Here is a 144,179-nt window from a genome sequence, read left to right on the forward strand (position 1 = left end):
AGCGCTCTACCACTTGAGCCACAGCGCCACTCCCGGCTTTTTTCTTTTTTCTTATGTGGTGCTGAGGAATCGAACCCAGGACCTCATGCATGCAAGGCAAGTGCTCTGCCACTGAGCCACCTTCCCAGCCCAAATTCAACAAATTTTTTTGAAATATAACCTAGACTGTATTAGTCAAATGTAGAAACCAGGACTAATGAGAAAATATTGAAAAATTAGAAGAGAACAAAACATTTGCTGATTTCTTTGTTTGTTTGGTCCGGTCGTGGGGCCTGAACTCTGGGCCTGGGTGCTGTCCCTCAGCTCTTCAGCTCAAGGCTAGCACTCTACCACTTGAGCCACAGCGCCACTTCTGGCTTTTTTCTTTTTGCTTATGTGGTGCTGAGCAATCGAACCCAGGGCCTCCTGCATGCAAGGCAAGAGCTCTACCACTGAGCCACCTTCCCAGCCCCCATTTGCTGATTTCTTATAAGAAAAACAGGGAGATAAAAAAGGCAGTGCAGTGACATTTGAAAGAAACGAAATCTGAGAGCATATTACCAATAGGCAGAACAAGAAGAAATACTAAAATAAATTTTTCAGGTTGACAGGAAATGATGCTAGTAATTGCTTCAATTTACAGGAAGAAATAAAGACCACTCTAACATACATATGGGAAATATAGAAAATGACATATATTAACTCTCTTTATAGAAAAATTTCTATTAAATATATAATTGTATAAAGCAATAGTTGTAACACTGGACTTGAGGATCATTACATATACAGATGTAATGTTTATGAAAGTAGTAGAAAAACAGATGGAAGAGCAAATTGGACCTTCATATTACCACTTTAGGTTCACAATTGTTTGGATTTTGATAAACTAAGATGGCTTCTTTAATCCCTCAAGTAACCACAAAGAAAATGTAATGTTAAAGGTCTACATTTTTCTCAATATTCAGAAATGATAAATGTCTGGGGTGAAAAAAATTATTCTGATTTGATCCTTACATACTGTGCATATCCATTTATACATCACATGGTGTCCCAGAAATTCATACTACTTTTTGAAGCTTTGAAGCTTTTATAGATTAGTAAAAAAAAATTAAATTAAAAGATTGCAAAAAATTATGTTGTACTCTATAAATATATGAATACAATCATGTACTCATTAACAAAAATTAACAGATAAGATAATAATGCTACAAACTTACAAATTATGGGATACAACAGAAGGCAGTAAAAGGAAGAAAGAAGCATAGACACATGACATACATAAGTAACAAATAGCCAAATAACAAAGAGAGTTAAAATTCAAACAATAACCGAATAATAAGGGAAAGAATTAAAAGTTTCAAAGTGAGAAACTATCTGATAGAATCATAATGCAAGAATTAACTACAACCATGGTTCAAAGCCAGCCCTGGCAGAAAAGACCATGAGAATCTTACCTTCAATTAACTAAACAAAGGCCAGAAGTGGAGCTATGGCTCAGTGGCAGAGTGCTATCCTTGGGCAAAGAAGCTAATAGATAATGCTCAGGCCATGAGCTCAAGCCTGTATACTAGCACACAAAACATTCTCTGTAAGTAATATGACTTATTTCATTTTATTTTATATTTATCAATTTGTGGTTCTAGGTTTGAGCTCAAAGCCTTAAGCCTGGTAAGATAAACACATATTACCAGCCTAATCAACTTGCTTTAGTTTCAAAGACATAAATGTACTGAAAGTGAAGATTTATAAAATGATATACTATTCAAAAAGTAATCATAGCAAGGATGAGTTGCTATATTAATATCAGATAAAACAATTTAAGAAAAAATATCAGAATCAGAGATAGTTCATAAAAATAGAGGGATCAATATCAGGAATATATGATAATTACAAATGAAAAGACATCTAGCAATAAAACTTACTTAAAAAAAAAAAAACCTGCCAGAATTGAAGGGAAAAGAGACACTTCCAAAATTATGATCCTAGATTCCAACCTGGTGTCAAATTCTCCATTCACTCTCAGTAAATGATAGAACAACTACACAGAAAAGTCAGCAAGGCTATAAAAGACTTGAAATTTCTATTCACCTAATTGGCCTGGCTGACACTGGGAGACACTGCATCCAGCAGGAGAACAATACATCTTCTTTTCAAGGGCACACAGAGCATTTCCCAGGGTGGACCACATACTGTACCATAAAACAAACCTCTACGCATTCAACAACAGTTTTTATTTAAAGTGTGTTTCCTGACTATAAGGGAATTGAATCAAAGAACTATCAACAAACAATTCATATAGGGAAATCCTAAATATTTGGAAATTAAGCATCATATTTCTACATGATTTTGAGTCACACAAGAGATTTTAGAAAATGCTGTATATTGAATAAAAATAAAAATACAGGGGCTGGGAAGATGTCTCAGTGGTAGAGCACTTGCCTTGCATGCGTGAGGCCCTGGGTTTGATTCCTCAGCACCACATAAGCAAAAAGAAAAAAGCCAGAAGTGGCACTGTGGCTCAAGTGGTAGAGCGCTAGCTTTGAGCTGAAGAGCTGAGGGACAGCGCCCAGGCCCAGAGTTCAGGCCCCACGACCGGATCCCCCCCAAAAAGAAAAATACAGTATATCAAGATATATGATATACAGTCAAAGCTGAGAGTAGAAGAATTTGTGTGGCTTTAAATGTTTCTGTTATTCATGAGGAAAAGCCTTAAATCAATAACCCAACATTACCTCTTGAAGAAATAGAAAAGGTAGAATATATTGTACTCTAAGCAACCATTAGAAAGAAAATAATCATAAAAATGTAAATCAGTGAAAAAAAGAAAATAAAGTCATTGTAAAGGTTAATGAATTGAACAGTTTTCAAGAGAAGATCAAATGGCTAAAAGATACACAAAAAATGTCCCCTATCTTTAACATAATTATTGTTATTAAGAAAATAAACAACAACAAATAGCAGTGAGGGTATGGGAAAAAGGGACCCTTAACACTGTGAATGTGAATATAAATTAGTGCAGCCACTGTGGAAAACAGTATGGAGGTTTCTTAAAAAACTAAAGATAGAACTACTGTGGGATCCTGCTATATCACTTTGAGCATGAATCTGAAGTAATGTAAGTCAGTATATAGTCCTGATACTTGCACACTTATGATCATAGCAGCACTATTTACAATTGCCAAAATATGGCATCAACTTTGGGGCTTGTAGAGTGATGAATAAAGAAAATATGATATGTATACACAATTGAGTACTACTCAGCCAAAAAGCAGGATGACATTATGTTGTTTGCAGAAAAATGGATGGAATTAGAGATAGTTACATTAAAGCAAATAAGTCAGAATTAAAAAAAAACACAAATATCACCTATCTCCCTCACATGCCTAATCTACCCCTTATAAATGAATGACAGGAATGTAATTAAGGTTCTGTTTGGTATTGAATACCAGCAGGAGCAGGGAAGGAAAAGTGCATTATATAAATATATGAAAATAGACCTCATGGTCTATTAAAATTATTTCAAGGAATAAAAGGAAGAGAATGTAGAGGAGTGAGAGAAAAGTGACTTTCATCTGGGCACATTGTATGCGTAGGTGGAAATTCCAAAATAAAACTTTTTTTTTTACAACTAATGAGTGAAAAATAAAATTTAAAATAAAAAAAACCAAAAGAACTATTATGCTATATTAAAGTTATCAAGCAAAAAGGAAGAGACTCAAATAGATAAATTGGGAAAGATGAAAAGTTGTTACTAATCATTGAGACATTGGTGAGACTATAGAAAGAAATATTATGAACTTTATTAAATTCACAATCCTAGCATTTATGAGCAAAGTCACAGGGCTCAGGGCAGTCAACACAATTTTGAGAATAAACAACTAAGTGCGAGGCCTTACATTACTGATAACTTCTCTTTTCTTCTGGTGGGGTTTAAACTCAAGACCACTAGGTAGCTCAGCTGGTGCTCTGCCACTCAGCCATGCTTATATCCTTGCTTTTGTTTATTTTGGTGATGGAATCTCATGGTGCCATCAGGAAGCAGATCTCAGCTTCCTGAATAACTAGAATTAGAGGCATGAGCCATGGCACTGGACTATGTTACCTGATTTTTAAACATTGGTGTACTGTCAGTGAACTCATGGAAGAGAACTGAAAGTCCAGAAAGAAATCCATATACTTATAATCAGTATATGACTCTAGGAAAATAGGATAGTATATACAGAATAAACTTCGACTATAACTATGATATACAAAAATGGACTAAAAATGGTAATAGATCTGCATGAAGTATCCAAAGCTATACATTTTATGAAGAAATGGTAAAAGAAAATATTTTTGAGTATAAGTAAAGATTTTCTGGACATGACTTCAAGTGCAAGGTCCATATTAGAAAAAAAAGTGACTAAATGGACTTCATAATTTTAAACATTTGGTCCTCAAAAGCCATCATTCAGAAGATGAAGAGATGAGCCCAGGCTAGACAAAAAATATTTCCAATCATGCATTTGACATAGGACTTGTATCTTAAGTAGATAAATACTTTTATCAACTCATCGAAAAGACAACACAATGAAAAATGTGTGTGTGTGTGTGTGTGTGTGTGTGTGTGTGTGTAGCCTCCAAATGGCCTACAGTGGTCCCTGTTTTCTCTGAAGTTTTCTTATACAGTGCCCTCCCACACTGCATCATAGAAGGACCCGGTGGTCAATAGATGGTAGCAGAACTGATGGTTTGTCACTTAAAAACAAATTGACATCTGTTCATTGCACAAGGGGGTTTCATCTTAACAAGTCCATTCATACAGATAGTGCTTCTTGATCATAATCATCACTGTGCCTTTTTCCTTCTTTCTTGTTCCTTTTGCCAAACTAGTCTCATTAACTGACCCTACTTACTCCATTTCACACATTTATATGAGCTATTGTGTCACTTTTAAAGCTTGTTTCTTGCTCTGTCTCTTTTTGATTCATCATGCTACTGGAAGCCAGCTATACGGAGATGTACAGCTATAGCCTGCAAGTAAGACATCTTGGAAGTAGATCTTTTAGCTCTGTCAAAGACTTCAGATATCTGACATCTTTACTACAATCTCACATAAAATCCGGAGAGAGAAACACAAAGCTAAGATACTACCACATCTTGGTCTTTAGAAATTAATGTTTTGGTTTGTGCAAAGTTGGTTGGAACAATTTGTTTCAAATGAAGGAATTGATAATTAATTCACTGGAAAGAAGATTTGAATGTATTTTTCTTCAAAGAAGATCCACAGATGGCTGTGAAAAAATCCATGAAAAGCTTTATCATTAGGTACTAGGAAATACAAATTAATGAAATCACTAAAAGCACATTAGAATCACTATACTAAAAAATACTGGGGTGGAGAGAACATGTTTAGACTATGTGAGGCCCTGTGTTAATCTCAAAATGTAGTAAACAAACAGATAAGAAATAAATAAGCCCAACCACCAATATAAAAATATATTGAAGTTGACAAGTATTGATGAATGTGGCAAAACTGGAATTGCAATACACTGTGGTGGGAGGTTAGGTAGAATAAATTGCTTAGAAGTTAACATAAACTTACCAAACAATTCTGCAATTTCATTATCTACTAAACAAAAATACAAATATATGTTCATACAAATATTTTCATGTGATTATGTATAAAAGTTTTATTCATAAATTTCCTAAATTAGAAACAATGAAAATATCCATTGACTGCTTCATGGATGAATTAAACCTAGTTCATCCATAAATTTCATGTGGTTCATCTAAACATTGAAATGCTTTTCAGCAATAAAAAGGAGAAAACTACTGATGTGTATTATGACATGGCTGAATCTCAGAAACATTATGATAAATATAAGACATCAGACACAAAAGACTGCATATTGAATTAATTTATTCACACAGTATTTCCAGAAAATTAAAATATGTAGAGAAAGACAATAAACCTGTGACTGAGACTAGGATTAGATGTGAAGATCAACTGTCCAGAGATACAAGACAACTCTCTGGGAATAATAAACAAAAGTGTTCTGACACTTGATTGTGGTGATGGTGAACTAACACTGGAAGATTATTAAAAGCATTATTCTGCACCCTGATATCAGAAAAATTTATTGTACATATATTACATCTAAGGAAAAATATTAAAATGATATGAAAGATGTACAAAGTTCCATGGTAGCATGAGTCCTTTGAAATGAAGGCACCTGGGAAAAATTCATGAGAATGTAGAAGTTGAGGTAAAACTCAAAAGTTGAAAGATTTGTGACAGCAGTTTAAAGAGAAAGGAAGTTCTAGTCAGAGAAAAGATTAAAGATGCAAGGCTGTGGAATAAAATGAATTGGCATGATCAGAAGTATAGTAACTGTAGTTGAGAGTAGAACAAAGAACAGACTTGGAATAAAAGACAAGGTTTGACTTGCCTCAGTAGGCTACGTGGAGGAGTGAACTTCATTACATAATCTCTAGTCCTGACACTCCTTTGCACTTCAGACTTAAAACAAAAACTGTCTGTAAAACATCTCCACTTCCACACCCTCAAACATAGCAAGCTAAATATGCTTCAAATTTGTCCCTACCTTTTTTCCATCTTTTTTATTAGTTGATAACTGCACCATCCACAGAGTTGCTCAATTAAGAACTTAAGTATACAACACCTATGTAATCAATTAAAATAATGCATTTATTTTACTTCTTAAATTTTCTGACCCTTCTTTTTCTTTTCAGTCTATCTTACCAGTTGACAATTTCTTATTCTGTCCTGCCCTTATGTTTTTCATGACCCAACCTACTCTCTAGGAAGCTAGAAACAAGGAATTTCTGAATTCCAGCTTTTTGGAGCTCAATTGAATGTTCTTGTTGGACATTGCTTTATTATTGTTTATTCCATATTGTAGCATAATAATTTCTCTTTCTTATGTTACCAGTCCCATAAAAATAGGATTAGTGTCTTTCAAGCCTTTGGAATACCAAGAGTTTACCACTACATCTGATACAGAGGGGGGACATAAAATACATTTATGAAATGATTAAATACAAGGATAGATGTAAGCAGACAATTACTGACAATGCAAAGAATAGATTGAAAAAAGGGAAAACCTGAGGAAGTATTATCTGTTTTTAAAGAGTGGAGGCTAGGGTTGTTGCTCACAATTAGAGTCCTTACCCAGTGGCTTGCATTATAGCTCCAGCCCTACAAAATAAAATAAAAGGTCCAGATGAAAGTTTCTATTTTTTAATTGACAATAATACAGAGATGATGTAAATATCTTTAAAAGTTCAGTCCAGGTGCCAGTGGTTCCCACTTGTAATGCTAGTTACTTAAGAGGTTGAGATCTGAGGATCACTGTTTGAGACTAGCCTGGGCAGGAAAGTCTGTGAGATTCTTATCTCCACTAAACTACCAAAAAAAAGCTAAAAGTGGAGCTGTGTCTCAAATGGAAGAGCACTAGCCTTGAGCAAAGAAGCTCAATGATAGCATCCAGGCTCTGAGTTCAAGCTTGAGGACTGGTATTAAAAAATAAGATGAAATAAAAGTAAATTAATAAAAAGTTGACTAGTAGTGTCTTTGGAAAAAGCCAACTGCACATGAAACAAAGTTTAATATGGTGCTGCAGCAGGTGGTTGGTGTGTGTCTGAAACATGACCCAGTGCTTTATCTTGGGCTCAGAATGGTAATTTCTATTCCATTGGTATTTGACATGAAATAGTGCTGATACTAGAAATGCTGCATTGGGGAAGTTATTGAAAACCACTGAATCTGTGGAAAAATTTTGGAGAATATTTATTTTAGTTGTTGTAATATAAGATGAAGAAGAATATAAAAATGTAACATAATTAATTACATGAAAATGTTATTTTGAGCCAGGTGCTGGTGACTCAGACCTGTAATCCTAGCTCCTCAGGAAGCTAAGATCTGAGTCTAAGGATCACAGTTCAAAGCTATCCAGGGTAAGAAAGCCCATGAGATTCTGATCTACTATTAACTATTAAAAAGTTGAAAATAGAGCTTGTGGCTCCAGTGGTAGTACACTAGCTTTAACAAACCTTGGGTCTGGCACACACACACACACACACACACACACACACACACACACACACACACACACACACACACAACATACGTGGTTTTAAGACTGAGATTTTGTCACTGTAACAGCTGCAGTTGCCTGACCACTCCATTCTTTAAACTGGGCATGAGCTTTCCAGTTCACTGATGGTTCCACCCAGGCTGAGGAACTCCTTGTATTACTGGCTTTGACTCTATAAGCCTTTGTGAAACCAGTATTAAATATGATGTTGCTGCATTATTAGTGTTTCTCAAATATTAGTATATATAGTATTCATCTAGAATATTTTTAAACCCCAGAACTTCTGGGCCAGGCCTGTATATGAATGAAGAAGGTCTTAGATGGTATCCCAAACTTTTCATTTCTAACATGATCCAAGAGGCTGCTGCTACTGATTTAAATAAAATGGCATCATATTATGGCATTCTTATTTCTAGTTGCTTTTCCTTCATAGGAATATTTACTTACATAATAAATAAGCAAGAACTGGTGTCTATTTCTTTACCTGTAAATACCTATATAGCTAAGGCCTGGTTATTGGACTTTTTTGCATGCAAAATGAGGACAATTAATTTGAAACTATACAGTCCCTTACACCTTCAGGCAAAGCAATTTTTGTTGATCTCCCAGAGGGTATTTCAGTTGTCTTTCCACTTTTTACTTGAGTCCCATTTTTGAATTAGCCCTCAAAAATGAACTGAACGGTCATTAGCATTTCAATAGCAATTTCCATCCAAGTTATTTTGAATATACCATCTGGTACCAAATATTAATAACTTTATAGTAACAACAACTGTGGCTGGTGGCTGGGAGGTGATAATAATCATCAATTAGTACTTATGGAGCACATGAGTCCATCTTTTAGACAAAGCAGACTATTGTCAGGTCTCTCGACAAGCAAGGAGCAGAGCTGGTGACATATCTGACATATGGATGAAACTGAATGATTCGTTTAAGATCACAGAGCTCTCAGACATCTGGTTGCCTTTTCAATAATCTTGTATTGCTTTACACTAAAACCATAAATAAATTAATGCATAAAATAATGCCCAAGCATTGCTTGGAGACAGAGCTATGACTAATCCTGCCAAAATAGAACTGTTTCTCCTGCTTCAGATTTTATACCACTTGCTACATACCTGAGCAGGGAAGCTCTATGGCTATCACTCTACCTATGCAATTCTTTCTGCAGATGTGGAGTAGGTACTAGAGACACTGGAGAGGCACATGTTTTAAGGAACTAAATACTTGAGATATCACTAGCTGCTTTTGGGGAAAACAAGGAAGTTGTAAGGATTACTTATCCTATCAGAAGAGTCTCAAAGTAGTGTCTGAGACCTCAGCTTCTGAATTCAGTAGTTGGAAATTAACAAGGCATTCAGGGACAGTGACTGCTGATCTGGATAGCAAACCCAAGAACTCTTTAGAAAATGTAGTAGGGCTGTAGCTAGTTCAAAAGAACTCTTTAGAAAATGTAGTAGGGCTGTAGCTAGTTCAAATGACACTGAATGGTAACAAAGATGTAATTCTACCAAATTAGGTAGGGGAAACTCATCAAATTGATTCTGAGGGGTTAACACTGACTTTACTTCACTTGCTCTAATTGTGAAAGAGGATTTCTACCTTGTAGCACCTAATTTTAATTAGAAGTGTAAAATTTCATTTGCAATTGACAAATAATAATTTGGAAAATTTGTAGGGGAAAAAGTGCTGTTTTTGAGTGTGTTCACAATGTGGCACAATTTAATTGGCTTAATTAAAAATCTATCATCAGAATTATTACTGTGGTGAAAATATTTAAAATCAATGAGTTATGGATATATTACTGAAGCTTATTCCTCCTAAGTGAAAGTTTGATCATGGTGTCCATTTTCTGCATTACCATCTCTTCTAGCTCTCCAAACCATTACTCTACTCTACTAATGTGAATTCAAATTGTTTAGACTGCACATTAACTTAGATGTAGTAATGTCTTTCTATGCTTGGTTTATTTCACTCAGCACTGTGTCCTCTAAGTGGTTTCACAATGCAAATGACATTCCATTCTAAATAATTCTTTAACATAAATATACCACATGAAGTATATATAAAGCATAGTCCAAATCATGACATATAAGAGGCTGTTTACTTGATGTTTCTAGTTCAGTTATTTCTCTGCATTGAATGAAGACTAGCATCTTTTTCTTGCTTTGTCTGGTAAAAGTCAGTGAAGTGAACTGGTGAGTGATCAGTCACAATGTGCCTGGCATTGTTCTTGGCACAGAAAATCCAACAGTAAATACAGCAGTCAAGCCCCTGCTTCAGAGGGACATACCTTCTAAAGAAGAGGTGAGAAAGATGGAAAACACATAAATTAATAATTACACTTATCTCTTTCTCTAAGAACATAAATGATATGATGATGTGGTAGGGAATGGCAAAGAAAAATTATAGAAAGTCTCTTTGAGCTCAAGAGTATCTTGTGGAAAGGCTATAGAAGAGGAATATATTTTAGATTTTTTGAAAGAACAAATGTAGCATAGGAAGGATGTAGTTGTTTAGGGGTGAGAAAGTAAGTAGGGACTAGATCACTTATGATCTCTTAGGCACTACTATATTTTTTCTGTTTTATGAATCTATCATGGGGAGCTTCTGAAAACTTTCAGCCAGAAATCAATATATGTGTTAGAAATTGTTCCAAAAGGAGCTGGGAAGGTGGCTCAGTGGTAGAGTGCTTGCCTTGCATGTATGAGGTCCTGGGTTTGATTCCTCAGCAACACATAAGCAGAAAAAGCCGGAAGAGGCACTGTGGCTCAAGTGGTAGAGTGCTAGCCTTGAGCTGAAGAGCTCAAGGACAGTGCCTAGGTCCATGATTGGAAAAGAAAAAAAAAGAAAAAAAAAAGAAAATGCTCCAAAAGGGGTCATTTGTTGAAAACATATGTGAGGTTAGGGTGAATCATTAGGAATTCTTCCCATTGTTTAGGTAGGTGACTATGTTGGTAAGAAGTAGGAACAATAAGACACATTGAGTATGAAATGGTAGAGAAAGATAAAGCGAAGGTTGTTCTTATCTGTGCAACTGAGTATGGGATGTCGAGTGGAGAATGTAAGCTTGGAGTACATATGCTGAGCAAGGGAGGCAAAAACGACAGTTGCAATTAGTCAACTCTTCCATTGTAGAGCAAAGAAAGCCTTGGATAAAAAAATTAAATCTTTCAGTAAAACATTATTCACACACACTAGAATTTAGGATGGGGAATAATAGGCTGTGTGTTGAAGCCTCTTATATTTGCTGTGAGTCCTGAATATATGAGGATCCCATGTTTGATTTAATATTCTGTTCTCATTATCTGAAAAGCCTTAATTTTTGAATAACAGGTTTACTTATATTTTTATCCTAATATAAGTACCTATTTATATTCTATTAAGTTATAAAGCTTAATCTAAAAAGATACAGGACTTAAATTGTAATACAACACTAGATAGTTGGATTTTGAAAATATTTTTTCTCTCTCTTCCTTTTTTCTTTTATGTCCTGATACTTGGTCTTGAACTTGGGACCTTCCTTCTTGCTTAGCACTTTCATCCAAGATGCTTTCCTACTTGAGCCACAACTCTAGTTTCAACACTTTGCTGATTAATTGGAGATAATGACTCACATGGACTCTTTATTTTCTTTGTTCAAAGAGAATATTATTTTCCAGTATCTTTTTTTAGCTTTACACAATCTAAGAAGTACTAACATTCCTTATGTGTATACAGAACACAACATATTTGCTTGACCATTAACAAATATTTCCTTACATGAAGGAGTCTGTTTCTGATTGGGCAGAACTTTTTCTGCATGTAATGAAACTGTAAGCATGTTTTAATTATTTCTGTTGATTGGATGTATTACTACATAAGATAGGGCATCAGAAAAGCTTTTCACTTGCTTAATATTTTTGTTTATATTAGCCAACAAACAGTTGCTGGAAATAAACTTTATGTTTCACTTTTCAGCCATGTCTGAAAAATGTATTTCACTTTTCCATAGAAATAACAAACCTACAGCCAGCATTATACCTAAAAGTGAAAAGTTAAAATCATTTCCTTTAAAATCAAGCATGAGACAAAGATACCCACTTTCTTTACTCTTCTTCAGTATAGTACTGGAATTCCTAGCAAGGCAAGAGGCAAACATAAAAGGGATTCAAATAGGGAAAGAAGTAAACTCCTCCCTCTTTGCAGATGACATGATCCTGTATTTAAAGAACCCCACAGGCTCCACTCCCAAGTTACTCAAACTGATCCAAAACTTTGGCAAAGTAACAGGGTATGAAAATCAATCCATAGCTTTTATGTTAATCAATAGCTTTTATGTATGCCAACAATGAGAAGAGTGAGGCTGAAATCAGGAAAGCGACTCTTTTTTTCAGTAGCCCCCCACCAAAAAAAATATTCTAGGAATTAACTTAACCAAAGAAGTGAAGGACCTCTATGATGAAAACTTTAAAAACCTGAGTAAGGAAATTAAATATCTAAGGAAGTGGAAAAACCTCCCATGCTCCTGGATTGGGAGTTTTAAAATCCTGAAAATGATAATACTGCCAAAGCTATCTACAAATTCAATGCAATACCTATCAGTATCCAACAACATGCTTTAATGAAATAAAAGAAGCAATCCAAATATTCATATGATATAATAAAATACCCAGAATAACAAAAACAATCCTCAGCAGGAAGAACAGTGCTGGAAGAATACCAATACCAAACTTCAAATAGTATTACAAAGCCATAGTTATAAAAACAGGCTGGTGCTAGCACAAGAACAGACCTGAGGACCAATGGAATAGAACTGAAGACCCAGAAATGAACCCTCAGACCTATGGCCACCTAATCTTTGATAAGGGAGCCAAAAAAACAGGATGGAAGAAAGACAGCCTCTTCAACAAACAGTGATGGCAGACTGACTATACATGTGTAGAAAACTGAAGTTACATCTTAATATATCATTCTGTACCAGAATTAATTCCAAATAGATCAAAAACCTTGAGGTAAAAGCAGATACCCTGAAAATTTTACAGGAAGGAATAGCAGAAACACTATGGCTCCTTGGCATAGGTCAAAACTTTCTTAATAAAGACCCAGAAACACAACAAATCAAAGAAAGGTTGGATAAATGGGATTGCATTAAACTGCAGAGTTGCATGGCAAAAGACATAGCTAGCAAGAGCAATAGAAAGCCCACAGATTGGGAGAAGATTTTCACTAGCCATACAATAGACGAAGGACTCATATCTAAAATATACTTAGAGCTCAAAAAATTAAATTCCCCCAAAACAAAGCCTCAAAGAAACAACCACCCCATTAACAAGTGGGCTAAAGTCTCATGGACTTTCCTGCCCAAGCTGCCTTTGAAACATGATCCTTTGATCTCAGACTCCTAAATAGCTAGGATCACAGGCATAAGCCTCTAGTACTAGGCTTGGATATCAGAATTCTAAGAACAGAATTCAGGAGCACATGCATGCTTGTTTGGATTCTTGATGGATGATAAAAGTAAGTCTCTAGCCAAGTGGAGAAAGCCTGTAAGATAGATGTGAACAAATGAACATCAATTAAAAATGAAATTAGATCTCTGAATTAACGTGAAATTAGAAGCTTCTTATGAGTTTCATGCTCTGAAATTTATTAATATGGATTGCAACATTAAATGAAAAAGTTAAGATCAGGAACTCTTAAAGGATCATACAGGATTTTTTTTTCTTTTCTATACTGGTATTTGAACTAAGGATTTCACGTTTGCTAGACAGATATTTTACCAACTGAGCCAGGCCATGAGCATATTTCTGTTTTCTATTTTAATTAGACTTTTTTTTAATGTGGGTCTGGTAATACGGCACAGGGAGCATCCTTTCAATTGCTGTCTTCCTGCCTGTGGCCACTCAGGTATCTAGAATCACAGATGTGAATGGTCATACCTGGTCTGTTGGTTGAAATAGGGTCTCTCTAACATTTCTTCCTGTGTGGAACTCAAACTGATGTCTTCCCAATCTCTTCCTACTGAGTCCTGACACTATAGGAATGAGCCACTGTATTCAATTACTGACTAGTTCCAACTATGCCAACTTAAAAAATGGATAGAATTGAACTAATGTTTAAAGATGGATAATTGGATATGAAACTATAAGGATCTTTAGTGACTTATAGTTTCTAGAAGGGGGCATTGCTAGAAAGGAATACGGGTTGCTGGCTACATTTTGTTACTTGAGTGGAGCTTTATTGCATCGCTGCTTATGTTTAGGGCACATCTTTAGATGTGTGTTATGTAATTCAGTTGTAAAGTTTAAAAAAGAACAGTGAAGTTACTTTTGCCTATCAGAAATAATGAGAGAATGCCAAACATTCACTTGTCCAGTGATTTAGTTATACAACCTTCTCCATTTACTAAGAGGAACTTTCTACATAGGGATGCTGCTATTAGTCAAAGGAAAAAGACATCAATCTGCATTGTCCTATGCAGATAACATAATCGATTGTATGTAAGAACATTTTCTTTTGGGCACCTTGCTTATGCCTTGCTTAGGGAATGTGAACTTTGGTGGAAGAAGCAGTCACCAACATTAATGATTCCTCAGCGCCATACTTCTTGAGTGTAGCTGCTCAGTGGGAAAGCATCTTCATAGCAGCTCAGCTCTCATGATTGAGTCTCTGAACTTCAGTTTGGATTTGGGTCTCATGACTGAAATCATTATCAGTCTTTCTCTATCAACATCTTACCTACTATGTGACATTGTTTCTGCTATGATGATCTTTTTTTCTTTCCTTCTTTCTGTTTTAATTTGCTTGTAGGTTAAAGCACTCTTTCTTTCCTAGTTTCAAAAAGTCAAAACTTGGTTCATTGATCTGAGACCTTTCTTCTTTTCTAACATAAACACTTAATGCTATATATTTCCCACTAAAGCCCTGCTTTAGCCATATCCACACAAATTTTGATCTATTTGTCTTTTAGTCAATAAAATTTGCTAGTATTGTTTGTGACTCCTCTTTCACTCACATGCAATTCAGAAGTGTATGGCATGATTTTCAAATATTTGAAGATTTTCTAGATATTTTACTTGTAATGATTTTAGCTTAATCTTATCATTTAAGAATAAACTTTGAATCATTTCTTTATAAGGTGTTAGGTTTTATGGCTCAGGCCTGGTCTATTTTGGAAAATAATCAATGTGCACTTGAAAAAGGGATCTTGGCTGTTGAGTGAAGTGTTCTATAAGTGTTAACTAGGTCAAATTGTGTGTTCAAGAGAGTGCGATGTCTTCAAATATAATTTTGGTTTTATCTCTTTCTCCTTTCAATTCTGTCTATGTTTTTTAAAGTGTGGTAAATATATAACTAACAAAACTTGCCAATAAAGCCATCATAAGTATGGAATTGTAAGGACTACATTATCTGACCATCACCACCATCTGCTTACAGAACTAGTTCATCCCCCACCCAACAAAATCCTTCCCCATCAAGAAGTAATTTACCAATTTTTGACTTTCTTTTTTCCAACCCCCTTGTGACTCTTACCATATTTAAATATCCATAGATTCTAGGCATGACATTTAATTAGAAACAGATAATATCTCCCCTTCTCTATTTGGGCTTATTATACCTAGCAGAGTGTTTCCAAGGTTAACAATGTTACAACATGCATCAGAACTTCATTCCTTTTTTTATGTTTCTTTTATTTTGGGGGGGGGGTCCGGTGGTGGGGCCTGAACTCTGGGCCTGGGCGCTGTCACTTAGCTCTTCAGCTCAAGGCTAGTGCTCTACCACTTGAGCCACAGCGCCACTTCCAGCTTTTCTTCTTTTTGCTTATGTGGTGCTGAGGAATTGAACCCAGGGCCTCAGGCATGCAAGGCAAGCGCTCTACCTCTGACCCACCTTCCCAGCCCCCTTCATTCCTTTTTTTGATACTTAAATAATATTTCGTTTTGTGTATGTTCATGTCTCTGTGTGTTTCATTTTATCCATCTATTGATGGAAAACATGATTTTTTTAGTCTGTGGCTATCATAATGCTTTAATGAATATTGGTTTCACTTTTGTTTTCAATGGGTTTAAGTATGTAAACAGGAGGAATTTTGTTTGTTTGTGTTTTCCCTCCAGCTTTTTGAGGAACCATGGAACTGTTGTCCAATTAAGTTGTACTTTTTCATATTCTCACCGACAATGTATAATGATTCTATTTTTTCCTATATCCTTACCAACACTTCTTCCTTTTTGTCCTAGTAACCATGAAAGAGTAACTCATTGTAATTTTGACTCAAATTTCTGATTACTAAAAATGTCAGTAATCTTAGTGTGTGATTACTGGCTATTAGTAATTTTTATGAGAAATGCCTATTCAGGACCATTATTCAATTTTAAATTAGTTTGTTTGGCTTGCTATTCTTGATGTTCAGTTCTTATCAGATATTTAATTTGCAGATATTTTCTCAAATTGCCTTTTCACTTTCTTGGTAATCTTCTTTGATACATGGAAGTTTTGGATTTTGAAGAAATGCAATTTATTTATTTTTGTTGTTGTTGCCTATGTTTCCATTGTCTTATCCAAGAGTTCATTGCCAAATGTAAGGTTTTGAATATTTACCCTTACATTCTTTTCAGAGTTCTATGTGTGTCATTGGTCCATTTTGAATAAGTATGTTGTTTTCCTGAAAACCATTTAAATATGTGTTGAATTCTTACACCTCAAGAGGAAAAGAAACAGTCTTCACTTATTAATAGGTGGTATATCAAGGTCTTTGAGTCTATGTTTTGAAGCATATGTAGACAGAAGCAAATATCAAAACCAGTTCATATTGGGGAGTGACAGATACTTAAGGTAGACTTAAGACAGAGGTATCTAAGGTGGTTGCTGAAACTTTCATGATCCAATTTTTGCCTTGATATGTGAAGAAAAGGGTGGATACATGTCATTTCCTACGGTCATGAGAAGACCATTAATTTAGTGAATATGTAATGAAATGCTTGATTATTTTCCCCTAGCCATCTGGAAAGGTCTTGGCCAGTCAGCCACATCTAGAAATGAATGTTCAAGTTTTAGGATTTTGTTGAATATTTCAAACATAACCCAATTCAGGAAAAGCAAATACCTTCACTTCTAAAGGGACCTTGCTGCACATATGCCTAGAATTCACAGCTGCAAAGCTGTGCTACCACAATAAGGCTGATTGCACACTCATAATGACCAGGGGCTGCAAAATAAGTAAATAAATAAATAAGCCCCATTGAAAAATGCCTTTAAATGTTTCCCATTTAGGAAATTGTTCAAATTTGCTTAGTCTATGCAAGGAAAAAAATGCAGACAATTAAGCTTTTATGGCTATATATCTGATATTGGAGTGGCTTATAAAAATTGTAGGATGTCTAGGGGAATAGAAATGATTGTGATTGATTCTGAAGTCTGTTTGATCTTTAGTTCATTTTACCAGAAGAAATGAAAGACAAAGGAGAGAATTACCTTTCCTATGGGTCAGGTACTGGACTGAGTAGTTTTGATCTGTTATGTTTTCTCTCAAACAACCCTCAGTGGCAAAAACTACACTACATGCGCTGCTGAACAATTGGTTCAGAGAGACTAAGTAACTTGCCTGAGGTGACACAGAGTAAATTTCCTAGATAGGGTTTGAACTCATGGCTCTGTGGCTGCAAAGTCATAGTTCTTTCCAGTATATTAAAATGTCTCTTAGGCTGGGAAGGTGGCTCAGTGGTAGAGCGCTTGCCTCACATGCCTGCAGCCCTGGGTTCTATTCCTCAGCACCACATAAGCAAAAAGAAAAAAGCCAGAAGTGGCACTGTGGCTCAAGTGGTAGAGCGCTAGCCTTGAGCTGAAGAGCTGAGGGACAGCGCTCAGGCCCAGAGTTCAGGCCCCACAACCGGACCAAACCCCCCCCCCCCCAAAAAAAAAGCCTCTCCAGACTTGTTTGTCCTCTGTTACTTCTTAGCTTCTTGCTCTGTGGAGTCTCCATTAGCCCTGAGGTTTATCCTTCTCTGGCTCTGTGAACTCCCCCAGGAAGAGAAGTACCAGAATGGCCTAGGTTTACCTTCCTAGGAAATAATTATAGCTATTCCACAAACGTCCAAGCTGTTCAGTTCCATGAAAGATCCAGTTCTTTCTACCTCTCAGGATTCAGCTGCAGAGACATGTGGTAATGATACTGTGTTCAAGGACCATGTGTACAACCTGAGACTCAAGGGCCATTAATATATTTAAGGTAAACTTTGACCAACTAGGAGAGAAAATGTAGCCATTGACCCTGTAGATGCATTCCTTTGCCCTTTCTTCCTATTGGATCATTCTACAGCATGTAGCTGCATTAGCCTGTATTGATACCACATAGTCGGCTGTGTTTCTTCATATAGACTACTCACAATGTACCTCTTTGTACTTGCCTTCCTTCTTGTCTGCTTCAAGTTTTACCCCTCACCCCTGGCTGCCTTAGGACTTATTTCCCAATGAAACATTAGCCCCAGGCTCGATTTACTAGGAATTATTAAGACACTGGAATGTTTGCAAAGATTTCTTCCAATTCCTATCTTCCTGCTTCTTCACCAAACTTTTTTTTTTTGAAATTGCCAGTTATCTCCTGATCACCGTATTGAACATTGTTCAATCATTATTTTGTCCGAATTCTACAGTCAACCATTTCTTCCTAGTGTGTCATAACATGTATTCCTGGTTGTCTTCTCTTCCAGTTAATGCTTTTTTTAGTCAATCATATGCTCTATTTCTCTAACAGTATAAATCTTAGAATTTGGTAGAATTTTTTTTCTTTTGGCTCTTTTGAGGTATTTTAATCTGTATTAAGTATTTTATTGACTTCTTGTTTTATTATGTATTGATCATGTGCTACAGACTGAATCTATTTATTTAGCACACATATTTCTCTCTCAAATGTTGAATCCAGGGTTTCTACATCCACTGGAATACCCTATAAACACGTGACATTTGTCATGCTTAAAATAAAACTTACATCTCCTAGACTGTGTCTGTGTTCAAAATCTTTCATTTGTGCTTCAAATTCTTACTTTCCACCCTTAAGTACTGTGCTTTGTGCTCAGGGAGTTAGATTTACATTGACTACCACAAAAGGCTTCCTTGTTCGCCTGTGTCTGGTTGAATCCAGCCATTTGTCAAACATTGCCTAGACATCAGAAAGAGGAAGGAGACTGAAATGTAGATACTTATTGCTTTTGCATAATCTCTAAAGGGTCAAAATGAACTGGCTATGTCCCTTGACATGGGGACACAGCTCTTGTTCATTAGCCTTTTCTGCACAAATATTTTGGTCTTTTTTCATCAACATTATATAGATTCTGTCATATTGTATTAAACTATTACCTTCTCCATCTCTCCCCCAAAATTCCTATGTCTTCAGCTGTTTCATTTCCTTATCCTTAATGTCTAGACTCAGTATTAGACTTAGCCTCCAATGAAGCCTGCAAATAAGTTACTTACAAGCAAACCTCCAAAAAAGTAAGAGTGAAAATAGAAAAAGGCAACACAAGTAAAATAAAATCAATACAACAAATATTATCAATGTATTTTCTTTTCACTTCCTACTTTCCTACTTAAAAATAATTGACATTAACATTCTTTGATGTTTATTCTAAGCAAGGATTAAAAAAATAACAACAGCAAACCACAGTAACAAAACAAAGAAAAAAAATCACAAGTTATTCTCCTCTCAGCGCCTACATTTTACTTAAAAACAAATGAAAATGACATTTTTCATATTCATTCTAAACAAAGAGATGAGTGGCTATTTCCAAGGTTGACTTAAATGTCATTCAGAGTTCTCTCTGCAGGTGTTGAACTAGCCTGCCCTAAGGCTTTGTTTTTAAAAGATTATGGAAATTTGTGTGTGTGTGTATGTATGTGTGTGTGTGTGTGTGTGCACGCGCGCGCGCAAGACTGACAACAGAATACTGCAGAGTTCATTCTAGAACTAAAGTAAAAAGTAGAAGCTAGGCATTTGATGGCTTTTGCCTATAATCCTAGCTACTCGGAGGCTGAGATATGAGGATTGCAGTTCAAAGCCAGCCAGGGTAAAACATCCCTTTGTGACTTTTATCTGCAATTAACCACTCAGAAACTGGAAGTTGAGCCATGGCTCAATTGGTAGAGCACTAGCCTTGAGCACAAATAGACTCAAGGACAGCACCCAGGCTTTGAGTTCAACCCCACAATCACCATCAACCACAACAAAAAGTGGGAATCCTACCAAGGCAGGTCGTTTTCTTATGTTTTAGTGGGTTACAGATCGTCTTGCCACTTAAATTAATACTGTCCTTGTGGTAGAACTGTTACCTACAATGCTAAGTATACCATTTGCTACAAAGCACCAAAGAATTATATCTATCAATATAACTGGAAAGTACTGATATGAGGAAACAAAGTCTTCTGCAAAATGAACATTGATACAATCACTAAACTAAGATTAGGATAAGTGAGCTTGTCACTCATACAAGTATCTTCCTATGTTAATTGTTTCTCTAAATCCATTAAGTTTCCTTCTTAGAGAACTTCAATTCTGACAATTTATCAATGAGATAAAAGAAGTAATATCACTGGCAATAAGTGCATTGACTTCCATTTTATTAATTTTTGATACATCATATGCTATTTTTTTTTTTTTTTTGGTCCAGTCGTGGGGCCTGAAACTCTGGGCCTGGGTGCTGTCCCTCAGCTCTTCAGCTCAAGGCTAGCGCTCTACCTCTTGAGCCACAGTGCCACTTCTGGCTTTTTTCTTTTTGCTTATGTGGTGCTGAGGAATCGAACCCATGGCCTCATGCATGCAAGGCAAGTGCTCTACCACTGAGCCACCTTCTCAGTCCCATCATATGCTATTTTTTGATGCAAGTAAATATTAGTGAAAAAGAGGCATGTTTTCATACCACATACTTTGTTTTTGTTCAGGGCCTGGGCACTATCCCTAAGCCTCTTTGTGCTCAAGGTTAGTGCTCTACCACTTCAGCCACAAGGCCACTTCCAGCTTTTTTTGAGTAGTTTATTGGAGATAAGAAGCTCACTGACTTTCCTGCTCAGGCTGGTTTCAAACTGTTATTCCCAGATTTCAGCCTCAAGAGTAAATAGGATTATAGGCATGAGCCACTGGTACCTGGCTACCACATTTGTATTAATATCTCTGATATTAATTTTAATTTGCCTTAGACTTTCCAATTTTTCTAGCCATTATTTCCTCAAATCTACCTCTGTCTTATAGGAATAATTTCTTAGTGCTTGTGTGCAAACTCTTTTGTTATATCATGGAAGCATATATGAACATTTCTTTTATTTTCTTTTATTTTTTTTTGGGTCCGGTCTTGGGGCCTGAACTCTGGGCCTGGGCGCTGTCCCTCAGCTCTTCAGCTCAAGGCTAGTGCTCTACCACTTGAGCCACAGTACCACTTCTGGTTTTTTTCTTTTTGCTTATGTGGTGCTGAGGAATCGAACCCAGGGCCTCAGGCATGCAAGGCAAGCGCTCTACCACTGAGCCACCTTCCCAGCCCGAACATTTCTTTTATATTGGATGACCCCACAAATATACTTTGTGAGATAATATAAAGACTTGAGTCCCACATCACTATGACATAATGATTGGTCAATAAAGGATACTTGTGAAATCTGATCTTCTGAATTATTGTTATCAGGATAAAAATATGAGGAAATGGATAGAGGTAACTATTAATATTTGGGGCATAGTACTTGGGTATAGCTCTGAATAGACATAAAATGCTCTAAACTTGAATAATTTAAATAGTGGAGTCCATGAAGAATTAGAAGGTTCAGAAAAATGCCAATGTAACTTATGCAATGATAAACACTTGCTTTGAATTTAGACAAAAGAACATATTACAGGCCTATTATGTTCAGACCTACTCATTCATTTTTTTGAAGAAACATACTGTAAATAACTGATATGTCAAATGTGGTGGGCTGAATGTTAATTATTCTGCTCACATGTAGAAATGTAATCACAATGTGATAGTGTTTGGAGTAGCTGGTGGGTCCTATGCGAGGTGATTGGCTTCTATAGTGCAGCTTCTAGGTGTAAATCATTGCCCGAACCAAGCAAGAAGTTGACAAACTCAAATTTGGAAGAGGGCATTCACCAGAATCTGATCATGACAGCACATGGTCAAGAACTGGGAGAAATAAATCACTTTTGTTTATGAGACAACTGGCCAATTTTTTAATAGTAGCTCAAACTAAGACAACACAGACACAAAGGTTATGCAGTAATAGTGAAAAAGAGATTTGATTTCCTTGCCCAGAAAAATCCTGACATACTACTTAAGGGGGTAACTAGTGGAAGAAGCACAGAACGTCTGGTTCCCCCTCAAAATGGTATGGCACAGTGAAATGATTGGCAAAACAATATAGAGAAGAAGGTAGCGAAGCATAGGAATATACAGAAATAAATGCTTTGTTGAACACCAAAAAAGTCATAAAAATTGAACCAGAATTTAAAGAAAAAATTTTGGTTTTAGTGTGGACAAGTTCTGGAGTTCTCCAGAGTCTGCAGATGTATATAATATTTGAGGATTTGTTAGAGGTCATAAATAAGAATACATATTCCTTGCTGTTGGGTAGGATCAGGCGAGGGGCAGACAGTGAAGTGGTGATATTTATTTATTTATTATTTATTTAAACGGGAGGAGCAGGTACCAGTGTTGTTGACTTTGTGAATGACTATGCAATCAAACATGAGTATGGAATATTACTGATTTCATTGACTTAATGAGATATTCATGAGTTAGTAGATGATAGATGAAAGTCATTTAAGTGTCAATGAAAAAAAGAGATGTGTGTTGATAATCAATTGATGAATAAAATATTTTATTTATGTATTTTTTCTTCTTTTTTTTAAATTAAATTAAATTTTTTTTTGTGAACATACTGTACAGAGGGGTTACAATTACATGGGCAGGATAATGCGTACATTTCTTATCAAGCATTGCAGCCTCCTCCTTTGTTTACCCTTCACATCCCTTCCCAGCCTCCCCCCCCCACCCAATCATCCTCTCTTCTTCCTCCCCTTCCCCCCACCCCCACACCAACATTGTAAAGCTCGTTTTCGACATGACAACTTGTACTTCTCATTGTTGCAACAGTTCACCTGTATCCTTAAATGACTTGTTTTTCCCCATCTCCTCCACAAGTTATACTGACATCAAATATAGTGAAATCAGGGGTTATACTGTGGGGGGAGGGACATACAAAGCAACAAAGAGATAATCTTATAAATGCGTTAGAAACAAATGCATGGAAGAAAAAAACATTAGAATACATATCTAAGGGTTCATTTTCCTAACATCACATTATCTGACCTTTTCCGCTTGACTTATACATATACTAGATATTGCAAATAAGGGAAACCATGGGACCTATGTTTCTTTGGGCCTGGCTTACTTCACTTAATATAATTTTTTCCAAGTTTTTCCATTTCCTAACAAATAGGGCAATGTCATTCTTTCTGATGGAGGCATAGAATTCCATTGTGTATATATACCACATTTTCTTGATCCATTCATCTACTGAGGGACATCTGGGTTGGTTCCATATCTTAGCTATGGTAAATAATGCTGCAATAAACATAGTTGTGCTGGTAGCTTTAGTGTGGCCTTGTTTGTAAACATTTGGGTAAATGCCCAAAAGTGGGATTGCTGGGTCAAAGGGGAGCTCTATGTGAAGTCTTTTGAGGAACCTCCATACTGCTTGATGAATAAAATATTTTAAAATATTCTTCTAAACCTATTTAGATTTCTGAATTTATTATTTCACTTGTCTTTTATTCTTTAGTTATATTTGTTAATATTGTGCCTGAGATCAACCACAATTAATGACAATTTAGTCAAATAGGATACATCCTTTTTTTTTTGGTCAGTCATGGTGTTTGAACTCTAGGCCTAGGCTAGTTCCTGAGCTCTTCAGCTCAATTGGCCCTCTACCACTTGAACCACAGTGCCACTTCCTATTTTCTGTTGATTATTGGAGATAAGAGTCTCAGGACTCCTTCCTGACCTGGCTGGCTTTGAACCATGATCCTCAGAACTCAGCCTCCTAAGTAGTTGTGATTATAGGCATGAGCCACCAGCACCTGGCTAATACCATAATTTTACCACAGAGTATGATATCGACAAAGATGGAGAGAAGAATGTTGTTGGTCGGATCAAAATGTAATTTTGGACTTGGTATTGTTTTTGAAGTACCTTCCTTAGGCATACTCACTGTTTACGTGAAGAGAATTCTTTCACTGGATAACTACATGGCTCCTCCAGTTTTTATTCCTACCTGGTTTTGGAATGCTTAGTATAAATTTTCTAAAGAAGTCTATTTACTGTCCTAATGTCATTTTATGAAAGAAGGTGAGTTTGTATTTTCTAGTACATTGCCTTTTGTACTTCATGTAGAGGCCCAAATCCCCTGTGACTATATTCTGCAATCTCCCCAGTGACATGGTTTAAAATATGTTCACCTCTTTCTTATCCTTTGATTTTTGTACCAAATTGTCTTTTTCAGACTACTTCTTATTTCTGATTTTCTGGGTTTTTTTGTTGTTGTTGTTGCTGTTTTTCCAGTCCTGGGGCTTAAACTCTGGGCCTAGGCTCTGTCCCTGGGATCCTTTTGCTCAAAGCTAGTGCTTTCCTACTTGACCATAGCTCTACTTTTAGCTTTTTCTGTGATCCAGTGAAGATAAGAGTCTCCTTGACTTTCCTGCCTAGGCTGGATTTGAACTGCGATCCCAAATCTCAGCCTCCTGAGTATTTGAGTAGCTAGGATTACAGCTGTGAGTCACCACCCTGCCTTGTTTCTGTTTTGCTAAATATTATTAAAATAGACTTGACTATTTTAGGACTACATGTATGAGCCATGAATTTAGTTAAGCTTGGGTCAATTCCATTGAATATCTGTCTAATTTATTATTTTTACTTACTTGGCAAATCACTAAATTTAATTCACAATCAGACCATTTTTATATACATATTTTTATGAATATATATACATATATATAGTTACATTCTTTTTTTTTTATCAGGTAAGGGGTAGGTTTATTCAGTAGACCTGGTGGGACCAGGCAAGGTTGGCACTCCATGTGGCTGGGAAAGGCCTGGGCATGAGAGAGAGAGCTGAGAAAGAGAGAGGAAAGATGAGAGAGAGAGAGAGAGGAGAGAGAGAGAGGAGAGAGAGAGAGAGAAGAGAGAGAGAAGAGAGAGAGGAGAGAGGAGGGAGAGAGAGAGAGAGAGAGAGAGAGAGAGAGAGAGAGAGAGAGAGAGCCACATTCATTTTTTTTAAAGTCTGCTATTCAATCCACACTCAATCTATCAAGAATAGACAGGCAAATATGACATGCTTTTGCTTCTGAAGAAGTTAAACTCTACTGGCATGTTGATTTTACTGGCTAGCACTTATTGGCCAATAATAAGGCTAATAGTTTTAACATTATTTATGTGCTATTCATTAAATTATATTATATATCTCATTTAATATTTACCACAACACAATATTTACCTTACACACAATATTTACCTTATAAGACATTAATTACAGATCTGTGTTAACTCATCCTAAATCTCACAATTCATGAGTAGGAGGATTTAAAGTAGGTATTGAACATACCAACTCCTAGAATGGTGAACTTCCTTCCAAATGCTTCTGCAGACAGGCCATACATATGTGTAATCTTCCAGTACAAAACACAGCTATTTAGAGTTTTTACATGAATGTTGAACCTGGCAAGAAACAAATGAATTTACAGAGTATTGTGTCTAAGGACAGTCAATTTGAAATTACACATTTTCTAAGGAATATTTTCAGTAAACAAACTAGAAATAGAGAGCTAAGAACATGTCACATTTCTTTTTTTTTATTGATTTAGCTATAGAGATGTAGCATTATAAATATAAATGATTAGAAGAACACTTTCCCTGAAGTCTTTAAGCTCAAAACCCAATTGCCTAATGCTTCAATTTCTCAAAAAAATAGATGGAGTAAATTAACCTCACTAGAACTAATATGTAAAAGTAATTCTGGGTCAAGGTAGATGCATGATTTTCCCTCTCCTGCTATTCTCATTTGTTCTCCTCTTAGCACCTTGTATTCCTAATACAGGGTCTATAGCCCTAAACACTATTGTTTTGGCATTTATATAAAAGATTGAAATAAGTAAACCATAACTATTCAGGGAGAGATTTATGCTGTATTTAGATTTAAATTACTATTTCATGGAAATATAGTATTTAATGAGTAAAGAAATTTCAAGTATGTCACAAAAAATTAAAAGAATAAAAAGGAAATTAGAAAATCATTCTAAAATATCTTAGCTTACATGTGCACAAAACAGAGAAACAAACCCCACAAAGTGTTGATAAAATAACAAGCTTTAGATTTATTCCTATGTGCAATAAGAAATCACTAAAGATTATAGCCTCAACGTTTTGCAGATATGAATATGATTAAGAAAAACAAATTTGTAGTAGCATTCCTGTCTTTAAAACAGAAATAAGAAAACACACTCAAACTAGCATTTTTTATTATTTCCATTTTAGTCACTGTTTGCTATTTTTAAAGATTGTTCTGAAGTGGCAAATTGATTGGAAACCTTTTACTTTTTCTTCCCTATCCATCAGAATGACTTCTTGCATAATTTTAGTTCTAAGTTTTTCTGCCAGCTGATGACCAAGATCATGATGGATGCAGTTAACCTTTTAGATTTGTGAACTGAAATAGAGAACTGCAGCCTCTGTTTTATCATATAGATTGTATCTAGTCTTCTATTCATAAATCTACAATTACACAGGTAAAATCAATTTTAAATAGTAATTGTCAGCACAGTGAGTTTTTTTGGTCAAGCAAATAGATGTGATTATTTAAAACAAATTGAGGAAACACGTTTATTCATAGCCAAAGTAAAATAAATGATAAATTTAAACTTAAACCAAAGATATTTCTTAGACTATGATTCAGAAAGCTTTTGAATTTTAGCATTAGGTGATACATAATTACTTGCTGATATATAATTACTTGCCTTTATAACTTTCTCCATGTGAATCACAATCTTCAGCATGCCAAAAGTTGACTGACACTGTTCTACGTACATTTTAGTGTCAAGGTTAAACCATCAGTAAACAGAATGTCCTACCCAAATAAGAACATTTATTTACTAGTATCTGTTATCTTGGTTGAGAGTATTAGAGCATCAAAGTATGCTCGATAAGAAATGTTCTCATTACCTTGCTCTTGTGATTGTAACTTCTTTGTGCAGTATTTTCACAATAAAAAAAAACTTATTTAAAAAGTTTTAAATTTTAGTGATTAAAGAACCATAACTTACTTTAGGCATTACCAATAGTATGTTGATGTCAAAGATTACATAAATGATAATGTTAACAACTAAGATGTCAAAATTGGGATGATCTAACATGATGATCATTGATGGGCATTAATTAGTCTTAGATGTATAAAACTGATAGATATTGTGAAACCTCTGTTCTTTGATTAATGTTTCTTGCATAATTTTCCTTTGAAATCCTGGTAGTAACTGTGAGAAAATCAGGAACATTTTTTTCGAAAAATGAAAAAAGTCATATATTGAAAGATCATATCACTTTGCTCTTTTATGACATTATTATATCATATCTTTTATGCATAACAGATTTCAAAATATTTCTACTTCATTATCTCATTATGGAAAAGAAAGGTCACTATATAAGCAATTTAGAACAGAATTTCAATTCTTATATGAAATAAACTAACCTTGAGTAAGTCTTCTAAGTTTCCTGAATTTTTATTTCTTTACTTACGAATTAGAGTTTCAGTAGATCACATCTTGGATTTTTTTTTGTTCTCCAATTATTGTTTCTGTCTCTGTCTGTCTCTTGCCTCTCTCTCTCTCTCTCTCTTTTTCTGTCTCTCTCCATCTCTGTCTCTGTCTCTCTCTGTCTCTCTCTTATTGTGTGGGTTCTGAGGCTTGAAGTCAGAGCATGGACAATGTCCCTGAGTTTTTTGTTAAGACTGGCACTCTACCACTTAAGTCATAGTTGTGCATCAGGCCTTTTGGTGGTTACTTGGAGATCAAGAGTCTCATCAACTTTCCTTTTCCTATAGGCTTCAAATCTCATTCCTCGGATCTCAGCTTTCTGAGGCATGAGCCTCAATTATTGTTTTTATTCCTAAAACCTCACTCATAATCTACATTGCACAAAAGATAAGATAAATAACTTCTACTTCGAAAGTATTTCGCTTTATATTGAGAAGCTTTGTCAGATATATAGTTGGAAATGCTGCACTTAGAATAGTAGTGATTCTTACTAAATGTTGTACAACTTTTGAAGGCCTATGCTAATATTTAGTGTCATAAAGCTGATTTGGCTAATTTGAAAAATTATTATCCTGAACAAAGTGATATTTACACTTTAAAAGTCATCAATATCAGAATGTATTATATTCATAAACTACTTTGTTGAATGGCAACTACTTTGTACAGCTACTAAAAGGTAAATGACCACAAACAATATTGAGGAAAATATGACTTCAAATACATAATTTAATTGAAAAAAGCCATCACGATTTTAATTTAAATATTTATTTTCAAAACAAATACACAACTTGTATTGGAAACATGCTCATTAGCTAACAGCTAATCAAATAAAATACTGTCATCTAAGACATCGTTACCCATGAATTATTATTTTTTCCCTCTATTTGGATATATACATATATTTTCAGCTAATATTTTAAATTTGATAATAAAGATACTATTCATTTATTGTTTCATTTTACTCTGTTTCCTTATATCCTACACAATAATATTCTGGTTCTCTTTTGGTAAATACTGCTTTATCAATATTTTCAAACAAAATAATTGGAAAGTTACATGTTTACCTATGACTTGTACATTGCCTCTGTAATGATCAGAGGTTGTTCATACAGGAAGATCTGAGGTTTTGTCTGATAAATCCATCTATGTTGAAGCAATCACAACTAAGACTGGAGAAGAAATGAGAACTAAATTGGGAACTGCCTTCAGCATCTTAATCACTATTAAACTCTTTTACACTACCCCACCAAACAAAATGAAAGCAAACACATGTTAGTGTTGACACAGCATAAACTGGACTATGTGTATCTGAAAGGAATCATTTTATTTTTCTTCTCAGCGTGCATGAAATTAACATCCAAATCTTCTGAAAGCAGGGATCGGATTTTTAAATTTCAATGTTATTGTAAAGACAATGTTTCAAAGGGGTTACAGTTACATAAGTAAGGGAATGAGCACATTTGTTTATGAAAAGTGTTACCCTTTCCTTCATTTTCTCCCACTCTCCTTTCAACTCCTCTCCCCCCTACCACATTGTAAAGTTCATTTACAATGTGGTGAGTGTCACTGTTGCATTGGTTCATCCTTTTCCTATTGTTTCTGTGGTTCCCCTTCTCTTCCCTAAATCAGATCAACTTATATACAAGACAAAGTGCACAGAAATAATAATAAATAAAAACCCAGTGACATGGAATAAACCAAAGGAGAAAAGAAAGAAAAAATAGTAATCACAAATAGTACACAAAACACAAAACAAAAACAACAAAACCTCTTGTTTCCATTTCTTGGAGTTCATTTTGATAAGCAGAGAGATCTGATTTTGTGTGTATTTTCTGGGGTCAATCATTTTGATCCTGACCTTAATTTTTAAAGAGTCCTATTTATAACTAACTTTGCACTTTCCCCTTCATATTAGTGACCATCTTTATAATGTAAGAATGTAGAAGACAAGTTTTTCTTGTCTGTTTCCTTTACTGTGCTTCCGAGGTCAACCCAGGGCCCTCATATGTTGTAGGCATTCTATATATCCATTAAATCAGCACATATAAAATTACCTCTAGGTTGATTTTCATTCAAAAGGGGAAAAAAAACCACGAGTATCTTTTATAATCTCTGCTATTACATAAACATCTGTGAGAAGGAATAATTCAATTGAGGCTTTTTTTCGGGGGCGGGGGGGGGGGGGGGGGGGTGGGTCCAGTCGTGGGGCCTGAACTTAGGGCCTGGGCGCTGTCCCTAAGCTCTTCAGCTCAAGGCTAGCACTCTACCACTTGAGCTACAGTGCCACTTCCGGCTTTTTTCTTTTTGCTTATTTGGTGCTGAGGAATCGAACCCAGGGCCTCAGGCATGCAAAGCAAGCACTCTACCACTGAGCCACCTTCCCAGCCCCAAATTGAGGCATTTTTAAGAGATTATTTTACCTGCATTAAGGATAGACTCACAACATTTAAGAGTTGGATGTTTCTTTTTGTTATTTCAACATCTCATTGCAAAATGGAGTTTTTAAAATAAAGACGAAACAACATATACTCCTGGTAGCTATCATGATGTGTTCATAGAAAGTTTTGTATTTCTTTTTCCCTTTTAAGTCATATGTTGTTTTCACTATTACATTGTTACAGATAAGACAAATACAACAACTATGTTTCTCCTTTTCTTTCTCCAGCTTCTCAGTCTTGTTGATGATTATTCTTTTCTCCTCTTTCCTTCCTCCCAACTCCCACATGTGCTTCCTTTTTTCTGATTGCATGCTTTTGCCTCCATACAATCAAAATACATTTGACATGAATGATGAAAAATATAACTAAGGGGGTGAGGGAGGGTCAGGGACCAAGGGACTTGAACTCAGGTCACCATCTTTACACTGCAGTCTGTGTTTTTGGATTTACAGAGGTGAAGCGTTGACCTAGAAGTACAGTGTATGGAACACACTACTACAGCTTTAAGCTGTGGAGGTTTATCAAAAAAAAAGAACAGAAACAAAGGCAAGCAGATGGCTAAAGATGAAGGTCACATCAGATTGAGAAGTTTGTCAAAATGTGATGACACAGGTAATCTGTAAACTGTTATTGCGCCTAGCTGGAGGTGCTGAAAAACATTTTGAAATTACAAAAAACACGGGAGTCGCCAGCACAGCGGCAGGAATGATAGCCCGGAGTGGTTCTGGTCTATGGATGAATGCCAGATGTGGAAAGCGACATATCTGGAATTAATGATATTAAACATGCTTTTCTTTTATGCTCAATAATAACTCTATTATGATTGATACAAACCGCAGACACTTTATCTAGTACAAATGGAATCGTCTGTCATTGACTATATTAAATCATCAATTTCTGCATGATGAGGATCGTTTAGGGTAACTAATCATCTGTCTCGTTCTGAAGTCTTTAAGGCTGATCAGATAACGTTTTGAATACTGCCTGAGCAACCATGACAATCTAACCCTTCCATGTAAGGATTGAGTGGGGCCCATTATGCCGTCAAAGCCTGTGGAAATATCACAGCTCTTTCTCTACATAATACCCTGCTGTAAATAAATCACTCTCCACCGCAAACTTTATTGATCACAAGCTCTTCCATGCTTGTGTCGAGTGAAGTCTCTACAGAATAAAATGCTGCTTTATATTTTGTCTTGTCAAAATATTAAACGGCTCTGTCAAGCAGAGTCAGGCTAGCCGTGATGGTGTAATTCTGCTGTAGCCCTTCTCATTCCTTCCTTCTATCTCAGCTGCCAAGCTTACAAAGCAGGACTTTTTTTCATATATATATATATATATGTATATATATATATATATATACATATATATATATACACACATACATATATATATATATATATATATATATACTTTCCAATTATAGTCTCATAAGATTATGAAGCTTTAAGATAAAGTGTCCTAATTTACGGTAGTGGAGTTCTGAATTACTAGGAAGGTGACTGTTAGATAAAACAGCATTTCTTATAAAGAAAAAAAAAAAGATAACCTGGCTGGCTTATTTATATACACAGCTTTAATGGGCAATGGGAGTTACCCTGAAAATAAAATCTCTTTTATTTTTTTTTCTTGTAAAATAGAGGGAGGGCAGGGTAGAATCTAAACTAATTTGCACTCAAGTGGTTATTATTCATACTTATAAAATAATGTGTTAGGATCTAAACCAGCTTGCAGGTCCCAGAGAGGAATACCGAGTTAAAACTAAAATCCACCATTAGTACAACACATGTTGGCCAAATGGCATGAACAGGGTATCTAGCTACTAAGTGGTACCACATAATGTAACATGTTTGTGGCAACTCCAAGAAACAACAAACAGGTTAAATGCATAATTTACTACCTGCTAACATTAAATTTCCTGAGCAACATATGGTTTTAATGTAATCTTCAAGCAGTTTCCTCCTTTGTCCCTTGTAAACGGATAGAGTTTTGCTTTCAGGAGAGCAGTGCAATAGACTGAAATCACTTAAGAGACGAGTATAAGATTTAGTGTACTAGGCCATTAGTGCTTCTTGGAGGACACTGGGTTTGATCTTTATTCCCTTCTAGAAGATCATTAACTCTCTTAGACGTTTAGCAAATAACCTCTTCCAAGGCTTAGAAGATTTTATACACCATTGTGGGAGAGCATTCTGCAGTTCTCTTGCCTGTTTTTGAGCGAGATATTTATGGAAGCTTCTATTTGGCCATTTATAAAAAGAAGTTAAGCTGTACGATGAATTGTTAATCCTAGACAGGGAATTTATTTTGGAGGCATAAAAGTTGGACACCACAAAGACTACAAGTGCGAGTGTAGCTGCGGACCTTTGTGAACCACTCTGTTCCTGTTTCTCAGAGATGCCAGTGAAGACAGAATCAATTTTGAGTTTAGGAACAGGGCTAAATCCACTGTTATATTTCAAAGAAGCAAGTAAACAGTTTTTTATGGTAATAAACTTGAACTATTAACAGCCTTGATTTAATTCAAGTTCTAGTTCATTTCCATCATCCCTTTACCTATAAGTTCTTTTTTTCTTTTTTTAAAGAATAGGAATGGGCAATACAGCACAAATACAGTGGTGTCAATGTTCAACTATTTTTAAAGAGAGAGAGATAACTTGTTAAATTTATTGACTTATTTGATTTTTTAATTATAACCATTTCCTTGTAAATAAAAATGTATTGTTTTGTGGATAAAGTGAATTTGGAATGTTTATTTGCAGATTTGTGTTTATCCGATTTTGCTGAAAGTTAGACATATTACCCTTCTTTATTCAGTAAACATTTACTAAATCTTTCTACTTACCAGGTATGCCTTCTCTGACCAGAAGCAGCCCCTGACTTCCAGCAGCCCTGAGTTTATTGAGGGAGATAATGCCTGCAAACAAGTAACAACAGGGAAGTCTGAAAAAGACAGGGTATAAGTACCTCCCACATATTCTTGGCTTTTGCTTAGTGCTTAACCATAAAATGTAGGTTAGTTATTCTTCATACAGCAGTTCCACAGACAACTGTAGTTTATGCCTGCTAATTTCCTTGTAATAGCTCTTTGAGTTCTCTCCCTTCACTGATTTCAAATCAGGTGGAACTGACCTTACTCTCCCACCCTTGCCCATCAAAAGGTGGGATATTGTGCAGGACTCATAGATATGGGCATCACAACCTTCTACCTATGGTTATTCATTCAGGGAAAGATGATAGTTACAGTTGGAAAGGGGCAGAGTCAAGTTTTCATCCAGGCAGATGGCCTATTGCATGCTAATTTCTCTCTCTCTCTCTCTCTCTCTCTCTCTCTCTCTCTCTCTCTCTCTCTAGCTCTAGCTCTGTTTCTTTCTCCTGTCTTTATTTCTCTGTCTGTCTCTTATGTCTGACTCCTATGTAGGGAGAAACTGGATGAGTGAAATATTGAAGATAAAGAGACTCAAGCCAGGCCAGAGACATTATTGTTGACACTTTTACTGAAACATTAATTTTCTCCTGATTTGCTAAACTGATATGATGGGGAAAATTCAAGTGCTACTATTACTGAAAATAGAGCCTCCTCACTCCCTCCCAAAAGGCAATCAAACATGGAGGAAGGCACAGATGAAAGAGATGAATAGAGGAAGAGTAAAATGGCACAGATTAAATGTGGTGGGGGATGTCATTTGATCCCCTACATAAGACCTTCTTCACAAATACACCCCTAGATTTTCAGTGATAAGAGCCAATTGCAATAAACTGAAACTAGTTTGAATTAGGTTTCTTTTTGTTAATTAATAGGACTGTTAATTTGTACTTACCTTGGTATTGGATCAATGACTTTTTTTTGATTTGCATCAAAAAGATAATTGTACAATATAGTTGCTATTAGAGAATCTATAAAGTGTATAATCTAAATATTTGTTTTCCCTTTATTTAGTGAACTAGCTTCTGAGTTCTCCTTATCTTCCCCTGAAGATACTAGGGAGAGTATATAAATTCCCTTTGACATAAGAAGGTATCATTTAATATCCTGTAAAGTAACTCTTCTTCAGGTACCAGCTATCACGGCATACCTGAAAGTGTTAATGTGGTTTCCTTGAGTTCCTAGTGCACGCCCAGGGAGTAGCTTACTTAATGGGAGAATCTAGGTCAATGTGCATGACTGAAAATAGCTTAACAGTGAATCAAATAGGAAATGAAAAAATAACAAGGATAAGATTCTAGCCATGAGATACCCTGACTGGACTGATATGGAGGCTAAAATCAAGCATCCTCGGTCTTAGGATATGTGAACTGATCAGCACAATTTGTTTTCTACCAGTCTTATTGAGATATCTTAAGATTGTGTATTTAGATTCAAGGTTAGTCAAAGAGGCTGCCAAAAAGTCAGAATTTTGCTCCACATAAAGGCCAGAGTAGAGTTGGGAGGGAAACTAAAGGCTTCTAGTTAACTGATGTTGTACCTCTAGGCAATTTTAACTTTTAGTTCAGGATTGCATTACATTTCTTCTGAATTTCATTTCCTAAGGTTAATAATTTGACTGTATAAAGAAAACTTAAACACTTTCACTATTCTGAAATGTAATAAACAGAGGGATCATACAGGCAGGTGAACAAAGCTTGAGTCATGCCTCCAGATCTTTTGTCTTTAGTTACTTTTCAGATAAGATCTTGCTTTCATTCATGGCAAGACTTGGACTGTTACCTTTCTATTTCTGCCTGTAGCATAGCTGAACCTAGAGTCATGAGCTGTTCCTGGTCCAAAACATTCTTTTTTATTTTCGAAAATGTGACTTCATGCCACATAACGCTGGATCATGCATGTAATCCTATCTACTCAGGAGGCTGAGATCTGAGATTCCAGTTTGAAGACATTTGAGGCAGGAAAGTCTTTGAGACTTAAGCATCAAAGGTATGGAAATGGAGTGGTAGCTCATGTGCTAGAGTACTAGACTTAGTACAACAGCTCAAGGATAACATCCAGGCCTTGAGCTGAAGTCTTAGGACTGGCATGTGCATGTGTACATGCATGGGTGTGTGCACACACACAAATAACTTCAAGTTGATTTGATAATCAATTTTTAAAATAAAAATGCTTAAATGTTTGTTAACACATAACAAAATTTTATTGTAGGAAATAATTTACCAATAAGCTAAGATTCACAAAGTAATTTTAAGTAAAATGTAATAACATGTAGTAACAGATTGTTTAAATTTTTTGCTAATACAAGATATGATTACCAGTTGGCAATAATAATAAATGGCATACTATCATCCTTGCTTGGCAGTGTCTTATTTATACCATAATCATAAAGTCAATTCTTTTAAATCAAATTTAGCAAATAAATATTTTTCCCATGGGGGGTTATTTGACAAACTACTGATAAATATTGTATGCTAAAAAGAGTTCTTCATGATTTGGTTGCTACAACCATGGAGATTTCAAGCTAATTGTGTCTTTGGTGGTTGGTGACAAATGGGGCAAAGAGGCAGTAGTGTATGCTATTAACAATAGCATAAGGTAAGCTGAAGTGTGCACTAAATAAAAGCACAGGTGCTAAGGGAGACAAAGGAATGAGTAATTTTAATTAAGAGACTCAGGCATCCTCTTGTGAAAGTAATTTTTACATTGAATAATATACAAGTGTTTGAGATAGGAAGTAGGTATTCTAAGTTGAAAGACACAATCAGAGGCATGCAAACACAAGAGTATATGTTCTGATTGGGGAACACTGAGTCAGTCTGGTATGGTTGAAGTTGAAGAGGAAGAGGAAGAGGAAGATTAATGAATAATTATGAGAGTATGCCGTGTCTAGATTATTCGATATCTTAAGCAGGATTTTGAGCATTTTTCTGTTCGCAATGGTGATGCATCAATAAGAACTGACATGAAGCCAGGTGCCAGTGGCTCATGCCTATAATCCTATCTATTCAGTAGGCTGAGATCTGAGTTCAGGGTTCAAAACCAGCCTAGGCAGGAAAGTCTGTAAGACTCTTATCTCCAATAAACCACTCAAAAACCAGAAGTGGGGCTGTGGCTCAAGCAGTAGAGTGCTCGCCTTGAGCTGAAGAGTACAGGGACAGTGACCAAGCCCAGAGTTCAAGCCCCATGACCAACCAAAAACAAACAAACAATAAAAAAGAACTGACATGATTTAGTCTGAAACTTTTGAAAATTATTGTCAGTTTAATAATGGTAGATAATATGTATTAAGTATTTATTATGTTCATATACTCTTGTCCTAAGGAATGCATATTAACTCATTTCAGATCTCCACAGACCCACAGATAGGGTACTAATCACTATTATACATTCTATTGTCCCTCTTTTCCATTACAACACAGAAGTTTAAGGAATTTAAGTATAGAGATACAGCTAGGAAATGAATGAACAAGGTTTTTGTTCTCAAGCAGGAAAGATTTGGGGTATATGCTATGGACAGCAGATAGTTAAAAAATGCTTTATTAACTGTCTCTCGATATATCTAGTGTAGAGGATATAGTAACTTAAGTAAAATATTGGACTTGAGAAGCAGGAGGATTGTGAGTACAAAGCCATCTTGGGCTACATAGTGAGACCCCATGTCAATAAACAAAAATATTGGAGGTAGGAAGAGCACTCAGTAAATCTGGGAAAATGATTAAAGACTGGACATGAAGTTAGTATTGAAATGGAGAAACACATTTGAGAAACATTGCAGAGAAAGAAGCAATCAATATGAGCAATATATTGGGCCTCAGAAAGAAAGAAAAGATTTCAAAGGCAGAGGAAGAAGCTGCATGCTAGTGACAGTGATAGGGAATGAAAGCAGTATAGGTTAGAAGGGAATTGATAATGTATTTGTTGTTTAAGGTATGATTTATCTGTCTACATAGTAAGGTAGGTGTTGGAGGTCAAAGTCTGTTATCCAGTAGAATTACCAAATATCAGACTTATATAAACATATATAAATTTTCATAGTCATTCAACTATCTGCTGAGTTCTCTGTTAGAGACAAAAATGGTGAATGTGTAAAAATAGACTTTGCCTTTATAAAGCTTACCATGTGGGAAAGATACTAAATCACGCACAAGGATCACATAACTTATTAGTTCTGGGAAGAAAAATTAAGGAGTAGCTTCAAATATGATTGTAATTTCATTTTATTTTGAGAATCAGAAAAAATAAACATTTAATTAAAATATTTAATTTTATCATGAACCTGAAGAGTAAGAAGGAATTGTCATAGCTAAGTTGCTGGTTCTGTATTCTAATCAGCATATGTAGAATTTCTGAGGTGAGAGTGAGTCATGAGCATTCAAAAAGCTCAAAGATAAGAGTGACTAAAGCTTATAGAATAAAAAAGATAAAATGGTGAAAGGAGTCAGAGACTAGATCATAAAAGACTCTGAAAGCCATGTTAAAATTTTTATTCCAAATGATGAAAAATAGAGGTAAATGTAAGCAGAGAAGTGTCATGATATATTTGTGTCATACTGTGTCTGTTAGGAAGAAGGATGGATAAAGTGGTAAAAAAAAAAACAGTTTTGTTAGGAGATCAAGTTGATAATACTTGTGAACAATGAGAGAAATTGGACTAACATGGTCGTATTGTATTACAAAAGCAGAAGACTTTTAAAGGTTTGGCGATGAATTATATATGGAAAGAGAAAAGAAAAAAATTGAAAAATGACTTTCAAATTTCTTGTCAGAACAATTCATAAAACTGTTTCCAGGGGCTGGGAAGATGGCTCAGTGGTAGAGTGCTTGCCTTGCATGCATGAGGCCCTGGGTTCAATTCCTCAGCACCACATAAGCAAAATGAAAAAAGCCAGAAGTGGCGCTCTGGCTCAAGTGGTAGAGCAGTAGCCTTGAGCTGAAGAGCTGAGGGACAGCGCCCAGAAAAAAAAAATGTTTCCAATCTCAAATAAAATTATAGAGATTTTATTATTGCCAACTAGGAAAATTTAGGGATATTCAGATTTATTTTTAAGATATAAGTTTAAGGTGCCTAAAAGAATTTCAGTTATCCAGAAGCAGTGGCTCAAACCATTGTAAATCTAGCTACTCAGGGGGCAGAGCCCAGAAGGATCATAGCTTGAGACTAGTCTGGAGAAAAGTTTGTGAGACCTCTTTTTAACCAATAAAAGTTGGGTGTGGTGGTAAACACCTATTATTCCTGCTATATATAAGAAGCATAAACTGGAGGATTGCAGTCCCAGGTGATTTCACAAAAATGTGAGACCCTATATCAAAATTGATTGAAGCAAAAATGGTCTGTGTATGTGGCTCAGGTGATAGAGTGCCTGTCTAACAAGGATCCAGTTGAAGCAAACCTATGGATAATTAATCATGTTTTTGAAGTACGAATGCAGGCCATGGACAGTTATGATGATAAGTCAACTCAAAATAGATGTAGGATATAAACAATATCTAATACTATGAAAATTACTAAGATTGTTAAAATAAATAGAAAGTGAGCCAGGCACCTGTGGCTCACTCTTGTAATCCTAGCTACTCAGGAGGCTGAGATTTGAGGATTGCTATTCAAGCCAACCCTGGCAGGAAATTCTGTGATACTCTTATCTCCAATTAAGAACCAGAAAACCAGAAATGGAGCTGTGGCCCAAGTGGTAGAGTGCTCACCTTGAGCTGAAGAGCACAGGGACAGCACCCAGGCCCAGAGTTCAAGCCCCACAGCTGACAAAAAACTAACTAACTAACTATCTAACTAACAAAATAAATAAATAAACAAATAAATGGAAAATGAAGATATCTGAAGACCTGTGAAGCATCAACATTTAGAGATAGATCAGTGGGAAATGTGATTTTAGCCAAAGGGAACTTAGAAGTATTTACACAAATATGCAATTTATAAGGGAATTGGAAAGGAATGGAAAAGAAGCAACGAAGACTAGCTTTGTTTTGGTAAGATATATAAAGGAGGGAATGTGTGGGCAGGACAAGGTCAGCTGGATTTAGAGATGTGAAGAGGAAAGATAAAGATAATTGTCTTTTGACTTCTTTTATTTCCCCTGTGAGGAAGATGAGGCTAGGTCACATCCTGAAGTAAAATCCTTTTTGTTTGTTTGTTTACTCGTTTGTTTTATTGTAAAGATGCTGTACAGAGGGTTACAGTTACATGAGTAAGGCAATGAGCACACTACTTGTCAATCATTGTTATCCTTCCCTTGTTGTCCCACTATCCCTTTCCTCCCCTACTTCTCCCACCCCCACGAAGTTGTAAAGTTCACTTCAGACATAGCGTCTTGTGAGTATCCTTGTTGCAATGGGTCATACTTCGCCCTTGTTTCAGCATTTTGTTATTCCCCTTCCCTTCCCCCAAAGATAAATGTATATATAGACACAGGGAACCAGAATCAAAGACAGTGATTGCCAGGGATAAACCAATGGAAAAATAAAATAAAATAAAAGGAAAGGAAAGAACTAGATACAGACTGGTGGCAAACAACCATGTCTTGGTGTACATTTCAATTAGCATCATTTTTTATGGTTATATGTACATAGCTATTGAGCTACTATGATTCTCTGCCAGGATTATACTAGACATACACTAGTTATTATAAATGAAGGAAACTATGGAGCTTATTTTTGGGGGGTCAGGCTTACTTTACTTAATACGATTTTTTTCCAAGTCTTTCCATTTCCTTACAAAAGGGGTGATGCCATTCTTTTTGATGGAAGCATAGAATTCCATTGTGTATATATACCACATTTTCTTGATCCATTCATCTACTGAGGGACATCTGGGTTGATTCCATATTTTAGCTACGGTAAATAATGCTGAAGTCAACATCATTGTGCTGGTAGCTTTAGTGTGGCCTTGCTTGTGATCATTTAGATAAATGCCCAGGAATGGGATTGCTGGATCATAGGGGAATTCTATGTTTAGTCTTTTGAGGAACCTCCATACTGCTTTCCAGAGTGGTTGAACCAGCTTACATTCCCACCAACAGTGTAGCAGCATTCCCTTTTGGCCATATCCACACCAGCATCTGTTATTTGTTTTTGTGATAATGGCCATTCTAACTGGGATGAGGTGGAATTTCAATGTAGTTTTGAGTTCCATTTCTTTTATGGCCAGAGATGTTGAAAATTTCTTCATATATCTATTTGTCATTCTTATTTCCTCTCTAGAGAAGTCTCTTTTTAATTCTTCAGCACACTTATTAATCTGGTGGTTGTTTGAGGATTTTTTTGAGAGGGTTAACATTTTTGAGCTCTAGGTATATTTTTTTTGGGGGGGGGGTCCGGTTGTGGGGCCTGAACTCTGGGCCTGGGCATTGTCCCTCAGCTCTTCAGCTCAAGGCTAGCACTCTACCACTTAAGTCACAGCGCCACTTCCGGCTTTTTTCTTTTTGCTTATGTCGTGCTGAGGAATCAAACCCAGGGCCTCAGGCATGCAAGGCAAGTGCTCTACCACTGAGTCACCTTCTCAGCCCCCTCTAGGTATATTTTTGATATGAGACCCTTGTCTGTTGTATAGCTAGTGAAGATCTCCCAATCTGTGGGCTTTCGATTTATGTTGCTAGTATGTCCTTTGCCATGCAGAAGCTGCAATTTAATGTGATCCCACTCTTTCTTAATGTTATCCACTCTTTCTTTGATTTGTTGTGTTTCTGGATCTTTATTTAGGAAGTTTCCACCTGCACTGCTTAGAAGCCCTAGCATATCTTCTATCCCTTCTTGTAATGTTTTCAGGGTATCTACTCTTACCTTGGGGTCTTTGATCCATTTGGAGTTGATTCTGGTACAGAGTGATATATAAGGATCTAGCTTCAATTTTCTACATGTGTATAGCCAATTCTACTAGCATTTGAAAAGGCTGTCTTTCTTCCATCTGATAATTTTGGCTCCCAAGATTCCGCAGCGATAGGTCTGTGGGATCATGTCTATGCCTTCAATTCTATTCCATAGATCCTCAGGCCTGTTCATGTGCCAGTACCAAGCTGTTTTTATAACTACAGCTTTATAATAAAGTTTGAAGTTTGGTATAGATATTCCTCTAGCACTGTTCTTCCTGCTGAGGATTGTTTTTGGTATTCAGGGTCTTCTATTTTCCCATATGAATTTTTGGATTGCTTCTTCTAGTTCATTAAAGAATGTTGTTGGAGGATGGGAAGGTGGCTCAGAGGTAGAGTGCTTGCCTTGCATGCATGAGCCCTGGGTTCAATTCCTCAGCACCACACAAGCAAAATGAAAAAAGCCACAAGTGGCGCTGTGGCTCAAGTGGTAGAGCGCTAGCCTTAAGCCGAAGAGCTGAGGAACAGCGCCCAGGCCCAGAGTTCAGGCCCCACGACCAGACCTCCTCCCCCCCAAAAAAAGAGTGTTGTTGGGATATTAATAGGTATTGCATTGAATTTGTAGATAACTTTGGGCAGTATTGACATTTTCACAATGTTAATTCTCCCAATCCAGGAGGATAAGAGGTTTTTACACTTTCTTAGATAGCCTTCAATTTCCTTTTTTAAGTTTTCACCATAGAGGTTCTTGACCTCTTTGGTTAAGTTTATTCCTAGGTATTTCTGTTTTTTAGAGGCTATTACAAAAAGAGTTGCTTTTTAAAATTTCAGCCTTGCTCTTCTTATTACTGGCGTACAGAGAAGCTACCAATTTTTATGAGTTAATTTTATACCCTGCTACTTTGCCAAAGTTTTGGATCAGGAGTCTATGGGATTCTTTAAGTGCAGAACCATGCCATCTGCAAAGAGGGAGAGCTTCACTTCTTCTTTCCCTATTTGGATCCCTTTTATGTTTGTCTCTTGCCTTATTGCTCTGGCTAGGAATTCCAATACAATATTGAAGAAGAGTGGAGAGAGTGGACATCCTTGTCTCATTCCTGATTTTAGAGTAAATGGCTTTAACCCTTTACCATTAAGTATAATGCTGGCCATAGGTTTGTCATATATGGCCTTTATTATATTGAGGAGCATTCCATGAATTCCTAGTTTCTCCAGAGCTTTAATTATAAAGGGGTGTTGGATCTCGTTGAATGCTTTTTCTGCATATCTTGAGATGATCGTGTGGCTCTTGTCCCTGCTCCTATTGATGTGTTGAATTGCATTAATTGACTAGCGTGTAGTGAACCAGCTTTGCATCCTTGGAATGAATCCTGTTTGATCATAATGTATGACTTTTTTGATTAGATGCTGTGGTCGGTTGGCCAGAATTTTATTGAGTAGTTTTGTATCAGTGTTCATTAAAGCGATGGCTCTATATTTCTCTGAAATACAAACACTTGAGAGTAAATGAAGTCTAAGTGTAGAACATATTGTAAATGGAATTTTGTGAATTCCTCAGGTTTAGGGAATGTATACATTTAGAGCCAAAGGAGGAAGTAAAAAATGTACAGAAGTAGACTAGATGAGCACAAAGTCAGAAGGAATCCAGGATTCACCGCAATAGAATGTTGACATCAGAAGAGCAGACAAAGGCAATTGGAGATCATTGTATTTATTTCTTAGGTTGGGATTAAATGGCAAGAGCTGTGCTAATTGCTTGGTGTGCATTAGCTCACAGCAAAACTACAAAAAATACAATAACTGTAGACAGACTATGTGACTTGCTTAAGCTCAAATAGTGAAGTGATAAAGACCAGTTCATAATAAAAGAAACAGAATTTGAAACCAATGAATTGCATCCTGTCACAAAAGGCTAACCTGTAGTGGGCCTTTGATATGGATTAGCATGTACTTTATTAAGCATTTTATTTATACAAGTACTTGTATTATTATGGGATACAGGAATAAAACAACCAACCCAAGGCAAATAAAAAGAGAACTTTAAAATTCCAATACTTTGCTAAGGCACACACGTGCAACACATTCCAAAGTCATAATAAGGTATTTTATAGAACCTATAAATAACATATTTATTAAGTGTTCTTAAATGAAAATGTAGAGATTGGATGGGGGTGGGGAGTTCAGTAATAGGTTGTTCCAGATGCTGGCCCCTTAGAAAGGATCAAGATTACAACTCTATTCTGAAGTAGCGTTACTATGTAGAATTGTAACACCTTCATTATTTGCTCACTGATTCAAATACAAAAAACTTTATTCACTAATGGCACATAAAAGTAAGAAATGAGAATATTTACCATTGGATCTAGTTATTTAAACTTCTACCAATATCTATATTCTATCTACTTTGTTTACATTTTTAAATTTATTTGTGCTATCTTCAAGTAGTTGTAAAAAAGGAATCAATTCAATGTATCACATTATGAGTACAATGTATCTTGATCAATGTCACCTATTTCATAATTATTTTTCTCTCTACCTGAAATCTACAAAAGATGTTTAAGAACATATTTGTGATGCCTTGTAGACACAAAATTGTAGTTTCTCTTTTAGAAAAGTATCTAAAATGTTTAAATAGAGGAATCATGTTTCCAGAGGTTGGTTGATTTGTTTCAGGCAAACAGTCCACATAAATAGTTTAAGGCAAGCATTCTGCCAGGTGTGAAGAAAAATCCAACTTAATATTGTTTAGGAAAGCATTATTTGCTAAGCAATGTGAAGTAGGAACTTCGAACTAATAGAAACTTTTGGGATGGATCTATCATTACACTTTGATTAGTAACTGTTTTTTATTGATCATCAAACACTTTAAAGTCACTCTCTCTCTTCCTCCTCTGTCTCCCCTATCCCATTCCTTTCTCCCTCTCTCTCTTTTTCCATTGAAATAAGATCAAGGCACTGAGAAAGGCTAAGGACATTTAGCATATTTTGGGAGTGAACATAAGTTTTTGTGTAGGGCAGACATCTTTATTGTTTTTTTATTGTGAAAATACTGTACAGAGGGGTTACAATTACATGGGCAAGATAATGAGTACATTTCTTATCAAGCATTGTAGCCTCCTCCTTTGTTTCCCCTTCCCATCCCTTCCCATCCTCCCCCTTCCCCGCCCTCACCAAAGTTGTAAAGTTCGTTTTTGACATAAGGACTTGTACATCTCATTGTTGCAATGGGTCCACCTGTATCCCTATTTAAACGATTTGTTTTTCCCCTTCTCCTCCACAAATTATACCAACATCAAATACAGTGAAAGCAGGGGTTATACCGTGGGGGAGGGACATACAAAGCAACATAGAAATAATCTTATAAATATGTTAGAAACAATCGCATGAAAGAAAAAAAAAACATTTGAAGACATATCTTAGGGTTCATTTCCCTAACATCAACTTATCTGACCTTTTCTGCTTGACTCAGACATATACTAGTTATTGCAAATAAGGGAAACCATGGGAACATCTTTATTCTTATATAGAGAACTTTTCTTGTTCGTTTTTAACCCTTTTAGAGAAAAGTAGTTTCCAAAAAGTCTTGTTCTATATAAAACTCCACAGTGGATATATGGCTAAGTTAGGCGAGAGTGGATTCGCTTGTCATTGTGAGCATTCGGACAGGCAGGGGATTTCAGTTCCAAATGAAATCAGCTAACTTGAAGTGAGTAAAGCTGCAGGTATAAAGGCTGACCCCACTACATGGAAATTTCTCTTCTGGTGACCCTTTCTTCTGCTGCTCAGACCTTCCTGATTTTAAAGCTGCGATTTCTGGGTATGTGTGGTGGGGAGAGGTAGAAATAGCTGGAAACAGTTAGAAAAAGGAATATGGGGGTGATTTTCCTATCCTTTCAAAATCTCCTTTAGAGCCTGGACATGTCAGGCCATTGCTAAATCCATCTGGTGTAGCATTCCTGACAGGCAAAATTACTGTCTTGGAGTTTGTCTGCACCAGGGCTTCTGTTTGAACTCCCTGGTAGCTGACATCCCTATAGAGTATGAAATCCACCACACTGGCTGTCAACAAGCTGGCAGCTTACTTTGGCTGTGCGTGTTACCTGCTGGGCTGTTCTTCCATAGTGCAGACTCCTGTGCAGTGATTTATCCTAGAAATAAACCTTGCAAATGAACCAGGAATGTCCTATACCCAACGAAGAGGATGATTCTAGCTCACCCGGGTCTTCCTTTCCTATTCTTCTGTGTCCTTAGGGCAAAGACCTAATAGGCTACCTTCTAATAATACATGGTTTTAGTCATCTTTCAGCTAACCCAAAGGTCCAGAAATAAAATAGATCATTTGGGTCCACTGTGTGAAGTGGCAACACTGGAGAGAGCAACAAATCGATAACTATTTATAAATAGATTTATCTGATTCATTTATCATCTAATGTGTGTGTCAGTGTGTGTGTATATACCTATTACTGCATGTTTATAGATATGTGTCTCGGATGAAATGCTTAAAAATGGAGAAAAATAAGCCCCAAAGATCTTAAGAAAAATATTAATGATGTATAAACACTGATGATAGATACTAGTCAGACACCATACATGCATCCCACCCTCAACACTGACTGACATTGAATGGAAGCGTGGCTGATTTGGGAATCTTTAGCAATGTATTAGAATTCTGCTCTCACAGCCACAGTGCCTGCTTCCTGCTCTGCCAAACACAACTGAAGTTTTTTCCTTTTCCCTTTCTCCTCCTCTTCTAGCTCTCCTTTTTCTTCTTAACACTTGCTCCTGGTCCTAGGATTGCAGTGAATGGCAGGGATGGCAGCAGGGAGAAAATTAGCAGCGGCAATGTTTGAGAGACAGACTCCGGCTGCTTCCTCCCATCACTTGGCTCCCACTTCTCCTCCCACCCTTCCCCCACCACCAGAAAGGCAATCAGAGATTAAGTGAAAGAGAAAAATATGCTACCGTGCTTTCTTTTTTTGAAAAAAAGAAGTCTATTTGTCTTACAGCTTGATAAAGTGCCCTAGCAGGTTATGTTTACTTAGGTCTTTTTCCTCCTTTTTGTAGCATTTGCTTATAAGCCCTGTGCTTCTGGAGCTTACCACGTAGATCCCTCAGGCTTGTCTCCACGCATTCTTAGCAAATTCCCTAGCATAGGACATGATGCTACTTGATAGAGGGCTTTTCCCCCTTTGGCATTCCTATTTAGCTCCTAGGAGTGGGATGGGTGGGCAGTGTTGTGTACACACATTAATTTTAATTTGGCTTACTCTGTTGGGACTATACCACACCTCTAGTCTTGCTTTTAGCTGTTTATTTTTAGAGATGGAGTACCATAGACTTTTCTTCCCTTATTGGCTTCAAACCCACAATCATCTAGATCTTAGCCTCTTGAGTGGTCATAATTATGGGCATGAGCCACCAGTGCTCAACTGAATTGTAACTATCTACACGTATGAATTATTAACAAAAGTTTGGGATGGAAATCATGCTTCTCTCTTCTATCTCATCTCAAAGTAAGTCACAGGATATTCATTGTAAAACTGTATGCTCCCCCTGTAATCCTATTACTATTTTATTTGTCACCATTTGTAAGCTAATCTTACATATTCAGAATATGTTTTTCTGGTTGTGCCTCCAGTCATAGATATTTCTTGAAAACACTTGGTAGTTAAATAGATTTGAACAAGCACATTACCTCCTCAAAACTTGGCATTTTAAGCTGTTAAATGAGAACAATGATAATATCTCATAGGTTTATCACATTGTCTCTTCTATGTATTACTTGCTTACCTGCTACATATGAAGTAGTCAGCCAATATTACTTTGCTTTTTTAAATTGTTTTTTAAATTTTTTGTGCTGGGATGAGGGCATGAACTCAGGGCCTGGCACTGCCCCTTAGCTTTTTCACTCCAAGTTAATGCTCTACCGCTGGAGCTACAGCTCTACCTCCAGCATTTTTTTTTTTCTTTTGTTTTGTTCTGGTTAATTGGAGATGAAAGTTTGAGAGACTTTCCTTCCCCAGTTGGTTTCAATCTCAGCATCCTGAGTAGCTAGGATTATAGGCATGAGACACTGGCACCTTATCTAATATTACTTTATTAAGACTGGAATCACTCCTAAAAAAATCATATGAAATGATCCCGTTTTTACTATTGAATAATATTAACATGATTGTGCAAATTTATACATATAAATTTTAGAGGTAAAATGACTTAATGCTAAATCTTATTATTATTTGTAATCAACAGTCTATATATACATTGTGCTTTAGAGATATCAAGGAAAAGTAAATCTTATTATTTCACTTGATCCTTCTTATGATCTCAAGACTTTATTCTTGTTTTTGTGCCAGTACTGGGACTTGAACTCTAAGCCTCATGCAGTCCCTTGGGTTTTTTTAATTTAAGGTTGGCACTATAACACTTGAACCACACTTCCACTTTGCTCTCAAGATTACAGATGATAAGATGAACTCCTGGAGCTTGAAAATCCAAATTTGAGAGCATGCATGTAACATCTGATCAAAGAGGAACAAGAATTCGGATCTTTAGAATCACTGTGTATTGATGTGTATTGATTTTAATGTAGGGAAAACAGGTGAAAAAGGATAAGCTTAGAGCAACAAAACAGGGTAGCTTTTTACCACATTCTTCTAAGTTTCCTGAAGGTAACCTTTTCTGGGCTGGGGCAGGCTTCACAAAGGTAAAGGTTCATACATAAACACTGTATAAAACGGAAGTTCCTGTCATAAAAACAATTCTAGATATTCTAAGCTTTGATGATGTATGTAAGCTCAATGAGACAGTTGCAAATTATTACATACTCATTGTCATTTCTCACCTTTTTTGGTAAGTACAGTTTTAGTAAGACATAGGTTCGCAATAGCTTATCCTAAAAAATTTATAATGTTTATTATAATTCATATTTTGTGAAAGGACAGAATATCATTTTCAAAGGTATAATCTGTGACAATGTGAGGGGGAAAAGCTAGTGTGTAATTACATTGTCAAATTCCAACATGACTCAAATTAATTTTCCTATTTGGTTTTTCATTAATTGTATTTTTAGTAAAGATCACATAATCTTGTGTAGAAATCTCAGTACTTTAAACTAATAGTTCATCTAAAAAATGAACTTCTGCCAAAAGCTATATGCTTGCTTGTTCTCATCTAAAAAAAGTAGCATCATCATTGGAAAATTTTCTTAGGACAAGGCCATACTAAAGCTACCAGCACAACTATGTTTATTGCAGCCTTATTTACCATAGCTAGGATATGGAACCAACCCAGATGTCCCTCAGTAGATGAATGGATCAAGAAAATGTGGTATATATACACAATGGAATTCTATGCCTCCATCAGAAAGAATGGCATTGCCCCATTTGTTAGGAAATGGAAAGACTTGGAAAAAATTATATTAAGCGAAGTAAGCCAGGCCCAAAGAAACATAGGTCCCATGGTTTCCCTTATTTGCAATAACTAGTATATGTCTGAGACAAACAGAAAAGGTTAGATAAGTTGATGTTAGGTGAAATGAACCCCAAGATAACTATTCAAATGTTTTTTCTTTCTTGCAATTGTTTCTAACATATTTATAAGATGATTTCTTTGTTGCTTTGTATGCCCCTCCCCTATGGTATAACCCCTGTTTTCACTGTATTTAATGTTGGTATGATTTGGGGAGGGGAAGGGAAAAAACAAAGTGTTTAAATAGGGATACAGGTGGACCCATTGCAACAATGAGATGTACAAGACCTTATGTGGGGAGGATGAGAGGGCAGGGATGGGAAGGGGAAACAAAGGAGGAGGCAGCAATGCTCGATAAGAAATGTATTCATTACCTTGCTTGTGTAATTATAACTCCTCTGTACGGTATTTTCACAATAAAAGAAATCTTATTAATAAAAAAAAGATCTCCAAAAGAAAGTGACTTTAAATTCTTTTATTCCGCTGGAAACTAAAAAAAAATATATGTTTCACATGGATATCAACCTCAGGAATTTGACTTTTGGAAGAGTATAAATACGGGCAGACTAGATGTAAAATTTCATCAGATGTCAGTCACTTCTCACCATTGGCCTTAGCCTAGCCCTTTGGAGTGCTATGACTTTTCTTATTTTTTATTGGAACTACACCAGGAATTACACTAGGAATTATGTCAGTCCTGCAGCAATTTTCAAGAAGCCACAAGTCCATGATCCTGAAACTTTGACTGCTGACAAGAAGTTGCTTGGAGCAGCAGTGTTATTAACAAGCCACCTTTCCAGCACCCCATCTGCACTGGAAGCCATCCTCAGCTCATCACCTCCATCTGTCTCTCTGTACGATGGGGCGTGCACAGCAGCAGGCTCTGGCCATGAGGTTCAGTTTGCTGCTGAGTTACTCATCAAACATCTCATGCTGCGTGGACTCCTTACTCTCAGTAATGTAGGCTGCAGGCAGCCAGTCCATGAGTCTGACAGAAGTGTTCTTACCTTCTTTCATAATGAAGGCTCTTTAGGCAGGAGTTTTGATGGCTTAAGGAATGAAGGTATTTTCATGTATGTGCCACAAGAGATCCATTTGGTACTATGGGTGTCCCTCCTGAGATTTATTACCAGCTCTTAGGGGATGAGGTCCCATGATTTGATGCTATCAGGGCTTTGTTCTCTTCACAGTATCCTCTGAAGACTACCAGCCGGATTCTTCTTCTAGCTTTTAAAAGGCCTCTGAGGACTCATAAATTCAGTGCTTCTGGATTAAAGTATGGGATGTGTATGTGTCTACTGTTCTGTTCCCCTCTGGTCTTTTCCTGTTTTTTTTTTTTAAACTATACTTTGCTCTTGATAGATTTCCTGACAGTTATCAGGTACTCTGTAAATGACTTAACATCACTATTTTTTTTTCTTTCTTTCTTTTAACTGGCATTGGAACTTTACTTCAAAATGGTGGCTCTGTGTTCCTCATGAGAGACATCATTTTGTATTTTATTCCTAGTATTATCTTCCTTTTTTGGGTAAGAATGGAGCATGGTGGCTAGGCAATGCACTTTGCATAGTATTAGCCTTCACAAATTCCTCTGTAGCAACACAGAATTCAAGGAAATCTCAATAATTGGCTACAGAACAGGATCACAGGTCCTGGAACTTATTTTATTTATTTATTTATTTTTGTCTGTCATAGGGCCTGAACTCAGGGCCTGGGCGCTGTCCCTCAGCTCTTCAGCTTAAGGCTAGCTCTCTACCACTTGAGCCACAGCACCCCTTCCTGCTTTTTCTGTTAATGTGGTGTTGAGGAATTGAACCCAGGGCCTCATGCATACAAGGCAAGCACTCTACCACTGAGCCACCTTCCCAGCCTTTATTTTTCTTTAATTCACTGTAGAAGAGACCATATGAGTTAAAGAGAATGAGGAAACAAAATGTATCAGATTAGAGCAACACATGGATTCACACATGATTTTAAAAGAACAAGACAATAAAAACAAAACAGTAATTTGAGATTTAGACTCCCTATTACCAAATCTATGGATTTGAATAAAATAAATTTTATAAGCCTTAGTATTTTCTTCTCTGTGACATAGGGAAAATAGACTGTAACTCAGATTTTTTTTGAGGTATAGTAGTAGTTAAACAAGGTAGGTTAAGAATTGGATACATTCAGGCTAAGTCTGGTACACAACATGTAGTAAATATTCCAGTGTTAGATTATACTACTCTTTATGTCTAAGCACAAGATATTCTCCAAAAAAATGAAAAAGAATTAACTGAATAGTTTCTTTTCCATTTTACTGTAGTAATACTTTGTTTCATTACACTTCACAGGTTTTTCTTTCTTTTAGCACACAGGTATAAAGAAAAAAAAGAGAAAATAAAAATTGCCATTTGGGAACCATATTCAGGAAGTCTATAAGAGAATTCAACCAAGGATCCAGGATTTTCAGTCCTGATATCTCTGTCCATAAAACAGTGGAGTTTTTTCCCCCACTCACATAGAACTATGACCAGAGGGCATTCAATAAAAATAATGACAAAAATCAACCCATTGCTACACAGAGGAGTGAACTTAAAGATCTGTCTCATAATATTTTTAGTGTTGTTCAAAGCATCCAGTTTCTTGGGGTGGGGGAAGATGTAGGCCATGATGTTTGGCAGGTTTTATTCCTTCTTGTCTAACATCTACCCTAGTCTTAGACTCTGAGGCCATCATTCTCCAAGTGAGTCAGTTTTTGAAATCAAAAGTGCTCAAGCATATTAACAACTATTTCCCCTACATCCAAGGAATTGCTTCTGGACAGACACCAAAATAGTACATACCTCCTTTGGATAAGTTTAATAGAATGATTCTATTATTGGGTTATTGACATTTTATAACACCAAATGATGCAGACCTGAGTTTAAGTCAGACACGAATATGTGTGATAAGACAGGTAGATTACATAATTGTCAACTTGGTAGTTATAAAACTACATGCAACAGTTTGATAAAATATTGCCACTAGGGATAACTAAGCAAAGAATATAGGAGAGGATTTCTTTCTTACAAATGTACAAGAATGTGAATCCATAACTATTTCCAATAAAAATTTAACTAAAAATGGAGGAAATAGATATCCTCTTAATAATTCCTAGGTACATATACACATGTATGTATGTTTTTCAACAGATCAACTTCTTATTGCTTTATGAAGCTTTTAAATGAAATGATTTTTCAGTGAATATTTTTCTCTACAATCAGAACCTTTAGTTGGTCTGTGGGCTTTTAATTTTATAGAAAAATGACATAAAGTGGCTGAGCTACTACAGTTTGTTCTTCTTTCATAGAAATCCCAGAAAATTGGGACAATCTTTGCTTTTAAACTTAAAAAGAATTGGTCAGAGGATAAATAGGATCCTCAAAAAAATTTGCGTATAAAGCAGTACAGAAATATCTTCAAAGGAAGAGCATCTTCCACTGATCTATTTTTAAAATAGAATGATATATTGTGACAAAATCTAAAATATTAGAACAGCTTCTAACTTTCAATTCTGAGAAATATATAACCATTAGTAGCAGCAGTATATGCTCCTGCTGGGAGCTTAAAAATAGTTATTTTCTGATTTTTCCTCCATGAAACTTAACTCTCCCATGACCTAGGGTGTAATAATGACTTTGTTTTGTATGTTAAATTTCTTACTAGTATGACTAAAATCATAGGGTAAAGATTTGTATTTCTCATGATCACAATGATTTTCCATCTACTCATGTGAGCATAAAGAATTGTCATCAATACCTTAAGATCCAAAATGACTGTAGATAACTAGCTGAAGGTGACATAGTTGAATGCTAGCATGGCAGGAGTCAGTGACAATACATCTTTGTCTTTTAGTTTTCAACAGAGCCATGCTGATTTTAACCATGGGAAAGACGGTAGAGTGGGTGGAAACCACGACTTTCCAGCTGTGTTTCTGTAACTCAGATATTTACAGCTGAGATAACTAATCCTCTTGGCTTTTCTTTGCTTTAACAAAACACTAACAGTACATAAATGCACAAGACCAGGTCTGATCATAGTGGAGTGTAAGGTATATTTGCTTTGACCTATGTGAAAAGAAAAAGAGAGGGCAGGAAAAGAAAAAGATTTATTTTGGTTAGCTAGCAATTATTTGCAGATACACTCCTCATTATTATCTCATATCACAAAATAGACCTCCAATCAGTGCAGATGGTAAATGTTACATTTTCAATATTTCTAAGTACTATCCAATCTTTAAAATTCTGCAAATTGCATTCTGCAACTCCAATGTGTCTGTACCTGTTAAACTTGGGTTGTCAAATAATGACCTAGAGAAAGAGATGGGACATATAGCCTTTCCCTCTGACTGTAACTCAATGCCTTGTGGATATGACTGCACAGCCCTTTAAACTAAGAGAATTCATGAGTTCTGACCTATGTTCCTCATAGTCTACATGTTACTGCTTTCATCATTCACTCTCATATTTGATTTGCATGCTCTCAAAGTGGAGCTCATACAAGTCTTCTTGACAGGCACCGGCCAATCAACTGTACTTCATTTAAAGAAAGTTTCATACAAACTAATTGTAGGTGAGTCATAAGAATCTTCAACTCTTCAGTGAGTGGGAAGCTCTGTGGAACTATGTGATTTATTTACACATGTGATCTTTATTTTGGTATTTTCTTCCCTACACTTCTCACTGCATAGTTTTAAGGCCCATGTGTATGCATTTGCTGCTCATTACAAGCAAAGCTGGGTACAAAGGAACTCTGAAGGACAAACCCGATCATTCATCTGTACACATTTACCATGCTGGCTGCTGTGTGTTGTAAAAAGAAACTGCAGATTCTCCAATCCAAAGAGAGAAATAATGAGCTTAAAGCAATACCTCTTCTGAAAACAGTGGGCAGTTAGATAATGATGGATATGTTACAAATTTCAGAAAGATCAGTGATGCATATAAAGAAAAGAAGGCTGAAATAAATTACCTTTCTTTTAAGGGTAAACACAATATTTCATTAAGTACAATGGTAATTTTACCTGAGGTTTAAGCTTGTTGCATAATAAATGATACCATATTACAAAAGGAATTTCTATAATAAATAAGCAAATAAGAGAAATTAGACATGGGAAGAGTTGCAAAGTGGAAGTCCAAAACCTGACTTAACATTTAGGTTTTCCTATGACCTTTCTTGCTGAAATTATTTAATGATTACTAAGTTGGTTCTCTTTTGTATAATGAACACAGCCTAGTCAACTTAAGACAGTGTTTACGGACATCAATACAATTGATTAAAAAGTAAAAGTTCTGTCAAACAATAGTTTGATCTTCATGACAGCAAACAGCCTGTTTGATGTTTTTATTGAATCAATTGATTTTTTTCCACTGAATTGATTCGTTGTTTTACTGTCATGTGGACATTTCCTAAATCAATATGAGCTTTAGGTGGTGTGTTGTAAAACCCCTGAATTCATGGATGTCTTTAAAATTTCAGGATAATCAAACCTTTCCAAGCCAAATTGCCTTCAACAAATGGCATGAGTACTAGACATTTTTAAAAATTGTAATTGAAATTCAAAATTCAAACAAACCAGGTTTATAGGTTGATAAAAGTATCCCACCCTCCCACTTATCTTGTTCAAGTATGTACTTTGAATGTTGACTGAGTTGTTAGATAATACTTGGCCAATAAAAGGAAGTTTATTTTATATATATTTTAAAGATACAAAAGGAAAGAGTTGCCTGCCTCCATGTCATCTTTTCAAGGGTTAAGCTTATACATTATCTAGGTTTTCCTGTCACTGAAGGGAATTAATAAGTCTACTATTTTGGTTGACCTAAATATGAGTCCCGGAAATCTTCACTGTCCCCCTAATATGTTTAGAGTTCTTGCTAGGTTTGTGATTTAGCAGTATAGTTTAGGCACAAAGAAAAGTTTCCTGTGTTGTGTTTGAGGACATTTTCCCTGCTAATAGTGGCAAAAGATACTCTCAGAGTTACTAATTGTTCACCTTTGGATGTAAAGCTAGCTTTATGTTGCTTATTCAATCAGAGTGTCTTTCACAGAGGCTGTAGTAGGACTCATCTCTTGAGGGAACTATGATAAACCTAGGAAGGTCAATTCATGACAACCTTGACCCATCAATTTGCAACACACACAGGAGTTATCCACTACTTCAGATTCATTTAATAAGATTATTTTTTTCTGATTTCTCATCTAGAACTTTATTTCCTTGAGCTCAACAGAACACACACAGATCCATGTAAAGAACAGTCATCAAGCAAATTCAAATCTAACTTGCTAAATTAGTCCAGAAACAAAGGGACATAAATGGTTAGTAACCAGGTGATCTGATATTCTTTTTGAGTAGTTCTCTGAAATCTGGTAGAAACAAGGACAATCTGGCAAAGGACAAGTGAAACAAATGTCTAACCTTTTCCTAACCCAAGTTAGCCACTGAAGTCATTTCACCAGCTCTTTAGGTTCATGCATTCTTCATTTTCTGTGAAAAAAAAAAAGATTTTATATCACCCCTTATTCCAGATGTGATATGCTGGGTGAATATTTTCTACAAATACCTTAAGTTCATCCTTATACATTAAAAAAATCCAACTTTAAGTAATGAATGAGTAGACAAACAACATTTGGATATTCATCCCATCATTCAAGGATTTCTGCCAAGGTATCTTTTTTATTGTTTCACAGAGCAAGATATACTTTCAGATTTTCTACTTCTCTTCCCTTCCCTTCCTTTCCCTTCCCTTCCTCACATCCCACCTCCTTTTATTCTTTCCCCTTTTTACTTTACTAAATACTTAAGATCCCAGGTTCAACTTATCATTTATAATCATTTACCATTTACAACATATAGTTTGTCTCCTACATGTCTGGTTAAAGACATTCAATCTAGTTTTCTCATTGTCTGTCACACTTGCACTTCCATGGATCTTTACATTTTTTTTCTTATCACTTGGGAAAAAAAAATCTCTAAAATTTTAGTTATTTTTTCTTTCTGTCTTACCTTAACTGTGCATTGTAACATTTTCTTCAAGTTATAGATTGATTTCTAGTAACTCCATCGTCATTAACTGATGGCAACATAGTTTCCTACTCTTCCACTGACAACTGTTCCAAAGGAAGATTTACATTTCCAGCCACAATGTCCTCACCAATGCTATACTTAATCCAGATTCCAACTTCCTTCCTCATCAATTTACAGCAACTCCAGGGTCACTCTTATCTTCTTAATTGCTAGATCCAATTTGTGTTATCAGTCCTAATTCCTGAAATCACCATAGCACTAAACTCTTACTTGACTTCTTTGACTCTTTCCTATTTCCTTTTGGGGTGGGTGATTGGGTCAGGTGTTCCTCAACAAACTCATGAAGTTTTCATCAGTTTCATTTTCAGCATCCAGGGCTGTATGGAAGGAATTTTGATATCAGATATCTATCCTAATTCTGTTGGTTTCTTTCGTTTATGAGATATGTGATCTAAGTTTAAAAAAAATCTTTAAGTAGGTGTACAAAGATGTTTCAACATCTTATAAGTATAATACATTTCGATCATTGTCATATCTTCCATTGTTTTCTCCCATCTTTACTAACCTCATCTTTGCTCTCAAGTAACTTTGTTCCATTTCCACATATGCACATTGAATAGTATGATTGTATTTGCATACTTCTCCTCTCTCCATTCATCTTTCTTTCCCACAGATAAAATTAGTTCCATAAGCTTGCGGTCTTGAACAAACTTTTCAGTTTTTTGTAATCTCAATTTCTTCATCTCACAGTAGGAATAATAATGCATATGCGCAGGATTTGACAGTCTGAAATGCACACTAGTCTCTTTAGATGGGAGCTTCCGGGTATTTTTGAGTAGTTTTCTAAATTTCCTATTCTATTTTTTTGTTCATCTTTCTGTGGGCTGTTTTAGTGGATGCTTCCACAAACATGATAGTCATACATATTATAGCCTAAAGTCGTCATGGTTTTCAGAAGATCAGTGCCAGCTACCTGGTTTCAACTGGAAAGTCCTTTATAGCTGCCTCAGAATGGATCAGGGATAATTTTCTAACAGATCCCTCATATCTAATTGGACTCTACTCTAGCTCTACATTTCCTCCTATTTCTCATTGAATGTGCTGGCTAGCTTGAGTATTTACTCTTGACTGTTTTTTCCAGGCACAACAACAATTCTGGATTCTGTTCTGGTTTTCTTCTTAGCTCAGACTGGCCTTGCTGTTTTCCCTAAAAGGTTGGTAATCATCTTCATATTTTTTCAGGTCATCAAGGTTGTCTGCCAGAAAAGCTCTCTATTGCCCTCACCTGACATAAATCTACAATTATCAAAGACACTTCATTGGAACCTGCTTCCAAAAGTCACTCCTTGGGGTGAGACAAGTAATGTCCTGACTTTTAGTCTCTCAAATTGGAATGCTTGAAGTAACCTTTAACTTTTGAATTTTCTTGTTTCTTTAGGACAGTCACCAGATTAGCTCATCCAGATATATTTAACCTTACAATGCTTCACACATCCATCTTTTCCTTTTTTATTTATAGTAATATAATAGCAATGTTACTGATAATAATAATTATAGCTAAATTTATGAAGAGCCTATTTGTGTCAGATATTGTGGAAATAAGTTTATAAGCCTTAGATATTATAAAGAGAATAATAAAGATAACGAACACTTAAGAAGGTTAAATAACTTGTTGGTAAGAACCGCATAATCCATATCAAAGTTAGGGATTTTAAGCTCATACATGTTAGCTCCTAAACACTATTCTACAATGGTTTGAAATGACCCCTTTCTTTGATGAAAACCTTTATACATTTCTCAGAAATATTTCTCAAATTGCGTATCTTTATAACCACAGATGATATAGAATTACAACAAACAAATGATTTCATAGAATTAAAATTAAATTATAAATAAATGTTATTCTAGCAAATATTTTCCCAGTGCTGGCCAGAAATAAGATCAGCCCCTATTATGAGAGGGGGCAGGTAAAAGAAATAGTGTGATATTACAGAGAAAGGAAATGAGTAAAAATTTGATCTCTAGCTGAGATGAAATAAAAAAAAGAGTCAGAATTGAAACAAAATTAAGGTGTCAGGCCATGGAAGTCAATGAAGAGGAACAGTGGTATACTTTAGGACAGATTATCTCCTGCAAGATTTACATTAGCATTAAACCCCTGAACATATGCATTATAATGTCAAATCAGCTTATATAAAAATTCTACTACTTTTTGCACATTGTGTCAAACAGACTTGGACTAGAGATTGAAATGTTGAGTTTTCTCAACTCTATCACTGGTTATTTGACCTTAGACAAATCTCCTTGCTATTATGGCACACAGTTTTGTCTTCTTCAAATCCTTAGAGGGTGGACTGATGAGCCCTATGGCTCTTCCCTCTCTTGGTGTTTTGGTATTGCACATGCTGAAAATATGGCAATGGCTTATGCTTTAGAAGCTTGAACATACTCACGTATGTGATAGATTTGCTAACATCATCTATGGTTGTCATGAGGTGATCTGGTGACTCAGATTATAAAAGAAGATTTAAAACTTGAATAAAAGAGTCCTCAAATGAGGTACAACCACATGACATCAGAGGTCACATTCCTTTTGTTATGTACAAAAATATGTTAGCACTTTGCCCTGCCATAAAAGTCCCTTTCTAATTCTTGAGTCCAGCCTCTTCTGCCTTTGGTGCATCCATTTCATGACAATTGCTGTGTGTAACATCAGTGAGCATGTGAGCAAAATAGTCTATGCAATTGAACATGCAAAAGCACACTTGAAACCAACAAGGGAATAATTCGCTCAATAGTTTCTGCCTCAAAGTATAAAGGAAGATCACCTTCAGCTATACCAGTAGAACCAAATTGTCCTTTTTATTACCTTACTAAAACATACCACTTGGCCCACTTCATTTATTGGCTTTTTCATTTTTAGCACAAATTCTTATCTAGCTAGGAGTTAAATGTCCATAACATACTAATTGTAAAAGAAAAAAAGATAATAAAAGCACAGGAAATGTTTGTGAACTTGACAACTTTTGGGTAAATTTAGAAAGGATACTCTTAAATGAGGCTTTGATGTTCTTTCAAAATTCTCTACCTCTCTGGTTCTAGAAATAAAATATAAAACTTAGCATTAGTTACAGAAAGGAGTGGGCAATACCAAGCTTGCTTTTGCGTCACAAAGAACAAGCTAGATGCTGCTTAGATTTGGTTTGATTATACATGCCAGTTTCTAGAAATGATCATCATTTGTATATATTACCTAACTTTTTCTTCTGTCTTATCACCTTCCTTTGGAGAAAGCAAGTGAGAGTTAAAACACAAGAGCAATTTTTAGAAGAAACCTCATGACTAGCGATCAGTGCTAATAAGATTCTTTTCCTCTCGCAAGATTCACAGAAAGCCCTCGATCCATGCCAAGCACATTCAAAGGCAAGGGACTAAGAGCTCCCCACACAGGTTCATTATCATTCTCAGGTTATCCCAAGCCAAGCAAATCAGGAAAGCAAATGAATTAGTGAGAATTAAGGAGCCTCTGTGGTCTGAATCCACTCCAAATCTCAGCTAAGATGAAAGGTAGACACTGATGTCTTATGTCCCAAGGTTCTCAGGATTGGAGCCCCAGTGCCTAGCTGTTTCTCTAGAGCCTTGCAGAAATGTGCAGACAGTTAATGTTGCCTAACATCTCCTGACCGAGGGTTCAGCCATGTGGGAAAACTTTTACGAGGCTGCAAAACCAAACCCCCTTTCACTCATAATTAATTACAGAAGACTTGCTATATCACCTAGCTGTCAATGAGTCCAGTATGGGCACTTTCTTTCTCATTTTGGTCACTTACTAATAATCAAAGATACCAGGGTAATGCTGTATTATATGGCTCTATCAAATGGGATTTTTGAAGAACAAATCTATAAAACATTTGAGCAGTTAAGTGTTAGGCTTCTTTAGAGGTGATGAAGAATCATGCTTATTTAAATGTGAACTAAAGTCCGTGGAATCACAGAAGGTTTTGTCATTGTTTTTATTGTTTTAAATTATCCTGGCAGATAGGGGTAAGCAGAGTGGAGAGAGGAGGATGTGATTTGTACTTGTGATGGAGATTCAGTATTCTTCAAAGCATCTGTGGGATTTAAACAAACTGTAGGAAAGGTTTGGGAGTAGCAGTTTGTTTTCATTAAATACTTGTGTTTCTACTAATTATATTTGATCATTATAAAGAATGCAATTTAATTAAAGAAATGCAGTGGTTAAGAAAATATTTGATTTCCAAAGGAGAACAATTTATTACTAAGTAGGGAAGAACATAATTGTGACTGTATGTTTTTCAGCATGTTATTGGTTGTTTTATTTTTAATGGAGAAGTTTACTCCATTCAGAGGAAAGATCTTACTCCTGATCCTAGCATTAAAGATGTAATTTCAAATCATGCTGTTTGTTTGATTTGAAATTGCACGCTTCAATTTATTTCACATAAGTAATAATTTTAAAATATATACAACATTTGGCAAATGATATTAAACAACATATTCTAATATCAGTTTGAATCAATGTATCTTCTTTCTCTGTGGAGAGCTTTTTAATGTTAGCTCATTCAATGAACGTTGAAATGTGCTTTGACATCACATGTTTCTCTAATCAACATATGGTTTTCATTTTCATTTTGCAAGGTAATATTTTGGCAGTGGTTTGGAGGAAATTAATGAAAAATGAAGGCAGATAACTATCCTTGTAACTGAAGCCTGCTATTCATACTGCTTGTGTATCATAATCAGTCTTATAAGCAATCACACTAGGGACCTTTGTTTTTTAAAAGTTTGTCTGCTTCCAAACATTTAGCTTGAGTGAACTCAAGTTTTATATAGATAAAGGACAAAGGTAATTATTATAAGACAATTTCATTGCTATGTTTATAATATGTAAATATAGGAGATGACTCAGTTGGAACAAGATTTTTGCAATGGTTCAATGTAAGATGTATGAAAAATTAGGCACATTCATTGTTTTAATTGCACTTGACAAAAAAGTAATTTTTATCTTTTCATTTTAAACATAATTCTATGAATTTTTGCAAAAATATGAACTTTGTGCTAATTTAAGCATATTTCTATAATCCTTCAATAGCCTAAAACTTGCATACAAATGTATCTGGAATTATATTTTTAAAAAATTCTTCTTTAACCCAACAGAGAAAGGTAAACCTAAAAATTATGTAGTTTAAATATATTTGAGACTTTTGAGCTATTTTCTTTTTGCATTTCATTTAAGTATTCTGAGTCAGGAAAATATAAGTTCCCAATTATGTCCTGATAGAAAAGATCTTACTTTTCCTTCTGCACTGTATTCCCCTTTATTATTTTTATTATTGTCACTTAAATATCTTTCCATAAATTTTATTTTTTCCAGAAAACTAAAATAATTTGACATCATTGAATAGAAGAGCCAAATAATCTTCCAGCATATATCAGTGTGGATCAAAACCTGTATGTTGCACACTGCTAAATCTGTAAGCAATTTTCTACTGAAATCAGCATTTACCAGATTTTTGAATAAAGCACAGGAAAGCAATTAGAGCAGTTTAGTGCAGGGCAGACAGCCTAAAGAGCAGCTTTCTATATGCTTCCATCAAAGCAGAAACACACTCTTGTTAATAGAAATATTATTTAAAATGCCGTGAATCGGCAGCTGCTCAGAGCAGAGGCAACAACAAGCAGTCCTGCGTTAGCATAGCAGCCTACCCTGCCCTTGTCTGCCCACAAATGACCAGGGAAATCCCAGAGGTACTCTTAAATTTCTGCATTCTCATTTCTTCAGCTCTAAAATATCTGTCACTCACATTCCACACTGGCCAAAGTGACACCTGCCAGTCTCAAGAACAAGGACAAGTTACTGTCCTTCTGCCAACCACATTTCAAAAATGAGTTCAGAGCAAGTGTGGAGATGTACATCTGATGCTGTATCATTAAACTCTGTGTTTGTGAGGATGTGTTTCAATATGTTTAATTTGCAGCATAATATTGTTTTATATGTTACAGAACATGTGCTTTAGGTGTTCCTTTGTACATCAAGATTATATATAAGCTTCTGGAAAAATGCATATATTAAATAAGTTTGGGCATTACTAAGCAAGTCAACATAAGGTTATTGTCAGGAAACATTTGTGAAGTGGTAATTGTGATCCTTGAAGGGGTTTGTATCCTTTTAGAGCTCCAAACTAAAACATTCCTTTAGATCTAGACCTCCTTAGTATATGGTACAGAGAGAGAGAGAGAGAGAGAGGGAGAGAGAGAGAGAGAGAGAGAGAGAGAGAGAGACCTGTCATGTCATAGGAAGTTATTCAACATTTTCCCCTTTGGTGATAAAATATAACATGACAGAATGTAATGTAATGTATCCAAAATTGTAAATACTATACTTTGTGAGATTAAATATCTGTTGTCAATTCCTGTAGTAGATATCTGAACTGAACTCACTGAGGCGAACAGAAGCTCAGTGAACGCCAAACTGGCCATGGTGTTTGAGAACCGGCACACAGCACAGTTCACTGATTTCCCCAATTACTTTGGGGTAGTTTGGCACGTATAGAAATGTTCAACAAAAGTTCTCTTGTTGGACACTTCTGGGAAGTAATTTGATTGTTAATTACAAATGCTCAGGGTGATTGCTCTGCATAATTGTTTTACTCCTTCAGCACTCCATTAGAAGCTTATCTGCCAACGGTTTATTTTTAGATCCTTGAATTTTTAACATCTCCCTTATGTCAAACTCATGCAATAAGAGTGACCTCTCCTGATAACGCCTTTAAGCAGCTAGGGTAATCAGCATTTCTGATGATATGTAGAAAAAGAGAAATAATATGACCATATGCATTTCATCTCCATCAACATCTGTCATCACACAACAGAACACACAGACACAGACACATATACATACACTTCAAAATTTGGTGCCTTTTCAGAAGTGACTTCAGCTCTCTGCTCTAAACTACTTGGCAGTTGTAAAGAGCAAAAGGCACATCTGAAAATTAAACCAAATGCATTCCATATACTATTTCTTTTTTATTACTGATCTCTTGTCTTAGCTCTTAACAATAGGCAACAGAAAATAAGTCCATGGTGCCTTAAAGGTAAGTGGGCAGAAGCTCATTTGATACTGTATTCCTGAGAATGGAACCTTTTATTTGCTGTCATAGTGATGACTTTTAATTGTCCTAATAAATAAGCTTTTAAAAAGCTTCTAAAACGTTCTCTAATAACACACTTTGGTCTTTAGCCATAGAAATGCAGAAATAATTAGAAGTGGCATTGTGTACACTGCCTTCTGGACTGGGCTGAAGGTGAAGGAGAAAGTCTCATGCTATCCTTGTCAGCTGCAAGGGTAATTACTGCTGGCTGAAATTACTCAACATTTGTTTATAAGCTCCCCAGAGCATGCTGTAAATAGATTGTCTGTTATAGTCCAATCACATTAAAACGCTGCTCCTCGCAAACTGCTACCTCCTGTTTTCTGTAAGCCAGACACAGAGAGCCTGCTGCTCACTTATTGAGCACTAGCAAGGAAGAGCTATGTTTAATGTGATTGTTTTCATTAGGATTCTTCTCTATCCAAGATCACACGTGTACTTCCCAGGATCTAAATACTAGGTGGGGTACATTACTTTCAGTAGGACTCTTTTATTTCCAGTAGGGAACATAAGTTTATTATCAGAATGTGACAATATCAGTTTAGAATAAAAAATTTAAAAAACAACACAGAATAGGGTCTATATATATTTTGTTACACACATGGGATTCTTTCTACATGTAGTCATATCAAACAGTTGCATCAATTTCATTTCATTTCATATATATTCATGGATACCACACTATATGCCTGACATTGGGCTAGAGATTATGGAGATATGTATCTCTTACTCTTAGGGAGATTAAAATCTAGCTGGGGAAAAGTAACTTGGACATGTGATAGAAATAAGGCAATAAGGTACCAGTTGAACTGCAAAACTGGAAACACCTAATTGTATATTTGAAGTGTACATGTAGATGATTAGTAAGTTTGTGCTTGGAGAATAAGTAGAATGTTTTTGTCTTAGGTAATGATTGGCTTTATAAATGAAATCAGTTATTTCTCTTTCCAAATGGACCAAAGGCACATCAATAATAAGCTTTTTGGTGAACTCTGCTTCCAATTTGTCACTGTAGGTGAGAAAGATTTGACTGGAACTTTAGGCTGGCTATTCTTATAGGACTTGCACATAAAAGAGGTTAGGAAATTAATAACAGCTCAACAGCAAGAGCCTGGATCATCACCACATGAAATTCTGTCATGGTCCAATTTGTTCTTTGATCAATTAGTAATTTTTAATATAATTTTTGTTGTTCATGCTGAAAAAAAGCCTTGGGGATATTTTCAAGGTTGTTTCTATTAATAACTGATCCAGATTTACATAATCTGGGTGATCATATCTTTAAACAATTCTCAAATAGAACATCATATTTGGATTCATCAAGAGAATGAGCTATTGTATAAACTTGTCTTGAAGAATGACAGATATTAGAGAAAAATATTACAGGGAATGGTTATTATTTATTTGATAATAGACACAGGAATAAGAAATACAAGCAGGGTAAGTTAAAATCTTCAAGTCAATAGATTAATTTTGAAATGGATAAAAATCTGAATTTTCTCTTTTAATTTCAGATAAAACAGTCTCTTCATTCTTCGAGAATTTTGTTTGCGAAACTGTCCTTTCATTTCACCTCGTCTCAATTTAATGTAGCATTTTCAAACCCCATTTTTCTATTACGTGTACCATTTTTAGTGGAAAGCAATACAGTGGAAAGAGAGAAAGCAGAATCAGAAATCATGATCATTTACATTTTACAATCATTCCTGCGGTATGGTATATTAGGCGTTAGCCTGGGATAAAAGCATCAAATACAGATTCTGTTTTAGGTGGGCACAGATATTACCTCGGAAAACCAGGGCTATTTTACATAGCAAAATGAACATGAAGATGACAGTGGTATGTTCATTTCAGAATGTTTGGCTAAATTTATTTTCAAGAGAAAACTGAAGCTAAATAAACTCATTCTTTAGGACTAGCACACGGTGTGTTAAAATAGAATGGATTCATTTGTAATCTATATAACATTTTATGTGCTCTCCATTACTCACTTTATACCATTAGGAAAGCACTGAATCTTTAAAGAGAAACTTCCTACAGCTAAAAAAGACATTAAGGGGAAAAAATGCTGGGAGCCATAGTGACAGGTACAACTAAGCTTGTATCCTTCGGTTCCCTGGAAACCAGTCAAACACTATCTCATCTTGCAATGGTTGTGTCTGATCCTCTGCTTCAGACATCTTCCTAATAGTGGCAACTGCAGAGGTGACTCTCTGCAAATAAGGGCTTGCAGCCACTGGGCATCCATCACATTTCTCCAGAGCAACATTAGACCACCCTAATGGGTACTCCCGTCTTCATTATGATATTAATTCTCTAAATTTCCAAAGTGATTTCATTTGTAATATGACAAAGGCTGCCTGCTCAGGAGACAAAGTGTTTTCATCCCCCTCCTGCATTCTCACAAAGGCTTGCTCTCTTTAGTCTTTGGGGGAAACAGAATTTGATAACATCAGATCTCCTGTGATATACAAGGCAGGCTAACAGCTACACCACCTGCCAGCACTTCATGCCTGGCCTTCCAGCCTGAAGCTTTCTAAAGCAATGGTTGATGAGTGGAACATGGATGTTGGTGTGGAAAGAAACTATGTGGAGAGAAAACAGCAGCAGAATAAAAAACTCGGCATGAAGGCTGAGTGGGATTTGAGGGTAACAGTGGGTCAGAGACAGGCTAGAAACAGAATTGGTTGCAATAGGGCTGGTGTGGTACATGCAATCTAACACTGTGATTTTTGTTCTCACCTTTGTGCATTGCCATCTTTTGTTGTGGCTACAAATTCCATGGCTGCCAATTGTACCACCATATCCTAACTATGGTAATTTCTTTTCCTTTCAATATGCTAATCTCTATGAACTTTAATTAAGTGTACACACCTCAAAAAATTAGCTTATCTTCTGCAGTGCTTACTAGATATAAAACTTAACCTTATAAAAATGCTGTCTGGATAAATATAGAGAATTTTTGTCTTTCTCATCCACATTGTTTCTAATGGAATTAAGCATCAGGGATGAAATGTCTGAATTGAATAACAAAATGCTAAACACTTTAAAGACCAAGCATTGGTCAAAATACTAATAAGGACTATCCTTAAGTACTGGCAACTGTTTTGTTTAAAATTCTTATTAGAAAAGTCTAAATAACTGTTCTTAGCTTTGAATAAGATGTAACTTAATCAGTGTATCACTATTAGTTAAAAATCTACTATTCTAATTAGTGGTTGTCAAGTTAACTGGCAAGCATTAGCAAAATGTGCACTTACTTCCATTAGTAAGCTATGCAGTCTTGTGAAAGTAAATGAAGGACATGGTTTACATTTCTCTTTCTTCCATTTTAAATGGAGGTAGATGGAGCATAGATGTTAATATTATTTACTATGTTTTACATCACATTTATACTATGATTTTAAATGGCATTTTGTATTGTATAGGTTTTGTTTATGTAATGTCAAACAACTGGTGGCCATGTATAATACATTTAGAATAAAACTTATTGAATATTTAAATTTAAAATTGGTTTGCATAAATTCTCAGACTGTTTGTTACAGTTCAGAATCTGAATGTCATTAAGTCATAAATATAGGAAAAATACAGCACTTATAGCACACTAATTTCATTTAGACATTATTAAATTTGAATAGAACCACATCTATCATATGTCTTCTGGCAAAATTTCAAAATAAACAGAACGAATTTTTTTTTTTGTAGGTCGTGGGGCTTGAACTCTGGGCCTGAGCACTGTGCCTCAGCTCTTCAGCTCAAGGCTAGCACTCTATCACTTGAGCTACAGTGCCACTTCCGGTTTTCTGAGTGGTTTATTGGAGATAAGAGTCTCACGGACTTTCCTGCCCAGGCTGGCTTTGAACCGAAATCCTCAGATCTCAGCCTCCTGAGTAGCTAGGGTTACAGGCATGAGCCACTGGCACCTGGCCAAACAGAATGGAATTTTTTAAAAGTAATTAAACCAATTATTTGAGAGAAAATTTCCTCTTTTTTTCGAATCACAATTTTTTTTCTATGAAAGTTCATGGGTAGATACTTCAGTTCTAATACACACTATTTTTCATTTTTTATCTTTTATTTGAAAAATATATTTAAAACTAAGATTTATTGAATCAAAACACCTGATAATTGGACAATATGTTCCCTTCAGATACCTTGAATTGATTATATTACCTGAAAATTCACTTCCTACAACAAAACGTATTTCAAGTTGTGGTATTTTGCTTCTCAAAATATTGCTTCTGAGATTTTGCTTCTGAGAGAATAAAAGGGATATACTGAAAGTATTTCACATGCATCCTATAAACATCGACAAAACTTATATTCAAGCCATTGTCATATTAGCAAAGTCTAAGTTCCAGTGTCTCTAAGTGCCAGGTACTTCTGGATTCACTGCTGCCAGAGAATTTCAAACATCCTTGGGATTTTGTTTGTTTTCCCAGTCTTTTTTTGTTTGTTTTGTTTTCCCAGTCTTTCTATGGTGGCAGGTCCTTTTTTATGATGACCACATGGAGCCTAGTAGTGTGCCTGTCAGAGAGAAATAACATGGAGATTCCTGGTTTCTCCTGAGGATTCCCATGACAGTAGATGCCTTCCTTCAGCCCCATTTTGGAACACAGAAGTCAGTGAAATTTCCTTGCTGCAATTTTATTGAGAGGATACTATGTGTAAGCTAGAGTAACAATAATATGTACAATGCATTTTATAACATTTACTATGATTAAAACATTTTAGTAATAAAAGAAAGCTGGTAAGAAATCATTGGCTCACAAAAGAGGCTACTTGTTAACCAACATGGAACCTGAACCCAGGGTTCCTAATGTTTAAACTCCTGCTCTTCTTTCATATACAATACAGTATACTAGGGAAATAATAGATTTAAACATTTCCTTGTTCTGGGCTAACATCCAATGGTGACTGTCATTGCTGTTTAAAATGGATATCAGAATTTTGATGTGTTTTCTGTATGTATGTTTTTTTCCAATAGATGTTTTCCTGTAGTTAGAAAATTCTATTATTGCTTCAATGATAAATGATATATGAAGTTGTAAGTAAAAACATAGAGTTTGTAAATAATCAATTTTATTTCTACTTTTGTGGTAGTATAAGCAAGTGTAAAATATACAGACAAATTTAGGTAGAAAACCATTAAAATTTTTTTCTGTCTTCAGCTAAGAAAATCAAGAATGTGCTAGAGACAAATGCTCTTAGCATTGTAAAGATGGAGTTGTTTTTCAGGAGGCCTGTTTGCTTGAGAGAACTCTTCCCCCGAATTCCCATGTGGTTCATTTTTGTCTCTTTACCTAAGTACTTGCTAAGATGAATGTCATCAGGGAAGGTATTTCCTGACCAACTGTTGAAAATAGTGCCACCATTCCACTTTTCTCCTCCTTCTGCTTCATTTATTTTTTACCCAGTATTTATCATCATTGGCAATGTACCATTTATTGCCAATATTACCTCACATTATCAACATGAATGAAATATTCTTGGTGAAACTGCTTTATTATTTGTACCAAAGACAGTACATTAGCCCATAATACTAGTGAATAGAGAATACTTGAGAATAATTCAATGTGAATTAGATTTAGTCAACCTTAAGGAAATACTTCAGATAGAATAAGAAATATCAGGGAAGCCCAGTCTGTAGGCTGGAGCTTGCCTACATTAATATAACCTGTAATGCTACAAAGAAATACAGAGAGAGAGAAAGAGAGAGAGAGAGAGAGGGAGAGAGAGAGAGAGAGAGAGAGAGAGAGAGAGAGAGAGAGAGAGAGAGAGAGACAGAGACAGAGACAGAGACAGAGACAGAGAGAAACAGCGACAGAGAGACAGAAACACACATATTGTGAATATGTAGGTAAACACAATTGGGGACACTAAGAATTTTATTAACTGGAAAAAATTTTATACATTGTTAGGACTATTGAAGTCAAAATAAACAATCAAAAATATCTATGAGCTATAGTTGGCTCCTGGGAGCCACATATTTGTAATGGCTGCTACATAACTTTTGTGGACCAGTGCAGGTAGGAATGAGTCTCTGAGCTGTTATGACACAAAATGTAAACCAATAGAAACTAAACTTGAAAATAGAATCCATCTAAACCTTCGAATAGCTATTGGTGTGAAAGGTAAGAAGGAAATAGTGCTTGGGTCTCTAGATATTGGTACTGATAATGACATCAAGGTGGTTATCAATACTTAATTGGATTTTTCAGAAGAACAATGTTTAGTGTGATTTTAAGTATTCACTTTAAATCAATATTTCTCAAGCTACATACTCCTTGCTTCTAAAGAAAGTGTCCTATTTTGCAATTGGATGCCTTTCAAAGAATGAAGTCATTATAAAAATTGTATTTCTGACTTTTTAAGGCAGAAATGACAAACTTGCAAATTATAATTGCCAAACAGCCTTTTATTGCCTAACATTATTTATGACTTCATATGCTTTCAAAGACTCTTTGCCAAGAGCATATTGAAAATAAAACATGAAGGTGTAGGAAATTTAAATTACAGAAAAGTTTTTTTTTAAGAAGACCTGCTTCATTTTAGAATGCTGCACCTACATGATGGTATTTACCAAATTATTTTTAGCTACATATAGCAGGTACTTTGAAGCCCAAGTTTCCTTCTGCTTGTGTGTGACTTCTTTACTTGCAGCTCAATAAATAATACTTATTTAGCTAACAGATACCTAGTTTTCCTTGTTTCCATGTTTAGCATGGCCTCAGAGATAAATCTACCAAAGAATATATCTACATGGAGATCACCTTAGGTACAAGGTTTCTCTGCTTAACTGTCACATAGTTTATGTTTTTTGGATCTTCTCAATTCTATAATGGTTAATATTAAAATTAGCTTGCAGGTCAGCAAGGAGGTAGCCTTCCCACAATTCTTTGCCTACCTCTAGGAACCACCAGGAATCCAAGTCAGTGGCTTGGAATTGGTTGTAGAATTCTCTTTCTACTTAGTTCATTTTTTTCCCACCTCTAGAAATCAATATGATGGCTTATCTTTATAGCTATTCCCAGTTAAACGATAGTATTCATATTGAGTAATGGTTGTGTCATAACCCCATTTTTAGAGGTATTTCAATTTAAATGAGAAGACAGTTATTCCACACCTCTCATGTTCTAGACTCTGCTTGGCTTCTGATGCCAAAGGGGTGTGCCATCTAGAGGGGACAATGGCATTCTATGTGAGTGAATTACATGCACAAAAGTTCAAAAAGACAGACCCACCAGTGGAAATGCCATGTATGTGTCCATCATTCAGCTTTTTTCTCTGTGATGTATATAACAATGCATGATTATAAGTCCAGATTTTAAAGAGCACATATGTCCTCAATTTTAATCCAAATATCAATAAAAAATAGTCTGAGGATGCATTCATTGGAAAGGATGGATTTTTGTATTATTCCTCTAGCTTTATTTGTCTCTGAGAAAAACTAAATTCCAGGTTAGGCTGGTTCTCCAGAGTTCAAACCTGGAAACTATTAACCGAAGTGCTGAGCTTAGCTGTCGTGAGGGTGAAGGGAGTTGAGGGTGTTTCTCAGACACTAAATATAGATTTACAGAGCTCCTATCAAGTGGTGATGTTCTGCAGGAGCAGAGACAGGGAGTCGATATCTGGGAAAGGAAAATGAAGGTTGAAGGAGCGGCTGTGAATGGTACATGTTTTCGATTATGCACAACTGTGCAATTGACAAGAAGGTATGCAGCAGCAGAGAAAAAACATGATGGCCAAAGTAGGCACACATTTCCCACTCGACACAAGGGAAGCAGAGCTTCTTTTTCATCCATGCTTTTTGGGCAAGTTGATATATACCTGGTGGCCTGTCAGTAGGAAATATGTTTGTGTTTAAAACTCGTAAACTTCGTGTTTGAGGAGAATGGGAGGAGCCATTCACCTCCCCTTTTCCTTTCTCTTTGCTGCTCCTTTTCTTTTCTTCTCCCTCTTCTTGATTTGACTTTATGGCTCAGAAGTTATTCAAAACTGATTTCGAGCCATATCATTTCTTCATGTGTGTTTTATGCCTATTCTTAGATTTTCATCTTGTCTCTGGGCCTGGAAGTGGTGGCATATCATTACTGTGTTGAATTTGTCTGCTTGGTTAACTTGAGGAGGGTGGAAGCCAAAAGAGATTCTGAAATGATCCACTGTGTCTCCTGTGTGGACATAGAGAAGAGAAGAAAATTATTTTCATAAATAGAACAAGGACAGCATGCAAATAAAGTCTTGCACAAATATTTTGATACCAAAGTATTTAATTATGTTTTTAACATTACTGAAGTATTACTTTACAAATGCAACAAATAAAAAGTAATGCAACTAATAATACTAATTCTTTATGTCTTGTTTTAATGGCTTGGAATCTTATAGGTTCTATTTCCCAATTAATAAACATAATTTACTGCTTATTATTATATATTAGGAACATTTAGTCTTATTTGACTGTGTAATCTTCTAAACCATGTAATAAGAGGACAATTATCTCACTCTAAACTTATAGTCTTAGAGAATACCATGAATATATACTTCCTATATAATTGCTCCCTTTTTGTCTTTCTTCTTTAACCTCTTTCTCTCTTCTCTTTTCCTCTCTCTCTTTCTGTTCCTAATTTGCATGAGCTTGTCTTAAGATAACAATTTTCTCAGTGAGAACAAGATGAGGATCCACCATCTGGGTTACTGTCTATGTTTAACTGCTCATCTTAACTTTAGTGAAAAGGCTCTGTAGTAGTTTATTCAAGAGAGCTATTCAAATGAACATATTAGTTGACACCTTGTCATTTGAAATCATTTGAGGACAATAAATATAGGAGTATCTAATATAAATCTGAATTTTAGGCAAAGTTAGGCAAGCCAATTGCCAAACTCTATTAGTTCTAAAATAGAAACCTTCTGGGTTTAAAATGCCAGGTTTATTGTCAAGTGCAATTCATCTTTTATTCTGAAGATGAAAAATCCAGTGTCTTCCTGATCTCCATGGAAAATCTGCTAGTGCTATTCTGAGTAGTACTATACCTGGTGAGACTGATCCTATCTGTGTGGTGTCCTGGTGTGTTTTCCATCTGGATTGAATAAAAAAAGTTTCATTGAAGACATAGAATGGAAAAGTTTGGGGGTTGTTTGTTCTGAGTCACTAGAGGCTTCTTTTTCTCTGTGTTTAAAATTTTATACTTCATCTTAGTGAGTCTTTCACAATAATTTCTGAGAGCTCACGTGGCTTAAAATAATACCTAGAAACTCTAGAGAATGGTTTCCTGAGTAAATGGGCACTTCCAGTAAGGCTTTATTTGTTGAAACAATGTTTGTAAAGATGCTGGTGTTCACTTGGGAGCTTTGTCGTTGACAGGCTGGTAGCAATCCTCTCCATCTTTATAGCATCATCCCATGACAATTTAAAATGAGAGGACTACAATTCCAGATTTTGTAAGTTGTTGGGTCTCCAATATTGTAAGGTTATAAAGTATTACCTGGAAGTAGTTGCCTCAGAGAGGAAAATGTGCAATACTCTCAGCTATCCCACCCCCAACAGAATATCTGAATGTAAATGACAATTAAATACATCCAATATACTTTGAATTACCTATTAATTCAGGCTACATCTGTTAAAAGTAATTTATATTAAACTTAAGTGACATTATGTCAATTGGCAATGAGAATAGTATATCAAATTTATTGTTTCAACTATGTTGCTTGTAGGCCAATGTGAGAATATCAGTAGTTAGTAGGCTAATGTTAAAATCAAGATAATTTCCATTTCCTGTTCCAGTAATAGTGTGTGTGATGGGGGTGAGTAGGCTCATAGGTAGGTGAGTAGGCTCATAGGTGAGTAGGCTCATGGAAGCCACTGTGATAGTAATTTTTTTCAACACACAAGCCATGGAGTAGGTAATTTACACTTGGATCATCTAATGATTCTTAGAAAGCACTATAGGTATATGTGCTTAGCATTCATTTCTGTATGTACTGCTCAATGACTGGTTCCTAAAAAGAAATGTCAACAGAGTCAGGTTGCTGAGGTACAAACGTATCATCTGGTGTCCAAATGCAATGAATTTGAATCCCATATCTGGTGTTATGAGATTTTTAATTCAGAGCAAGCCTTCAATGTATATGAATATCAGTTTCTCTATTTGTACTATAGAATATTAAATCTGCTTTTCTTACATAATACATAATTTTTGTCCTGAAGTTAAAAAAAATAAAGTTACAAAAGTGAATGAGATAGTTTGGGCACAAAGAGATCACAGGGTGTCAGGAGTAGACAAATTAAAAGCATTATTACCTATGCAGAAGAATTAGAGGAGAGATTTAACTGAGTGAGTACCTTCATCACATGACTTCTGATAATTTATATACCTCTGACCTTTCCTGGGGAGTGAAATCCTTTCCTTGAAGTCTGAAATCATATAATGTATTTTTTTTTTGTCATGGGCTTGGGCACTATCCTTGAGCTTTTTCATTCAAGGCTAGCACCCACAATGCTCCTTCTAATTTTTGGGTGGTTATTGGGAGATAAGTGTCTCATGAACTTTTCTGCCTGGGCTGGCTTCAAACACCAATGCTCAGATCTCAGCCTCTTGAGTCACTAGAATTATTCGCATAAGCCACTGGCGCCTGGCAATAGTGTGCCTTTCAATCACCAGAAAAGACTTATGTGTCCAGACATAACAGGTACACAGATAATTTTTGTAAAATGGATGAATCTTTAGTTATATAGATTAGACAAATGCCAAAGCTTAGGAGAGGAAAAGTTAAACTACGCACTGGTTGTGTATGTTCCTGAACTAATATCAAGCTCAATGTTAGGTACAGTGTATATGATTAAATTAAATTGTATTTCCAATAACTTAGGATTCAAGGAACTAAATAGGTCTTTTATCTATATTGAAATACAGAGAGTAGGAGCCATCAGGCACCTAATCAAATACCTTCACAAGAGCCTCTCATATATTGGTTCATTGAAATTCTCATAACTAGATATCAATTCCAACAAATAAGAAATTTTATTCCTGGAAATCTTACTTGAAATAATATGTTCCTGGTGAAAGATAAATTTTTAAATGACAGCAAATTTTAAATACTCTAATGTGAATTAAGATTTGATAATAGCAAGCCTAGTATCAGTCCGGATAGAGTATAAAATGCAGAAGGTTTTTTTAAAATTCTTATTTTTATTTTTTGTGAACATACTGTACAGAGGGGTTACAATTACATGGGCAAGATAGTGAGTACATTTCTTATCAAGCATTGCAGCCTCCTCCTTTGTTTACCCTTCACATCCCTTCCCAGCCTCCCCTCGCCCCCCACCCAATTCCCCCCACACACACCAAAGTTGTAAAGTTCGTTTTCCACATGATAACTTGTACTTCTCATAGTTGCAACGGGTCCACCTGTATCCTTAAATGACTTGTTTTTCCCCATCTCCTCCACAAATTATACCTACATCAAATATAGTGAAAGCAGGGGTTATACTGGTTTTTAAGATAGGAAGAAGAAAGCTGGTGGTATGGTTCAGACATGTAACCCTACTCAATAAGGAAATAGAGATTGAGAGGATTGTATTTTGAGGCTAGCCAGGTCAATTAGTAAGAACTAAGTGAATTGGTACACCCCAGTCATCCTTGCTATTGGGAAGAAGAAATTGAATTGTCATCCTGGCTATCTTAGGCGAACATGATATTCCATCTGAAAAAGCTCATGGCTCAAGTAATAGAATGCCTGCCTGGCAAACCCAAGAACTTATATTCAAACTTCAATATCATCCCAGGGCACTCAAAAAAAAGGGGGGAAATTAAAAGCTGTGCAGCCTAGAGCTCTACTGGTATGCATTAGACACGCTATTGTCAACTTGTTATAGCTACGGTTTCTTTTCACTCTGGCAATAAGACACCATTGTATCTAGAGTTCAGCCTTTGAGAAAGGTTTGGTCTAAAGTAATGAGAAGATCCTTCTCAAAAATCTTCCCTCAGTCATAAGAGAGGAGAGCATATGCAGAACTCCCTCCCACTGCCCTAAGAAATAAGAAATAAGCCTAAAAGGATGTCATAGTGGGAATACTGTTAGGTATTAAAGTGACCATATTTATATATTTCTATACCTACTGCAAAGTTGCCAGAAGGCTTCAATAGAAGATATCAGTTACTGAATTAGGAGAGTTAGTACAGAGCAGGATACAAATAGGAATAACTCTGTAAACCACTAAGATTATCCACTTCCTCTTGCAAATCATGTGTTTAAGCATTCTTGTGGAGGATAAGCTGTCAGACTATGTCTTACAAAGGAAATGCACACAGACACATCATACACATGTGCACATGCACATACACACACACACACACACACACACACACATACACACACAATTCAGAGAACCAATAAATAAGAGAAGATACTAAAAGAGGCTATTGACAATGGCATTTTGAGTAGATTAGTGAATGATAGCTTCTATTGCCTGTATCACAATGTATATGATATTGTATCAAGTGAGCTCTATGCAAACACCATAAGTGTGTTGAAATATGCTCTCATTTAATCAAACACATGATACCTACTTATAAACTTAATATTGACCCAGCAACACACAGAGTACATGGCTCTCTGCCATCTCTCTGTGTATATATACTTATATATGTAATAGATATATATACCTATATATTTATGTATATATATGCATATATATCAGTATAAACATTAAATATTAATCAGAGGTAAAACAGTGGGCATACAGAGATTGCTAAGTCTAAGGAACAAAATTAATTCTGTAGATTTTTATGGAATATTTAACAATTAGTAGTATCATGAAAATATTAGAGAATAACCTATTTTATTAGTGTGCTTGCAGCAGATAGATGAATGGTGCAAATTACATATTATCATTTGTCACGGAACTCTTACTCTCTCAATTAGGTGTCCATTTCGTTAGGATATTCTGCTGTGATCTAGCTGTCCTGCTAAGGCCTGGTGGTATTTCATGGTACGTCAGTCAATAACCCTCATCCCGAGCCTAATTGCCAAGGGGATATATTCTGACTCCTAGCCAGGGGTTGGCCTTAGAAAGTATAAAGTTATGTTTGTTAAATGCAAGCCTCCTGATCTCTAGAAGGCATTAGCAATAATCTTCCTTCCCATTGCACAAATTCCTCCCTGTAAATGCCACTGATCATAGTGTAGACGAACATGTGCTCAATCCCATGATTTTCCTCAGAAACTCAACTTCTTGTGACTGTATGAAGCTTTGTTCTTGCTTTTAATATAGAATTTTACTAAAGTAAAAGAAACTAGAATCTGCAATAAATCAGTTTAACAACATATGAAGCATGATTTCCACGGGTTGCCTCAGTCATTTTTAGATGAAATGATGACAAAAATAATAAATGTGTTAATTCATAGCCAGGGAGAAAGCTTCTAAAACACAATTAATTCATCCTGAACATTAGTCTGTGTTATTTAGAAACAAATCTTGTTTAGATTACTCAACTCTGAGTCTAGAATTGAATTATTACTTCTTCAATATTGTTTCTTTAACACAGAAAATGTATCTATTTTTTCACGTGTAAAGGAAAATTACCTGTTTTGCATGTTTGTATATACATATAAGCACATACAAATTTTAATAGTTTTTGGAGTTCAAATAGAAATATGTGTAGTTAAGCTCTCAGAGTAAGAAATTCATGTTTTATACTTTTGACTGAATTTCTTTTGATCATGAATGAACAGTAAAAATGATTTCTAGGGGTAAATTTCCAAAATATATAGATACTGTATATCTGATTCTTAAAGAATAAAGCCTGAACAAAAGAGAAGAAACCACTGCTGAATTTTATTATTATTTTTGTTTGTTTGTTTGTCTTGGTATTTTACCCTGTAGCCAAAAGTTGATTTGGAACTTGCTATGTAGCACAGGGTAGCCTCAAACTCATTCTGAATGTTCAGGTATGCACTACCATATTGGACAGATTAACTCTTAATTTGACCAGTATATTCAGATAATATTCATGCTCTGTATCTTCACTTGGGAAAGAAATAAGCAGGTGCTCAACTGAAACATAAAATCTGTGAAGACAAGCTTTGTAATTAATTGGTTTGTTCAGTCAAAAAAAGTTAAGGATCGTGGAACTGTGGACTGTATATTGCAGACTGTGGATTGAACACCTGAGAGAATATCTAAATCTAATCTATTCTCAACCAGCCATGCTTTTGTCTGTTGGGAAGCATCTTCCACTTTTTATAAATCCCACATAGTACCATGCATACATTCTTTAATACAAGTACATTTTTAGGTTTACAGTCGACCTTCTGAGACTTTGTCTACTTATTCCAACTATTGCAAAATTTGAAAGACATAAGTAGTAGAGTAAACCTGACAAACTTGATTGGACATTTTTTTGGCCTACTAAACAGACTTGAATCACATTTGTATCCTAAGGAAACAATTTAGTCTAGAATAATTAAGCCAAGATTAAGAGATATCATTTTCTTTTATCCTTTATACTATCTTTAATGAAGGTAGTCTATATATATATATATGCTATAGTATATAGTATATATATAGTATAATATACTATATACATGGTGTATATATACATATATATACTCTCCATGAGAGGAGAATTTATCTATACTAAAAACACTGTTGATAACATAATTATTATGATTGATTTTTATTACTTATGTAACTTTGTAGTTAAAGAAAGCAGTAGCTGTAATTTCTTTTAAACCAAACTATATTTTGCAATATATTCTTACTCAGTTCCATTTAAAAAGTACATATTAGGTATCATGAGTCTCTAAGGTACAAAGGAGATTTAATTCATATTTATTAAAAAGTATATACCTCTTTCCAAGGGTAAATGAAATATACTCTTTGCCCTGGGAGACACTGAAAACATAACTATATTCTCAAATGATACAAAGAGATGAACAGGTATCACAGTGTGTAGCAGTCACCTTTAAATTTCATCCGAAGTGTGTTCAGTTCTGAGTGGCGAGGGAGAGGAGAGCAGGCTTGTTGAAAAAGCCATTGTTAAATCACAACATGTCAGGGTTAGAAGGAACCACATTTGCCATCTTGTTTCATCGACCATTGAATTTAGAAATCCTTTCTGTTTTGCCCTTGACTCACCCTGCCTGAATACTCCCTAGGAACGTGCAGTTGGTTCAGAAGACTGCTGCTATGACTTGACTATGTAAGCCTCTCCAAATTTATGATAAAACTTAATCTCAAATGCAACAGTAATAAAAGGTAGGACCTACAGAGACTGATTAGACCATGTGTAGTCTACCTTTAGGAGTGAGATTAGAAACCTTATAGAGGGGCTGAAGGCAGCCAGTGCTAAGCCCTCTTTCACCGCACTGGCTTTTCCACTGAGTGATTTGCCATCTGTAGAGAATGCATTGATAAGGCACCATCAGAGAACAGATCATTGTCAGACACTGAGCAAACTGGATAATTGACCTGAAACATATCAGTCTGCACAACTGAAATAAACTTCTGTTCTTTACTAATTACAGTCTCACTTAGTTTTTTTATGTCATTTCAAATGAACTAAGACTGGCTAATTCTAGTACTGGAAAGCTGGAGTGTCAAAACATTATTTTAATGTTGCTCCTCATTTTACTTTAGTGAAAGAAATGGAGAAGAATTATCTACCTCCTATCCCCACTCCATACCTCTGACTCTTTGGCTGGACTTATGGCTATACAGCCATTAAAGACCAAACTCTAAACTTCTGTGGCCATGTACTTAAGAATGGTCATACCTGATGTAGATTATCTTCCTAACACTGATCATTCCGTTTTGTTTAATGCAACGACATTCTGGGATGTCTTAGATACATCAGTTTCATCTAGTAACTAATATCTAACTACTATCTCCACCAGTAATTTATTTTAAAATCCTCCATTGGGTACTTACTTATGTCTCTGTTAAATTATATATTCTTAATTTTGAAAATAATATCTCAGTGATTTAAAAAAAAGTTTTGAGTGAAAGTTTAGAGATTACCACGATCATTTAGTAAATTCAGACAAATAGTTTAACTGTTCAAATCATTGATGGATTGTGATCACCATGCTCCTGCAGATAAAATGAAATGCTAAGAATGACATTTTCAGTTCTTGTCCTAATGATTACCATCTTCCAGCCTTGAAAAAGGCTTATATTAGTTAGTAGGACATTAATAGAAACAGTCCTATTATTATTCTTATTTTCTTGAAAGAAGCAATTGAGTCTCCAAGAGAAAGAATAACTTTTCTACACAGATAGAAAACAATAACACAGTCAAGTTGAATCCTAGGATGTAGGACACACAATCCTAGTTAGCTACTAGATTCTGATGTCATTAGATGCAATGCACTTTCTACAAGATGTGAGCTTTTCTGTCTTTATGGGAAGCTCTCTGTCTGGGAAAAATGAAGTGTATATTTAGCAGTCGTTACAAATATATACAATTTATTTTATATATTGGATCATATTTTTGAAAGCAAAAGAATGACAAAACTCCAGTGATTCGGGAAATCAAGTGATCTATCCACAAACTATTAGGTCTACTCCAGAAGTAGAGCTGTGGCATGAGCAGTAGAGCAGTATTTTTTACCACTAAAACTCAAGAATAGCACTTAGGCACTGAATTCAGGCCCCAGGACTGGCACAAAAAATAAATGAATAGAAAGAAAAAGAAAAAAACAACAACCATCCAACAGAAAAGCCTATCAATTCATAACCCCCACAGAGAGCTGGGAAGAAAGCCTAAGACAGAACAATAAAGAAAACCCTGTATATACTATTTAAATTAATTCCCTGCCCTATTATCCAGATCACTTTGAAAAGATAGCAATGATACAAGTGATGCTGGTCCAAGATTGCAAAGCATTATTCTTGTCAGCTTCACTGTGCTTTCACCAGTATTCTCAGAAGCTACCATCTCTCCATCTCTGGTTTGGAAACTCCTGGACCCCCTTAAAAGTAGCATTAATTTTTTCTTACAAAATTATATCTTAAAAATGTAAGGGAAAGGGGAAGTAGTATTATGTTCCTTATGGCTTCTCAAAACAATCACAGCAGAACAGTGTGGACAATTTTTACTGAGTAGTTTTATTAATGTAGAATAATCTATGAAATGTATTATGAAGTTAATAATTTACATCTTTTTAAACTGTAGATATATATGGCTTATTTTTTATATCAACGAAGAGTCAATATGTTTTATTTTCTTTTTTGTCTTATGTAAATTTTTAATGTTTTTTTAATTTTTATTTATTTTTTATTGTGAAAATACTGTACAGAGGGGTTACAATTACATGGGCAAGGTAATGAGACATTTCATATCAAGCATTGTAGCCTCCTCCTTTGTTTCCCCTTCCCATCCCTTCCCATCCTCTCCCCCAACCAATTCTCCCCCCCTCACCAAAGTTGTAAAGTTCGTTTTCAACATGACAACTTGTACTTCTCATTGTTGCAATGGGTCCACCTGTATTCTTATTTAAATGACTTGTTTTTCCCCTAATATGTTTTGTTTTCTAAGCATATATACTGTTTGCTTTTTAACTAAGAAACATATGAAATATATTTAGAAAACAAATACCTGACATGATATGGCACATTATATTGTGGCACAATAAGGGTGTTACTTAATATACAGAATGTAGAGAATTTTCTCTTTCTTCAGTGATATGCTGTGGTTTGATTTGACCAGCAAGTTTTCATATGACTAATATTTATGCAGTAAACTGTAGATTCTCTATAAATACACAAAATAAATATCTTTTTGTCATTGGTGAAAAGGGAAAGGTGGATTTTTGAAGAAAAATGAGACACCAGTTGTCAGTTCATTTGAGCTTAGCACTTTTATTTCTTACAAAAAAAATTCAAAATATGGAAGTGCATTCAGAAATATCAAATAAAGTTCAAACTGTTTAAACTTAATTTGCATCATATTATACTAGATGAAATTTCTAGTTATTTCTTCAATCAAATATAATATGTTGTATTTTAATAAAGCTCCAAGAGACAGAATGAAGCTTTAAGTTTTGTTTTTAATGCCTCACCTACATTTATTATAAATGTGAGCCCAGCAGACATTTAAAATAGATTTATGTCAGTCAATTCAGTGTCACCATCTTAATACTCTATGTCTAATTAGGAAATAGAACTGAGTTGGCATATTTATCCTACTGTCCTTTGTGATTGACACATGTCTGTACTGAACTACATTTGTGCACAGACTCAAGGTGAATAGAATTTTCTTTCAGAGAAAGTCCTCTTTCAGAAGACTTAAAAAAACATGTAAATCCAAGAACTGCAAATAGATACTTGATAACATGCTCTTTGAGGCTGAAGAAGGCAAAGGAATACCAAATTGTTAGAAGTTATACTTTAGAAATATGCATTCACTTTATTTGTTGTTGTGATTAGAGAAGAATAGATTGAATTAATCTTTGAAACAAAATTGTAGCAAAATATCTAAGTGTCAAACTTCAATTGTATTAACAACCCATTATTTATCTTTTGTTCTCCTTCCTTTTAAAAAAGATAAATGCCTCTTCATTATATTTCATTTTCCAGGTTCTATTTAGCATCCAATATTTGCAAATTTGACATTTTAAGAAAATAAACTACTGTACAGATGACATATTTGAGAACTTTAGAATTTAGCACTCTGCAATCTAGACTTTTCAGGGCATTCTCTAGATGAGTCCATTAAGAAGCTGCTTTTAAATGCAAGCTCCTGCAAATTTTTAAATTAATGTTTCGTTCCATTCTTCCTTTTATCTTGCTCTTCTTTCTATTATTTGTATGTATTCTACTTTATTATTTTCAATTAGGAGGATAAAATAAATGAAACAGCAGCAGTGACCTAATTGTCCAAGGTATGGAAGTTCTGTAGATTATACATCGAGTATTGTTGCATCTTTAACTTCTAAACTGACTATATGAAATAGCTGGTAACAGGAACACCTCTCACATTTTTAGAGACTCTTGAGAATAACTGTACTTCTACTTATTCCAAGTCAGTGGTTATTACAAAATGGCATCTGTAACCTGAATTTCAAAGGTATAAATGAATGGCCTGATTTTTGAAGGCAAATTGTACAAATGAATAAGGAATGAGTCCTTTTCCCCCTGCTGGTTTCCAATCAACCAACAGCTTCCTAGAGTTCACCAAGTCAAAGAGAAAGAAGAAAAAAGAAGAAAAGACATGGAGAGAAAGGTAGGAGAAATAGATATATAGAGAAATATATTGATAAACCAAGTAAGTAGGAAAATCAAAGAAAAATTAGTCCTGGAAAGATGGACTGGGGAGAATGATTTAGCTGTAGAAACTAGTCATACAAATAGTAATGAAATGAAAAGTTTCAGATTTGTATTGAAGTTAAAAAAAAAAAAAAAACTACTTACAGAAAGGCCAACAGGCCAGACTAAATAATCCTCGACTTACCGTCCAATTCTGAATCCCATATTAGCTGCAGAGATTTTAATGTAAATATGCCATTACACTGTCATTACAGTGATCAGGCTTCATGGCTCACAGGTCACATCTCAGCCACTGTTAATTTTGCAGGCAAAAGCTTTTTTTCTCTTGAAATGTTAATAACTTTCTATTAGTTAATGTAGCGTGACTAAAATTCAGATTAGATATAATTCATTTTAATATCTGTGACTGGCTATCCTGATCATTTAGCAATGGTTTCCAGCTGAATACAAGATGCTAAATTGGACTCATTTGCATACCCCTGTTAAAGCAATGCCATTCTAGAAATGTAGGCATCTTCAAATTAATTTAAAAGATTTTTTTCTCTTGGTTTTGCTACTAGGATAAAAATCTTTGGTTGACAACTAATTGAAGTTACTATGAGCTGAATACATATCCCTTTCTCTGTTCATCTTCTTATCCCTCAAGGGGAAAAAAAGAAACCAAAACACCATTCAGGAGTATTAATTGGTAAGTGTCTCAGAACATAGGGAGGACTCAATTTGGTAGCTCTCGTGTTGTTAAACAAACATGAACTACTGACAATGTATGTCTCTAACAGTCATAGCTTAAAGAATTTTTGCTTCTGCTTTCACAAACCTATTTTTAGCTTTCAGGGCTATTTAGATTCAATGTAGTGCTGCCTGTCCAATACACAGAATGTAGTTTGTTGAAGTAGATATGCAAGATATGATGCTTTCTAAGGACGCTTTCACCATTGTAGAAAGCACTGTTGTTATTAATCATTGACAGTCTGGAGTCTCTTCTTCTCTGTTTTTGCATATGTAAAACCCATTAATGCTAATGGAAAACACAGAGGATACATTTACCCAACAAGGGCCCACCAGACCCCTAGCCATAAAAGCAGTAGACAGACACTCACACAAAGCAGAAAATACAGTTAGGGAAAGGAGTAGGGCTTCTCCAGTTGTAAACTGATTTAACTTCTTATTTTATGATTTCTCTTCTTTTCCATTAAACAAAAACAAACTAAGGAATTAGTCACTTTCAGGTTGTTTGAGGTTATCACCAATATTGTGAAAAGAATATGTGAATGAATTCATTTATGTAGGTCACAATATAGGCTCAGAAATAATAAAGGGATTCTAGAAAGCTACAACTGGCAAAATAAACATTTTTAAATTTCACCAACATTCAGATCAGTATTCAAAACACCCACTTTATTTGATAAGGGTGTTTAATAATTATTTAGTCACAAGTAAATATATTTGGTCTTAGAATTTCATTTTTAGAATATGAAATACAATATTGGTGAGCAAGAGTACAATTATTCTTATATTACACCAAAAAATGAGCCTCCGACATAGATGTTTACTAAGGTTTCTTTTAACTGAATATAATAGTTTCTAGGACACTAGAAATGTTAGTTGGGAAGGATGATCCTACTTTTTTGCCCTTTTCTTTCTCTTTCTTCTTTTGTTCTTTAGGGTCAAACTATCAGATTCTCCTGTAGTTACTTATGGTCTAAAAAGTTAACGCACTGTTCTGTCACTCCTTCATGCTTGTTTTCCACCAAGAATTTAATGAGGTGCAAATGCTCATGCCACCATGTTGAGGAGAGGTAGAGAGTGTCAAAGAAAAATGGATTAAAAAATTGTAGGAAAATATTTTGAATAAATAGAACTTGGCAAAATGACTCCCTTCATAAATTTATATAATAGGTTTGTAGTTGTATAGTTCATATTGGAAATGAATCATGAGGCAATATCCATGAAATGCTAACCAAACAGTAAACTTGGGAAGTGTTTGGTCATTGGGCAATGTAGCAGTTAGACTGTTGATTCTTCGCAATAACTCTTTTATTTTCTACTTAATTTCTACAAGATACAATGGTTAATGTAGATAAAAGATTTTGTTGAATGGTTGTCGGATGCTCATTCTATAACCAACAACAAATATATGTCCCTGGTTTTTTCTTAATCATATCTCTCAAATAATTCACCCCCTCCTTCCTCAAGTAGCTAAACTCTTTTGTTTGTCATAGGGCTTGAGTCTTTTGCTCAAGATTATCACTCTACCACTTTGAGCCATAGTGCCACTTCTGGTTTTCTACCAATTAGAGATAAGAGTTTCACCAACTTTCCAGTACAAAGTGGCTTAGAACTGAAATTCTCAGATCTCAGCCTCAGATTACAAATATGAGCCACTGGTGCCCAGCTCCTGAGTAGATGAACTTTTTAAGAGTAACTCTTCACACTCTTCTACTTTGTCTTCAATTTTCAGTGCTTCGCTTCCTATCTCTGCTTTTCTCTAACTACAGTATGGCTTTCCTTTAGCTCATCCTTCCATTGAGAAATCCCATAATCTTTAGTCAATTTAGTTATTTGGTCAAATGATCAGTTTCGTTCCCAGTAATAATTCTGTCTTAAGCTTTGACGAAGCTGGAATACATATGAAAATACCTAGATGTGCTTATTAGCTCTTTGTAGCTGTGCCTATGAGAACAACTTAAAAGGAGGTTTATTTTCCTCATAGTTTTAAGTTTCAATTTATCGAAGAGAGAAGGGCATGGTAGAACAAAGCTGTTCAACATGTGACAGCCAGGAAAAAGAAAACACAGGCAGGATATAGAGAAAGATATGCCCTTCAGAGATGTGTTCGCAGTGACCTACTTTTTACCAGGCCTTACCTTGCTGATTTTCTCCCATCTTTCCATAGTCTATTCAAAATTGCATCCATCAATGAATCAAACCATTCATTAGATCAAAGCTTTCATGATCTAAACCTCTGGAAACACATTCACAGGCACAACCAAAGATATATTTTACTAATCTCCTAGGCATCTCTCAGTTCAACAAAGCTCACAAAACTAACCATATTACTAGGTAAGAGATACCTGGATATACTCCCCCACCTCATGTTTATATCTCTGTTAATTTTGAGATGATATCATTCTTTAGAGATCTTCCCTAAGTTTTCAACTTTACTTATATCTCCTAAATTTGTGGCTTGAATTTGGGCCTTTGTCCTGAATATTTTAGCTGAATATTTACTTATTTACTACCTATTTTTGCTAGACTATATTACAGTCAGCTAAAACAAACAATGCACAAAAAGATTTTTCTTTGCCTACCATAACTGGTTTCAAAATAACAATTACCTTAACACTGAATAAAATTTAAAAGTCATCCTGTAAATAAATGCTCTCCAGGCATCTAATCGGTCACTAAGTGCTGTAATTACATTATCTTAATAAGTTCCTAATTTAAGTCTGGACCCTTCTGCTTTGTTCCACATCATGTCAAGGTTTTATTATTTCTGATGGGAACTGTCTTTACTTCTCTTCTTGTTTTCAAAAGCTGCTGCCACTCCAATTTATCTTCATTGCTAGAGTTGCATTTCTGCAGTGCAAACCTATTTCCTTTCACTGTTAAAGTCCTCTTGAGCCCCAGAATCACTCTTATCTATCTGGCCCCTGACTGGCTCTTCTACACCATTCCTGGTGTTACCCAGGTGTGTCTTCTGGCCTTGACTTGGATCAGTTATTCACATTTCCTGGAAGGAATCACATTTCTGTCTTTGCAAAATTACTTTCCTTTCTGGACACCTTCCTTTTATCTCTTTCCCATATGGGAAAGTTTTACTCATTGTCCATGACTCAGCTTAATAGTTATCTTTTCTAGCAAGCTTCTGAAAATCCTCCCATGGTTTCAGATAGGGTGAAATATCTAGAGTTCTGTGCACCAATGAAACTTTGCTTACACTTGAACGTTAAGCTTTTTAATATATCTACGTTAGAGCCATGATAGGTTTTGGCATACAGTGGACCTTATCTAAATATTTCATGAATTATTAAATGAATAGAAATGTACATCTCCATCATTTAACATCTATTCCTTGTAAAACCAATTTCAAGTCCATTTTTTCTCCCTGAAGTGTTATTTTATCAAAAAATATTTCTGCTTGAACTTTTAGCATGAAATTTCCCAAGATTCAAAAAAAGGTTTCACCTTATAAAGGCGATAGTTTGCATTTGCTTTGATATTTTTATTTGCTTTTAGCTTTTTGTAAAGTCCATCTGAAGATACAGTTATTTAGTTGTTAGTAAATTTCAAAGTATTTATCAATTTAGATTGCTTCCCTGCAAAGTAATATCTGTATATTATCGGGTATATCAATAATAAAGATGTTATGTATTCTGTTTAAGTTAAATAGTTTGAATGGGATTTTCATTTAATTGAATAGTAATTATAAATATTTGGAGAAAAGTTGCATTTCTTTTCTTTTCTTTGTGGGTTTTTTTTTTTTTTTTTTGCCGGTTGTGGGACCTGAACTCCGGGCCTGGGTGCTGTCCCTGAGCTCTTCAGCTCAAGGTTAGCACTCTACCACTTGAGCCATAGCTTCACTTCCTTCTTTTTGATGGTGAATTGGAGATAAGAGTCTCATGGTTTTGAACCACAATCCTCAGCCTCTTGGTTAGCTAAGCATACAGGTATGAGCCACCAGCACCTGGCTATACTTTTCTTTTTTTGGAAAAAAATCTTAATATACAGAATAGTTTAGACCAAGATTTTAGAACTTCAAATTTACTTTTATCATTGAGCTTCTCTCCAATAACTCAGGATATAAAATAATTGACTAACTCAATTTTATCAAATTAGAAATCTTTTGCCCATCTAAGGATAACAATATTATATTAAGAATTGATTTACAGAATGTGAGGAAGTCTCTGCCAGCTTATTCATTAGACATAGGATTTATATTCAGAGCATATGCACAGCTCAAGCCAGGCGCCAGGAACAATGGCTCATGCTTGTAATCCTTGCTTCTCGGGAGATTGAAACCTGGAGGATCACAGTTGGAAGCTCGTTCCAGCAGAAAAGTATGTGAGAGTTCATCTCCAACTTATCTACAAAATGATAGACTGGAGGGAGGCCTGAATGAAACAGTAGAGTGACAACCCAGAGCAAGAAAGCTGAGTAAGAGCATGAGGCCTTGAATTCTTTCTCTGATGGAATTCACACATACAGTACATATACACAATACAAAGGATAAACATATTAAACATTGAAAAGCAAATAATCTGATTAGTAAATAGGTAAATGAATCAATTTACAGAACTACAAATAGACAAAAATACATGAAGAATCTTTACCTTTATTCATAAAGAACATGCAAATCAAAATATTACTGATATTCTTCTCCACCCAGTCAAAATAGTTATTATCAAGGAAACAAAGAACAGTAAATAACCACTGAGGTGTTGGTGGGAATGTCAATTAGTACAATCATTATGGAAATCAATAAGTAGGTTTTCACAAAAACTAAAATACAACTCATATGGCACAGCTATACCACTCAAGTGTAAATACAAAGGAATGAAAAGTCAGAATCCGAAGATATCTATACAGCATGTTTATTTTTATCACTTTTATAATAGACAAGTTATAGAATTAGTCAAGGTGCCAATGATGAATCCAATGCATCTTGATCAGTGTCATCCCCATTAATTTTCTCTTCCCCCCTTTGACCCACCTCTTCCTTCATTTTTCTTAATTTTGTGGTATATACACTGAATTAATTATTGAAGTCTCCCTCCCTTCAAAGCTGAGCAATATTGTATTTGAGTGTGAATCAGATTTTCTTTATTCATTCATCAGCTAATGATAATTGAAGCTTATTTACCACTTGGAAATTATGAATAGTGCCACAATAAACATGTGTGTGCAGATATATTAATTGTATATTGATCATATCCTTTGGAGATAAGCCCAAGAATAGTCTTTTGAGGAGCATTCATACTGATCTTCATAGTGGCGGCACTATATTATATCCCCACCAAAATTAAATAAAGGATTATTTCCCCCACATATCTTCACCATGATATGGTTAAGACATTGGCCACCCAAGATCATTGCTGCACTACTCACCATATCTATGTTATGGAAACAATCAAGATGGCATATAATATATTGATGGATCAAGAAAGAAATATACCTGTGTATGTATATATGTATATATATATATTTCATATACAATAGAATTTTACTCATGCAGTAAGAAGAACAATATTATGTCATTTTCAGGAAAATGTATGAACTTGGGGTTTTATTTTAGTTTATCATGAGTGAAACAGTTTTTTCTTTCTTCTTTTTCTTTCTCAGCCTATTCATTGTTGAGCTATAGAAAAGATAACATTTACTGTCCCTCAATCCTTCCTGTCTCCTTCCCTTCCTACTTTCCTCTCTTCTTTCCTTTCTTCTTCCCTCCTTTCCTTCCACCCCTTCCTCTCCTTCCTCTCTCCCTTCTTCATTTCCTTCCCTGCTTTCTTCTTTCATATTATTTCCCTTTTTTTCTTTTTTCAATGTTTTTCTTATCTCTGTGCTTACTTTACCTCTTCCTCTAAATCTGTTTTGTTATAGATTTTCAAGTTTTCATTATCTCTAGAGAAAATATTCACAATAGCTTTGAAGAGGAGGAAAATTCCATAACATGAGATTCATTTTAAAATATTGTCAATTTTAAGGTCAAGTGCTAAAACAGAATTTTCGCAAATCAAAATGAAAGAATTCCAAGAGAGTTTTAAGAAATATAGAAATTCAAGTTATTGTTTCCAAGTTTGAAGTATTTTTAAAGTGATAAAGCAAGTCCTGCAAAAAATAAGCCATTCATGAATATATGCATATTGACTTATTTTAATGATATCCATTTAGAAATACATACTAAATAAGAATCATATTTGAAAAGATCTAATACATCTTTCATAAGCACATTTTCATAAGTGAAAAAAGAATAAGAGGTACAAAAGAAAATTTCTTTCACATTTTACTTTTGGTTGAGAAAGTATTTGTTCACATGATAAAATGTCTCATGGTTTATGCATTTAATAATGATCTTTGAAGTGTAAAACCTTTTTAGGGACTAGGAATGTGGCTTAGTGGTAGAATCCTTGCCTAGCATGAGTGAAGCCCTGGGTTTGATTCCTCAATACTATATAAACAGAAAAAGCTCAAAGTGGCATTGTGACTCAAGTGGTAGAGTGCTAGTCTTGAGCAAAAAGAAGCTCAGCAACAGTGCCCACGCCTTGAGTTCAAGTCCCAGGACTGGCAAAAATAAAAATAAAATAAATGAAACCCTTTTTTCATGAAAAATGTCCAGTTCTTTTGTCAATATTTAACTTTTCAAATTTTATGTTTTATTAATATGTCATTACAAGAAACTGGTGGGCCTAGGTGCCGTACTCTGAAAAATAATGTAATAGAACAATATTCAATTAAAACAATTATTTACCAACATTATGTGTGTGTGTTTGCTTGTACTTGAGATTGAATTTAGTCTTGAGCTCTCTTTTTCTTACCCATGACTCCCATTCTGCCTTTCAGCCATGACTCCAATGTCCAAGATTGCTTTTGAAAAACTCATTTTCTCAAGTAAACACAACTCTAGATATGTTTACATAATTATACAATTTAGTTGACATTCTCAGCCTACATTAAAACTGATTTCCCCAGTATGTATTTCCCCTTACATTTCCATTAAGATGATCTTGTCAAGTTTTACATAATAATGCATTGGATTTTGATTGCGTTGAATTTACAGCTCAATCTTGGGGAGAAATGCTATCTTTAAAGCATTGTATTGCCCAGTTTATGAATATTGTATATCTTCAGTGAGCTTCGTGAGCTTTCTCTGCATGCAAAGTGTTATTCATACAGATAATGTTATTAGAAGTTTATCATCATTGTGAACAAAGTGAACACAGTGAAACCCCTTTCATTATGGCAGAGAAGCTGCTAGTCTTTGTGGTTTGCCTAAGCTTGCTTCAGCAATGGAGCAAGGAAGGGTTGTTTAGTGACCCAGAACAAAAGGCATTAATTTCTATAATTCATTTTCAAATCTCAGTAGTTTTCTGGAATAAATGTTCTTCAGATTTCTGTGTATATTTTACGGTCTTTATACCTCTCAGTATTGTAAAAAAAATTTCTAAGATCACTAGATAGATAGATGGATCTATTAATTGATAGAATTAATTTCCATTGAGAATTATTCTTTGCTCTAGCATTAACTACTTTATTGGCTAATTTTCTAATTTGGGCACCTTTCTGGAGTTTTTGTAGCTCTATTATAACTATTGTGGTCAAAGTAAAATTGTGTATGTTTTATACACTTAATTGGGCACATTTCAAAAAATTAGTATCTGCTCATTACATAAAGCTCCGATGGGTAATTTTTTCTTTGCTTGCTCTCTGTGATAGTAAATTTTAAAACATTATTTTGAAGTTCTCTATTCTTCCTTTTAGAATGGTGATCTTTCACCTATATATCTAGTAGAGCTTTTTCAATAATGTATAATAAATTTAGAATTGTTATATCTTCACATTACATTGACTCTTTAATGATTATGAAATGATTCTCTTAATTTCTAATTATATATCTTTATAATTTTTCTTTGTGTAATAAAAGAGCTACATGAATCTTGTTCCAGTTTATTTTTTTCATGTTATTTCTTTTACTTTGAACCTTCATGTTTGTAACAAATGTCAGAAGCACATAATTGGATCCAGCATCCAGTTCAATTTTTTTCAAAGTATGTCTAATATATATTTGCATTTTAATTAATCACAGAATTTGAAAATTTTGTCTCCCATCTCAATACTGGTTTCTATTTGTCTTTTTTTTCTTTCACAAAATCTTGCCCTCTGAGGTAAAGGATTTTTTATTAACATTTTATATTCATTTGTTAGTTTTTTGTTTGTTTGTTTGTTTTTGTCAGTCGTGGGGCTTGAACTCTGGGCCTACGTGCTGTCCCTGTGCTCTTCAGCTCAAGGCGAGTGCTTTACCACTTGAGCCACAGCGCCACTTCTGGTTTTTGAGTGGTTTATTGCAGATAAGAGTCTCGTGGACTTTCCTGCCCAGGCTGGCTTTGAACTGCGATCCTCAGATCTCAGTCTCCTGAATAGCTAGGATTACAAGCACGAGCCACCAATGCCCAACTTGTTAGTTATTTTTTTTTTTAAATATCCTCTTATTGCTCTCTTTAATTGACAGTACTGGAGATTGAACTCAGGGACCTTGCTAGGTAGACACTCTGCCACTTGAGCATACCTCTCTAATACCTTTTCATTGGGTTTTTGAAGTAGAGTTTTACTTTATGACTCAACTGGCCTGGGTTATGATCCTTCTATTTGAACTTCCCTGTGTTACTTGGGAATGACACTGATGCAATAACTCCACTCCACTATGTTTGACATGGAGTTTTGAGAACTTTTCTGCCTAAGCTGGCCTTAAACTGTACCAATGATTTCTGTCTCCTAAATAGCTAGGTCTATACGCTTGAGACAAAACCCTTGGCTCTTTTAATGATCTTTAAATATTCATTTTCCTCTTAATCTTTTACTAGTTATTTGAGTGGTAAAATCTGTACCTTTACTATAATCTACTTAACCTTATTCTTGTTTCAGAATATAAAAGGGCTTTAGAAGTTTCTTCCTGTAAATCAGGAACAAGACAAAGATATCTACTTACTTTACATTTATACAGTATAGTAGAGTACGGATCCTAATAATTACACCAAAGAAGTTTTACATTCAATAAACACACTGACAATGTTTAGATGACCTATCTTTAGATGAGAGTATGTTTTTGTGTTCTCCTATTTTTACTGTGCTAAGATTCTATCTCTGCTGGGAAATCTAGTAGTGTTTCTTGAACAACATTTCATTATCTGATGAATATGTTACTATTGCTTTTCTTTTTTGACTGATTTTCCCTTTCCTAAAATGAAGTAGTTTTCTTTGTCTCACCTAAATAAGTTTGTAGTCTGTTTTATTGATATCAGTATAGCTATTCTGGACTGCTTTTGGGGTCCATTTGCTTAGAAAATCAACTTAAGATAGTGTTTGTGCTTCTTAATTAAATGCATTCTTTGTATGCAAAAGGGATCAGGTCTTGCTTTGTCGACTTATCTACTATTCCATTTTTTTTATTTAGTTAGTGAAATGATATAATTGATACTGAAAGATAAGCTTTTGTTGTATAAATGATGTGTACTTCTCTAATGTTCATTTGCTAATCCACTCATTGGGAAGAATTTGTTATTTCCTGAATTTTTCTGATTTATCTTCCTCTTTCATCTATTAAATTACATTAAATATCTTCTTCAGCACTTGTTCAGTCATAAATTCCCTTAGTTTTTATTTATAATGGAAAATGGTTTAATTCTTCTTTAATTATGAATGATAACTCTGCTGACTATATTACTCTTTGAAGAGAATTATTGTGTTTCTAAGTTTGGGATATTTTATCCATATCATCTTTGCTATTACAGTTTCTGTTTATTTTGCTTTATATAGCTTGCCAAATCTTTTTTTTTTTTAACTCGCCAAATCTTTGTAGTAGCTTCCATTATTTCTTGTTCTATTTAATGTATCTTTTCCTGTATACAATGTATAAAGGTGCTTATGATCTTAGTTATTTGGTATTCTAGAGGCTTCTGCACTTGGATGACCCTCCATTTCTCAGGGGTAAGGATGTTTTATACTGTTATTTAACTGAATATGCTTTTCATTCATTTAGTTTCTTCTTCCTCTGCTATGATCATGATTTGTAAGTTTGGTCTTTTGATAGTGCCCCAGGGGTCTTGAATGCTCATATGTATGCTCAGTATTTTTCACTGTTTTTGATTAATTTAATTCTTCTATTTCTCTTTGAGACATGACACACTATTTTGAACTCGTTCCATTCTATTAGTAAGACTTTCAATTGAGAATTATTATTATTATTTTTTCCCCCAGGGCTGAGGACCGAACCCAAGGCCTTGCGCGCGCCAGGCGGGTGCTCTTCTGCTGGGCTAAACCTCCAGTCCCAAGAATTATTTTTGTTTGTTTGTTTTAATTTAATTTTATTGTCAAGGTGATGTAGAGAGGGGTTACTGTTACATATGTAAGGTAATGGGTACATTTCTTGTTGAACTTGTTTCCTTTAGCTTTAGGTTATTGAGCCTTTCTTTTCCAGGATTTTAGTTTGAATTATTTTTCATTATTTTCATGCCTCTAATGAATTTTCTTTCATATCTTGATTGTTTTCTTTATTTCATTCAGGTGTTTATTTGTAGTGTGAATTCATTCAACTACTTATTTGTATTTTTCTTCAGTTCATTGAGATGTTTTGTACATGTCTTCCTTAAATTTGTTGATAATAACAATGGTACTTATCATTATTGTTTGTGTTGTTTTTGTTGCTGTTATTTTGTATGTATGCTGGTCCTAAACCTTGAACTCAAGGCCAGAACACTGTCCCTGAGAATTTTTTGCTAATGGGGTTGGCATTCTAACATTTAATTCACAATTCTACTTTCAGATTTTTTGTTTTCTTTGGTGGTTAATCAGACATGAGTCTCATGCACTTCCTGTCAGTATGGCTTTGAACCGTGATCCTCAGATCTCAGTCTCCAGAATAGCTAATTTTTTTGTGGAAAGTCTTTCTTTTTTTAAAAAAATTAATTTTATTTGAAAATGCTAAAAACAGAGGGGTTACCATTACATAAGTTGGGAAAAACAGTACCTTTTTAAGCATATTTAAAAGCAACCTTTATTTTAATCTAGAATTAGAAGTAAAACCTTCCTGCTTTTAGATTAAATTTAAGAGTACATTTCTTTTGTTTTTATTATAGACTTATTTTTTCTAATAAGTTGTTTATTGTGAAAATACTGTAGAGAGGGTTTACAGTTACATGAGCAAGGTAATAAGTACATTTCTTATCAAGCATTGTTGCCTCCTCCTTCGTTTTTTCCCTACAATTCCTTCCGTCTCACCTCCTCAACTACACTCCCCTCTCCTCCCCCTGCCTAAATTATAAAGTTCATTTTCAACATAGTGCCTTGCACAAAGCATTGTTGCAATGGGTCGACCTGTATCCCTATTTAAACAATTTGTTTTTTCCCTTCCCCTACCCAAATTACACCAACATCAAATAGAGTAAAAACAGGGGCTATACCATGGGGAAGGGGCATACAAAGCAACAAAAAAAATCACATGGTACCTTATAAATACATTACAAACAGTAGCAAAAAAGAAAAAAAAAAAGAATAGAAACCACTTGTGTTCCTATCTTGGGGTTAATTTCGCTTAACTCCATCTTATCTGAACTTTTCTGCTTGTCCTAGACATATACTAGTTATTGCAAACAAGGGAAACCATGGAACCTATGTTTATTTGGGCCTGGCTTCCTTCACTTAATATTATTTTTTCCAAGTCTTTCCATTTCCTAACAAATGGGGCAATATCATTATTTCTGGTGGAGGCATAGAATTCCATTGTGTATATATACCACATTTTCTTGATCCATTCCTCTACTGAGGGGCATCTGGGTTGGTTCCTTATCTTAGCTATAGTAAATAATGCTGCAATAAACATAGTTGTGCTGGTAGATTTTTGTATGGTCCTGTTTGTGATCATTGGGGTAAATGACCAAAAGTGGGATTGTTGCGTCATAGGGGAGCTCCCTGTGGAGTTGGTTGAAGAAACTCCATACTGCTTTCCAAAGTGGTTGATCAAGTTTACACTCCCACCAGCAATGTATTAAGGTTCTCTTCTGGCCACATCCCCTCCAGAATCTGTTGTTACTAGATTATAACCATTCTAACTTGGGTGAGGTGGTATCTCAATGTTGTTTTGATTGGCATTTCTTTTATGGCTGGAGAGGTTGAGCATTTCTTCATGTGTTGATTGGCCGTTCTTAGTTCCTCTTCAAAGAAGTTTCTCTTTGAGTTTTTAGCCCACTTATTTATAGGGCAGTTGTTTCTTTGAGGATTTGTTGTTGGGGGGTTTAATTTTTTGAGTTTCAGGTATATTTTAGATATGAGAGCCTTGTCTGTTGTATGGCTAGTGAAGATCTCTCAATCCAGGGGCTTCCTATTGATCTTGCTAGCTATGTTCTTTGCCATGCAAAAGATAGGCAGCTTCATGTAATCCCATTTGTCCAACCTTTCTGTGATTTGTTGTGTTTCTGGGTCTCTATTAAGAAAATTTTGGCCTGTGCCAAGGAGACCTAGGCTTTCTCCTATTCTGTCCTGTAATGTTTTCAGGGTGTCTGCCTTGACTATAAGGTCTTTGATCCATTTGGAATTGATTCTGGTGCAGGGTGATATATAAGGATCTAGCTTTTGCCAACAACATTTACTGAAGAGACTGTCTTTCTTCCATTCTATTTTTTTGGGGGCTCCCTTATCGACAATTAGGTGGCTATAAGTCTGTGGGTTCATTTCTGGGTTTTCAATTCTATTCCATTTGTCCTGAGGTCTCTTTTTGTGCCAGTTCCAAGCTGTTTTGATTATTATGGCTTTGTAGTTAGAAATTTGGTATTGATATTCCCCCAGCACTGTTTTTTTCTGTTAAGGACTGTTTTTGCTGTTTGTGTTCTTTTATTGTTCCATATGAATTTTTGGATTGCCTCTTCTACTTTCTTGAAGAATGAGGTTGTAGTATTGATAGGTATCACATTGAATTTGTAGATAGCCTTGGGAAGTATTGCCATTTTCACAATATTGTTCCTTCCAATCCAAGAGTATGGAAGGGTTTTCCACTTTCTAAGTTGTGCTTTGATTTCCTTTTTCAGGTTTTTAAAGTTTTCATCAAGGTCCTTCACTCCTTTGGTTAAGTTAATTCCTAGGTATTTTATTTTTTGTGGGGCTATTACGAATAGAGTTGCTTTCCTGGTTTTAGCCACGCTCTTCTCATTGTTGACATACAGAAAATCATTTGATTTTTGAGGGTTAATTTTAAACCTGGTTATTTTGCCAAAGTTTCGAATCAGCTCAAGTACTTTGGGAGTGGGGTCCATAGGATTAATTTTTAAATACATGATCTTGTCATCTGAAAAGAGAGTTTTACTTCATCTTTCCCTATTTGGGTCCCCTTTATGTTTGCATCTTGTCTAACTGATATAGTTAAGCATTCTAATTCTAAATTGAAGAGAAGTGGAGAGAGTGGACATCCTTGTCTCATTCCTGAGTTTAGAGGAAATGGCTTTAGTTTTTCACCACTAAGTATAATGCTGGCTGTAGGTTTGTCAAATACAGCCTTTATTGTATTGAGGAATGTTCCATGGATTCCTAATTTTTCCAGAGCCTTCATCATAAAGGGGTGTTTTTTTTCTTGTCGAATGCTTTTTCTGCATCTATTGAGATAACCATGTGGTTCTTATTCTTGCTGTTGTTGATGTGATGAATTATGTTAATCGATTTGCATGTATTGAACCAGATTTGCATCCCTGAAATTAACTGTTTGCTCATGATGTATGATTTTTTTGATGATTATTAAAGTCCATAGGCCAAAATTTTGTTGAGAAGTTCTGCATCGATGTTCATCAAAGAAATGGGTCTATAGTTCTCTTTCTATGATGAGTGCCTTCCTGGTTTTGGGATGAGGGTTATGATGGCTTCATAGAATGAGTTCGGTAGTGAACTTTCTCTTTCAATTTCATTGAAGAATTGGAAGAGCATTTGTGTGAGTTCTGCTTTGAAAGCCTTGTAGAATTCCACTGTAAATCCGTCTGGTCCTGGGCTTTTCTTAGATAGGAGGTCTCTTAATTCTGTTTCTATTTAAGTGCTTAATATGGGCCTGTTAAGTTGGTTTAACTTACCGTGATTTAGTTTCAGCATGTCAATATTTGATAGGACATTGTCCATTTCTTCCAGATTCTCAAACTTATTAGCATAAAGTTTTAAGAAGTATTCCCTTATAATGTTCTGAATCTTGGTTGTTTCTGTGGTGATGTTTCTTTCTCAACTCTGTTAGTTTATTTGGGTGTGTTCTCTTCTTTTTCTGATAAGATTTGCTAAGGGTCTGTCAATTTTGTTAAATCTTTTGAAGAACCCACTCTTTGTTTTGTTGATTTTTTCTATGGTTTTTTTGGAATCTAATACTTTTAATTCTGTTTTAATTGTAATTATTTCTTTCCATCTACTGGATTGGGGTTTAGCTTGTTGCTCTTTTTCAAGGAGGTTCAGATATCTCATTGAATTGTTGGTTTCAGATGTCTCCAATTTGTTGATGTAGGAACTCAGAGCTATAAACTTGCCTCTGAGTACTGCCTTTGCTGTGTCCCAGAGGAACTGGTAATTTGTGTGTTTATTTTTGTTGAATATCATGAACATTTGAATTTCTTTTCTAATCTCTTCCATGACCCACTGGTGATTCACCAGTGTGTTGTTCAGCTCGATGTGTTACAGGACTTTCTTTGGTGGCTTTTGGTGTTGAGTTCTAATTTTATTCCCTTGTGGTCTGAGAGAATGCAGGGCATTACTTCAATGTTTCTGAATTTGGACAAATTTGTCTTGTGAGCTAAAATGTGGTCTATTTTGGAAAATGTTCTTTGTGCTGCTGAGAAGAACATGTATTCTGATGCTGCCTGGTGAAATATTCAGTAGATATCTGTTAAATCTAGTTGACCTATGCAGTTGTTTAGATCTGGGTTTTCTCTGTTGAGTTTTTGCCGAGTTGATATAACTAGTGGGGATAGTGGCATGTTAAAGTCCCCAACAATTAATGTCTTTGGATCAGTATGAGATTTGAGGGAAAGTAATGTTTCATGGATAAATATGGGTTCGCTATTGTTTGGTGAATAGATATTTAGAATTATAATATCTTCCTGAAGGGAAGATCCCTAAATTAGTATGTAGAGATCTTCTTTATCTCTTCTCACTAATTTAAATTTGAAGTATATTTTATCTGATATTAGGATTGCCACTCCCACCTGTTTATGCTGGCCATTTACTGGGTAGACTTTTTTTCAGCCTTTCACGTTCAAAATATGTTTGTTTTTATGGGCAAAGTGTGATTCTTGAAGGCATCAGATAGAAGGATTTTGCTTTTTAATCCAACAAGACAATATGTAGCTTAATTGGAGGGTTAAGTCCATTAATATTGAGAGTCAGGACTGAGAGGTATTTGGTAGTTACTGCCATGTTATCCACCTTCTTGGGGGCTGTGACAACTAGCTTCTTCCTATGGTTCTTGGATTCTCAGTTTGGGTGTGGTTTCTTGGCCTTTGATGTGGTCTTCTTGTTTTTCTCTGTGTAGAACATCTTTAAGTATATTTTGTTGGGCTGGTTTGGTAGAGATATATTGCTTCAGATTTTCTTTGTTATAGAAGGTTTTTGTTTGACCTTCCATTATAAAGGAGAGTTTAGCTGGGTACAGTATTCTTGGTTGATAGTGGTTTGTCTTTAGGGCTTGGAATACATCATTCCAGGCTCTTCTTGCTTTGATTGTCTCTGTTGAGAAATCTGAGGTTATTCTAATTGTTTTCACTTTATAGGTGATTATTTTTTCTCCTTGACAGCTTTAAGGATCCTTTCCTTGGTCTGAATTGATCCTGTGTGGATTATAATGTGACAGTGGGATGTCCTGTTCTGGTCTGGTCTATTTGGGGTTCTAAAAGCTTCTTGTATCTGAATAGGCCTGTATTTCTGCATGTTTTGGAAGTTCTCTGGTAAGATCCTGTTAAATAAATTTCCTAGACCATTAACTTCTTTCTCTAAGTGCTCCTCTACACCCATTATCCTCAGATTAGGCCTTCTGATGGTGTCTTCCAAGTGTTAAATGGATCTATCATATTTATTGGATTTGTCTTGGATAGTTGTCTGTTCTTTCTCTATAATCTGTAGACTGTCTTCAATCCCAGAGATTCGATCTTCTGCATTGCCTAACCTACTGTCAAGACTTTCTACTTTGTTTTTTTTTTTTTTTCTATTGAGTTTTCTTTTTTTTTTTTAAATTTTATTTTATTTTATTTGAGAACATACTGTACAGAGGGGTTACAATTACATGGGCAGGATAATGCATACATTTCTTACCAAGCATTGCAGCCTCCTCCTTTGTTTACCCTTCACCTCCCTTCCCAGCCTCCCCCCTCCCTCCCACCCAATCATACCCCCCCCACCGACATTGTAAAGCTGGTTTTGACATGACATTTTGTACTTCTCATTGTTGCAACAGGTCCACCTGAATCCTTAAACGACTTGTTTGTCCCCATCTCCTCCACATGTTATACTGACATCAAATATAGTGAAAGCGGGGGTTACACTGTGGGGGAGGGACATACAAAGCAACAAAGAAATAATCTTATAAATGCATTAGAAACACATGCATGAAAGAAACAAAAACATTAAAATACATATTTGAGGTTTCGTTTAGCTAACATGACATTATCTGACTTTTTCCGCTTGACTCATACCTATACTAGATATTGCAAATAAGGGAAACCATGGGACCTATGTTTCTTTGGGCCTGGCTTACTTCACTTAATATAATTTTTTCCAAGCCTTTCCATTTCCTAACAAATGGGGAAATGTCATTCTTTCTGATGGAGGCATAGAATTCCATTGTGTATATATACCACATCTTCTTGATCCATTCATCTACTGAGGGGCATCTGGGTTGGTTCCATGTCTTAGCTATGGTAAATAATGCTGCAATAAACATAGTTGTGCTTGTAGCTTTAGTGTGGCCTTGTTTGTGATCATTTGGGTAAATGCCCAAAAGTGGGATTGCTGGGTCATTGGGGAGCTCTATGTGGAGTCTTTTGAGGAACCTCCATACTGCTTTCCAAAGTGGTTGAACAAGTTTACATTCCCTCCAACAATGAAGTAAGGTTCCTTTCTGTCCACATCCCCTCCAGCATCTGTTGTTGTTAGAGTTCTTGATTTTTGCTGTTCTAACTGGAGTGAGGTGATATCTCAATGTTGTTTTGATTTGCATTTCTTTTATGGCTAGGGATGTTGAACATTTCTTCATGTGTCTATTGGCCATCCTTCTTTCTTCTTCAGAGAAGCTTCTCTTTAAGTCTTTCGCCCACTTACTTATTGGGCAGTTGTTTCTTTGAGGATTTGTTGTTGGGTGGTTTAATTTTTTGAGTTCCAAATATATTTTAGATATGAGACCCTTGTCCGTTGTATGGCTAGTAAAGATCTTCTCCCAGTCCGTGGGCTTTCTATTGATCTTGCTAGCTATGTCATTTGCCCTGCAGAAGCTCTGCAACCTTATACAATCCCATTTGTCCAGCCTTTCTTTGATTTGTTGTGTTTCCGGGTCTCTATTCAGAAAATTTCGGCCTGAGCCAAGGAGACCCAGGGTTTCTCCTATTCCATCCTGTAATGTTTTCAGAGTGTCTGCTTTGAGTTCAAGGTCTTTGATCCATTTGGAGTTGATTCTGGTGCAGGGTGATATATAAGGATCTAGCTTTAGTTTTCTACATGTAGTTAACCAGTTTTGCCAGCACCATTTACTGAAGAGGCTGTCTGTCTTCCATTCTATTGTTTTAGCTCCCTTATCAAAGATTAGATGGCTATAGGTCTGTAGGTTCATTTCTGGGTTTTCAATTCTATTCCATTGGTCCTGAGGTCTGTTCTTATGCCAATACCAAGCTGTTTTGATTACTATGGCTTTATAGTAGAGTTTGAAATTTGGTATTGATATTCCTCCAGCAGTGTTCTTTCCGTTGAGGAGCGTTTTTGCTATTCGGGGTCTTTTATTGTTCCATATGAATTTTTGGATTGCCTCTTCTATTTCCTTGAAGAATGAGGGTGGAATTTTGATAGGTATTGCGTTGAATTTGTAGATAGCCTTGGGAAGTATTGCCATTTTCACGATGTTAATCTTTCCAATCCAGGAGCATGGGAGGTTTTGCCATTTTTTAAGTTCTGTGTTGATTTCCTTTTTCAAGATTTTAAAGTTTTCATCATAGAGGTCCTTCACTTCTTTAGTTAAGTTAATTCCGAGGTATTTTATTTTTTGTGGGGCTATTACAAATGGAGTTGCTTTCCTAATTTCAGCCACACTTTTCTCATTGTTGGCATACAGAAAAGCCATTGATTTTGGGGGGTTAATTTTATAACCTGCTACTTTGCCAAAGTTTTGAATCAGCTTGAGTAATTTGGGAGTGGAGTCTATGGGATTCTTTAAATACAAGATCATGTCATCTGCAAAGAGGGAGAGTTTTATTTCTTCTTTCCCTATTTGGATCCCCTTTATGTCTGCATCTTGTCTTATTGCTGTAGCTAGGCATTCTAATACTATATTGAAGAGGAGTGGAGAGAGTGGGCATCCTTGTCTTGTTCCTGAGTTAAGAGGAAATGGCTTTAGTTTTTCACCATTGAGTATAATGCTGGCTGTAGGTTTGTCATATACAGACTTTATTGTATTGAGGAATGTTCCATGGATTCCTAATTTTTCCAAAACCTTCATCATAAAGGGGTGTTGGATCTTGTCGAATGCTTTTTCTGCGTCTATTGAGATAACCATGTGGTTCTTATTCTTGCTCCTGTTGATGTGATGAATAATATTAATTGATTTGCGTATATTGAACCAGCTTTGCATCCCTGAAATGAATCCTGTTTGATCGTGGTGTATGATTTTTTGGATGAATTGTTGAAGTCGGTTGGCCAAAATTTTGTTGAGAAGTTTTGCATCAATGTTCATCAAAGAAATGGGTCTATAGTTCTCTTTCTTTGATGAGTCCCTGCCTGGTTTTGGGATGAGGGTTATGATGGCTTCATAGAATGTGTTTGGTAGTGAGCTTTCTCTTTCAATTTCATTGAAGAGTTGGAGGAGAATTGGTGTGAGCTCTGCTTTGAAGGCCTTGTAAAATTCCGCTGTGAAACCATCTGGTCCTGGACTTTTCTTAGCTGGGAGGTCTCTTATTGCTGTTTCTATTTCAATGCTTGATATGGGCCTGTTAAGATAGTTTGCCTCATCTTGGTTTAGTTTTGGCATGTCAATATTTGCTAGGAAGAGGTCCATTTCTGTCAAGTTCTCGAACTTATTAGCATAAAGTTTTGAGAAGTATTCCCTTATAATGTTCTGAATCTTGGTTGTTTCCGTGGTGATGTTTCCATTCTCATCTCTGAGTTTATCAATTTGGGTGTGTTCTCTTCTTTTTCTGATAAGATTTGCTAAGGGTCTGTCAATTTTGTTAAGTTTTTCGAAGAACCAACTCTTTGTTTTGTTGATTCTTTCTATAGTTTTTATGGATTCTAATTCATTTAATTCTGATTTAATTTTGATTATTTCTTTCCGTCTACTGGATTGGGGTTTATGTTGCTGCTCTTTTTCAAGGAGGTTTAGATGTGTCATTAAATTGTTAGTTTCAGATCTCTCCAATTTGTTCACGTAGGAGCTCAGAGCTATAAACTTGCCTCTGAGTACTGCCTTTGCTGTGTCCCAGAGGAGCTGGTATTTTGTGTGTTCATTTTTGTTGAATAGCATGAACATTTGAATTTCCTTTCTAATCTCTTCCATGACCCACTCATGATTCAGCAGTGTGTTGTTCAGCCTCCATGTGATACCGGACTTTCTTTGGTGGCTTTTGGTGTTGAGTTCTAACTTTATTCCCTTGTGGTCAGAGAGAATGCAAGGTATAACTTCAATGTTTCTGAATTTAGACAAGTTTGCTTTGTGGCCTAAAATGTGGTCTATTTTAGAAAATGTTCCATGTGCTGCTGAGAAAACGTGTATTCTGATGCTGCTGGGTGAAATGTTCGGTAAATGTCTGTTAAGTCTAGTTGATCTATGCACCTGTTTAGATCTGCGGTTTCTCTGTTGAGTTTTTGCCGAGTTGATCTATCTAGTGGGGAGAGTGGTGTGTTAAAATCCCCACAATTAATGTCTTTGGATCTATATGGGATTTGAGGGAAAGTAGTGTTTCTTTGATAAATTTGGGTGCTCCATTGTTTGGCGAATAGATATTTAGAATTGTAATATCCTCCTGAAGGAGAGATCCTTTAATTAGTATGTAGCGACCTTCTTTATCTCTTTTCACGAATTTTAATTTGAAGTCTATTTTATCTGATATTAGGATTGCAACTCCCGCCTGTTTATGGGGGCCGTTTGCTTGGTAGATTTTGTTCCAGCCTTTAACATTGAAAATGTGTTTGTTTTTACGGGCAAGATGTGACTCCTGCAGGCAGCAGATAGAAGGGTCTTGTTTTTTAATCCAACTAGACAGTCTATGTCGCTTAATTGGAGAGTTCAGTCCATTAACATTAAGAGATAGGACTGAGAGGTATTTTGGAGTTCCTGCCATGTTATCTACCTTCTTGGGGGCTGCGAAAACTGGGTTCTTCCTATGGTTCTTGGATTCTCAGTTTGGGTGCAGTTTCTTGGCCTTTATTGCGGTCTTGTTGGTTTTCTATGTGTAGGACATCTTTAAGAATCTTTTGTAGGGCTGGTTTGGTGGAGATGTATTGTTTCAATTTTTCTTTGCTATGGAAGGTTTTTATTTGGCCTTCAGTTATGAAGGAGAGTTTAGCTGGGTACAGTATTCTTGGTTGATAGTTGTTTGTTTTTAGGGCATGGCATACATCATTCCAGGCTCTTCTTGCTTTGATTGTCTCTGCTGAGAAATCTGAGGTGATTCTAATTGGTTTCCCTTTATAAGTGTTTACCCTTTTCTCTCTGACAGCTTTAAGGATCTTTTCCTTGTTCTGAGTTGATCCTGTGTGGATTATAATGTGACGGTGGGATGTCCTATTCTGGTCTGGTCTATTTGGGGTTCTAAAGGCTTCTTGTATCTGGACAGGCCTATCTTTTTGCATGTTTGGGAAGTTCTCTGCTAGGATCCTGTTAAACAGATTTCCTAGACCATTAACTTCTGTTTCTAGGTGCTCCTCTACACCCATTATCCTTAGATTAGGCCTTCTGATGGTGTCTTCCAGGTGTTGGATAGATCTATCATATTTCTTGGACTTGTCTTGGATGGTTGTATGTTCTTTCTCTATAATATCTAGGCTGTCTTCAATCCCTGAGATTCGATCTTCTGCATGGTCTAACCTGCTGTCAAGACTCTCTACTTTGTTTTTTATCTCTTTTCCTTCTAGTTGGTCAGCTTTGATGGCTTCAAGTTCTTTGTTGAAGCTCTGTTTTAGGTCTTGTATGAATTTCTTTACTTCCTTAATTTGGTGTTCAGTGTTTGTCCTCAAATCACTTAGTTGATTGGTTATGGTTTCTTTGGGCTCCCATTCCTTCTGTTGGGTTCCATTCAGCATTCCCTTTGTGGTCTCCCTGACTTCCTTCAGCTCTTTGTTAATGGATTCCATGAATGCCTTTAGTGATTTTTGTGTGTTCTCTACCTGGTCTCTCAGTTCCTGTATTACTCTGTGATTAGCTTCCTCCTGTTCGTGGGATTCCTGCAGATCTCTTTGAGTGTTCTCAGCCTGCTCACGCCATTCCTCTCTTTCTCTTTGAGTATTCTCAAGTTGTTCACGCAAATCCTGTATCAGTTTTTGAGTAGCTTCCTCACGCTTATGATATTCCTGTATAAACTTCTGGGATGCCTCCTCTCTCTCCCTATCACGCTCATACAGAGTCCTTTGTAAGTTGTCAAACTTTTCATTTATCATGTTTGCCAGCAGTGTTTGTAGAGCTGTTTGGGAACTCTCCTCTGGATTATTCATTATCTGTTCTAACCCCTGATTATCAGGATTGGGAATTGAGATACCCGAATTTGCCATTTTTCTTGTGTTTTTCCGGCTTACTCTGCCCATTTGAGATGAAGATAGCACCAGTTTTGTGCTAGAACACTATCTTAAGGCAACCATCAACCAAAGTTTGCATTTGTACAGTCAATAGTCTACAGATACAATCTAGTTCAACAGATACATCTATTCGACATCAAACAACTTTATGTTAAAGGACTTCGAACCGCAGAGAAGAATTTGGAAAACCAGAAATTATTATGGTTAGGGAGAGATGTGGGTAAAAAATAGGAATAGATTGGTGTGGGGAGGCACAGGGAGAGTTAACTATGTCCTAATCACAATGCAGGAAATAGGTTGGGTAGGATGTAAGTAGAGAGAGAGAGAAAAAGAAGAAAGGGAAAGGGGAATGAAAAGAGACCAGAAAATAAAATAGAAACGTAAAAATTAATGTTATTTTAGAGATTAAAAGACCATCTATTTATAGAGGAATATGAATATGTTGAGAGAAAGGGAGGGACATAGAGGAGATGAGAAAAACTTTAAAAAAATGCTTAAAATATTATATAGGTATAAAGAGGTAGTACTGCTATTAATGAATTTAAGTCTCAGAGGTTTTGAATTGAGTAATAAGTTTGTGGATTAAGTGTGTACACAATGGGGGATAGGGTCTACTGGTTAACTACGGGTTTATCTGAGGATGTGCAGGACAAGAGTTAAGTCACATAAAGATGAACAAAGAGGAAAAGATGGAAAGGATAGGAAAGTGAGAAGAAAAGATCAGAAGTTCAGTAGAGCTAGAAAAAAAAACAAAAAGATAATTAAGAATGAAAGAAAAAGAGAAAGAAGACAAGAAAAGAAAAGAAAACACACATTCACGTATTCCTAAAATAAAAATTATAAGAGGAGAAAAAAAAAAAAGTTAATGGAAAACAATTATTTTTTCAGAAGAGGCAAAAATTAAAGATTAATAAAAGTTTTAGAAAAGCAAAAAAAAATTTTATATATATATAAGGTAACAAAAAAATGAAAAAAAACAAAACAAGAAAAAGAAAAAAAAGAAAAGAAGAAGAAAAAAAAAGTTCTTTGATTTTTTTTTTTTTTTTTTTTTTGGGAGGGGTGGGAAGAGTCCTGTATCTCCCTTTTGTCTGTAATCAGAGTCTGGTTGGAGTCTCTGGTCAGCTTGAGGTCTTGTGGCTTGATTGGTTTCTTAAGTCAGTTTGTTGGAACAGGCAGAAAAATGCTCTGTTTTACCCAAGATTTTGAGATCCCCCTCCCAGGTTAGTTTACTGGGAGGGTGATCTGGTTTGAGAATCACAAAAGAGGGGGATGCAGTGATGAGGCTAGGTTCTGGGTAGAGTTGAGGCCTTTCAACGAACAGTAGCTTTTCCCTGGGGCTATTTTGTGAAAAAAAACTCACAGCACCCAGCCTGGAGCCATTCTCAGGGTTTCTGTTTTTCAATTGATTGTGGTGGCTGCTAGAGGGCGGGGCAGCCTCTGGCTCTGGTTACCCAGTGAGGAGAGCCACTCCAATGGCTGGCGCCTGAGCTGGGTGACTTTTCCCTGGATGGAACTGAGTCTGTGAGGTCACTTCGCCGTTAAGTTCTTGTGACCTGCTAAATGACTCGTTTTATTCCAAGGGCTGAGCTGGAGCTAGCCGCTCCTCCGAGCTTTGTCGGTATCCAAGATGGAGATCACCGGTGCTGGGGGGGGAGGGGTGGCCTTCCCTCCTCTGCTCCCAGAGAAGGAGTGAGGAAGTGGGGCTTCTACTCACGCGGAGTCTTGGATCCGGGGTCGTCTCTGGTCTGCAAAGTGCAGGATGAAGTTGTCCGCTCCTTGTCGGTTCTTGCTGGTGTTGAGTAGAATCCGCTCGTCCGCTGCGTCTGGCTCCTTCGTCCCGGACTGCGTCTCAGGTATGCCTCCGCGGCGGTGGTTGCCGCTGCGACCCTGCCGCCGCAGCGGCAGCTGCTCAGATGTGTCTGCTTGGCTTCCCCTCTCTTGACTAACTCTCTGTCCTGTGATGGCACACTTGGTGTGATTCTCTTCTACTTTGTTTTTTATTTCTTTTCCTTCTAATTAGTAAGATTTGATGACTTCAAATTCTTTGTTGGAGCTTTGTTTTAGATCTTGTATGAACTTCTTTACTTCCTTAATTAGGTGTTCAGTGTTTATTCTCAATCACCTAGTTGATTCATTATGGTTTCCTTGGACTCCCCTTCCTTCTGACGGGCTGCATTCAGCATTCCCTTTGTGGTCTCCCTAGATTCCTTCAGCTGTCTGTTTATGGATTCCATGAATGCCTCTATTGATCTTTGTCTATTCTCATCCAGTTCATGCAATTCCTGTATTACTCTTTGATTAGCTTCTCCACGCTCATGCAATTCCTGTAGTTTTCTTTGACTCTTCTCAGCCAGCTCGCTCACGCAATTCCTGTATTAATCTTTGATTAGCTTCCTCATGCTCACATAATTCCTGTATTAATTTTCAGTTAGCCTTATCATGCTCATGAAGTTCCTGTATTAATCTTTGGTTTGCCTCCACTCACTCTCTATCAGGTTCACAACACTGAGTCCTTTACAGGTTTTCAGTGTCTTCATTCACCATGTTTACCAGTAGTGTTTGTAGAGCTTTTTGGGAACTCTCCTCTGGATTATTCATTAGCTGTTTTATAACCTGATTATCAGGAGTGGGAGTTGAGATACCCAGACTTGCTATGTTTCTTGTGTTTCTCCAGCTTGTTCTGCCTTTTTGGCATGAAAGTAATACCAGTTTTGTGCTAGAACACCATTTTAAAGCAAGCATCAACCAGAGTCCTGTAGTTGCACAGTTTAAATGGCTGCAGATATAATCTAGTTCAACAGATACAATCTACTCTACATCAAACAACCATGGACTAATGGACTAAGAACATCAAAGAGGGATTCAGCAAACCAGAACTTTAGATTTAGAGAGAATTGTAGGGAAAAATAGGATTAGAGGGATGTGAAGAAGTAAAAGGAAAGAGTGAATTTAACCAAGTCCTAATCTCAGAGAAGGAAATGGATAGGACAGAATGATAGGAGAGAGATAAACAATTTAAAAAAAAAAAACAAGAGAAAATGAAAAAACAAAAATTTAAATTTAAAAAATGAAATACTTAAAAATTATGTAAGTTTAAAGAAATGATATTGAATTGAGAGAAGAAAATGATAGGACAAGAGGAGGGAAGAGATTAAATGGAAAAATGAAAAAAAAATTTAAAAATCTTAAAATTGGAATACTTGAAAATTATATAGGTATAAAGAAATAATACTACTATTAAAAGAAGTTAATCCTAAGAGGTTCTGTATTGAGTAACAAATTTCTGGAGTAAGTATGTACACAATGAGGGATACTGTCTAATAATCGATGATGGGTATGTATCTAGAGATGAGCAGAAAAGCAATTAAGTCACCACAAAAGAAAGAGAGAGAAAAAAAGACTAAAATGTGAAGAGATAAAACACACACATATACCAACATATGCACATATACACATCTAAAATAAGAAGTATGAAAGAAACAAATTTAATAGAAAACATTTTTTAATTAAAATAATCAGTAGAAAAAAGAGTTTTTTATTTTTTTTTTGGAGGGGTAGGAGGGAGATATTGTATCTCCCCTGTGTTTGTAACCAATTTCTTGGTGGAGTCTCTGGGCAACTTGTGGTGTTTGGTTTTTCTTTGGCTTGATTGGTTTCTTAAGTCAGTTTATTTGAGCAGGCAGAAAAATGCTCTGTCTTACCCAGGACTTTGTGATCCTCCTCCTAGGTTAGTTCAGTGAGAGGGAGATCTGTTTTTAGATTCACAAAGGGGGAGATGGCTATTTCCTCTAGCTTGGAGTTTCTGTGATTAGGCTAGGTTCTGGGTAGGGTTGGGGCCTATTAGCAATCAATAGCTTTTCCCTGAGAGGCTAGCTCCTGAGACACTCACAGAGTCCGGCCTGGAGCCATTCTTAGGATTTATGTTTACTGAGTTTCAATTGTTTGTCTAGGCTGCAGTAGGGAGGGGCAGCCTTTGGCTCTGTTTACCCAGTGAAGAAAGTCACTCCTCCAGGGGTGGAGCTTCCTCTGCCTGGGCGGAATGACTTCCCTCTGTGTTGAGCTGGCAGATCAGGTCAGGTTCCTGTGACGTGCTGTATGGCTCCTATTGTTTTCCTCCAAGGCCTGAGTTGGAGCTATCTGCTCAGCCAGGCCTTTGTCAGTATCAAAGATGGAGATATTTTCTGGTGGTGGGCGAGGGGTTGCCTTTCCACCGCTGCTTCTTGAGAAGGTGTGAGGATGTCAGGGTTCTACTCACCCCAAACTCTTGGTTCCTGGGCTGTCCCTGCTTTTCAATCAGCAGGATGAAGATTTCTGCTCCTTGTCAGTTCTTGCTGAGTATAATATACTCGCACACCTAGTCTGGTGCCTTTGTCCCAGACTCTGTTGATATGGCGGCCACTACCTGCAAGTGCTCAGATCTGTCTTCTTGACCAAACTGCCTGGATTTTCTCACTCTTGCCAAACTCTCTGCACTATGATGGCACAGTTGGTGGGATTCTCTAGCCTAGGACTTTTCACTGGAACACTAAAACTGCTTTCTGTGTGAGAGCTTGTTTAGCCTCCAGCTTCTCCTCTGCCATATTCCTCAGGACCTTTATGAGTACATTCCTTTTTGCACAATCTCACCCCTTCCCGTGTTTTCTCCCTGATCCCAACCACAAGTTTTACAGTTCATTCTCAACATAGTCTCCACTGAATACCATGCTGCATTTGTTTAGTTTTTGTAATGAATACTGTATTACCCTGAGTTTACCTGAGGTAGCTAACATTACTGATTGGAGCAACCAGCACCTGATTATTATTATTTTTGTTGTTGTTGTTTATTGTAAAGATGCTGAACAGAGGGGTTACAGTTACATGAGTAAGGCAATGAATACATTACATATCGATTATTATTACCCCTTTCATTGTTGTTGTCCCACTATCCCTTCCCTCTCCCACCTCTTATGCTCCTCCTTATCCTTCCTCATCCCCCCTGCCCCTCCCAAAGTTTTAAAGTTCAATTCCAATGAACTGTCCTGTAGTATCATTGTTGCAATAAGTCACCCTGTGTCTTTATTTCAGCATTTTCATATTCTCCTTCCTCTCCCCAGATTAGACAACTGTATATAAAAGATACAGAGTACCAAAATCAAGTACAGTGACAACAGGGGGAAGAACATACAAAGGAAACAAAAAAAATCATATGGTATATTTAAAACAATAACAAAATAGGCATACCTCTTGTGTTCATATCTTTGGGTTAATTTCACTTAGCATCATCATATATGGTCATTTGTACATAGTTTTTAAGCTTTTCAGCTCATCTGGTAAGATTATCCTGTATGTATGCTAATTATTGCAAATAAGGGAAACCATGGGACCTAAATTTCTTTGAGATTGGGTTCCTTCACTTAATATGATTTTTTCCAAGCTTTTACATTTCCTAATAAATGGGGCAGTGTTCTTTCTGATGGAAGCATAGAATTCATATATATATATATACATATATATATATATATGCACATATATATACACACACACACACACATATATATACATATATATAAGTACATATATATATATATATATGTAGGTACATATATATGTACATAGATAGTTACCACATTTTATTGATCCATCCATCTACTGAGGGGCATCTGGGTTGGATGGTTCTGTATCTTACATATGGTAAATAATGCTGCAATAAACATAGTTGTGCTGGTAGCTTTAGTATGCCCTTGTTTGTTTTCATTTGGGTAAATGCCCAAAAGTGGGATTGCTGGGTCATAGGGGAGCTCTATGTGGAATCTTTTGAGGACTCTCCATACTGCTTTCCAGAGTGGTTGAACAAGTTTACACCTCCAACTACAATGCAGTAAGGTTCCCTCCTGGCCACATCCCCTCCAGCATTTGTTGTTATTGGATTTCTTGATTGTAGCCATTCTACTGGGGTGAGGTGGAATCTCAATGTTGTTTTGATTTGCATTTCTTTTATGGCCAGAGAAGTTGAACATTTCTTCATGTGTCTATTGGCCATTCTTATTTCCTCATCAGAGAAATTTCTCCTTAAGTCTTCCCTATTGGCCATTCTTATTTCCTCATCAGAGAAATTTCTCCTTAAGTCTTTAGCCCACCTATTAAACAGTTATTTCTTTGAAGATTTGTTGTTGGGGAATTTAATTTTTTTAGTTCTAAGTATATTTTAAATATGAGACCTTTGTCCGTTGTATGGCTAGTGAAGATTTTCTCCCAGTATGTGGGCTTTCTATTGATCTTACTAGCTTTCCTTTGCCATGCAGAAGCTCTACAGTTTCATGCAATCCCATTTGTTCAATCTTTCTTTGCTTTGTTGTTTCTGAGTCTTTATTAAGAAAATCCCAACCTGTGGCAAAAGCCCTAAAGTTTGTCTTATTCCTTCCTTTAATGTTTTCAGTGTCTGCTTTTACTGTAAGGTCTTTGATTCATTTAGAGTTGATTCTGTTTCAGGTTCATATATAAGGTTCTAGCTTTAGTCTTCTACAGGTGTTAAACCAATTTTGCCAGCACCATTTACTGAAGAGGCTGTCTTTCTTCCATTCTATTTTTTTCTCCCTTATTGAAGATTATGTTGGTATAGACCTGTGAGTTCATTTCTGGGACTTCAGTTCTTTTCTATTGGCTCTCATGTCAGTTCTTGTGCCAGTATCAAGCTATTTTGATTACTACGGCCTTGTAGTCTGGAATTGTTATTCTTCTAGCACTGTTCTTTCTGCTAAGCATTATTTTTGCTATTCGGGGTCTTTTGTTGTTCCATATGAATTTTTGGATTACTTCTTCTATTTCATTGAAGAATGAGTTTGGGATATTGATTGATATTGCATTGAATTTATAAATAGCCTTTGGCAGTATTGCCATTTTCACGATGTTAATCCTTCCTATCCAGGAATATGAGAGGTTTTCCACTTTCTTAGACCTGGTTTAATTTCCTTTTTCAGGTTTTTCAACTTTTCATCCTAGAGTTCCTTCACTTCTTTAGTTAAGTTAATTCCTAGGTATTTTATTTTTTTGGGGGGGCTATTACAAAAGGAGTTGCTTTTCTGATTTAATCTGTGCTCTTCTCATACAGGAAAGCCATTGATTTTTGAGGGTTAATTTTATACCCGTCTACTTTGCCAAAGCTTCGAATTGGCTCGAGTATCTTGGGAGTGGAATCCATGGGGCAGCACATGATTATTATTCTTTTGAGTGCATTGTTTGCAATTACATCCACTTCAGTTTGTTGAAGTCTTCCTTTGCATAATTTTTTAGTTTCTGAAAAGAAATAGTATATTCTTTATCATATTACTTGTGCTTAAATACTAAGATTAATGCCTTTGAGGTAAAAATCATTGGTTTGATGTTTTAATTGCCTGTAGTCAGTGTTCAAGCAGAGCATTGTTAATACCAATATTGTGGTGCTGCTCATCACCAATGAACTTCTGGGTATAGCTCAGCAGAAACGTAAGTTTCTGGTACTCAGAATTGCTCAAATTATGGTAAATTGGTCTTCTGCCTTTACAAAGCTTTAACTAGAGAAATTCCTTTGCGTACTGGGAGTTGTTGGCTTCAGGGGAGCCTTAGTGTCTGTGGGATGGGAATGTTTCTTTTGCTTTACAGGCCTCCTGGTTTGTGTCTTCAGGGATGATAAGCATCCATGCCTTGGGGTGACCCTTGAATGCCTCAGAGAGTGGAAGCTGCAAACCCAGTACCGAGTTCTCCATTGGTTGAAGAGGAACTAAGAGATCTATTTACTCTCCCTGCTGGTTCAATGCTTAGAAACCTCTACAAGTGTTTCAACTCTCCTTATAGAGAAGGAGGCTGTGGAATTTTCATTATCCAGTAGGTCTGAACTTAGAGCATCAGTTCTGATTGTTAGAAAACACACTGCAGTGCATTTCATAGGGTCAGATCACATTGCTTTCAGGCACTGTCCAAAATTGTCTGTAAAGTGGGAGAAAAAACTATGAATATCATATAATTTAGAAAGTCTGGGCCACTGCTTTCACCTATTCAAAAATCAAAATGTGCATCTCTCTATATAAATATATATATATATATCCACACACACACACATACATATACTTACACACAAACATTGCAAAAGAAGAAAAAATAGAAAAGTGAGCTTAATTGCTGTGATTTAAATGCACAGTATAGAATATTATTGGTGTTGTTATTATTATTTTATTAAAGAAGATGGTAAAGTTCTGCATTTTAAGCAATTACCATGATAGCTCAGCATTCATCTCAATAATTAAATTTTATAGAAAAGCAGCATAGAAAACTGATTGAGAAAATTTCTGTTAGGATGTATATTCTATTAGATAGAAATTATGAAATAAAAATTTTATTAGAAAATACTTTGCATATGTTAAAATTATAAATAGTCTGCAATGACAGTAAGCCTTTGAATATTTCATTTGTTAGCCAAGTACCACATAATGGCCAACTGGGTGTAATTTTATTTTGTTGTTTAAAATGATAATGTCATTTCTTTTCTGCTGGATTTTATTGTTCGTATAGAAAAATTAAATATTTTTTGTTATTAGTTTGCAACTTTCTTTTTTCTTTACCTACATTCAATGATTTCTCTATGTGCTTTGTATCTTTTATTATTATGATAATTGCTTTGTCCCTTCCATGAATCACTGCTTCCTATGGTATTATACAAAAAATACTTTTTTATCCCTCTGAGTGTATGATTCTAAATTTTCTGCTTTCTATTGTTATAATAAACTGGCTTTAGAATACATGTGCTAGTTTCTTATTTTTTCCTTTAGAAATTTTGTTGTTTTAAAAAATAATAGATTTAGATTCTGTGAAAAATTTGCTATTTTTGTCATTTACATTTTATTTTGTGCCTATTGATAGTAATGCCTTCCTTTATTTTTACTGAATTGACAATGTCTCAGGAAGAAACTCTGACAGCAATTATTAGGAAATTCCCCAATTAATTTTCATTCCTTAAGTTATCAGCTTCTCAAATTCAAATTCTGTGGCTATAAACATATATTTTAAATTAATACTTTGTGTGTGTGTGTGTGTGTGTGTGTGTGTGTGTGTGTGTGTGTGTGTTGGTCAACTTTTGTAGTTGTGCTTAGGAAAATAATTTGAAACAAGTGACACCAAAATGTAGCTAGTTTCAGGACTCATATTTAGCACTCAGTAAACATTTTGAACAAATTAAATATTGTACTGTATTCAGAATTTGTGCTAAGCAACAGATACACTCAAGTGCCAGTACCCTACTGACATGAACCTGAGGGAGCGCATCTACCCCAAATGTTGTACACCAGGACTTCATTCTACTTGTAAACTTTAGCAATAAAGTGAGTCAAACAATATGTCCTTTCATAATTTTGTACTTCTAGAAGGCATACAAAGTTAGTATGATTTCCATAATGTCTCCTGGAACCTAGAAAACTGATTGAGAAAATTTCTGTTAGGATGTATATTCTATTAGATAGAAAAATCTCCTTTGGATGAAGATATCAGAAAAAACAGATGGAATATTATTAAAACTTACATTATAGCTAAGTGAGTGCTTTATAAAACTAATAAGAGAAATAAATTTCACAGGATCAGTCCTCACACCTTCAGTACACTCCATGGTCTGAAAGAATAGTCTTTAGTCTCTGGTGTCAAACATCCATCCTATTGCTTCTTGTTACTTCTTGTCTCTGTTCTTGTCGATCTCTTCCACACCAATCAGACTTAAACTTGAATTAACAGATGGTACTTAAATTCTGTCTTTACCTTAACAAGCCTTAGTTAGGAAATCAAACGATTATTGTGTAGTCTTTTTCTTCTAATCTTAGCAGATGTAGTACAAATTTCTGCAAAGCCGGTGGCAAAGACATCTGCAGTCAGCATGTACAGAAAAGGTACAAGAGATTCTCTACTAGAGAGTGATGTGTATGGGTAAGAAAATGGAGTGATTTACAGGTGTTAATGGACATGTATTAGTGTTAAAATGTGGTTTAATCAGGTATCTGTAAAGCTATAGAAAGGGCTGTGTTGGAAATGCGTGCACCTGTCTGCAACCTAGTATAAGATATATTGAGAGTGAGATGCAGTTATCCAAAACAGTCTTAAAATAAGAATTTGAAATATTTATCTCTTTCCATCTTCTTTTTCCTGTATTCACCAGCTTTATCTGACATGAAGTAAAAACTCCTTTTTGGATCAGTCATTTTATATAGAAACTAAGACTGAGTTTAAAATGCTGGCTCTGAAGTGAAGGTCAGTGTTTTATTCATTATAGTACCCAACTCCCACATACTTGCAGCAATTAATTATATCTATATCTGTTTTTATAGAGCAAAAGAATAAAGAAATGGCCATCAGCAGTTTAAAAGAATACAAGGTAAAGGTGTCTTATAATTTAAAATGATATATCACTTTGAAAAGAAGATTTAAAAGCTAGTATACGCAATTGACAATTAAATACAGATTTTTGTGAATTTCAGGCTGAAAGGCTAACTGATCAAAGGAAAGTCTTTGCTGTATTTGGGAATTTTGTACAATACCTCCCTGGAGGTCATTTACTCTCATAATTTAGTCTTACTTATTTTGGCTTCAGGTCTATTAAATATGCACAGCAAAAAAGGAGACCTCTTTTATTCTTTCATTTTAAACAGCAATTTGTCAGTAACAAAGGAGAGGTGTTCCAAAGAAAATCATCTTATGTAGTTCTAATATCTTTCCAATCTTCTGTTTTCCAATCTGATTAAGAGAGAAACTTACCTTGATTTTTTCCACTGTTTTTTTGGAGTAATACTATATTAGATTGTAAGTATTATTCAAATGAAGATACTGGGTCCTATAATATCCATTATTGGGATAGCTTACATAAGTCCATTTCAAGGTGTTAAGAGGATTGGAGTGTTAGTCCAGTCTTTCTTTACAGTTTTTACTCTTTTTAAATGATTGAGATCTTCTGATATGAATTTAGCTGATGAGTGGATAGTTAAATATATGAAACCAACATCCAGGATAAGGCTGGTGCTGGTTGCTTATGCCTATAATCCTAGCTCCTCAAGAGGTTGAGAAAATCAAGGTTTGGATCCAGTATAGACAGGCAAATCCAATAATTTTATCTCTAAGTAACTAACCAAAAGCCAATGGTGGCTCCAGGGGTAAGGAACAAGCTCTGACTGGAAATACTGATTGAGGGTACACATATACTCACATATATGCTTGTGCATGTGTATACACACACACTCTCTCTCTCTCACACACACACACCAACTAGATAGATTTTTTTCCTTTTTCTTATTCTTTAGATTTCTTCATCTTCTCACTCTCTTTTTCTTGACATTTTCTCCCTATTCACTCATCCTCCCCTCCTTTCCCTTCTCTTTCTCCCAATTCTTCCTTACTCGAATGCATATCAGGAAGGACAAACAAATATACATTGTCAGAGTCTGTATTCTACAGAACTGAAGTTCTTCAGTAGAAGTAGACAAAGGAGCAGAGCAAGTTTTCTTGCTGTCATTCCATTCTGATGTGTTTCACTGTGGAGATCCCTTTACTAATTTTTTTTGGTCAGTCGTGGGGCTTGAACTCAGGGACTGCACTGATCTCTTTTGCTCAAGGCTAGCACTTTACCACTTTGAGCCACAGTGTCACATCTGGCGTTTTCTGGTGGTAATTGGGTCTGGGAGTCTGGAACTTTCTTGCCTAGCCTGGCTTTGAATAGTCATCCTTAGATCTCAGCATCCTGAGTAGCTAGGATTAAAGACAAATCCTCTTTGCTAATCTTATGCTCACCTTTCCTCTTTAGAAAAATAAAATAAGGGGCTGAGAAGGTGGCTCAGTGGTAGAGCACTTGCCTTGCATGCCTGAGGCTCTAGGTTCGATTCCTCAGCACCACATAAGCAAAAAGAAAAAAGCTGGAAGTGGTGCTGTGGCTCAAGTGGTAAAGCGCTAGCCTTGAGCTGAAGAGCTGAGGGACAGTGCCCAGGCCCAGAGTTCAGGCCCCAAAAAAAGAAAAAAAAAAGAAAAAAAGAAAAAGAAAGCAAAAACATTTGATGAGGTTTTAAATCTCTTTTATGCTTGAACCCATTCTGAGCTGGACACTGGAATGTTACTTCCAATTCCAAAAAGTAAAGAAAATAGTTTCTTTAATCATTCTAATAATTTTACTAAACTTTCCAGATAAGTTTCATCTAAGAAAATTCTCATCCACTTCAAGGACGCTAAATGAATACAGATTCAGGTTAAGTGGCTAAGAATGATTGTGATCACCAGTGCAGAGAAGACTGTGAACTCTTTGTAAAGTCTTTCATTGGGGTAAGTATGAGGTACCTACTATTTATGTGTTCCCTCTGAATCTCCTAATCAAAATTCTGGAAGATCTATTACTCATAAGTATCACAGTATAATACCAGCCTGAAAAATCACAAACATGAGGTATAAAAAGGCTGTTGTATTCATCTTCACTTTTTTATTTTTACTTAAATTTTAATTTTATTGTCAAGATGATGGGTTACAGTTACATAAGTAAGGTAGTTAGGACATTTCTTGTTGAACTTCTCTATACTGTTAGAGAATTTTCACAGATTAAAGTTTTGGGATGATTTTAATTCTCTTTTATTGTAAATAAATTAAATTATCTGTGTTGTTCTCTCTTGCTAATTTTATTTCATCAGAGTTTCTGATTTGAAAATAGGAAGGAAATTAGATTTAGGCCAGCAATGAGATGGTATTTCTAGAAATTATAGCATCCCCTGTGATATTAAGGACTGACTATATTGAAGAAGATATGACAATCCAGTTGAAATTACTGCATCCTTAAAAAGTGCATTTATTCTTATATTCTTGAATGCATTCATACAATAGAGTGATATACTGATGGAATGAATGAATTAGGAAAATGTGTTCTTACTGAGAGTAGCACTAAGGGAGTATTCGAAGTTAGTGATCATAAAATTAAAGTAAGAGTGGTCAAAGTGATTTCCCATTTTCATTCATTCACATTGATTTGAGGAGTAAAGGTGAAGATTATAAAAGTAGTTTAATTTAATCAGGGCTGAAGTTTGGACTTGGTTGTATAATGAAACAAGAGGAGAGAAGGAAGGTAAGTGAGTGTGTAAGGGAATAATTATGAAAAACCAATGTAAGGAAGGAGATGAGACCTCAGGGAATAAGACAGTGAAGAGGGCTGCAACTAGAAGGACAAGCTTTATCTTGGGAAGTGAGGAAAAGGAGGTGACAAGATCAGCTTAAGAGAAGATGTCACTGAGGCTTCAGCAAAGTGAGTTCTGGAAGGAACGATATATATAATAATTGTAATTATTAGAGGATTACTGTAAGAATGTACTAGAGAAAAACTGTCAGAGAAAGTCTGGAAATGGTGGCTGGTACACAGCGAGAAGGATCTGTAGTGTCTAATATAGTCTGATAAGAGATTGAAAAGTATGGATTGTGTTTAAAGGAAGAGAGGTGGAAATGAAAGGCATAGCAAAGAAAGGGAATGCACTTACCAAATTTTCTGGCTTGATGGCATAAGAGCAGGGGGAGAACCCTTGAAAAGACCATAGTGAACAGAGCTCTGTGCAGAGCCAAGCTGTCAAGAGAGTTTCAGAGCAAAGCATCTTGCTCTGCATAGGGCTGCCACATTGGAGGGACAACATTTACAACATGAGGCATACTAACAATTTACACGCATCTAGCAATTTTCCATCCACTGGTGGTAAATTGTTTGAAGAAGTTGCTGCAGTTTCTGCCTCATGAAACAATGTTATTGCTTGGTAGAATTTAAGGATACATATTTTGCTAATAATGCACATAAGTTCGGGGCCTTCTAGAAGGACGGAGATGGAGGCATAAAGTAAGATTGTAAGTGTATAAGCACTGGAGGATTAGAGTTTGTGTGTGAGTAATAACTTTAGAAATTGTGATTTAATTCATTGTGTATTGAGTCCAGCCATCAATACATTTCAATAGACTTCCAGTAGTCTTAATAGGATTTCAGGTAGAGAAGTATTGTTCTAAATACTTACATTGTTACTGATAAAATTTTTATAAATGCCTACAAACCTTATATTAACTTCATAATGAAGTATATATGATATCTGTAATAAAGATTAAATTAATAAATCAATCCCACAGTGCTTTTGAATTATCATTATCGTTGTCAATACTTCTAACCTAACAGAGGGCTTTTTTGAGGTTGCTATTGTTGTTGTTTTATTTTGTGCTGGTCCACGGGCTTGAACTCAAGGCCTGGGTGCTTGCCCCGAAGCTATTTTTGTTGTTGTTGTTGTCGGTCGTGTGGCTTGAGCTCTGGGCTTGGGCGCTGTCCCTGCGCTATTCAGCTCAAGGCAAGCACACTTGAGCCATAGCACCACCACTTCTGGTTTTCCAGTGTTTGTTTTTTTTTTTTGGTTCGGTCGTGGGGCCCGAACTCTGGGCCTGGGCGCTGTCCCTCAGCTCTTCAGCTTAAGGCTAGCACTCTACCACTTGAGCCACAGCGCCACTTCTGGCTTTTTTCTTATGTGGTGCTGAGGAATTGAACCCAGGGCCTCGAGCATGCAAGGCAAGTGCTCTACCACTGAGCCACCTTCCCAGCTCCTTCCAGTGGTTTATTGGAGATAAGAGTCTCACGGACTTCCCTGCCAGGGCTGGCTTTGAACTGTAATCCTCAGATCTCAGCCTCCTGAGTAGCTAAGATTACAGGCGTGAGCCACCAGCAGGGCTCTGAGGGTTTTTTTGTTTCTTTTTTTTGTTTGTTTGTTTGTTTTATTTTTGTTTGTTTTTTGCTCAAGGCCACCACTTTACTACTTTACCCATAGCTCCACCTCTGTCTCTCTGGTAGTTAATTGGCGATAAGAGTCTCACAGACTTTGCTGCCTAGTTGTCTTCGAACTGCAGTCCTTAGCTATCAGCCTTCAGAGTACTAAGATTACAAGAGTGAGCCACTGGTGCCAGGCTTTAATTAACAAAGGTTTTACTCAATAAGTGAGTACTTCTGGGTTCATTCACTGAAAAATACAAAATAAAATCTACATTCAAATAGACCTTGGAAACATGTGATCTGCTTGACATCCTGTGCTTTTATGACATAATTATATCCAGTAATAGTGTCAATTACCTGTAGTTTCAGCTCCCTGGAGGCTGATACAGAATTGTGAGTGTGAGGCCAGCCTGGGCTACATGGATATCCTCCATCTAAAAATAAACAAGTAAATGAGTAAGTGCAAATGCCCCTCCCCCCTCAAACTAAAACTAAAACAAAGAAAGCAAAACCAGAAAACCCAAACCAACATAAATTGTAATTATTTCAGACATTTTTAAACTACATATTTGTTTTGGTTCTTGAGTCTATTGATTATTAAACAAAACTTTGGAAAAAAATAAGCATTTTGTCTTAATTATGGATTCACTAGCAACATGCCTGATCGGGAATCTTTGGAAATCAATATTTACTTTTCTTCTCTCTTTTTGAAAACTATTATAATTTACATTTAAGATTTTCGTTAATTTATGATAGGAGGGATTTTGAATTCCATCATAGATGCTTTACAATTTCACATCTACACACTTTTCCTCTTTGGCATTAAAATTAACAACTACCTGCGTTGACAAGTATTGTTTCACAGCTTTATTGAGAATTTAAACATTACATTTGCACTTTGATCATTATTGATATTGGTAAAGCAATAATTATGTTCTGATCAGTGAAGACTTGATTCCAGTTTTCTCTGAGAGTACAAAACAACAGAACATGTCATGCTGTAATTTAAATCTGCAATCTGCAATCTACTGCATAATTTACCAGGAACTTCTCTCTGTTCTACTTTAGTGACTTAAACAATTATCATGAAACTGGGCATTATCTGCCAGAAAGAAATATATCAAAGATATTGAACTCACCACTCACAGCTTTTCTTTTATTGTTATGTTTAACATAAAATTTAAAAGGTGTAAGCATTGCCCATCAGAAAAATATTATCTCCAACAAATACAATGATTTGGACTTGTTCCTATTCAGAAGGCATGTGGAAAATGCTTTTGGATATTGTACATTGATTTCTTTAGTCTGCAATAGTAGCTAATCCTCCCTTTTGGATTTATACAAGTAGTCAAATCACTCCCAAATCTTCAGGAAATGAAAAGGCTAGATCACTAATCACCACATGCATACTTCACTTGAATATTTCTTTCAGCTTTGATAGAAGATTATAATGGAAGATATTATGAAAGGGCACCACTACAATTGTACTCAGTGGGCCATGTGTAATATCTGAAAGTACATCCTCTCTGTGGGTTCTTTGCAAGTTGCGGTGCTTAGATGAAGAATAAATGTTAAACTGAATTTACCTAGTCATCCAATCAAATACATTTATTATGTGCCCTCCATTTGCAAAGAACAAATTTAAGTGTAGAGTTTGGTTTCTGTCATTATTCTTAAACTATGCTCCTGGTGTGTGTTAAGCAGGGCTGAGTGGATATTACTAATGAAATAAAATAAAGGCAATTTTCCCAGTTTCTATAATATAGTTAAGTGCTTAGAATGTTATAAGTTTTGATTTTTTTCCCTGCTTTTCTTTCCCTGTTTTTCTAGTTTGATGCCTGCTACTGTCTTCTTAGAGTTATAATTTAAAAGAGTTTCAGAATTATGATGTTAATACATTTTTATTCTAAGTGGTTCATGATTAGGGAGTGCTCTCCCTATCATCAAACAGGTTGAATACCAATATAACTTAGTCTACCTAAGAAGTGACTGCAATTAATTAACTCCATCTCCTAAAAAATCAGCAGCTTAGGCAGCTATCAAATATATAAATATTAGAAATATAGTCATGAACTTTGAAAGAATGAATGCAGCATTATAGGTAGGTATGGAACAGAAAGATCTGGGAGGGCTTAGCTTATTTTATTTTTACTTACAATCTTTATTTTCTAGGGAATAAATGTATATCATGTATTATATTTTAATGTCAACAGTTGCCTACAATTACATCAGACCAACTGTAAATGTAGGCTATTCAGAATATGTAATAAACACATTTTAATTTTGTCAAGAAGTATTAACTTGGAATTGTATAATAATAATAATAATAGCAAACCCTGACAGACACTATGTTCTGTATGCAACGTTTCCTTTAAACCTCACAGTCACCCTAGGAAAATATTTTCATATTATCCCCTTTATCAGAGGAGAAACTGATTCACAAACTAGGTGAGTTTGGGCAGAGATTTGAACTCAGGCAGTTTGGCTACAGTGAGTAAGTTCTGGACAGCTGAGTTATACTAATACTGTGTTTTAATCTAGAATGTCACACTTTTCTTTGTTGTTGTTATTTTTAAGGTACTATGTGATTTCTCTTTTCTCTTGTGGTCTTTTTTTTCACTATGGTTTATCCCTTGTTGTCACTGTATTTGTATTTGGTACCCTGAGTATTGTATATACATTTATCTGAATAAGGGAAGGGAAGGGAAGGGAAGGGATGGAAAGGGAAGGGAAGGGAAGGAAAAGGAAGGGAAGGGAAGGGATGGAAAGGGAAGGGAAGGGAAGGGAAGGAAAAGGAAGGGAAGGGAAGGGAAGGAAATGGGAACAACAAAATGGTGAGACAAAGGACAAAGAGGGAAACATTGAAACAACGATATTCACAAGAGAGTATGTTGGAAACATCAGTACAACTTAGCTGGGGCAGTGGTAAATTGGGAGAAAAATGAGGGAGGGGGTAACACATTCAGCAAGAAATGTACTCACTACCATAGTATATAACTGTAACCCCTCTGTACAACACCATGACAATAACTTTTTTTAAGAAGACAAAAAAAAGTGTTACACCAGTTAGTGTGCCTTCAGTTGCAAGCATTAACTTAACCTAAGGTGGTAGAAACAATTTACTGGCTCACATAATTATACCAGAAATAGCATTTGCTTCAGGGAAAGCTTGATTTATTTGTGCGGTGTTGTCACTAAGAACTTATTTTACTTTGGGCTTAGTGTTCTGTCACCCCAAGAAGGATGACAATAGCATCAGAGAATAATTCTTCTGTGTTTACATTCAAGAATGAAAAGAAAGCCACCAGCTGCAGTTACTCTCATCTGTCATGTCAGCCACATAGGAGGCTGAGATTGGGAATATCGACTTTCCACATCAGCTCTGAAAAAAAAAAAGGGAGGAGGAAAGGAAGAAATAAAGAAAAAATGAGAGAAAGAGAGAAGGAAATAATGAAAGAGAGAGAAAGAAAGAAAGAAAGAAAGAAGGAAGGAAGGAAAGAAAGAAAGAAAGAAAGAAAGAAAGAAAAAAAGAAAGAAAGAAAGAAAGAAAGAAAGAAGGAAAGAAAGAAAGAAAGAAAGAAAGAAAGAAAGAAAGAAAAAGAAAGAAAGAAGAAAGAAAGAAAAAAGAAAGAAAGTAAGAAAGAGAGAGGAAGGAAGGAAGGAAGGAAGGAAGGAAGGAAGGAAGGAAGGAAGGAAGGAAGGAAGGTAGGAAGGAAGGAAAAGTTTATGAGACCCCCCCCCCCCCACCTCAACAGAAAAGGTTAGATTCAATGGATTACTCCTATAATCCCAGCTACAGTTAGAAGTGTAAAAAGGAGTATCAGGGTGCAGGCCTGCTTGACAAAAAATAAGACCCTATTTCAAAACAAGAATGAAAAAGGATGGAAGCCTGGCTAAGGTTGTTTAGTTCAAACCCTAGCATGAAACTGAGGGGTGGAGGGGAGGAAGAGGGAAAGGGAAGAGAGGAGATCATGGAAGAAATGGGTATTCTAAAAGCAACTTACAAATATAAATAGAACACAGGATCTATATATTTAAATTTTTGAGCTATGAGAGGCATTTACAAGGTACTCTCTATAACCATATTCTAACATTATTATCTGTTTATCTATGTATTTATCATCTATTTATCACCAATGTATCTATCATCTATCCAACCATCATGTATCATATCACTCTAGTACTCTTCCATGAGGATTAATATAGAAACTCCTATCATAAAAGTTTCTTGCCAAGCTGACATGTAAGTGGTAGTAATTATTGAAAGCTATTTATTATTTAACCAGAAGATCAGTTTCATTTTGTGGACATTTCAAGCACTAAATACAATGGAAACTTTAGCATTCCCCTTAAAATGTTTTTTTTTTTTCATGTCTTACAAACTGATGTTATCTATAGTTTTCTATGAATAAAAATTTCTTTGGACCACATTTGCATTCTCCACCTTAGTCTTTTAAGAAATAAAGACTTTTCAGAGATACATAGCTCACAAAGATTATATAGTCTGAGAAATTTCAATGCCAAGGTTATATTGGCAGCTTGTGATGTGAAGGAATGAAATTTTTATCCAAAGCAGATACACACACTCCATGGTTTTCTATGCTTAGAAAGAAACACCACAAGAAAAATCCACCTCTAGATTTTCATGTCAAGGCTAACCTATTTACAAAGTACAGCAATAAACATGCAAGTACAAGAAAAGAAAAAAAAGATAAGTAAATTTCTTTGGTATTACTACAGTTTACAGCATCCTAAAGTAATCATTCTCTCTCATCTCAGTGTTATAATATAAGATATAGATGGTCTTGTTGAACCCAGAAGAGAAGATAACCTTCCCATATTCATGTATTTATGCAGGCAGTCTCCTTTTATGTCTGATGTTTCCTTGCTGATCATTACATTAACCATAGTGTTTCACAGATTTGTACAACTTAAAATAAAAATTAACTATGTATCCGAGTCATTGAATTATTTTAACTTTTTCTTGTCTGTTTAAAAATATAAAGAAATAATTGAGTCATAAACTATGAAATTTCCAAGTAAGACAGCTTTTGATATTGAAGAAAATATTGAAGAAAATATTTCAAGTAAAATGCTTCATTTGCATTCATGCTTTAAAACATATTCTTATCTTAGGATGGTTTTAGGTTTACAGAAAAACTGCAAAGATAGTTCAAAGAGTTCCTACATCCTGATACCTGGTTTTCCATATTCAAAACGTTTCATATTGTCACAGTGCACTTGTTATTCTCATTGAACCCAAACTGATATACTATCGGGTAAAGTCAATGTTTTGTAACTTGGTTTTCTTAAGTAAATTATTTCAAAATTGTAAAGAGAATTCACATGTGTTCCATAGTGCTTTTTCCTTGCTACCCACCTTTACAAATATTCATAAAACTTAAATGCAACATCATTAAGTGAAATTCATACTTCACTCAGATTTCTCCAGTTGCTCCTTTACATCCCATTTTTGCTCCAAGTTCCTATCCAGGATAACACATTGCATTTAGGTCTTTGGCTCTTCTTGATTGTTTCTCGGACATTCCCCAAGTTAATGACCTTAACAGGTTGACCCATTGTAACAATGAGATGTACAAGACACTATGTTGAAAACAAACTTTACAACTTTGGGGGGAGGCAGGGAGAGGTAGGAGGTGAGGAGGTGGGGTGAGAAGGGATGGTGGGGGAAAACCAAAGGAGGAGGTAACAAGGCTTTATACTCATTACCTTACTCATGTAACTGTAACCCCTCTGTACAGTATCTTTACAAAAATATATATTAAAAATAAATAAAATAATAAATAAATACAAAGTAAAACAACAACAATAAAAGTCAGATTTCTTATTTTTAATGGAATTTCAATTTAATGTTTTATGTTTATTCAATTTGCTTGCTCTGCTGGTACTATATGTTTGAGCCACTCTTCCAGACTTGCTTTTGATGATTATTTTGGAGACCAAGACTAGTGAACTTCTTTACCAAGGTTGGATTGAAGTTCCATACCTTCAGATCACTGCCTCTTGTAACTGTGGTTACAGGTGTCAGCCACTGACACCACCTAATGTTGTTCTCATATCAAAGGGATAACGTATACCTCAATAAAGATGACTTGTCAGTGTAAATGTTCACAATGATCACTTAGTTGAGGTGTGTTTGCTGGATTTCTTCACTGTGTGTTTGCGATTTTTCTTGTATCTATTTCCTACTGTATTTTTTAAATTTGTTTTGGAAGAAAGTTGCTATTAATATCTAGCACTTAATGAGTGGGAAACCCTTACCATTAACTCAACTGTACAGAATCTTTATAAATTTAATATACATTTCTTTTACAAGGAAGATTTGTCTCTTCTCTGTTTTTCTTTGCTTATGCTTGTATTTGAAGGGATGAAGTTGAGAGTGATGGGAAGAATGATGAAAAAGCATGAATTGATTAATAGTCATTGTAGTTGATTCTGGTGCAGGGTGATATGTAAGGATCTAGCTTTAGTTTTCTACAAGTGATTAACCAATTTTGCCAGCACCATTTACTGAAGAGGCTGTCTTTCTTCCATTCTATTTTTTTTTAGCACCCTTATCGAAGATTAGATGTCTATAGGTCTGTGGGTTCATTTCTGGTTTTCAATTCTATTCCATTGGTCTGAGGTGCCAGTGTCAACCCAGATGCCCCTCAGTAGATGAATGGATCAAGAAAATGTGGTATATATACACAATGAAATTCTATGCCTCCATCAGAAAGAATGATATTGCCCTATTTGTTAGGAAGTGGAAAGACTTGGGAAAAATTATATTAAGTGAAGTAAGCCAGGCCCAAAGAAACATTTTTCCCATACTTTCCCTAGTTATTTGCAATAACTAGTATATATTTGAGATAAGCAGAAATGGTCAGATATGTTGATGTTAGGCGAAATGAACCCCAAGATAAGGATTCAAATGCTTTTTTTTCTTTCTTGTGATTGTTTGAACATATTTATAAGATGATTTCTTTGTTGCTTTGTATGTCCCTCCCCCATGGTATAACCTCTGCTTTCACTGTATTTGATGCTGGTATACTTTGTGGAGGGGAAGGGAAAAAACATATTGTTTAAATAGGGATACAGGTGGACCCAGTGCAACAATGAGATATACAAGACGTTATGTCAATAAACTTCACAACTTTGGCGGGGGTGGGGAGTGGGGGGCGGTGGGGGGGGGAGATGGGAAGGGATGGGAGGGGAAATAAAGGAGAAGCGAACAATGCTTGGTAAAAAAATGTACTCATTACCTTGCCCATGTAATTGCAACTCCTCTGTACGGTATTTTCACAATTAAAAAAAAAGAGTCATTGTATTTATATGCTACTTTGTTGAGTGGCAACTCCTTTGTACAACTATTTACAGAAAAAATAAGATTTTTAAAAATGCTTATAGTTTATATAAAACTATATTTTATTATCTGAAAGAACATAGTCCTATTACTTTGTTTTCCTAAGGGCTACTGGATGCTAAAATTTCGTTGAAATTGATAAGATTGTCCATTAACTTATATACCCAATACCAATCACTTATTATGGGGATACAAAAGCTGAGAAAGATTCACTTTACCATCTATAGAATTATGGATTATACATATATACATACATACACACATACATAAATAGATACTTACATTGTCTATATATTATATATACATATATAGACATATGTATACATATATGAAGATGTGTACATATACATTGTATATATACATATATATCTATATATCCAGATACATAGAGATACATACATATGTATATGGATAGAAATAGATTATTTAGAAGTATGTATATATACAGATGTAGATAGTACTGGGAGGAAAGTGGAGAAAATCACGAGTTTAGACAATACATCAGTTATGATAGAACACACAAATGACTTCTTGTAGGAGGCAATAGTTGGAGGAGGCAATTATTGAGTTATGTCTTGAATGACTGGAAGGATTTGGTAGTTTGGAAAGTTGAGGACAAGGTAATACAGAGTTGGTTGCAGGATTTCAGTTTTCCTGGAATCCCTTTTGACCTCTCAAACACCTTTGAATCCTCATCATTTGCATGTCTTTAAAATATAAAATTATTGGCCTCTCCTGATTTTTTTATTGTCATTCCCAATTCATACTTCATTATTTCAACAACAAGCTTGTGTTGAGAACTGCAGACTATTCTCTTCACCTGCTTTCAAAATAGAACTGAATGTGTATAACAAAAATAGCTCCTATTCATTAGGTATTTTAAAATGCCTCAAATAATTTACTTGTTTTTCTGTACTGTGGACCAAACCCAGACACTTGCCCAAGTTAAGCAAGTGAGCTACACCTTCAGTACATATTTTGCTAAATAGGGTATCACTATGAAGCTAAGTTGTCATTGAGCATCCTGTATGGTCCAGACCAGCCTCACAGTGTGGACCCTCTTGCCTCTGTCTTCTGAGTGTACAGCTTCAACTGACAATCCTTCACTTCTGAGTAAAGTATATTGAGTGTAGATTTTTTTAAACATTACCTAACTTCGAGCAAGCTACTGAGAGTAAATCTGACTTTCTCTAATCCTGAATCAAATAGCTGTTGTGTCTAATTAGCCATTGTGAAAAATGAATGAGGTAAAGGATAATTGCACTGTCAGTGTTGGTTGTTGTTACTCTTCATATGCTTTCAGTGGACTGGGAACCCTCTACTATAACTTAGGTTCCCAAGTGAGCAACACCACCAGGGGAATTCTTTAGTATCATTTTTCAATCCCTTAATCTACAATATAATCTTCCCTATTATCTCTTCTCTAACTCTATGTACTACTTCCTTTGTCCAAATCTTCTTTTTCTACTTACAGTACCATTGACATTCCTATGTAAGATCATATTATGCTTTTTTAAATACTTACTAGTATTTCTAGAGTAATGTTATGAATACACAAATTTTACTTTTCTTCTTTCATAATTGTTCCTACATTATTTAGGAATTGAAATCTAAAATTCTTAGCCTGGTCTTGGATACAGCATGACCTCTGCATAAATTTCTTCCTAACAAATTCCCAGCTATTAACATTATAGTTTTCCCCCAAATCCCATCCATATCCTTCTAGGATTTTATTTCTCCAACTATTCCATACTCTGACCTTTCTTCTTTGTGTACTCTTCATGTCAAGGCTTCTCCTTCCAAGCTTCAAAAATCACTCACCTCCAAAATCACTCTCGCTCTCCAAATCTCACTCATTCCAAAATTACTCCTCATTTCTCTCCTCCAAAATCACTGTCACTCTCCAAGTCTCACTCTCCAAATCTCACTCACTCTCCAAATCTCACTCATTCTCCAAAAGCACTTCCAAGCACCTTTCAGAACAGACAGAAAAAATTTAAAGGCCTGATTGCCAACTTCACATGCTAATATCCTAATATCTTAATTTTCCCTTGCATTTACTTACAAGTCTCTCCCCCACCAGAAAATATATTCCTGGGAGGGGGGGGAAACTAATGTAGCATTTAATTTTGCATGTATTTTTACATCCTGGGAAGGTGTGTGGCATGTGACAGGCATGTAACAAAGACATGCAAATTGTGTAATGAATTCATAGCCAAATGGTCATGTATGCATTTCCTCACACTTCTTTCCCTTCATATTAACATTTGACTTTATGTAATGTCAAAAAGAAACTAATGCTTTTTCTAGGAAGAAGTTTGGAAGTTTGTCATTGGGAGCCCAAGAGAATTCTGGACTGCCTGCCAGCTACAGCAGCTATCCTGGGGATGTTTATACCAGCACAAGTACCAGCTCTATTGAACTCAACTCCATGCACATCTTTGTCTAGAGGACTGCTTATATATCTCAATCCAACATTTGCTTTTTCTAAGCTAAGTCCTCATCTTTGTCACAATAGCTCCAACTGAAATTACAGTGCTAATATTTCACAGACATATGTTCTAGAAAGAAAAATTGCTTAGAATTTTCCTCTGCTTGATGTAGAATAGTGAAATAAGCTTGAATTTGGAGGATAAAGCTAGCAAACATGCCCAGAATCTTCCTAATTCCTCCTGGCACCAGGCACACTATAATGCAGTTACTGATTTATAAAAAAATAAAATGAAGACCAAGAACATTTAATTTTAATTGCTTCTGATGCTCACCATATTGTCACGTTTTACTGGATTGCTGTGACTGCCCAGCTAGAATTTTTCTTTCATGCAAACAACAGAAGTAAATTGAATTACATAAAAGAAGCTCCACACTGACTCCCAGCAGTATGTTTTGACAAACATTTTGTTTCCTTAAATGATTTCAGATGCCATAGTCCAAAGCCTTGACTGCAAATAATGGGTTCATATAAATGTATCTTTAAAATTTTACCTGACACTAATGCCGTGCAAATATTTGCACATCTAGTTCACTTTCTCTACTTGTTTACATCAGGATTTTAATGGAGTGGCTGTCACAGAACAACAGCTAAAGGCCACTGCTTGGTAAGTTGCTATAAAAACACAGTGTTTAAAATGAGAATTTCCTTTTTAAATCCAGCCATCATAAAGGGTGATGGTGGTGATAGTGGTTAGAAAACCTATTGAAGAAACAAGTTTTCTTGGAGGACCTCAATAAAATTCTCAGAGTTAAGTGACATTCCAAGTAGTAATGACTTTCAGATTCTCAGTTTTGAGTTACTGACACAAATTTTAACAGAACTGTACTTCACATAATAGATCATTAATAAATGTGATCCTCTAATGGCACCACATATTCTTTAAAAAATATAACTTCACAAATCCTGAATTCTTCTCTACCATATTTAATTACATCACACAGAAGCACAAGCTATTGCAATAATAAGAATTCACTGGCATTCTAAAATATTATTGGAATGCACATGATTATAAGTATTTTGTTATTTGCTCTTAAGTCTTTTCTGGGAAGAAATAAATAAGATCTTAGTAATAAACTTAAATTGTATTTAGTGGTTTCTATGTGGGTTAGACTTTACATGAATTATTTCATTGAATTTTCCCATCAATCTAATGAAGTAGTTATTATTTATGAAGAATCAAACTATTTTATTTCCCAATTTTGTTATTTAATTAACTTGATGTTACCTAGTTGTAATACCACCATAGCATGGCAATACATATGAAGCCTCCAGTGGTGTCATAGAACTACATTCCTCTCTTCCCAACACCATGTTTGAATGCAAGGGCCTTATTTCTCATTGAGAACATGTTTTTATGTCTGGCATTTTCTTCTTAATAAAAAAAAGAAACAACTCTGCAAGTTCTTTTAATATCACAACTTCAGCTTCAGTTTTAACAAGGTGAATTCTACACCTGCTCCAGTTTGGTTTTTCATTTCTGTGAAGTAAACAGTAACTGTTGTTACTTCTTAGAACTTAAAATTGTCATTTAAAATATTGAACACCTGAGTTACTACTATTGCAAGAATTTGAAAATGCCAAAAAACTAACCTCAAACTTCTCTTATGTTTTTCTAAGATCAAATACTACATTTTCCTTTTATTTTCTGCCTCCAAAATGATTGTGTGACTCTTAATCATTTCAAACTGTGTTCTTCAAATCAATCTTTTTTTCCAAAGAAGTTTGTTTCTTTGTAATGAACTCCCAGGATGATGTTCAATGTGAATAACTTCTCATTACATTTGTTTTTTGGCAAACTCTTTTTCTATACTGTTAGAGAACTTTCACAAATTAAATTTTTTAGATGATTTTAATTCTCTTTATTCTAAATAAATTAAATTCTCTGTCTTGTACTCTCTTGCTCATTTTATTTCATCAGAGTTTCTGATTTGAAAATAGGAAGGAAATTAGATTTGGGCCAGCAATGAGATGATATTTCTAGAGATTATAGCATCCCCTGTGATATTAAGGACTGACTATATTGAAGAAGATATGACAATCCAATTTTCATCAGTCATATATTGTACCATTGCCTTGTGGAAGTGTTCCAAGTCTAATACTGTTATAAAGTTCCTAGAAAAAAAAATCTATGAATCAGAATGTTGGAAACCCCTTGAATCTTGTGGCTGAAGAAACGGAAAAGATGCATCCCTAAAACTATTTTTCCCCATTGAATGTGTATCATTTGTTTCACTGCAGGGAAAACTTCAGAAAATACTGCATTCAGCATTTTTACTGGAGTGCTTGTTCATTCTTTTTTTTAGGAAAGATGATAGCAATTCTCCCACTTATACATTTGTGAAGAACTATAGAATGTTAGAACCTCACCATATCTTCAGTATGATTTAGTTAATAAGAGGAATAAATTTTGCATCTGTTACTCATCCACAAGAGAAACTCAGGAGGCAAATAAATAGGACACCCTAATGGATTCTCCTGTCTATTTTCCTCTGATCTCATATTTTTTATGTCAGATATAGTCATTTTTTTAAGGCTTGGAATTCAGATGAAAGTGGAGCAAAACCAAACTTCACCTCCTGTCTGTCTTTATCTTCTCAAGACCAATGGCTCTGTCTGCCACAATGTTTTGCTCTTCTATTTACATGACTACCTGCACTAATTAATAACTCTATTAGGATCAGAAGATTGAACTAAGGAGTATATTGACATACCACTCACCCTGACCTTGAGCAAATCATGTAACTACTCTAAAGTACAATTTTACAATGTATGAAATGAGAATAAGAAAGATATTTATTCATAGCATAATTTCAGTAATTTAATGTGTGAACACATGGAATATATTTGAACACAGAAGGTATCAATAATTATTAAAAACTCGGGCTGGGAAGGTGGCTCAGCGGTAGAGCGCTTGCCTTGCAATGCATGAGGCCCTGGGTTCGATTCCTCAGCACCACATAAGCAAAAAGAAAAGAAAAAAGCTGGAAGTGGTGCTGTGGCTCAAGTGGTAAAGTGCTAGCCTTGAGTTGAAGAGCTGAGGGACAGCGCCCAGGCTCAGAGTTCAGGCCCCACAACCAGATCAAAAAAAAAAATTATTAAAACTCAAATTTACACACATGTGGCTGTAATATGCAAATAGGAATAATGAGAAGATGAAGATTTTTTTGAAGTTATAGTTTAATGCTTATCAGAAATCAATATATGGGTTAATTATTGAAAATTTTTATTTTTAAGGACTGGTTTAGTTTACAGCTCCATGTTAATGTGCTTGCCTGACATGTTTGGTTCACTTGCTAGCATTACAAAATAATATATTAAAATTGAATACTTAATTTAAATAAACATTCTTTTCATATTATAGCATATATACAGGTAAGTGAATAACATGAGTTACACTTATAATTGCATAAGGCAAATTTGTACATATTTGTAACTAGCCTTCTAGGCCAACAAATAATACATAATTCAGATCCCTTTTGCTTTCTTGGTAATTGATTAATGATAGCTACTATCTTAACATCCCTACTGGTTCATTTGTCTGTTTTAGAACTTTCCAAGAGAATAAAATTGCTTTTCTTCATTTCATTTCTATTCTGTTTTGCTTTTTTTCTTCTTTTGTATACTTTTTCTTTTCTTTCTTTCCTTTCCTTTCCTTGCAATATGGCACCTACTCACAAGTAAGTCTACTTTTAGCAATGGCAGAAGCATAAGGAATATGTTTAATTTTGTGGCTCGCTTTCTTGAATGATTCTGCTAAGAGATCATAAGTAAAGCAAGACCTAACAATGAACTAAATGTCTAGAGTTGTGTGCATGTTTCTTTTGTTGTTGTTATTGTTTGTTTGTTTTTGTGGGAGAAATTGCAAAATTACAAGGTTAAAATGTGAACACTGTGAAATGGTGAAGTACACATTCAATTTACCACAACCTCTTTCTATATAAACCAAGTTAAAATACATATTTTTACCGACTTATAAGATTACAATATCTATATAGACCCCAGTATGAGAACTAGCCCATAGTGAGTTCCTCAATTTCTCCCCTGATGAATTATGTGACATGTAGGGATTTTTTTTTTGAGTCAAGAATGTTGGAATTCAGCTCAAGATAGTTTTCTTTAACTTTCATTTTTTGATATTTCTTTGATGAGTTATACATGGGAATCAGTGTCCCATGTTAATACTTGAGTGGAAATTCTTTATATCTGGGTAACATTCCAAACTTTTCTATAGATTTATGGCTTACGTTCTGAACCTTCTGAGAATGAGCATTGTAATTTGGAATATTGGAAGAATGAGCAAGTTTACAGTAGTAGAACAACCTATAACAAATTTGGGGTTGCTTTAGGATGTGGAAAAGGAAATGTAAGTTTACTAGCTTTAGAGAAACTTAAGAAAATTAGATATAAGGAGGGGAATTGTTCTGATAGTAAAGAGTCATTGAGTGGCTTTCTTTGATGAAACGTTACATACCCTAGTATTCTGAGTTTTTTGATAAGCAATATAAAATATTCCCTATAGTAAAACTTTATTGCTAATTTAAAATTGTATACATCTCATTTTAAACATGTATGCAAAATCATATTTTTTTTTAAATTTTATTTTATTTTATTTGAGAACATACTGTACAGAGGGGTTACAATTACATGGGCAGGAAAATGCATACATTTCTTACCAAGCATTGCAGCCTCCTCCTTTGTTTACCCTTCACCTCCCTTCCCAGCCTCCCCCCTCCCCCCCACCCAATCATACCCCCCTCCCCCCCCCCACACCGACATTGTAAAGCTGGTTTTGACATGACATTTTGTACTTCTCATTGTTGCAACAGGTCCACCTGAATCCTTAAACGACTTGTTTGTCCCCGTCTCCTCCACATGTTATACTGACATCAAATATAGTGAAAGCGGGGTTACACTGTGGGGGAGGGACATACAAAGCAACAAAGAAATAACCTTATAAATGCGTTAGAAACACATGCATGAAAGAAACAAAAACATTAAAATACATATTTGAGGGTTCGTTTTCCTAACATCACATTCTCTGACTTTTTCCGCTTGACTCATACCTATACTAGATATTGCAAATAAGGGAAACCATGGGACCTATGTTTCTTTGGGCCTGGCTTACTTCACTTAATATAATTTTTTCCAAGCCTTTCCATTTCCTAACAAATGGGGCAATGTCATTCTTTCTGATGGAGGCATAGAATTCCATTGTGTATATATACCACATCTTCTTGATCCATTCATCTACTGAGGGGCATCTGGGTTGGTTCCATATCTTAGCTATGGTAAATGATGCTGCAATAAACATAGTTGTGCTGGTAGCTTTAGTGTGGCCTTGTTTGTGATCATTTGGGTAAATGCCCAAAAGTGGGATTGCTGGGTCATTGGGGAGCTCTATGTGGAGTCTTTTGAGGAACCTCCATACTGCTTTCCAGAGTGGTTGAACAAGTTTACATTCCCACCAACAATGAAGTAAGGTTCCTTTCTGTCCACATCCCCTCCAGCATCTGTTGTTGTTAGAGTTCTTGATTTTTGCTGTTCTAACTGGAGTGAGGTGATATCTCAATGTTGTTTTGATTTGCATTTCTTTTATGGCTAGGGATGTTGAACATTTCTTCATGTGTCTATTGGCCATCCTTCTTTCTTCTTCAGAGAAGCTTCTCTTTAAGTCTTTCGCCCACTTACTTATTGGGCAGTTGTTTCTTTGAGGATTTGTTGTTGGGTGGTTTAATTTTTTGAGTTCCAAGTATATTTTAGATATGAGACCCTTGTCCATTGTATGGCTAGTAAAGATCTTCTCCCAGTCTGTGGGCTTTCTATTGATCTTGCTAGCTATGTCATTTGCCCTGCAGAAGCTCTGCAACCTTATACAATCCCATTTGTCCAGCCTTTCTTTGATTTGTTGTGTTTCCGGGTCTCTATTCAGAAATTTTCGGCCTGAGCCGAGGAGACCCAGGGTTTCTCCTATTCCATCCTGTAATGTTTTCAGAGTGTCTGCTTTGAGTTCAAGGTCTTTGATCCATTTGGAGTTGATTCTGATGCAGGGTGATATATAAGGATCTAGCTTTAGTTTTCTACATGTAGTTAACCAGTTTTGCCAGCACCATTTACTGAAGAGGCTGTCTGTCTTCCATTCTATTGTTTTAGCTCCCTTATCGAAGATTAGATGGCTATAGGTCTGTAGGTTCATTTCTGGGTTTTCAATTCTATTCCATTGGTCCTGAGGTCTGTTCTTATGCCAATACCAAGCTGTTTTGATTACTATGGCTTTATAGTAGAGTTTGAAATTTGGTATTGATATTCCTCCAGCAGTGTTCTTTCCGTTGAGGAGCGTTTTTGCTATTCGGGGTCTTTTATTGTTCCATATGAATTTTTGGATTGCCTCTTCTATTTCCTTGAAGAATGAGGGTGGAATTTTGATAGGTATTGCGTTGAATTTGTAGATAGCCTTGGGAAATATTGCCATTTTCACGATGTTAATCTTTCCAATCCAGGAGCATGGGAGGTTTTGCCATTTTGCAAAATCATATTTTGAAAATCAAATTCAACTTTCCTTGGCTGCAATTAAAATAGCAAATATTTCTGATTGATTTTAGTTGGCAGCACAATTCTTATCACTTCCCCTTGTCTTTCCCCTTCCCTGCCAAAGAAGTAAATAATGTATAAGCAGCATTTTAAAGCCACTGAAAGGAAAGATTACTTGCTATAGGAGGCCTAAGAACTTTGTTTTAATTGCTCTATCAAAAGCTCCTGATCATTGGAATAAATCAATTAAAGATTGCATTATAAAAATGAACAATATAAAGCCTGGTGCCAGTGGCTCAGGCCTATAATCCTAGCCACACAGGAGGTTTAGATCTCAGGATTATTGTGTGAAGCTAGCCAGGGCAGGAAACTCCATGAGATTCTTATCTTCAATTAAAGACGAAAAAGCCAGAAATAGAGCTGCGGCTCCAGTGATACAGTACTAGTCTTGAGAACAAAGTTCAAGGATAGCAACCAGGCCCTGATTTCAAGCCCCAGTTCTGGCACATACACACACACACACACACACACACACACACACACACACACACACACGCGTGAACAATTTATATTTCAAAATTATACAACAGAAAAAAACAAGATACTTAATAAATTGGCTTATTATAACTTTAATAAAAATTGTAAATATTAGTTTATGCATACAACCTTAAGAGACTCAACTTGATATCAATGAAATGTAAAGAATTCACACAAAAAAAATAACAAGAAAAACTGAAAGATAGATGACCGATGATGAAGAAAAAACAAAACTATTTCTCAGAGCAGGACAGGGAGCAGTGAAAAAAGATTTGTGAATAGGGTTCAATTAACATGAGGGAGAAATTTATAAATTCTTATTTATAGTGGAAAATAAAAAGATCTGTCAAGAGTAGAGAAATTCAAATAGGCTGAGAGAAGACAAAGAGAGAGGATTCTGAGAATCTGAAATATAAAAACAAAACTTCCATGAAACCTATCTCTTCGATTGTGAGCTAAAAGATTAAAATCAGTTCAGATTCTCAACATTTGATTAATGATTTAAGCCGCTGTTCTCAAATTTTCACGTACTTAAACCTACTCAACACTGTTCAAGGTAATCTTCAGTGAAAATGATGAGGAAAGAATTTGTTATAGGACTGCAGCTGCTGAGATCAGAACAATATGTAATTAAGGGCTACTTAAAATCTGCTCCGTCCCAGAAATCTGAAGTGCTTACTTTAAAGTGTTCTAGTAAATAACTTCTCATATGAACATTTTGGGGACTAAACACTGTTTTTCATTAGTAGTACATCTCAGGACTCTTTTCTGCTATCTCTTTACACAACTTTTTCCAGTCATAGTATTTAAGAACAAATATTGTTGTTCTTATTTGAGTAGTTAATATATTACAAGTTGTATGTCTTGGTCTATTAGATATCAGTGAATTATTTGGTGAGTTATCCCTGAAACAATTTTAAAATAGTGAAACAAAAGATGTCAGATTGAAGCTGGGAAGGTGGCTCACTGGTAGAGTGTTTGCTTTGCATGCATGAGGCCCTGGATTCGATACCTCAGCACCACATAAGCAGAAAAAAATCGGAAGTGGTACTGTGGTTCAAGTAGTAGAGTGCTAGCCTTGAGCTGAAGAGCTGAGGGACAGCACCCAGGCCCAGAGTTCAGACCCAGGACAAAAAAAAAGTCAGATAATCCAGGTGTGGTGTACACACCTCTAACCTATCACTGAGAGGAGAGAGGCTTAAGATAATAAGGTCTAGACCAGTCTCAGCTGCACAGTAAGTTCAAGATCAGTTTGTGTTGTATAGGGAGGCTTTGTCTCAGAAAAAAAAAAACAAAAACAAAAAAGGAGGAAGAAATATAGAGTGCATCACATTTTAAAAATGATGATTTGAAAACTTTTATATATATATGGAGATAGTGTTTTATGATGCCTTTTAGATATGTGCTCTATCAGTTTGCTAGGGTTGTAGTTTAATAAACACCATAAATTTATGGTATAAACAACAGAAATACATTTTCTTATATTCTGCAGGCTAGAAGTCTGTTATTAAGGCATGCACACATTTTGTTCCACTTTAGGACTCAGAGGGAGAATCTATTCCCTCATACTTTTCTCCCTTCTTGTGCCTTGCTAGCCCTTGGTATTCTTAGTTTGTACATGCATCCACTCCTCTGATCCATATTCACATGGCCTTGCCTGGTTGCATGCTTCTCTCTGTGTCCAAAGTTTCCCTTTGTTAGAAGGGCACATTTAAACTGAATTTGGGTCCACCCATCCTAATGTTCTAATTTTAGCTAGATTATTTTCAAAACCCCTATTCCCAAATAAGACCACATCACAGACAGTGCGTACTAGGACTACAATATTTCTTTAGAGTTCCAAATTCAACCCACAACATGGGTCATGGTCAAATAGTTTCAAAACTTCACTACAGGCATTCTTTGTCCACACCAATCTTTGACCCCTAAAACCAAGCTATTCAAAATGGGTAAAATTGCATATTGATTTGAAGATGCAACATACTATAGAGTACTGATTTAGGATGGTCCTTTCTGACCCTAACAACCACAGGCAAATAATTTCTATGATTCTAATTATCCTTCTTTTTATTTGGGCAGCTGACATACATCTTTCAAGGTGCTCAGAAAGTTAATAGGGAAGCTGAATAATTATTTTAAAGTTCCATTTTTGTCTACCCAAGTCAATTTTGTCTGTTCTTGAGGGAATAGACAATGTAATAGTTTAGCAATGTATTAGCATATACTATCTATATATGCATTTTATTAATCAATCATACACTATAAGATTGAATTCCTGGGAGTAAGATATATAGATGCCAGATATTACACTTAGCTGCATAAATTTATTTCCTAATTCTTAATCACAGCACTGTATGCAGTCATCAATTTTCTGACAACTATCTGCTTAGATGTCACTCACTCCTTCCACCCCATCTAGTTGAAATTAAAATATTGACAGAAATAATTTTTTCATGGATAGCAGAAGAGCTAATAGGGGTGGTGAAACTAGATTGGTTTCTGCATGCCTTGCCCCTGACAGTTTTAGTTTGCTTCTTCAAGTTGTACACTATTACATTAAAATATAATATAAGGCAAAAATTGGGGTAGACTATAAGCTTATTTTTTTCTGGTGGTCTTAAAATATTCCTAAAAAGAAAAGAAAACCCATAAAATTAAGGTAGGGTTCCAAGCAGTATCTCTCATTATCTTTCACAGATTAGCACCAATAAAAAAATAAAAGGTTATTCTTTCCTTTTACAAACATACAATGGCAATAACAGCAATAATGCAGAAAAATGAAAAAAATTATGCAGAATGGAAAAGAGAAACTTTCAAAAGCATCACAAGATATGAAGTATAGATTTATTTTGAAATTATTAATAAACCCTACATGTTTTTATTTAAAAGACTTAGTATTTACATAATGTAACTCAAAATTCTGTTTTAGTTCAGCAAAGAATATTCAGTCACATAAAAATTCAAGCTAAAAATAAAATTCAAACTTAGGTTTTAGGATTCATTATTATACTAAACACTTGAATTCCTGCCCTTGAAAACCTTACAAACTAATAATTCTGTCACTTACTGGTTTGGATTCATCCCTCCAAACTGTAAAATAATGTCACTGGAGGAGTATTCTTACAATCTTTTGCACTTCAAAAATGAAATTTGCACCATAGGTAAGATATGGACCCAACCCAGATGCCCCCATTAGGTGAATGGATCAAGAAAATTTCACACACACACACACACACACACACACACACACACACACACACACACACACACACAATTAATTCTAAGCTTCCATCGGAAAGAATGACACCACTCCATTTGTTAGGAAATGGAAAGACTTGGAAAAAATCATACTAAGTGAAGTAAGCAAGACCCAAAGAAATATAGGTCCCATGGTTTCCCTCATTTGCAATAATTAGTATACATCTAGAATAATTTTATCAGATGAGCAGAAAAGTCAAAATTATGTACATATGACCATATAAGATGATTCTAAGTGAAACAAACCCCAAGATATGGACACGAGAGCTCTTTCTTTGTTGTTATACTATGTGTTTTTGTTGTCATTGTTGTTGTTTCCTTTGTGTGTTCTTCCCCCTATGGTATATCCCCTGTTGTCACTGTACTTGATTTTAGTACTCTGCATCTTGTATATACATTTGTGTAATTTGGGGAAGGGAAGTGGAATAATAAAATGCTGAAACAAGGACACAGGATGAACCATTGCAACAATGATATCCACAAGACAGTATATTGGAAATGAACTTTACAACCTCTGGTGGGAGGAGGAGTGAGGGAGGTGGGGGAGGGAAGGGATAGTGGGAGAACAACAAGGGAGGGGGTAACAGTGCTCAACAAGAAATGTTCTCATTGCTTTACTCATGCAACTGTAACCCCTCTGTACAGCATCTTTACAATAAAAACAAATAAATAAAACTTAAAAAATGAAATTTGTATAATCAACAGACACAAGAGCAGTTGAAGTATGGAACGATGATATATTGGTAAGAAGGCTTATGATTAAGACCGAAAGTGAATATGTAACTGAAGAAAGTGGCCCTAGCCAAGGGAAGCACAAATAAGAGAAGCAAAAATAATCACATAATTCATACTGTGACTGTGTGTAAAGCATGGGAGTGGGTTTTTACACTTGAATCATGAATGCCTAACACAGAGAAGGCCCTTTAACCAAGCCCCTGAGGCTTACCAACACCATTCTAACACCACTTTCCTAAACCTTATTCCTGGTCATGTCTCTTATAGGACACATAAAGTGGACTTTAAAATTTCCTTGTTTTGATCTATGTCCTTAGAAGGTCTTTCTATTCTTTCTTCCTCATATGTATTTTTTTTCTTTTTTATTCTGGTTCTAGGAGTTGAACTTAGTGCCTCTCATTTTCTCCATTTGTTTGCTCATGGCAATCACTTTACTTCTCAAGGTGTAACTCCAGTTCAGCTTTTTTTGGTTAATTGGAGGTGGAATCTTATGGTCAACATTTTGTCCTGGCTGGCTTCAGACTTCAATCCTTTCAGATCTCAATCTCGTGGGTAGCTGGGATTATAGGCCTGGGCCTCTGAGACCATGTCATTCCTTTAGCTATGTCTGTCTGACACTTCATATCTCTCTCACAGAATGTATGGCACTAAATTATGGTAAGTTGTGTGTGAATATATTTCCTATGCTAGCAATATGGTCCTTAACAACAAGGATAGTGATGTGACTTGATAAGATTTTTAGGAAAAAAAAACTTGGAACATGTAAGTCTACAATAAAGATTTTTTTTTACTTCCATGGGTATTTTGCACTGCAGTAGTTGCAGCAATATGCTTCAGGTCTGTGAGAATTTGTAGAGGTAAGGCAAGCTGCCTTCAGACTTGTATTTCATTCCAGCTTAGTCCATTCTGTATCACTTGTGAGAGGCTTTGGAAAAGCAATAACCACAAATATCAACACCAGCACCACATGGTAACCATGTAAGATTTTCCTTACAACATTTTAGCTCCTTCCTCTTAACTAGTCTCTTATTCCTAGCCATATGTCAACTCACAGGAAAGCTTTGTTTCAGAGCTATAACAGTTCTCTTCAACTAGTGAGTGTATTAAGCCATCATACCATTCCTACATTCTTGTTTTATTGCCATGTTGCTTCTGGCCCAGTCAGTTACATCTCTGCTTCTAGGGTAGAGCCATATTAAGATATAGTCCCTGGATTTTTTTAAAGGTCAAAGCAAATACATCTTGCAATTCTATCTTTGGAAAAGTACTTCGTTTATTACATTTATTCAATTATGCTTCTTCTTTTATCATTTTCAATGAAGACTGCTATGCTGGGCTCAGTGCTATACACATAACTAGGAGCCAAAAGCTGAACACTTAGTGAGAATCAGGGGAGAGCACAATAGAAACTGGATAAGCATGATGGGAAGACAGTAGAGGCAAGATGAGCAGAGAAGGAAATGAGCTGTAGGATGATGTTATGGGAAGAGCAAGTGATATTTGCATAGGGTTTAATTTGATTAGAGAAGCTTGCTAATGTGACTCTGGGCTTTTAGGAAAGAGATACCAGTAAGTTTAAAAAAACAGAATTATAAAAAGGCTTAATTTACTAGTAAAGGAATTGAAAGGCATTAGATCAGCTACTCAGAATTTTCAATCAAAGAACATTGAATGTTTCTCCTTTCTCAAGACAAAGAAGAATCCTGATCTAAATATGAATCTCAGCTCACAAACACCAGCCCATCAATCCTGTCATTTTGAAAAATCAGAGGGGAAACAGCCATTTCTGGCATAAGCTGAGCAGACAACTCTTCAGATTTTGCAGGACAGGCTCCTCTTCTCTTGATAACTACAATTCAAGACAACACAAAATAATTTATGGGCTTCACCAACTATAGGACTGTACACATAGGAGTTTCCAAATGGCGTGTCAGGCCTGTAATTTTAACTTTTTTGGAGGCAGATGTTTGAGGCCAGTCTGAGCAAACACTTAGCAAGATTCCATCTTAATTAACAGGCCTAGTGTAGCAGCACTTAATTGTCATTCCAGCCACATGGGAGAAAAATGTAGAAGAATTGTGATTTGATGATGACCCTTGGCAAAAACATAAAGTCTTACCTGAAAAATAATTAAAGCAAAAAGGGATGGGGATGTGTGGCTCAAGTGGTAGAACACCTCATAAGCATGAGGCCCTGAAATCAAACCCCAATACCAGTAGCAATAAGAATAACAACAACAATAATTTTCAATCAAAATAGCCAGGCTGTACTTCACTAGTGGATTTTTACTATCTGGAAGATGAACCACGCCTACACAGAAAAGAATGTGCCTACTCCTGACAGGAACTGTGCTTTGTTGTATTGAAACCCACAAAAGATGCAAATGTCAAACTACTAAATAACTTGCTCAATTATAAATGTTAGAGCTAGGGCTGGATCCAGGATTTGTGGCTCACAGAGCATGCCAAGTACTTGTCCTGTCAAATACAGGTGTGTTCTAACCTGTGAGTGGCATGAAGGAGAATCTCAAGTAATGATAGAAGTGATCAGTTTCTTCAGGAGTTTTGAAATTAATAGATTTCTATTCACCTTATTTTTTTTTTGGTCAGGCCAACCTCATCCTAAATTTATAATTGCTCCTAGATTTCCAGCATTGCAAACTACATTGAACTTAACACTCACACACACACACACACACACACACACACACACACACACACACGCACGCACGCACACACACACACACACACACACGCACGCACACACACACACACACACACACATACACACACACACACCCCCCACACAACCTTATTCTTTTTAAGTTATTTAAATATCATCTCTAGTGCCTAATAATTTTGACCTGGTAGAAACGTCCTGATATTCTTTCTGTAATCCAGTTTAAGCCAGTGTCAGCTAGGATACCAGTGCAGAAAGGCCAGTTGAAGTAATTCCAGGAAGTCTTCTATAAATAGGGGATAGGTTTAACAGAAACTAACAAAGGATAAGGAAGAAATTTTGGGATAAGAAATGGTAGAAGACAATATAAGTCATAAAGAGAGAGGGCAAGAACTGGAATGGGTCTTTGGGAGGGAATGCTTGTGTATGTAAAATGTACACTCAGGTACAAGCTATTCTTATATAAACTTGTGTTTACTAATAAGAATATAGTCATTGCTGATTAAAGGTACAATAGAGAGGTAGCTGGATACTAAATACCCCAGCTTCAATTAGTCACTGCCCTGATATTCGCTATTCGCAGTCCCTCTGTTTCACTAAACCTATAGAAACTCAGAGAATGAGGCGATACAAGTCACACAGGAAGATCTGGAGGTGTGAATGGAGAACATCCAGCCTAGAGCAAGTACAAAATCATCATTCATGCCCTGTCCCAGCATCTCTGCAATCCTTCCATCACAAATATCTTTTTGCATGTGCGACTTGCAACTCTACAAACGGCTCTGATTTCAAAAAGTTTACCTAACACTACTGGGAGAATTATGTAAATATGAATAGTTTGGCTGAGCAGTGACTAAGGAGAGAAGGAAACATGACCTCCATCTGCAAGCAGGGGTGGGAATGGAAATGATTTCCTCTGGGAACTCAGCTGGGATTACTGTTAAATCATTTGTATACTGTTAAATGAGTTGCGTGCTGGTGGGGCAAAGAGGTCTTGGAACTGTGTTTGCTGGCTTTCTCCCTACCTCCATCATTGTCGACAAGCATTTGAAAAGTTGAAAAAATAGCAAGGGAAGACCCTGATTCAAGAGGATAGA

The sequence above is a fragment of the Dipodomys spectabilis genome, unplaced genomic scaffold, assembly GCF_019054845.1.
Source record: "Dipodomys spectabilis isolate Male_0828 unplaced genomic scaffold, ASM1905484v1 ptg000256l, whole genome shotgun sequence".
NCBI classification, from domain to species: domain Eukaryota; kingdom Metazoa; phylum Chordata; class Mammalia; order Rodentia; family Heteromyidae; genus Dipodomys; species Dipodomys spectabilis.